At 35.0% G+C, this 144179-nt stretch overlaps 11 protein-coding genes and 1 long non-coding RNA gene across 15 annotated transcripts; 5 read left to right on the top strand and 7 right to left on the bottom strand.

Annotated features, from left to right (window-relative positions):
• Positions 1–1751: 1751 nt before the first annotated feature.
• On the top strand, positions 1752–8602 carry LOC130733511 (GDSL esterase/lipase At4g26790-like). Its single transcript, XM_057585729.1, has 3 exons — positions 1752–2154; positions 3742–4231; positions 8231–8602. The coding sequence occupies exons 1-3, from the start codon at positions 1783–1785 to the stop codon at positions 8422–8424; spliced, it is 1056 nt and encodes a 351-aa protein (XP_057441712.1). The 5' UTR covers positions 1752–1782; the 3' UTR covers positions 8425–8602.
• Positions 8603–18987: 10385 nt separating this feature from the next.
• Positions 18988–22050, top strand: LOC130733510 (GDSL esterase/lipase At2g04570-like). The gene is made up of 3 exons (XM_057585728.1): positions 18988–19633; positions 20499–20988; positions 21534–22050. Exons 1-3 carry the CDS (start codon positions 19259–19261, stop codon positions 21728–21730), a joined length of 1062 nt encoding a protein of 353 aa, XP_057441711.1. The 5' UTR covers positions 18988–19258; the 3' UTR covers positions 21731–22050.
• Positions 22051–24920: 2870 nt separating this feature from the next.
• LOC130733509 (transcription termination factor MTEF18, mitochondrial) lies at positions 24921–26939 on the bottom strand. Its single transcript, XM_057585727.1, has one exon. It carries the CDS (start codon positions 26725–26727, stop codon positions 24988–24990), a length of 1740 nt encoding a protein of 579 aa, XP_057441710.1. The 5' UTR covers positions 26728–26939; the 3' UTR covers positions 24921–24987.
• Positions 26940–27245: 306 nt separating this feature from the next.
• On the top strand, positions 27246–33482 carry LOC130733508 (centromere/kinetochore protein zw10 homolog). Its single transcript, XM_057585726.1, has 14 exons — positions 27246–27938; positions 28998–29135; positions 29257–29415; positions 29859–30020; positions 30350–30583; positions 30658–30807; positions 30993–31085; positions 31419–31514; positions 31774–31902; positions 32009–32086; positions 32244–32402; positions 32494–32638; positions 32734–32816; positions 32914–33482. The coding sequence occupies exons 1-14, from the start codon at positions 27387–27389 to the stop codon at positions 32995–32997; spliced, it is 2262 nt and encodes a 753-aa protein (XP_057441709.1). The 5' UTR covers positions 27246–27386; the 3' UTR covers positions 32998–33482.
• A 1013-nt stretch (positions 33483–34495) lies between these two features.
• LOC130733507 (protein disulfide isomerase-like 2-3) lies at positions 34496–40062 on the bottom strand. The gene is made up of 9 exons (XM_057585725.1): positions 39862–40062; positions 38760–38918; positions 37871–37984; positions 36390–36547; positions 36181–36280; positions 35796–35972; positions 35566–35711; positions 35133–35279; positions 34496–35045 (listed from the first exon to the last, which is right to left on the bottom strand). The coding sequence occupies exons 1-9, from the start codon at positions 40003–40005 to the stop codon at positions 34868–34870; spliced, it is 1323 nt and encodes a 440-aa protein (XP_057441708.1). The 5' UTR covers positions 40006–40062; the 3' UTR covers positions 34496–34867.
• A 6435-nt stretch (positions 40063–46497) lies between these two features.
• On the bottom strand, positions 46498–53622 carry LOC130733506 (triacylglycerol lipase 2-like). Of its 2 annotated transcripts, XM_057585724.1 has the most exons (13): positions 53397–53622; positions 53220–53292; positions 52759–52823; positions 52540–52652; positions 50714–50823; positions 49161–49264; positions 48932–49072; positions 48554–48664; positions 48278–48421; positions 48126–48166; positions 47524–47603; positions 47320–47415; positions 46498–46963 (listed from the first exon to the last, which is right to left on the bottom strand). In XM_057585724.1, exons 1-13 carry the CDS (start codon positions 53511–53513, stop codon positions 46644–46646), a joined length of 1515 nt encoding a protein of 504 aa, XP_057441707.1. In that variant the 5' UTR covers positions 53514–53622; the 3' UTR covers positions 46498–46643. The 2 variants fall into 2 exon arrangements, with proteins under 2 accessions (XP_057441707.1, XP_057441706.1); XM_057585723.1 differs by lacking the exons at positions 50714–50823; positions 52540–52652; positions 52759–52823; positions 53220–53292; positions 53397–53622 and adding an exon at positions 49355–49568 and having other exon boundaries at positions 49161–49262.
• A 7405-nt stretch (positions 53623–61027) lies between these two features.
• LOC130731578 (uncharacterized) lies at positions 61028–62010 on the top strand. The gene is made up of 2 exons (XR_009016750.1): positions 61028–61185; positions 61383–62010. It is a non-coding gene; the product is annotated as an uncharacterized LOC130731578 (long non-coding RNA).
• Positions 62011–63156: 1146 nt separating this feature from the next.
• LOC130733504 (E3 ubiquitin-protein ligase BRE1-like 2) lies at positions 63157–73554 on the bottom strand. 2 transcript variants are annotated; one of them, XM_057585720.1, is made up of 19 exons: positions 73332–73554; positions 72510–72671; positions 72260–72347; positions 71946–72176; positions 71623–71790; positions 69556–69749; positions 69384–69467; positions 69151–69270; positions 68859–69045; positions 68616–68776; positions 67872–67943; positions 67522–67598; positions 66980–67171; positions 66200–66272; positions 66005–66091; positions 64949–65086; positions 64636–64841; positions 63833–63995; positions 63157–63486 (listed from the first exon to the last, which is right to left on the bottom strand). In XM_057585720.1, the coding sequence occupies exons 1-19, from the start codon at positions 73413–73415 to the stop codon at positions 63355–63357; spliced, it is 2619 nt and encodes an 872-aa protein (XP_057441703.1). In that variant the 5' UTR covers positions 73416–73554; the 3' UTR covers positions 63157–63354. The 2 variants fall into 2 exon arrangements, with proteins under 2 accessions (XP_057441703.1, XP_057441705.1); XM_057585722.1 differs by having other exon boundaries at positions 64636–64838.
• A 9173-nt stretch (positions 73555–82727) lies between these two features.
• Positions 82728–84074, bottom strand: LOC130733503 (ethylene-responsive transcription factor 3-like). Its single transcript, XM_057585719.1, has one exon. It carries the CDS (start codon positions 83822–83824, stop codon positions 83219–83221), a length of 606 nt encoding a protein of 201 aa, XP_057441702.1. The 5' UTR covers positions 83825–84074; the 3' UTR covers positions 82728–83218.
• A 5253-nt stretch (positions 84075–89327) lies between these two features.
• On the bottom strand, positions 89328–93782 carry LOC130733502 (zinc finger CCCH domain-containing protein 3-like). The gene is made up of 7 exons (XM_057585718.1): positions 93347–93782; positions 92641–92810; positions 92372–92425; positions 91482–91598; positions 91076–91363; positions 90221–90472; positions 89328–89890 (listed from the first exon to the last, which is right to left on the bottom strand). Exons 1-7 carry the CDS (start codon positions 93414–93416, stop codon positions 89558–89560), a joined length of 1284 nt encoding a protein of 427 aa, XP_057441701.1. The 5' UTR covers positions 93417–93782; the 3' UTR covers positions 89328–89557.
• Positions 93783–99037: 5255 nt separating this feature from the next.
• LOC130718762 (alpha-galactosidase mel1-like) lies at positions 99038–106600 on the bottom strand. The gene is made up of 11 exons (XM_057569419.1): positions 106593–106600; positions 106147–106285; positions 105134–105388; positions 104447–104621; positions 104196–104257; positions 102858–103021; positions 102626–102723; positions 101736–101794; positions 99549–99728; positions 99450–99495; positions 99038–99272 (listed from the first exon to the last, which is right to left on the bottom strand). Exons 1-11 carry the CDS (start codon positions 106598–106600, stop codon positions 99061–99063), a joined length of 1398 nt encoding a protein of 465 aa, XP_057425402.1. The 3' UTR covers positions 99038–99060.
• A 23687-nt stretch (positions 106601–130287) lies between these two features.
• On the top strand, positions 130288–142542 carry LOC130733501 (E3 ubiquitin-protein ligase COP1). Of its 2 annotated transcripts, XM_057585717.1 has the most exons (14): positions 130288–130747; positions 130989–131066; positions 132487–132642; positions 133001–133357; positions 134940–135097; positions 135531–135596; positions 137174–137252; positions 137918–138073; positions 138215–138313; positions 139221–139325; positions 139717–139896; positions 140346–140456; positions 140537–140739; positions 141412–142542. In XM_057585717.1, exons 1-13 carry the CDS (start codon positions 130436–130438, stop codon positions 140705–140707), a joined length of 2028 nt encoding a protein of 675 aa, XP_057441700.1. In that variant the 5' UTR covers positions 130288–130435; the 3' UTR covers positions 140708–140739; positions 141412–142542. The 2 variants fall into 2 exon arrangements, with proteins under 2 accessions (XP_057441700.1, XP_057441699.1); XM_057585716.1 differs by lacking the exon at positions 141412–142542 and having other exon boundaries at positions 130289–130747; positions 140537–141347.
• The last annotated feature ends 1637 nt before the right edge of the window (positions 142543–144179 follow it).

Raw genomic sequence — 144179 nt, 5'->3', positions numbered from 1 at the left:
ACTCTTCAACCGTACTGCAAAAACGATTGAACTCGAACTCTTGGTATTCGGCATGAGAGCCAAAACCCAAACTTATTCACCAAGGGGTGACCATATCTAGAGGCAGTGAACACCACATCAGATCTAGAGGCAACGAAAGTAGGGAAGGAAAAGGAGGTACCATCAGATCTAAAGGTGACAATAGGGGAGAAGACTAGTCGGAACATCAGGATGAGGAGCATAAGAGAATTTCGGTTCAAGCACGTTATAGAGAAGCTAAAAGGAGAAAGACAAAAAGAAGAAGGGGGTTGCCACCACGCCAGAAGGGACGGTGGTGCAGCGATCACCCAGGTAGAGACACTTCGTGAGAGAGGGTTTAGAGAGAGAGAGAGAGAGAGAGAGAGTGAGAGAGAGAGAGAGAGTTTTAGGGAGAGTGTAAATGAAAACGGGGGTGTAATTTCATCAGGATGATATTTATAAGACCCATCCACATCGCATTGAGGTCCCTAGTAAGTCCTTATGTGTCGGTTACACAAGGGTCATTACATCTGAAGCAGATGCCTCGTGCCTGGTTTGAACACCTTAAGTCTACGCTAATAAGTCCTTATGTGTCGGTTACACAAGGGTCATTACATCTGAAGCAGACGCCTCATGCCTGGTTTGAACACCTTAAGTCTATACTGCTTCAGTTTTGCTTTACCCTAGTCGTTGTGATCCATCCTTGTCTGTATATTCTCAAGGGGTTGTTGCTCTGTATATGTTGGTGTTGATAATATATTCATCACTAGAGTTCGAATGATTTGATTCACACAGTTATCTAGTAGTTGAGTCTTTTTCACTCAAGCAGCTTGGTTAGTTGGACTCTTTTATTGGCAGACAGAAGCTTATAAGGAAAACTAAGCGGAGAAAAAGATGACATTTTTCGTTGGACTAATCGACATTAACGTTCTCGCTCGTGTTTTGGATAGTCCGCACGCGGGGTTAGCGTCGGTTTCGTCAAATGCTAACTTGGTTGGTGGATTTAGCGTCACCATATAGCCTCCACTAGTTGTCCCAGGTCGAGCCTAAAGTTGGCCGGCAATTTTAGGGTCTGCTCGAAACAACGTGAACTTGTCAAAAACCAAAGTTAATTATCGTCAGGCATGTACCCTTAAACTTTAAGTGTGTTTTTTTCTTTGTTAGTGTCGGTGAGACGGACGTAAATGTGCCATAATTAGCGTCGGTGTTGTGACCGCTAATTTTAGATATTAAATCAGCACTTATATTCTTGTAGTGGATGTTCTCAATGCTTTGATTAATGAATGCATTTTGTTTTTGAAAAAAAGAAATTATTAACTCATTTTAGCAAGTGTAATTTTATCCAACGTAAACTAAACAAACTCATTTTATCACTGTTTAGCGACTCACAAACACTTTAAAGTGGCAAACCACTCCCGACACCAACTTATGTGTCTGGTTTTAACCGTCACAAAATGAAAAATACCTTAAACAAAGAAATTAATTTTCCACTTATAGCAATAAAAAACCACTTCGAAATTAGGTGTTTAGAGCAGTAGCTATTATTTGGTGTTGAGGCTATTTTTTTCCAATAATGATACAAACTGAACTCTAGGAAGTGTTGTACCAACTTATTTGGTGATACATGATAATTATACCCCAGCCAACCGTCCCAAACCAAACTTTCTATGCGCATTAATCACATTTATATCTAATCATGAGCGCGCGAGTATAAAGCTTGCTGTGTTGCATTTCTAGCACTACCAACTGTACTGACACACAAGAGAAAAACAGAAAAGCATTACTATGGGGCACAGGTGCATCGCATGGCTAGTGATGATAACCCAAATTCTCATGATGGTGGCAACAGAGGGTGGTGGGAATGTTCCTGCCGTCATTGTTTTTGGAGACTCCTCTGTGGATTCTGGGAACAACAACGTCATAGCTACGGTTCTCAAGAGCAACTTCAAGCCTTACGGCCGTGACTTCGTCAGTGGCCGCCCCACCGGTCGGTTCTCCAATGGCCGTATTCCGCCGGATTTCATTGCCGAAGCTTTTGGTGTTAAAAGCTATATACCTGCATACTTGGATCCTGCTTATACCATAGAGGATTTTGCCACTGGTGTTTGCTTTGCCTCTGCTGGAACTGGATATGATAATGCAACTTCTGCTGTACTAGTAAGTTCTTTAATTTTTTCCGTTTGTCCATGACAACATTAACTATATATTTGTCCATAAGCTTACAGTTATTTTCTTTTTGGTTAGATCATATATAGACCAACTGAAATAAAATTATATACATGGATAACTAAAATATAAAGAGAACTGTTATTTAATTATTACATGCACGAAATATATGAAAGACTACTTATCAATCAAATACACTAATGTTTGGACCGCACTCAAGTAGCATTTCATATATTTCATGACCGTAACAAATAACCGTTTTGAATATAAACTGTATCTATGAGGATAATTAAGAATTTAAGTCAAATTTAATCTGTAGGCCAAGAACCAACAATAATTGGAAGTACCTAATATGAACCAATCGTTAGATTCAGAGCGAACTCTTTCTTTGTCTTAATTAACTTTTAATATAGTTTTAATTTATCCACACTTTATTTTTCCTTTCATCTTATTTTTATTAATCTTTCTTGTTATTTCTTTATTTTTCACTATTATATCGCATATTATATATATATATATATATATATATATATATATATATTACTCAATATCTCTTTTGTTGTTGTCTTTCTCTTGACTTTAGTATAAAAAGAGTCCGAACATGACATTAATCTTTTAGTATTAACCATTACTTTCTATTGTCTCCCAAAGTTTTTTTTAACAACTTTTTGAACATTTTTGGTACTACCTGAGTTCTTTAGCCTTGAAGCTATTCTGATTAATGATTTGTACTCCTTTCTCATGTTGAATTAAGTATTAATCAAGTGGGTTGTGCATTAGTTCAATATTTCATCCTTTAATATGCTAACAACGAAGTGAGAAGTTTGAATAAATTGGTGTGTCTTTTCCTAAGTTAAAAGTGTTACACCAATGTTTATGAAATTTGGATGTTAAAAGTAACCTCACATCCAAGTTAAAAGGGAAAAGACACACCAATGTTCATGATTTATTTTTTTTAATGTTTTTAAAGTATTTTGTGGGGGGGGGGGGTTTAGTGGACTAATTTGCAAATCAGATCGCGAACCCGTCAAAAATTTGTTTTTTATGCTTTTATTACATCATATTATTTTTTAGACGTGAGTCATCCCGCTAACACGTCAACCCGCCACTAAACGATGCGAGTTGGCATTTCCAACTCGTGTTCTCTGGCGGACCAACTCAATTCAACCAATTTTAATTAGGCGGCTTGAAAACGGGGCGGGGCGAGTTGACTAGCATTTCCCCCACTAAGTACCATATTAAGTCAATTGAAAAAATATTTTTTCATTAAATTTTAAAAATACCAATATTTTTTTTTTTGTCCTTTGGTCATCAGTCTTCACGGGGGAAAGGGGCCCCACGTGACTAATCTGGCTCAGGATACGGTAGTGATGTCCCTGACCAGAAGTATTATTTTTTACTTCAGAGGGGATCGAACCCGGGCCAGAAGTCTAGGCGAAATCCCTTAAGAAAATGCACATTCACCACTTGTGTCAGCCCTTGTGGTTTGGAGTACCAATATTTTGAGTGTATATATATAATATATGTATTATGATTTTTCCTGTGAACTAACCAAATGGTTTTGTCAAAATTTCACAGAATGTGATACCACTATGGAAGGAAATAGAGTACTACAAAGAGTACCAAGCCAAATTGAGATCTCATCTTGGCACAGCAAAGGCAAACAAAATCATAAGCGAAGCATTATACCTAATAAGTCTAGGAACCAATGATTTTCTCGAGAACTACTACATCTTCCCAACAAGAAGACTCCATTACACCGTGTCACAATACCAGGATTTTCTCTTGAACATTGCAAAGAACTTCGTTAAGGAATTATATGCACTAGGAGCAAGAAAATTATCCATAACTGGTCTTGTTCCAATTGGGTGTCTACCCTTAGAGAGGGCCACAAACATTTTAGATTTTCATGCCTGCAATGAAGAGTACAACCACGTGGCTTTAGGGTTCAACAAGAAGTTGGAGAACGTGATCACGAAGCTGAATAGGGAGCTTCCACATTTGATTGCGGTGTCGGCAAATGCATATCCTATTGTTCATGATATCATTACAAGACCTTCCACATATGGTATGCTTTCTTTCTTTGTTTCTTCTCTCACTTACCCTATTTGTTTTCAATGATCAACATGTATGCTTAATTATGGTGTTGCTGTTATATAATTAAGACATTCTACGTTCATAGAAGTCGGGGTTCAAACGGATGACTCGATTTTAAGAGGTTGATGTGCTTTTAAAATCAACCTAACCAGAGTCGACTAATTAAAATCAAATTCCCAACTTTAGTGAATGCAGATCTCTAACTATAGAAAATTCAAGCCTGTTAACTATATCTTTGATTCGTGAATATATATATATATATATATATATATATATATATATATATATATATATATATATATTCCAGGTGAATTTTTACTATTGTGGATTATGTTAAAAGTTGTTCAACCCATAAACCGCAATTTTAATACTAAAATTTAGGTTGTGTTAGGAAAATAGTTTAGTTGCACACAATAAGCATTTATGTCAAAGCTTTTATCGTATAAGCGCTTATTCCTAAGTTAGCTCATATGAACAACTTATGAAAATATGCTCCGAAATAACTTGTAGGTAGGTTATAAGCTCTTTCAAACACGCATATAAGCGCTTATGCTATTAGAGAAGCTCAAATAAGTTATACCAAATATGACCTTAGTGCATGCTATTTGCAATCTATATATTTTATGTGCTAAAATAATTTGCTGAGAAACTTTTCTAACTTGTGAACAAAAAATTTCTTAGTCCACAATAAACTAAGCTTAATATGGGACAAGTAAAATTATTTCTAATCTTAACTTACAAACAACGGGTGGCCGAGTGGACTATGATAGAGTCTTGTATATCAAACATATTGCATGTCCGAGCCCCCACTCAACCTCCTCTTAAAATGAGGTAAATATAAATCTACTAATGTAAGTGTTCTTTAACTCAGACAATTTTCTCTACTTAGACATACACCATGCCTTCACCTAAAATTTTACCAACCCAAAAAATTTCCAATCTCAACTTAAAAAAATTGGGTTACTTGAGAATTAAAATTTAAAACTCACCATAAATTTAAAGATCACATTTAATTGCAAAATGAATGCTGCATACCTAACCACTTAGCAGAGGATACCGCTGATCCTGATTAACTACAGCACTTCGAATTTCAGCAACAAAAATGGTTTGCACAATGAAGTGTAGGACCTCAATTTAATGTCCTCGCAACTGGTAACCAATACTACATGTGCTAGCTAGCTAGCTAGCACAACTGTACAAGTGTCATTGAAACCTCTTCTTATTACTTTTTGTTCAGAACAACCATAGACACTGTTTTATTTCACCCAACATGCATATATTTTTTGGCCTAACAAAATGAATTGATACAAAAATGAGCACAAAGATATACCCAACATGCATATATGTTATCAAATATCAACTGAATTACTTTTTTCATAAAACATTTGTGCTTTAGCATTAAAAGTTTAATAATTATACACTGATATAATAAAAATAAATTTTACACAAACGTACGTATAATTATATTTTTCCATCTTAATATGCCATAAATAAATTGAAATCTGAAAAAGTGTCCCTACTTTTAATGGCACCTATTAGCAGGTCCGATATTATGCTCCAATTATACTGAAATTTGAAGCATTATTTTCACTATTTTATTTTTTTGGGCAATTTTCTCTATGTGGTCTCTTTCACTTCATAAGTAGGCTCTGTTTTGAACATGGTCACGAGGTAGGCCTGTCCTAGACATATTGGGGTGGTGGCCCGTGAGAACTACAATTCCCTGACCTGGGTTTTAGGTTTTAATTCTGCAGTCCCATTTTTGTGGTCCTTTTCCTGTATGCTTTTAATTTATGGATTTATCACATGTTGAACCATTAATAAAAAATATTAAATACAAACTGTAAATACTTTTTATTTTTACTACTAACTTACGTGTGATAATTTAAGTGGTACACGCTTAATTTCTTTAAGTAAGATTTTAGGTTGGAGTCTTTGTGAATGGGAAAAAAAAAATCACTGAGAGAGTTAGCCCCACTATAATGTGAATGCTTTCAGTTCGAACATAATTGTCTCCCCACCACCACCCTCATCTTCCTCCACCACTTCATCCTCACTTTGCCGTCGTCACTACCGCCACCTCAAAACATCACTCACTCCCATTGCAACGACCACCACCACCACCAACCACCGACACATCCACCCACCACCACTACCATTGTTGGGATGAGTTAGCTCACTGTGGTGAGTTAAGGGTATTGAAGGGTGAAGGGTCATGGTTCAAACCCTGGTGAAGGAACTAATTTACTAATAATTAACAACTAACATTTGCCTAAAAAAAATCACCACTACCATTGTCATTGCCACTACCACCACCCCCACCAACCTCCACCACTACAATCACCTCCACCCTCCACCACTACCGCTCTTCAACACACCACCAACCTCCACCATTGGCGTCGGCACCACCCTCCATTACTACCATTGCTACCGCAACCATTGCAACATCCACCACCGTCACAACCATTGCTACCACCACACAGTTGCCGCTATAGATAGCATCACCTCCTTCTCCTTCTCTCCATCACCACCACTGTCGCAACATGTTACATTCACTATCGCCATCAGATAATGTTGATAGAAGATGTCTTACAACATAGTGAGTTTTGTAAATTTACAAAATTTACAAAACTTATTAAAATTACAAATCACCAAAAATTAAACTGCATTTATAAAACTGAAAACTAGTTTTGATTCATAAGGTTAGAAACCACCCTATCGATCGGGGTTGAAGTTTTAGGTTTTCTTTTACTTCTTATCATTAAATACATTTAAATGGAAGCCACTTAAAATCGACTGCATTAACCAACTTTGCATCTAGATTCACTGAACCTATTTGAATAGAGTTTTGCTACATTTTTAAATGTGCTTTACTTTAATCAGTAGTATTTTTTTGTGCACTTATTAGTCATTTTATCAGCCCTTATTTGATAAAGAAAGTATTAAATTAGTAGGTGAATTTTAATATGTTAGAAATCTAAAAGAGAAAAGTGAGTAATATAACGGTGCAGGCTAATATGGACCAGGTCCATGATATGGACTATCGATCGGCTTAGTGGTTTATTGGTGGATTGGATAAAAAAATTCTCCACTATCAAATATATTAATAAAATATTTCAAACGGTTCAAATTAAACATCAGTAAAAAAATACTAAATTATAATCCAAAAATGGAGATTATAAAAATTGCCTTCTCTCTACATCTCCCTTCTCATGCGGTGGGGAACGACGTCGACGATGAAGAGAATGTATCCCTGTTAGATTGGACAAGATTGAATTTCATATAATCAAATAGTTCCAAAATAGTGTATACTTTATAGTAAAAAAAACTTTAGTAGGTTGATAAAAAAAAAACTTTAGGATAAAAACTCATTCACACTCAAAATTCATTTATACCAAATAGAGATAAAGGATGAAAGAAGTGAGAAATGAGAGATATAAGATGTGATATATATTGAAGAGAGAGATAGGAAGACGAATGTGAGTAAAAATGAGATAAAAAAGAGAGTAAAATGTGATTACACCACCTATTTTACAGTGTTTGCATAACTGAACCGATTGGTCCGATTGGGATTTGGGACTCGGTTCAATCCTATTATATATTTAAGGCTTAAAATATATTTCATTGCTTGTTGAAGGGTTAAAAAAAATTCTATTATATATTTTAAAAATATATCATATTATTTAATTATAACTGGTTCAACCATAATTCAACTGTGGTCTAAACACTAAAACTTGAACTGACTGATGTCTCGGCCAATTCAAAAATCGGTCCGGTTCTGAAAATATTGTTGTTTAGTGTATACGAGATTCCCTTTTAGGAAATAAAATATTTCACATTATGTTTTCACAAACCATTTATGTTAGGTTCTCAATGATCAGTTTATGTAAATTTATTGGATTAATTCATTTGGAACTATTAAAAGAAAAACTGCATAAAAATCTGACATTAATTGATATGGATATTTCAGGATTTGAAGTTGTAGAGAAGGCATGTTGCTCCACTGGAACATTTGAGATGAGCTACCTTTGCAGTGACAAGAGTCCACTTACATGCACAGACGCTAGCAAATACGTGTTTTGGGATGCTTTCCATCCTACAGATAAGACAAACCGGATAGTCTCAAATTATTTACTTATAAAGCTTCTAGCAACCTTCAATTAGATCAGGAAGAAAATCCTATGCTTAGTTTATTGAGTTATTTCAACAAAAAGAGATGAAATGGGTATTTGGATTCTAGTTGTATTTTTTAGTGTGGGGTTGAAATATTGTAAGATTGTAAACAGGTTCCATTATACTTCATTTTAATAAAGTTTAGGCTTAAGAAAAACACTCATTAGAATATCCAATATATGTTTCTTTCCAAAAGATCTACATAGTTTTTCCTTAAAAAAATTGGTGGAGCACAGATCTCTACCTTTGTTGGTTAATTAAGAAAACTAGGTCGTCAACTAATTTGGGTTTGTTAAAGACCAACTTCGTTGATTCTCTCCTTCATAGTTCATATAGTTTCTTAAGAAAGTGACTACACCCTCCGGTCACATATATAAGCAAAAAACACTTTATAGGTTCATTCATTTAATGAATGTATCTAGTTGTTTTAATGACTAAATACATTCATTAAATGAATAAACCTAAAAAATGTTTTTTGCTTATATATGTGACCGGAGTGTGTATATCCTTAATTTGAGTTTCAATTTTCAAAGATACTCCAAAAACTTTAAGCTGCGGTTATATTGGAAGTTGTGAAACAGTTAGTGGATTGAAAGCTAAACTAAGATTGAAATCGGGTAACATTAGTGAAATTAATTTGTCCGAGTCTAACTACTCCACGTTAAATAGGGGGGGAATATTAATTTAAAAAATTTTAATTTCTAAATGTGAATTTTTTTTTTTGTCACGCACGCGTTCCTTTCCTACTCGCAATCCTTTCCACCATGGACAAGTTTTGTGCTTTCTTCTCCGTCGACGAGCTTGTGCGTTCTCCTCTTCAAAATCTGCCATGGAACCACTTTATTTATTTATTTTTTCTAGCTCTTCAATCCACAATTAAAGTCTCTTCTATCTTTGGCTTTGGTCGGAGCTCATCTCATCTCTCATATCTTTAACGGTTGGTTGATTTTTTAGCGACAGGGTCGGCTTTGGGTCTGTGCAGGCAGACCCACAGCTCAGGGCCTCCAAAAAGAAGGGGCCCAAAAAATAATTCCCATTAAACTTTCCAAAAAAAAAATTTAGTAGTTGCATTCAAGACCAGTTCTGTACTTCTGTATTGAAGGTGTTCACAATTAATAAGAGAGGCATGTAGATACAAGTAACTTGATATTTATTGGTCATATTTAAGAGCTTAATTAGCATTGGAATGTGGAAAGTTTCATTGGGTTCTTCTACCTAATTCACTAGATAAGTGGATATTAATTGGTGAACCAATTAACTCTGAAACGGCGGTGGAAGGAAATTATTTGCCCAGGGCCTCCAAAATGTCGGGACCAGCCCTGTTTAGCTAGGTTTCTATTTGTGTGATTCTTAATTTGCTTTCTTATTCTTCCCTCATTTTCCCTTTGCTATGATTGGTCAGCTAAATACTTATGATATATATAGTATGGGTACAAGCTAAGTCAAATATAAGTTGTTTTTTAAAGCCAAATTAATAGGAAGCACATAGGAAGTTAAATAAATGGAGAGAATTGTTGGGGGAGTCCTAAGCATGAGATCATGAGATCATGCATCAATGTGTCAACACTGAAGACCACCAAGAGATTAAGACACCACAATTTTACCCAAAAACTTAAGGCATAGAGTTTGTGGGTTACATTTCATATAAAGTTCTCACCTCACCCATTATTAACCAATATGGGACAAAAATCACACTTGAATTTTCAACATTCTCCCCCTTAAGTTAAAGTCACTACCGCATTACCATGCTCCCCTCGCGGAAGCTATTCACGCTTGCACTGTTGTTCGCTTTACCGCATCAAAGGGACACACCGCCTAGCCACACCGCTAGAAAGACTTTCAATCATCGGCTCTAATACTACTTGTTGGGGAGACAATGAGAGCTCAAAGCATGAGATCATACACCAATAGGTTAACACCGAAGACCACCAAGAGAATTGGGCACCAAAAAACTTTACCCAAAACCTTAATGCATTGAGTTTACGGGTCACATCTCTTATAAAGTCTTCACCTCACACATTCTTAACCAATGTGAGACTCCAACTCTCACTTGAATTCTCAACATAAAATAACATAGATGGAGAAATAAAATAAGCAGAACTGCAATAGACAAATATTGAAACTAAATTTTCCAACCGGAGAAAAATCACGACTATTGTCCAACCGACAACTAGAGAATAAACACTATGTGAAAATTATTACAATACACAGATTTCACTCTCAACCACCCCAATAGACCCACACTCTTCAAAGAAAATATTGAAACTAAATTTTCTCACAATACTCTAAAACAAGAGTATAAGAGAAAAAAAAATTAAAACACAAATATGAGCTTAAAGTGTTTTCGACATTGGTACTTGATGTGTTGAAAGAAGGAGCCTGAGGTCTTCCTATACAGCCTAGGACTTCTCCACACTTCATCATGCTAAGTAATGTGGGATTTCTCCAAGTGCTTTCCTTGACCTCATTCTTCCTTCATTAGCAATGTGAGACTTACATTGCAATCAACCCCAACAATCTTAACCTTGATTGCAAGAATCTTCAATCTTCATTGTTTACACCGACAATCATAGTGTTCATTGTCTTAACTGACAATCATAATTCTCATTGTCTATACCAACAAAGAAAATTATCACACTCCACCATAAAGACTGCTCTTCACTTGAAACTAAATCATCCCAAGAATTTCACTTCACCCGAAACTAAACCATCCTAAGAATTTCTACATGTCAAAACAAAAAGTTATGGTGCAACTTCCATGTTGGTTTTCTCCATAAGTTCTTCAGCCATCGACATAACCACACACCTTGCATCAATGCCAATGCCCATGCGCTATCACCACACACCTTACATCCATGTCAACCAATACCCGCATGCTTCCACCATACACCTTGCATCCATGTCGACCAATGTATGTGTGCTACCTAGACAATCTTTGTTTAGATTCTTAAAACGTCTTGTGTAATCTTGATTGTATTAGCTCATCCATGAATCATCGGAAGCCAAAATTTTAACTGTAAATAGTGCATCGGGTAGGTTCGCAGGAAAGAGAGGTAGGTCACAAAAGACACACTTAAATACCAAGTCTTTTCTAGCCAGAACATTTTCAAATAACACTTTCACAATATCATCATTCTTTAGCACTTTCACAATATGAGACTTCTTTTATGATGTGGAAGATCAGACACTACTACAACCACAGAGCATACTAAAAATGTGATATCTCATCGAACCGGAAGCTCTGATACCATGTTATCAAATAACACAGTTGAAGAAATAAAATAAGCAGAACAACAATCACCAACACAAGAATATCATGTGGGCCATGACCGTTGTCAAAACCGATAACCGGAGAAAAAACACTGTGAAAATTATTACGACACATAGATTTCACTCTCAACCACCCTATGACCTCAATACACCCACACTACCCAAACAAAATATTTAAACTACATCCTCTCGTAATACTCTAAAACAATAGTATAAGAGAAAAATAAAACACAAATGTAAGCTTAAAGTGTTTTCCGATCTTGGTACTTGGTGTGTTGAAACAAGGAGCCTGATGCCTTCATACATAGCCTTCGACTTCTGCACCCTTCATCACGCTAAGCAATGTGGGACTTCTCCAAGTACTTTCATTGACCTTCTGCTTCCTTCATTAGTAATGTGGGGCTTACATTGCAATAAACCCCAACAAGAATATGGACCTTTAACAATTATCATATTATTTGCCAAAAGAATATAAGCGGGATTTAAGGGAATGAAAAGAATATTCATTCTCACCCCAAAATCACTTTGAACTTGAGAGAAACAGTTATGAATAGAAAAGACATAGATGTAAAATATGATGAGTAATGTGATAAAATGATGGAATTTAATAAATAAATAAATGGATGTACAAATGATAAGAGAATACTTCATAACTTTATCTAAAAAACATCATCATAATAATTAGGTTCGTATGGGCCAATAATAACTTAGAGTTATAAATTTAAAATTATTATGGGCATGTTTGTTTGTAGTTTTTAAAACAGTTTTCAGTTTTTAAAAACTGAAAACCTGTTTGCTACGACCTGATTTTAAAAACTGTTTTTGAAAGTAGTTCTCATTTTCAGTTTTTAAAACTAAGGCTTAATTGCATTTTTGGTCCCCCAACTATGAACTTCCTGCGAAACTTGTCCCCAAACTTCAAAATTAGCAAAAAACGTCCTCAATGTTTACATATCGTTGCAAAATTGGTCTGTCGTTTGCCTTCCGTGAGAAAACTAACGTGAGAAGCTGATGTGGCTCCCTCACGTGTGTCTTACGTGATTTTCTTGAGAGAGATTGATGACTGGACAAGTCACATGCTTCTCACGTGACCCTAAAAGGGTATTCAGGTCTAATTAGGGTTTGCAATTTCATTAGATAAGGGACCAAAATTTAAGGTCACGTGAGAAGCATGTGACTTGTCCAGTCATCAATCTCTCTCAAGAAAGTCACGTAAGACACGCGTGAGGGAGCCACATCAGCTTCTCACGTTAGTTTTCTCACGGAAGGCAAACGACATACCAATTTTGCAACGGCATGTAAACGTTGAGGATGTTTTTTTTGCTAATTTTGAAGTTTGGGGACGATTTTCACAGAAAGGCCATAGTTGGGGGACCAAAAATGCAATTAAGCCTAAAACTAAAAAAGTAAAACAACTAAAAGATGTTTTTAGTTTCTGTTTTTAATTTTCAGATATCAATTTTCTAAATGTAGGAAAATATGTTATTCAAACTGTTTTCTTCTTCTGAAAATTGTTTTTAAAAATTGTTTATGAAAATTGTTTTAAGAACAAGAAACTAAAACTGCAATCAGAAACGGATCGAAATAATTTATGACCGTACAATTTCTGTCGACAACCTTCCGACACATATGATTATTGTATTTTTTTTTTGTTTTTGAAATTTACAGTATTTTTAATTGCGATTAATATTTGCAATGGTTAAAATTAAAGTTGCACTTTGACTGTTGGATGCCTCATAAAAATTGTATGCATATATAATTTATACTCTATCACATATCATTGATACTCTATCAAAAATCGAAATTCACTGCATGTCTGTACTTCTGACAAAAGATCTTCATGAATGAATTGAACTTTATATGGATCTCCTGCCCAGTGCCCACGATTGCAAAAAGTCAGCATATCACGCTATATTTTAGAGAAGTTAGGAATTGAGAACATGTGTACCCTTAATTTATGAGGCACACTGTTGGTTTCTTTGGTGACAACAAATGGCAAGGTCTCACCATTTATTGATCAATGTACATTATAACCTCCTTTGCTGTTGGGGAGAACATTTTGATTAATTGCTTAGGCCATGCATGAATGAAGTGAGGAACTTGTCTCTTCTTGGACGGTTGCAACTACATGACTGGCTAATTATTATTCTGTCATTTCTGCTATCTCAGCCTCAGCTAGCTTTGATCTCTTTCGGTGTAGTTGTTACTTGTTGGTGGTGGAAAATAAGTCAAGCGTTGCTCTTAATATGGTGTACGGAATTGGAAATTTTTATTGTTCTTGTCTATTACAATGAACTAATGATGACTATCTACAACTACAGAAAAGAGAAGAAAAAGAAAGAAAAGGAAATTACTTGAAGAAAAACTTTCACCTCGATCCTCTTAGTAGTATTTTTTTTTAAAACTCATTGTTTATTTAAATGTTTGAAACATAAAAAATTTCAGAAAAATGTTAGTTTTAACACTTTCTTCTTGGAATTAAAAAACATTAAGGCTCAAATAAATTTTGAATCCTTGTAATATACATTATTTTCTAATTTGGTCCTTGTATTTTTTCCTTTGTGTTTTTCCGTCTAAAATGAGAGGGAAGTGCAAGACAGCCTTACATTTAGGGTCTGTTTGTTTGTAATTTTTAAAACTGTTTTCTGTTTTTTAAAACAGTTCTCATTTTTCAGTTTTTAAAACTAAAAAACAAAAACAGCTAAAAAATGTTTTCAACTTCTGTTTTTTAGTTTTCATATATCAGTTTTCTAAATGTTGAAAAATATGTCATTCAAATTGTTTTCTTCTTCTGAAAAACTGTTTTTAAAACTATTTCTGAAACCTGTTTTAAAAAGTGAAAACTAAAACTACAATCAAACATACCCTTAGCTTATTTTAACTTTTTCATTGGCTATGAAAAACATATGGAAGTCCAAGAAAAGGTAAGAAAAACTCTGCATTGTTGATTAATCACACATGAATAAATTGATAATAAAATCCAATGATTATAGTTCACTGACTCCTTGCATTTCGTCTTTTAACCTTCTGTAATAAATAACATTACTGTTTTTTCAAGTGGTAAAAACTTGATGACATATGAGTTGATGAGGGAAAGATCCAACGACCAATCCTAAAGGATGTAATTTATATTTCACATATACCAAAACAAAATAGCAAAACATATGTGAAAAGCTAGTACTCTCACAGTAAGTAATATGAGGAACAGATGTAATACTACAAATAATTAATGGCTTTTTATTCTCTTTTGCTTTGCAAAAAAAGAAAACTAATTAATGGCATTTATGTTTGTGAATTGCAATATAGTTCGTTTAATTAATTGTCCCACAGTACACGCCGCGTATAAGTAGGTAGTGACTAGTGAGCTCGTGTAAGTCCTCACTGCTCTAAATCCGATTCAAAACATATAAAGGGATACACATCATTTTATACAGGGTGGGGCTTATCAAGTGTCGATTTACATTTATGCTTAATGTTTGTTGTATTAGTATTTTCTTTTTTTCTACATATATAAGTTCATCATATAGAAAAATTTAAGTTTGAGGAATTTTGCTACACATTTCAAAGACTTCACTCTTTCCATGTTCATACTTCACATCCCGCTAGCTTCCAACAATTTAGTGGTAAGTAAGTTAGGTCTATGTAAGGATGAGAGCATAAATTCAAAGTTTGAGAAAACACATTTATTAGGAAGAACTGCAACTGTTTTCTTCTCCTTCATATATCAAATCTATATTAATAATCGTAAAAATGTTGCTGTTACAATCATACAAAAATTGTAAAAATTTTACTTCATTCTTTTTGCAGCATATATCCTTTTTATCACTTTATCAGGTTGGAGACTTGGAGTTGAAAATATTTATAATATAACTATGCTAGTCCTTACTATTTACTAATGTCATTTCTCTTTGTTCATTTTTACATGTCACCTTAAGCACATATATTAAGAAAAAAAATATTTCTTCCTTCAACCCTTATTAATAATTATAAAACCATTCAAAGACATACTTGCGGTGTTTTTGAGAAAATAACTTAACTAATAGCGTATATTCATAAGTTATTTAAAGAAATTTATTGAAATAAGTTGAAAATAAGTTATAAAATAACATAAGCTCTTTTAGTCTTTTTCATAAGTTGTTCTGAACATAACTTATGAAAATAAGCTCAAAACAACTTATAGGTAGGTCATAAGCTATTTACATAAGTTCTTCCAAACACTTGCATTAGTGTTTATACTATAAGATATGTTAAAATAAGCTCTTTAAAATAGTATTTGGGTCCCTGAAGAATAGCTCAAGTGGTAAGAGTTAGATGATATATGGGTTGCGGAGGAGAATGTCCAGGGATCAATCCTTAGAGGACATAATTTATTTTTCAGATCGATGTACCAAAAAATAGGATCTCGGGGTCCTTAATCTATATATATATATGTAAAGGAGACTTGAGATTTTGCACTCCTTTACATTAAATGCATTAAATAATAAAAATTTCATTTGTATTAATACCTTTACTAATACTTTCAAAAGAAAATACATTTAATAATAAAATAAAAAACTTAATAAAATTTCTTAAGTCAAAAATCTATTCAACTACCTACTAAAATGTAAAAATCACTTTAAACCTTTTCATTAACATTTTCCTTTGTATAAATTAAATTAAAATATTAAAAATGAATAAAATTGCCTAAGTCACTTGAAAATTTGTTATAAATATATCAAAAAAGAAAAAAATCCTTTGTATTATATACATTAAACTAATAATGAATCAATAAAATTTACAAAGCAATAAGTTAATCAACTACCAACTAAATTTCATGTTAAAACTATTCATCACAACATGAGGAGAATTTTTAAATAATAATAATAATAAATAAAATGCAATAAACAATAAAAAAATTATCCTTTGTGATAAATATATTAAATAAAAAATAAAAAATAAAAACTGAAAAAAATTGAATTTTCTAAAACGACTCAACTGCTTTTATTAAATAATGATATTTAAAAACTTAAAACTTGACTTAACTTTTGCATCAATGAAAAATATTAAGAATTAAAATTAATCAATCATCAAATAATATTTATTAATAAATAAGTTCGATAACAATTTTTAAAATTTAAAATTCTGTTATAGGGTATTTACTATTAAATATAATATATGTGTGTATTATGTAAAAAAAAATATTTAAATATACTTTAATTTCTATTCATTATATATTAGTCAAAATGACTTGAGGAAGCATAACAGAGGAAATAATTATTACAAAAGTTAAAAAATTTGAATTTATTAAATAATGTTTACTCTATTAAATTTATAACTTTTTATAATTGAAAAAGTTGAAATTAAATTATTTATTTTAGTCTTAACAAGTGTATAACTATTTGGAAAATTGTGCTTATCTCTTCTGAAAAATGACTTTCCAGGTATATACTATAAATTGTGAAAATATACTATTAAAACTAATATAATGATATTAAAAACTTATTACTTAATTCAAAATATTTAAAATTAACTATATGATTTTTCATATTACTAAATAAATTATTAATTTTCTAAAATCACATTATTACTAATTATTAAATATTAATTATTAAATTTAGTAATATTTATATTAATTATTTGCAAAATAAATTGTAAAACTATTTATTAAAATGTCTCAACACAATTTTTATATTTTAAAATTAATCTAATTTTGATTGAACATGTAATAACATTTAGATGATGTTAATAAATATTGTAAATTATCATATCTAGTATAAGTTATTACCCTCTACTAAATTTCAAAAAAAGTTATTATCATTTTTCATATTTACCCCTTGCGTTTATTATTTATTCATCAATTCAAAAATTTAATTATCACTCATTATTAATTCTCTTTCATGCAACCCAACAAAATGATTAAAGAGATTGTTGGATGCATTAATATGATGATTAAAGAATTTTATTTTAAATAATGGTAAATATGAAAAATTATATAAAAAAAATTAAAACTTCTTATAATATAAACTTCTGAAGAAGGTCTTATAATTAGTGATGAAGGTAGTAAGATTTTTTATTATATTAAAATTATTATCTAATTTTTTAATATACCCCTTTTTCATGAGAGAAAGAGGAACTAAGTCGAAAGTAAAATTACACTACTGCTCTTGGGCAAAGAAAGTGTCTCTGCAAGTAACTAGCAGCTGGTGTAGGATATACAAAACTCAATTTGGGCAGCTAATATAATATACCATTTATTTCTCTATTTTTTTAAGTGAATCAATGAAACTAAAAAAAAAGACGAATAGTGTTTGGTCTCTCATTCATTTCCACTTCCACCTCTTCAAAATGTGAAGAGAAATAAGAGACATAAGTGATATGATATGTGATGTGACAGGAAATGAAGAGAGAAATATAAAGAAAAATGAGTGGAAAAAGGATGGAAGAGAAAGTGAAGTGTGAATGTATCATTACTGGACTAAACTGACAACCCAACAAAGCAAGTATGGCAGCACACATATTAGTCTCTCACAGAACATGTTGGAAACAGACACGCCACTGACAAGTAGAGATATCAACAATTCTATCAACAAGGCCCCCAAATATGAAGTCAAAGGTGGAGACTCCAACATCCTAATAGCATCAAGCGAGTCACTTTCATAAACGAAATGTCAAAAATTTAACTCCCAATTTAAAAAAAGACAATTTTTAATGGCCAAGAGCTCAGCCGAGAAAAACCACCCAACCAAAAAGCAGAAGCATTGCGAAAAAGGTCACCAAAACCAGTTAGCTTCTTGCGTAAACCATAGCCATCATCCATGTTCGGGCAAGACCAAAGCAACTTGCTGGCATGAGAAGAAGTTGAGATGGTAGGAGGACTCAAGAACTCATCACACTTCACAACTGAAAATACAACTTGCTGCAGAACATACTCCACAATCCACGACGTAACCTCAAAAGTGACGTGGTTGCGCCAACGCCAAAACCACTGTAAGATAATGGCAAACATGCCATGGTCCGTCTGATGGATTAGAATCTTTAATTTTCTTATCAGTATTAAGAAGTTATTTTATGTTAAGAGTATAAATGGTTAGTTATAGTTAATGCTTTTCAAATTTTAAAAGTGACCTATATAAATAAGAGCGAAAAAATCTATTATATTGTGCCAAATAAAATAACAGGTTGCAAAAGAAAGAAAAACTCACTGTCCCCTCCTACCACTTAGTGTGTTGATAATGAGGTGAGGGGTTAATCTCACAGCTATCTATTGTGGGATACTTTAGTTAACACCGGAAAAAACAAGGGGTAAATGTTTTTGCTTCATTTCTTATTTTGAAACAACAAAAGTTCCATCTTGTACAATTTCCTTTCCTATGTAAACTGAATGCGAGTCTCATCTTTAGGAGTTGTGGTTCGCCTTAGCAATTATGGTTCCCAACAACTTCTTCAACGGTAAACTACAAAATATCAAAGTTCCATTATTAGTCCCAACCAGTATTTATTTTATCACAAGCTCCACCCCACCATTAGCACACTCCAAAGGTTACCTAAACTCACATTCTCACAGACTACACACACAATGGAAGGCCATAGAAAGACACTATTGTGCTTCCCCATTTTGTGCATCCTTGTGCTTCAGCTGGCCAAGACCAATGCAAAGGTTCCTGCGATCATCGTCTTTGGCGACTCCACCGTCGATGCCGGGAACAACAACTTCATTCAGACAGTTGCCCGGAGCAATTTCCAGCCATATGGGCGTGACTTTGAAGGTGGGAAAGCAACTGGGAGGTTCTGCAATGGGAGAATACCCACTGACTTCATAGCAGAGGATTTTGGCATAAAAAAAAATGTGCCTGCATACTTGGATCCAAGGTACAACATTTCAGAGTTTGCCACTGGGGTCACTTTTGCTTCTGCTGCAACTGGTTATGATAATGCAACTTCAGATGTGCTGGTAATTATTAGTCTCTTGTCCTATTCTAATTACTGGAAGTGCCTTGCTTTTTTATCTAGCAATCTTTGTTTCCTCTGTTTTCTTTAGGCCTAAATATTTAGTGTATTTGAAAATCATTCAGGGGTTTGTCTAACTCACCCAAAGTAAATATGAAGTAAAATCTCCTTAATTTAGATGACTCAGTAATATTTTAGCATGTGTCTTAAGAAATTTCAGTTCACAACACGTGTTAAAATATTACTGGGTCACTTAAGACTATGGTGATTTTCACCATATTTATTTGAGATGATTTAGAGAACCTCTAATTTCACCCAATTTCAATACATGCTAATATTTGTTTATGCTAATATTCGTTTACACTTGTATCGCTGTTGTTCTCAAGTTTACAATTTTGAAGTCAACCAGCTTACTTTTTTACATTTATTTTATATCTCTTCCTTTTTGCAGTCACTTGAATACCATCCTAACTTTTCTTCCATTCTCATCTTACTTTATTTACATGTATAAATTTGGTGTATTCAACTAATGTTGTTTTCTTTGTTGATTTATTACATAAAAGAGAAAGTCCCACCTATATATCTAAATGTTCATGAAACATCACCTTTCTAGGATTCAACTTTGGTCCTACTTTATTTTCCTAATATAAGTGTCTACACCTATATAGGGTGTCAATTAACCATTTTCCTTTTCCTTTGCAACTCTCTCTTCACCTCTCCTCTGTTCCTGTCTCTCTGTCAAACATATATGAGAGTTGAAATATTTTCTCTTACCTTTATCTTGCATTTTTCTTTTCTTAAAATATTGGATCAAAAAATAAGTTTATGAGGCTAACATACAACAATGCAAATTACAACTCTGGATGCAGTCTGTGATACCATTATGGAAGCAGCTAGAGTACTACAAGGGATACCAAAAGAGGTTGAGTGCATATCTTGGTGAAAACAAGACAAAAGAGATCATAGCAGAATCACTATACCTCATGAGTTTAGGAACAAATGATTTCCTAGAGAATTACTATGCCATGCCTGGGAGAGCATCTCACTACACACCTCAGCAGTACCAAACTTTTCTTGCAGGCATAGCTGAGAACTTCATAAGGAGCCTCTATGATCTTGGTGCTAGAAAAATATCCCTTGGAGGATTGCCTCCTATGGGGTGCTTACCACTGGAGAGAACCACAAATTTTGTAGGTGGGAATGAATGTGTTCCAAGATATAATACCATAGCTTTGGAGTTCAATGACAAGCTTCACAACTTGACCACTAAGCTCAACCAGGAGCTTCCTGGAATCAATTTGGTGTTTTCTAATCCGTATTACATTATGATGCAGATCATAAGAAAACCTGACCTATATGGTATGTCGTTTCAATCTATACAATCTACACATGATCACCAATAAAAAGAAAAATGATATTTGAACCAAAACACGGTGCCAAGACCTAATCGACTCACACGATTTCTAGCAGTATAAAACAGACAGTAATGTACAAAGTCATAAAAAATACATTCTGAAAATTAGTCTCCAGAATGTATTTTTGTTGCACATACCTCATGATCTGAAACCGCCAGAAATCACATGTGTCGATTGAATGGCATGACCTGAGACCCCCAAAAAATGGCTCATATCATATGCATACATGTGATATGTGCATATTTTATCCTTTTGTTTTGATCTTGCACCACATGCATTTTTACCAACAGCAGTAAAAATAGAAGTGTGCCTAAAAAGTAAAAACAGCACATTATAAGACACTTTTCATGTCCTTTTAAAAGACAAACCAATTGCAGTATGTTCAATGCTATATTCAATAGAATGTGTTGCAACTTGCAAGCACTTTTCACTCTTCTATTATATTTTGTATAAAACTGCACATTAATTCAAATATTTCTTTGTCTACAGGGTTTGAGTCTACTTCATTGGCATGTTGTGCTACTGGAATGTTCGAGATGGGTTATGCATGCAGCAGGGGAAGCATGTTCAGTTGTACAGATGCTTCCAAATTTGTGTTTTGGGACTCTTTCCATCCAACAGAGAAAACAAATGGCATTGTCGCCAAATACGTGATGCAGCACGTTTTATCTCATTTTGCAGAATGAAGAACTGCTTGTGGAGTTTTAATTGTGTAATGTAACTTCACCACTACACTAATCGTCATGAAATGCCATTCAGGCATTCTATGAATGATTACATGTTGATGTGTGTGCATATATATAAATGTCTACACAGCACAGTCACCATAAGTGCTGATACTTAAAAATAAATTGTTTAGGTTTTAGTAATATATATTATATAGTATCAAGATTGTACTTTTTAGGCAGTTTACTTAGAGTAAGGTTCTCCTCTGTGTGTATTTCTTTCCATAGAAATGCTCTATTATATAGTATCAAGATTGAACTTTTTAGGCAGTTTACTTAAAGTAAGGTTTTCCTCTGTGTGTATTCCTTTCCATAGAAATGCCCCATTACATGTGAAGATCATGATTGGCTTTGAAGTTTTTAGTCTTATTCCATGGCTTGGAGGGTACTCTACTTGAAATGTATGATATAATGTTCTGAAGTTACTATATCCAAATGCAGGGCCGACCCTGGGCCTGTGCAAGCAGGCCCACAGCCCAGGGCCTCTAAAAAAAAATTCATTCAACGTTTATAACAAAAAAAAACGCTAAAATATTAAAGTAAGGGATGTTAGCCTTGTTGACAACATTGAGGCTGGTTAGGCCCTCTCCTCCCTGGAAGCCCAAGTTCGAATCCAATTTGCTACATTTTGTATGATGTTTTTAAAATTTTATATTTTAAATATTTAGTGACGGAATTAGTGACGGAAACTTTTATCACAAAAATAGTGACGAATTATCAACTGCTGAATTTCTTAAATAAATAAGTGTAACATATTTTTGAAGTTATTGATGCTATTTACAATTTAAATAGATAATGTTCTTTTAAAAAAAATTATTAGGGGTCCATTTTTATTATTTGCTCAGGGCCTCCAAAATGTTGGGACCGGCCCTGTCCAAATGTCAAAACCCCGAAGGAGAGAATTTCCTATGTTTTTCCCCTGGATTGAAGTTATTTATGGGCTAAATTAAATACAATACCTACTCTCTTGTCAAACTCACTTTTGGATGGAAGTAGGTTTGTAAAACCAAATTAAACTTTATTCTACAGACTATATATGATCCAAACACCAACTGAGTAGATAAAGGATATAACATTAGATTAAATATTAGGCAGTGACTATTTGCGCCTCCTATTTTGCTAAGTGCGCCATCCCAAAAACTGAAAAAAGACCAAAATACCCTTCAGTAATTTAAATTAAAAAAAAAACTACCTTATCTTTCCCTACAAACCCTCCCCCCTCTTTCAACCGTATAACCCCTCTTCCTCTCCAACCCAATTTCAAAATTTTCAACCCTCACAAAATCAAGTCTCTCAAATCCACATTAACCATGGGAGGTTGTATTCTGTGTCTTCATTCAGTCCCTCGATTTGATTCTGTCATGGGAGGATGTTTCGTGACTTGCCCGCACTTTAAACTGCGGACAGGTTTTATGACTACCGCATGTTTAAGTGCGGTTAGCCTGCGGATAGTCAAATTTTTTTAATTCTCTCTGAATTTGCCTTCCGCAATTTAAACTGCGGAACTATTATTCCAACACATCACGTTCCGCACTTTTAAGTGCGGGAAAATCAATTTTATTTAGATAGCAGTACCAGACCTTAACACGATTGAAATGACTAAGTTTTTCACTTCCGCTAACAAGTTAGCGGAAGGTATAAATTTCACACTTCCGCACTTATGTTAGCAGGAGCGTGTAATTTGTTTCACTACCACATGTTTAAGTGCGGGACTAACCAGTTACGTTGGGAAGTCGCGAAATCGCGATGAAAGCTAAAAAAAAGCTGAAAAAAAGCTCGGAAAAAGGTAAAAACTTACATGGGTAAGCTTCTATTCTTGACTTGAGATCACCCAAAAGAAGTTGGGAGTGGAGGATTAAGAGGAGGGTGAGGAGGAGGGTGAGGAGGAAGAAGGAGATGGTGTGTGGGAAGTAAAAATAAAATATTACCTTTTTATGTTTTTTTTACTAAGGGCAATGTTGGAATTTTTAAAAAAGGAGATGGCGGACTTAGTAAAACGGGGAGGCGCAAATAGTCACTGCCTAAATATTATTAATTACTGGAAGCATTTCAGTTAGTCATTCAAAGGCAATTCACCTCAGCTGAGGTGGGGTAAAAGGGTGGGAACCCAAACATGCCTCTGATAACAATGCATAAAATATACAAATTTATATTGCAAGAGGACTTTCTATTTTATATATTGTGTTGTTAATTGCGGAAAGCCGAAATCCCGCCATACATGACAAATAATGGCGGAATATGGCGGGATGTGGCGGAATATGACGGAATATAGCCGCCATATGGCGGGATATTAGCCATGGCGAAAAGCCAAAAAACCGCCATGAGAAACTGCCATGGCGGCGCCATGGCAGATATTTGATAACAATTATAACTACGCTAAAAAGACCGGGTATGGTCACATTGTAGACCAAATCAAAAGCTTTTGTCAAAAGAAACTATCTCAACTAGTAATGTGTACAAACTACAAAGCTAGAAACAAAGCAAAGGGTGATTGAAAACTAACCACAAATATCTGAAGATAAATAAAACGAGATGTGTTGTCTTGAGAAGAGACTTTCTGGTTTACATCAGTGCCAAAAGATTGGGCCACTAACTATATGGAACCTTATACTCAGTGATGATTTCTCATAATTTGTTTTCTCCTCTTCACTCGTTGATTTTGTAATTCTGCAGCTTGTTTTCCATAATGAATCAGAGCTGAAGGCGTAACGACGACTATTTCTTTAAGCCAGAATCTAGGTGAGGTAAATAGTTGATGGATTCCCATAACACTGATGGATAAATAATATTTGGTTGAAGGACCTCAACAAAACCAACATGAAAACAACAATTCAATGAAAAAATAAGTTACGGTTTAATAGACAAGATTTATCAAACATCTTCTACTGTAAAATGTTTCCCTCCCTGTGTCAATTTGTTTAATGATTATAGTTTCCAAAATAAAATGAAAAAAAATATCAGGTAACTTGAAGTTTATGTACCTAGGTAATTGCTTCCTATACTTCTATGATCTCTGTATTACTACAGGTCAGCATTAAAACAAAACAATAATAGTAAGATAATACCAACAATAGAAGTTTTAGTGTACATTAAATAGAGCCTATTCATTTAAAATGTGTTTCCTCCTATCTTCTTTTTGAAAAACAAATAGTGTTAGCAAGGCATATATTGAGATAAATAGGCAGCTTAGCAAAACATAGATACAACATAAGAAGCTGTTAGTTCTTATCTTTGTTTGATAACTCTTTTAGACTTTTCCAGATAGTTGGACCTTGAGGATGAATATTCACAAAATATTTTACAAACCGTTTCTCATTGGAAGAAACTATGGTGCTCAATGTTAAGGCAGGATTTACCGCATTCCTCTCCTTCAGCCACGCATACATTGATAATCTTTCAATAATTTTGTCCAAATCATGGCAAAAATACGTTGGGAATCCCACAAGACATTCAACAGGGTAACCAAAACTTTTTAAGAAATCAATCTTCTTTTGAATTGTAATTCTTTGAAGGTTTAGAATCATAGGAATTCGTTTAATCATTTGAATCACACTGTTATAATCCAAACCAGCTTCTACAAGGCAATCAAACCTCTCTTGTAACTGATCACCTCTCCCTCGAAACATTTTCAATGCTTCTTCCATCTCCTCAGAGTTCTCAGTGTACCCCAGTTTCAGCAAGAAAGTTGTTTTCTCCAAATACTTACATGGATCGTGATTGCGTAGCTGTTCATCGCTCTTCCGTTCCATTTTTGAAGCCAAACTAATGAGCTTTAAAGGATCATCCTTTATGATTTGGCATAAATCAGCTTTTCCAACTTCCAACTCCTTACAAACAGTTCTATGACCTTTCAATGAAAGTTTACTAAGGAGATGCATGTAGTCTGACAGAATGCATGCAATCTCATCTCTTCCCATTCCAATAATCTCCAAAAAACCAATCACTCTCCACAGATTTTTCGCACACTTATTCGACATGATATACGGATACTCTCTGAAATAAGAATATATCACACTCGTCTCAACACCCGACTCAACCGCTCGGGCCAAAAACAACTCCATATTCTTCCCAAACCCTTCTAACAATAGTTTCGGATTCTCCTTAAACAATTCGCGCATACCATCCTCCAAATAGCCCGCCTTACAAAGAAACTCTATAGCATCAAGCATTTTTCTCCAACTACACGTTCTCGAACAAGACATGTAATTCACAAGCCAATCACTCTCAATCCCATTTCTCTTCAACCAATCAACAACAGCCAAAAACTCACAATCCACATCACCAACCAAGAGCAAAGGACAACAAACAACAAGCTTGATAATACTTGATTTCCCCAACCCTAAATTCTCAAAACCTTGAAACTTCGACAACAACACTCCACTCTCATACCCAAAAACCTCTCTAGCTTCCTTATAGATTCTCCCCATTCGATTCCTCGGCACCCCGTAATTACACAAAGCATGAAAATTCTCAATCAATAAATGATCATCAGTTAAAAAGAAAACCCCAGGTGGGAGAATCGAATGCAATTCAGATTGGGAAATTCCCAAACTCTCTAAAAAGGGTTCGAATTCATTAACAGGGTTATACCTGAGAAACTTCTTCAATGCTCGACTAACAGCATCGTTGTTATCATCATCGTTTTTCTCGTCGTTGATTTTTGAAGCTAGGGATTCGACGAAGCGCGGCGAGTTTCGGCTGATGAATTCGGCGTCGAGGAAGTTGTAGCCGCGGGTTGAGTGGAGGTAGTCGAAGAGGACGTGTTGTGCTTCGGTTTTGAGAGCTCGTGAGACGCGAATGGAGGTTATGGGGAAAGCGTGGGGAACGTGGGTGTGAGAGGAACTGTGGAAGGTTTGGATTGTGAGAGGTTTGTGGTGAATGGAGGGGAAAAGAAGAGTGTTGAAGTGTGAAATCATTGTGAGAAGGAATGAATAGGGCGTGATGGTGGCAGAGGACATATGCAAATCTAGATGCTTCCAATTGCGGGAATTTTAATTAAGAAAGTGCACGACATCCTTAAAATTTGACACAAAATATTTTTATACCTTAACTCTGAACATGGAGAAAGCCCTTTGTCCACAACTAAATAAAAGTTATGCACAAAATACATCATTCTCACCAAAACAAGCTAGCAACCTCGCTAACCTACGTCCATATGAGTCATGAAGAACGCTTCCAACACTCACCGTATTCTGATTCGGGATCAAACTAGCATTAACATAAAACTCTATCATTGCATTTCATGCCCTATTATTTATTGAGTAATGATATATACACACCTCATTTTTAAAACACTTCATTTCCACCTCTTTTTATTTCTATCTCTCTCCTCTTACCATCTATCACATCTCATACTTTCTCTCCCTTACTTTTTCTTTTCTTACTATCTCTCTTATCATTTATTGTTGCCATGGTAGTTATGGATTTTCTCCAACACTAGCATTGTTGCATGAAGATCAAAATCTAACGTAACTGGGCCGGGTCGGGTCATAACGAGTCTGAAAAGCAAAAGTCCATCGAGTCCAAACGAAACCGTCACTGCATCACACACACCGCACCAGTCTCGACGACACTCCAAGCGCATGTTAGCTTTATCCGCCGCACCAACCACCGCGCGATGGAGTCTCTCTTCGGCGCAATCAACGTCCGAGACCTTCTCTCTACACAAGACCTCTCCGACCGGAACTCCCCACTCTCCGCACCAGATCTCCGCCTCCTGATCGAGCGCGTGGAGTCCCACTCCCACCAGATCCGATCACAGGTGCATTCCTACCTCGATTCCCACCGTGAAGATTTCGAATCCCTCTTCTCCCTCTGCAACGACGCCGTTACGCAGACACAGCGCGTCTCCGACGACGTCGCCGGCGTCATCAAGCTTGTCTCCGAGCGGCCACCTGATGTTGAGGTGAGGGAAGCGGTGGAGGAGATCAAGGCGAAGAGGGATGAGCTGAAGGTGAAGAGGGAGCTGTTAGGGCTTGTGGGGATTGTTGTGGGTTTGAACCAGAGGTTGGAGAGTGTGAGGGAAGGGTTGAAGAGTGGGAAGTTCCAGTTTGTGGCTCAAGGGTTGAAGGAGTTGAAGGTGGCGTTGAGAGTTGGTGATGAAGAAGATGATAGGGAGCCTTTGGTGTATGGATTGTTGAGGAAGGAATGGCTTCTGTGCTTTGAAGAGGTGCTTCACTGTTTTCTTCTTTTGTTTTCCTTTTCCATGTTTTCTCTATGTTTTATATATTCAATGCAGTTGGTTTGTAGTTTCATGGAAATGAATGAGTTTAATGCTGTGAATATATTTGTTTATAGATTCAAATTTCAGTGCAGTTGGTTTGTAGTTTCATGGAAATGAATGAGTTTAATGCTTTGAGTATATTTGTTTGTGGGAATTGAATTGAAGCCTTTCAGAATGTTTGTGTGAGCCAGTTTGGATAAACTTTTCAACAATCAATTGCAAAAAATGAAAAGCTGAAAAGATTTAATAATGATTATAAATCCAATAACTTTGTAAATAATCTGAATTCAACATTTGTAGCTTAATTTTTTTTTCTAAGCTTGCTTATCTAACTTATTATACACACCTGCGTTAAATCTTAGGGCATTTTGTTGGAGAACATACTTAAAATAAAGTTCTGTGATTGGAAATTTGTATTGGAATGGTTAAAAACTGATGATGAGGATTTCTGAGTTTGTTTGGGGACAGATGGAGGTTATTGGGTTCGGGGTTTGTGGATGAAAATGTGCAATTAACAATGAGCAGATTCATGGCTTTGTTCATTATTTTTTCATGATTTTTTTCCCCATAACAGAGTCAAAGTACTGAATTATCGGGAAACAAAATGCTGAGTATCCCTACGGTTGCTTTTTCTTTCTTTACCTTTTGTGCATGAAATGACTGAACTTTCTCTTTACCATTGATCTGAAAGTTGGTGTGAAATCTTTGAGGTTTGAACTCAGTCAGTATAAATTACTAGTAAAAGTTTCAACTGTGCAGTAACCAATAATATTAATAATAGAAATTAATCATGTGGTAATAATCTATGTAGATAACTCTTAATGCATTTTCGCTGATAATTCGCTCATATTGGCTTAAATGATGATAGTTGAATAATTTTTCCTTTGACATATGCAAACAGTGTAGTCAATTCATATGATTTGTGCCATAGAATGATAATTGGATAATTTGTGATTTTTATTGAGTTTGTGATTGTTTTTAGAGGAATTCGGTTTGGGTTTGTAGATTCAAGATGTCCTTGTGAAGTTTATGGAAAAGGCTGTCCGATTTGATAGGGGCTTGAATCAAGTTGAAGTCAAGTATAAATTAGAAGTTGATACTATGAATGGGATTCAGTTACAAGCAGTTCTGGAGGCAATGGAAGTAAGTTAATTCATCTCACGTTTTACACTTTCTGTTTGAAACATTCAATTTTATTCCTGTTTTGATGTTGATGAACTCAGTTATATGTATTTGTGCTCCCTCTAATTTATGGTGTTCTTAGGTGGTTGGTATTCTAGAATATGGGCTAGCTAAAGTTGCTGATTTGATGATCAAGTATGTTATCACTCCTTTCTTAAATGGTGGACAACCTCTCTCATTTCTAGAGGAATCAAATCAAGAATCAGCTGTGCTAAAGATAGTTTCCTCACCAGATAGTAAGGTGAGTGCTATGTGTTATGGTCTTTGAATCAATTTATATTGCACACAGGTCGCCATCTGTTTTCTTTTATCCTTTTCGCATGGCTTATTGATCTTATTCTAAGGGAATTGGCTTCTTTAACGTGCAAAGTGACTTCCACTTTGGAGAGAAAGTGCAGAGTTTTAACTGTCGATTGGAAAATAAAAATTTATGTTTAATAATTTAACAAATTTATGGTTAATAATTTAACAACTTTGCATTTTGCATTACAGTATCAACCTTGATTTTCTATTCAATAGTATAATTCAGCACTTTACCATTGATTGAAGTGCATCCTAAACTCGAGAGGAGCCAAATCCTATTCTTATTCTCAATTTTTTAGTTAAGATTGTTTTGTTATTAACCTGGAAGCATTGCCATTTTGCTGCTATTTTGTTCCTAAATATCTGATTTTTTATTTGCAGCTTGAGTATCTGGATGGGGAGTTTCTTTATTCAGGGATTCTGCATTTTATCAAATTTATTTATGGAAGTATTTGCTTCCAGAACAGTTCTTGGATGCAATGTTTTGGAAGACTGACCTGGCCAAGAATAGCAGAGCAAATAATATCTAGCTTTCTTTCAAAGGTTTGCCTTTAAGCTGTACGCCATAAGATACTTGATTAAACAAAGACTGTATCCATGCATCTTATGCTTTGAAACAAGTGTAAGAATATTTATATACCACTGCATTGATTTTAGTTGAAATTTGATTGAATGCTGCTGTTGCTAATAATATGCTAGCTCTTGTCATCTCTCTCATCTCAACCAACAAAAATATGATCTAGTTGAATTAGTCAGTCCTTCATGATACTACTAGCTAGGACAATTATTTGCTTGTCAGTTACAGTCTAAAAGCTACATAGAAAGTGAGTGTTTAAGTTTTGCACATAGTCACACAAGATGTCTGATTTCAGGTTGTTCCAACAGATGCATCAAAACTACCTGACTTTCAGAAGATCATCAAATGTACTTCTGAATTTGAAATGGCTTTGGAAGAGCTTATGTTCATTTCAGCATCAGATGACAAGGATAACCGGCTGAGCAAGTTTGCTGAAAATGTTGAGGTTCACTTTGCATCTAAGAAAAAAACTGAAATCTTGGCTAAAGCTAGAAGTCTCCTCCTAGAATGCGACTTTTCCATTCCTCAAGTGAGTTTTCTTACAGAGTGAGTTCTTGTGTTGCTATCATGATATTTTATTATTGATAAAGAATGTCACTGCAGGAGTATACTAGGGATAGTTCTGTTTGGAAGAATGATGAAACTTCTATCCAGTCATCCAGTCATGTGGTAGATTTGCTTTTCTTATCAGAGAGGTGTTTGGTATCCAAAGCAGCCAAGCAATTGATGGTGCTAATTCACCAGACACTGCAGGTATACAATCTAGAATAATGAATAATATACAAATGGCATATGTGCATCACATTATATTTGAAGTACAAGCTCAAGAGTTTATTATGCATCTGTTTTTCAATCCCTTGATTTATACTTTTTACTGCACAAATTATTTTCTATAGAGGACATTCTCAAAATTCTTTTTTGTTTGTTTATTTGTGCAGGATGTTTGCTTGTCATCTACTAGAGTCGCTTTGGAATTTTATCGTGCAGCTAGAGATGCTATACTTCTTTATGAAGTAGTTGTCCCTATCAAGGTTAGTCCATGTAAGGCAGTGGAAAAGTGGAAAAGCCTTTTATGCTACATTTTAGTTTTTCTTTCATTAAGGGTTGATTTAATAGGGTGAACATAATGAAGTAACATGAGTTTATTGCCAACATCAAAGCTATATATTCTTGAACCATTTCCTGTGTGCTATTATTTATACCTTTTTCTGATCTTTGGCTGAGATGAGCCATCAATGGCATTCATATTAAAATATGTGGAGAATTTATCTTCATTATGAAGTTATTATCCATGTCAAGGTTATTATTGGTCTATGTTTATACTTTTTGTCTAAAATAACAACTTCTGTTTTTGACTTGTGAAGCTAGAGAGGCAGCTTAATGGCATCAATCAAGTAGCTGTTCTGATGCATAATGACTGTCTTTATCTTTCCCGAGAGATACCTGGGTTTGCATTTGAGGTATACATACTTGAATGACTAAGCATGAAAATTCTTACTATTTAAATAATTTACTTTTGTCAACAAAAGTCTTCTTTTCTTCCTGGTGCCTTCTTTATCATAGTATTTTTACTTAAGTTCTATTGAGCTCAACTCAAAGACTCAATTTGATAATTTATTTTATCAAAAGAAGTCAAGTGTTTGATGTAAACATTGTTTATTTTCATTAAATAATGCATTTTTTTTCTTGGGCTCATGCATTTGGCCACTCTTGTCTCAGTATCGAACAGATTTTCCAAGTTCAATTAAGGAGCATGCGGTGTTTGTTGATTTGGCTCCTAGATTTCAGCTTTTGGCAGAAGAAATACTGCAGAGACAAGTTCACCTTGTTATTCTTAACTTGAATGAGGTACTGCCTTGTTGAAATGCATGCTGCATCTGTAGGATATCAATTAGTTATGGTTGACACTTGCCTTATTGACCTGGTACTTTTCCACCTCTGCCCTTTTTTATAGGCTATTGATGGTGCTGATGGATTTCAGAATACTCATCAGATGCAGCAATTTGAGTCGACTAAATTTAGCATAGACCAGGTAATTTTCTTGTTAATACGATTTGTGTACATTACCATTTGTTTTCCCATAGTGCTTTATCTCTTTTTTCTTTTTTTCTTTTCTGCCTGCATGCAAGCGACCAACTTGGGTGCCTTCTAGTTTCACAAATGACATGAAGCTGAGTTTGCTTGATCAGGTTGTTTTCATTCTAGGAAAAGTACATATCATATGGGAGCCACTTTTGCTGCCATCAACTTACAAGAAAAGCATGTGTACAGTCTTAGAATCAGTTTTCTCAAGAATTGCAAGAGATATACTTCTCTTAGATGACATAGCTGCAGACGAGACTTTACAGGTAGGGTCCATATCATGACTCAACTTATCAATGCTTGTAATTTTACCATCCTATTTTAGAAGTTGGTGTAATATTTTACACTCATTTCCAGCTACAAAGACTTATCCAGTTAATGCTGGAAAGCCTATCATTTTTATTCGAATCATTGGCCACTGGGGTTCAAAATTCACATGAATTCTCGATGGAGTCTCTTGAAGATCTTATCCCATCTATGCGTAAAATCCGCAAACTATCAGGCATGTTGCGTTATCTACTTAAGCATTTCTTTAGAAGCTGTCGGTTGGGTTATAATTTACTCATCTACTAACTACTATATGTTCATCTTTCACAGAATTATTAGATATGCCTTTAAAATCTATTACAGCATCTTGGGAGGATAAAGAGTTGTTCTCTTGTGGGTTTACAATAACTGAGGTATTATTTGATTATTGATGACTTCATTTCTCGGGGCAATGTATTTTACTCCCCACTTGTTATGTTTCTTACCTATCTTTTATTGACCTCTTTGCAGGTGGAAGATTTCATAAAAGCTATATTTACAGACTCACCTTTAAGAAAAGATTGTTTATGGAGGATACAAAGTACGAGCTTTTAGGATGCATCTAACATCCTCCAGAATCTATATATCTTTGAAGAACACATTGGAGTTCCCGATTTGAAACTCAGATGATTACCCTCCAAGGCAAAAAGGCATGGGAGTTTGAGCTGTCGCTCCAAATATTACAGTAAGCGTAAAGTAAGGGCAGCTTCGACGGAGAATAGGGCTGATAAATTTTCTGATGAGGATAATTCTCAGTGAAGATTAGAAATTGTAGTCTTTTTTTCCGTTTAAAGCAAACATGGGGGAGGAGTTGGTGCAGATTTGAGCATAGTTTCCGCTCTACATTCCAGTTTGTCATATGCATTAATGGGAAGCACTAAGATACAAATTCAATGGTAGATATATACACGTCATGCTTATAATGATAAGGCAGAGTTTCAGTGCAGTATATTTAGATGTTGATCCATAAACAATTGTTGCTCAAATTTTGAAAATATCATATTTCTTATGAGTAAAATCAGTTGCGTTCAAACTAAGAATTCAAGTATTGTAATTTGCATTACTTTTTATGTTGCAATTATGTTAGACTTCATATATAACAAATCAAGGGCTCTTTTAAGTTTACTCTTCAAGTCTTCATTGAACTTGGCTACTTTTTATATCAGTGTAACATTCCATTCATAAGGACGTGTTGCAACCATGGTTTAAAAAGTGGATCAACCTGGTCGGATAAGGAACTAGACTGATTGTTGGTTTGGTAAATAACTATCACCCATTTACACATATCACTCTCCCTTTTAGCCTCTTATATTGTTTCAAATTATACAATGGAACTAAATTAAATTAAGAAATAAAGGTAAATTATTTCCCAACCAAGAGCACATCCCTTACAAACTGTACGCTCTACTTAATTATTTCAACTATGTTATCGATCCTTATATATTAAATTTCCCACAGCCATATCATCTTTTTCCTTATGAAGTCAGCGTTATGAAGTCACATGATGTGAACTTTCATAATTCATACAGAATCAAAATCAAATTAGTTCATCCTGATCCTTCTTGGTTTTAATTGGGGACCAAAATCACACAATCATGTTACTTCGGGGACCAAAACTGCAATGAAACCTAGTCCTACTAACTAAGGAATGAATGTCGTGAGTGCAAGGAGGCTGATGACTTAGACAATGGTACTTTAACTCACCCACGGAGGATGAGGTGCATATAAGGAGGTGAAAATAGAGGACCCATCAACCTACCGCCATACTTAAACTTGCCCACTGAGGAACGCTGGTGGCAACGTTGTTACAGCATCACATGTGCCAGCTGAGTTTGAACCTCTGAGCAAAGAGCTAAGGTTTTCAATCCTATTATTTTCATTGTTTTCTAATACATTCAGCCATTGTATTCAGTTTTCAACATTCTGAACCTATGCCCATATTGGAATAGATAAAATCAATTCTTCCTCTGCTCTTTTTGTACAGGTTCAATCAACATACGAACTTATTACCTGCTTTTAGAACTATCAATCAGTTGGCAACAATCCAAAGAGCTAGATCTCAACCATATTACCCAATCAAAACTCATTAGTTTACAAAGACACATATCAATGCTCCGTAGCTGTTAATGATGTGCTTGTTAACGGAATGTTCAATGGTTCATTGATTGGGAAAAGAAAATACCCAAACATGCTAACATATTTCTAAGATATGGTAGTACCACTGAATGACAAATATGATGCTCCTCAAAAGATCACTCATCACTAGACTGGTCTTTCTTTGACCTTGGAAGTTGGAGAACATGGAAAAATTCAATCAAAATCTCCATTAGAAACACATTTTCCTTTGATAATATATTGCACATACTATCATCCCCTAAACTTAAAATTGGGACTCTAACTTCGTATACTTTCCTTCTTGATTTTTTCATAGTTCATCCTTGCTTGAGGTGTCTTCTTCCCCCATGAGTTCGTCAAGAGAAAACTCATCCTCCTCAATTACTTCTCCATCTTTTCCATCCCATGGTTCTGTCTTTACAATGGCAGGAGTATCTCCTAGCGGCAAATTACCTTTTCCCCCACGTCCAGCTTCTTTCACAAATTCTCTGAGGAAAACAAATCATTAGTGATCAAGTAGTTGCTCATTGAAGTTCAGTGAACTGTTTAGCATAAAATGAGAAGAACAGACTTACATAATTTGGTCAAGTTCAAAAGCACTCTTGAGAGGAGCATAAACAGCTTTCTTAATGTTAAGGGCCACCAAAGCTGGATAACCATACCCGCCAACACCCACACTCTTCTCAAGATCTGGCTGCTTACCTGCTGCTACCCACACATAGCTGTCCAAGTCGAAAAAATTCAATAAATGTTAAAAATTTGGCAACAAAGATATATTCAAACTTGCGTATTGGAAATTCTTCTACAATTGATTTTGAAGACAATTAATTCTGAGGAGAAGCTTCTGTGAGTGGCTTTTGAGTGTCAGAATTGATTCTAGGAAAAAGTTTATCCAAACATGCTGATAAAGCATTTGCAACATCGGTAAAATTAACAAACATTTATAGATATGCAGAGATTAACTCACAAAGTGATATAAAAGTATGGATAAAAGTTCATTTTACTTGCCTGTAAGGACTCCTTTTAAACTTCTCTGCAACTGATAATAACTGCTGAATATATCTGTTTCTACCCTCGGCCTTTGAATCCAAAATGTCAGGAAGGAAGGCGACAAAACAGATTGCGGCAGAACCACATTTCTCATCCAAAACTTCCTGTAGAGAAGAATTGTGTTAATACTTTATATCTTGTCTTTCAAACTAATGAAAAACCAAGTTTGCAGGAGAGAAAACAAGTACCGGAGCATGCAGCTCTGTCACTTCTGGAGGAGCAACATTCGTTTCCAGCTGCTCTAATGCAAACGATTCAATAGCTGAGGCAGTCCTTGCACCCTCATAAGGAATTGGAGTATCTTTATCAGCACCAAATACCAAGATTGTCGGGAATCCTTTAACGCCGAACCTGCTCATTAGAGACTGGTATAGAAACACTGTTAGAATAGTATAAATGGAAGAGCCGAGTAAAAAACATTATACAATTAACACTACATTTAAGCGAATTACAGCTATCCAGAAGTAAGAAGCTAAGAATGAAAAAATTCAAAGGAATGCCAGTGATCATCTGGACCACAACCAAGGGGAGGTTTGGCGAATTCTTATAATTTATTGAGAAATTTAAGCTTACCTGGTCAGCATCACAGTCAACGTGACCCAGTTTAACCTTCCCTTTCAAATTATTGGAAGCTTTCTTCCACTCAGGAGCTAGTTTTTTACAATGCCCACACCTTTGAGAAATAAAAGACAGAAGATGTTACTAGAGCCACAAATCAGAATGTAGAGAACTTTAGGATCAGTCAGGTAGTAGGTAATGATATCCAAAGAGGCAGCACTCACCAAGGAGCAAAAAATTCCACAACCCAAAGTTCTTTGCTTTTGAGGACCAACTCATCGAAGTTTCTAGAGTTTAATTCTACTGAAGCACTGGTTTCTGTCTTTTCATTTGATCCCCCTGTTGCTTTACCATTTAATCGATCCTTCAAAAGAGCCTTTACCTGTCCATGCAGAAAAAATATAAGCAGGCACTATTGTAATTGTATACTACATACCAGGTAAAATACAACACCTAATAGGCTAATACAAATCATAAGACAAGAAAGGACTTAGCTGTGAGCAATAAAACACAAAATTTAACTGGTGAATTACCACACAACAAGCAAACTATAAATGACAATGCAACATTAAATGTGAGTAATTTTTTTTTTTAACTTAGATAATTCTGTATTTTACATGACCAGCAAAGTACTTGCTTGCCCCATTGCTAACTTACTGGTTAGTGGTTACCATCAAATCCTTTTGGGGAGAAAAGTCATGGTGATTTATCTTCCTTCCCCTTTGAAGAAATGCTTTCAGACTTGTATTCTTATAGATGAGCATCATGACATCATCCTATTTCTTTATAATGCTTTAAGCCTTTAATAGTTAAACAATTACAAAACCTGTACAATTAAAATAAATACTATCATTTTCACTAGTGAAAGGAAATTCCAACAGATTGACTGTACCTATTGTCTAGATGGTCTTATAAAATTATAGGCAGATATAAATCCTAGACCACCCAAATTATTATAATCTGTAATTTATTTGGCCAGATAAACCCAGATTCGCTCTTACTATAAATTCAAAAAGTAGAGGCATAAATAACCTATTGAGTGAAAAATGTCTCCAGATTGCAGTTTTCGAAGTTCTCAGGATATAAGACAATAAAAGAAGTGCTTGAGCTTACTAGAATAAATTTAGAGAAAATCTGAAGATCAAATGCACTTATTTTGATGCCACCACTCAAATAACAGTTTTCAAATTGAGGTTATTTGCACACTTCTTTGTGCATAACACTTGCACATCGGCATGTATGGCAGCATCGAATATTAATGCCATAACAGGCTTGCAGACAGAAAATAGGGAGAAGAAATAGAGACACAGATCTCCACATGGCTACCGATTTCAGACTGTGGTCCTACTATGTCCAAGGGTGAAAAAAATGATCAAAGAATATTGCAAGAACTCAAGGCTCAAACCCTAATCCCAATACATCCAGATCTCCGCTCCGATGAAATCCCATGCACTACCATGTAGCATGCAAAAAGAATTATTCTCGTTTTTTTTTATCAGCAAAGGAGTTATTCCCGTTTACTTTGTAGTCAATCAATTTTACATAGATGTACAAGAAATTGTTTAGTTTGTGACAAAAGAATATATCTACTCTAACCAAAGTCCAACATGACATAAGTAATAATTTCTCATACACATCAGAAATATTTGAGTATGAAACTTCTTGGGAAAACATGTTAAATACCCCAGAAGAGTCTAAGACAAACCTGTTGAAGTGCATATTCTGCAATTGGTTTGACATCTCTGGCTCCTTGGTAATCAACCGGGGGCTTTCCAGGTGCAAACACCTTTATAGTTGGAAATCCTCTAATCCCATATTCCTGTAGGGAATTAAACAAATTTAAATATTTTAGCAACTAGCCATATGAAGTCATATTAACAAACAAAGAAAATAGCCAAACATGTAAATCATCACTAAATAATAAATGAATAGTAATATTTCATCATGCAATTGCAAACATTGACAAATGACTTGTGTCAAGTGGTAAGGCAAAGAAAGAATTTCCACAGATATTTTATATTGTATGGTTAACATATTCTTTTGTTGCATTACATATAGAGAGTAGGGTTAGAAATGAAAGCAAGGTAAAACTTAAGATGTACAATATTTCTTGCATGGTAGGTTATTAGATATGCTATAAAACAGGAAAGAGTCTTATGTCTAAAATGCACAAAGTGATGAGATCCAATTCCACTTATTGAAAACAGTTTATCTATTACAAAATCATGTTTTGTGTAATTCTTGTTCCACAAAATGTATTGCAAATGTACAATGCATAGAAAAGTATATAATAATGAATTTTGGATCCTTTGGAGAGTTTGAATACAGACTGCACAAAGTGAAATTCAACACTTAACAACTCACAACTATTAACAGAACCTTCAAATTATATATAATTACAAAATAGAATAATTTTGATGGACGAGTTTGTGTACTTTATGCAGCTGCAAAGAACCTCAACCTACATAATAATACATTTTCATATTTCAAAAAGGCCGACTGCAAGAAGCAAACAACATATGACGCACAGTCTTCTATTCTAACAGATCTAACAAATATAAATGCTAGAAATGAAGAAATGAACAATAACGAACCTGAGCCAAAGCCTGGTGAGCATCAGCATCAAGTGCTGCCACAGTAACTACACCCTTTAATACAGTAGCTGCCTTCTCCCAAATAGGAGTTAGAGCCTTACAGTGCCCACACCATGGAGCAAAGAATTCAACAAGAACGACTCCTTTCGAATTCAGAACCTGTCATTATTCAGATAGCACCATTAATTATTAAAACTTGATGCACTACAAACTAGATAAAGCAAAGAAAAACATGACTCATAAAAAGGATTCATATTGGAGGGAGACTAAAGGTAAAAGAGTCACACTAACAGCAGAATGCTAAGGCTATGTTTATATATCCGTTGGCACCAGTACAAACGGACATTAGCACATACTTCAAGACAAAAAGTAAACAAAAATCTTCTTATGGATTGACATGACAATTCATTATTCACATTACACTCAACTAGTGTTCAAACACAGACTCTTTCTTAAGTCTCCATGAACAAGCAAAAAAGAACTCGAACAAAGAGTTTATATTGGATGCACAGAAAATCTGTCCGCGTTACACTCCGGTATCCAAGCACATACAAGTCTTTCTTAAGTCTGCGTGAACAAGCAACAACCTAGAACAAAGAGTTTAAATTGGATGTACAGTTAAGTATTACTATCATCCCATGATGTGTTGGCACATCATTGAAAATGCCAGACTTGGTGATAGAGTCAAACTAATGATTTGACAAAGTATAGTTGGAAGAAATGGAAAAATGTTTAGCAATGTCAACACATCAAAACTAAATCCTATACAATTAGGGAGAAACATTTTTTTCAATGATAAACCACACTTAGCAAATCATTGATTTGTTCTATACACCACATAAATCATAATTGTAGCTCCACAATTCCTCTACTAAATACAGAACTCCTAAATCACGCTAATGTATACAGTGTGATCAAGGAAATCCCAATGCAACACGATTCAAAAACATCGAATCAAATGCACAATACCCAGATGGCTTTCAAGTAAAAAGATTCAGACTTTTACATTTTTACGCAATACCCATTTGAAAAAAGTGGCTAATATAGAGAATCACGAACTGGGTCGGAGGGGGAAAAATCAAAAATTTCAAAAGTGATTCACCTTGGACTTGAAGTTAGACGGATTGAGCTGAACCACAGGTGAGGACGCACCGTAGAGTGCGTGAGAAGGAGCGAGGTTGAAGATGATGGATAGCAAGAGAAGAAATGGAACGAAAAATTGCGACCTTGATCGAGACTTTGCCATTGTCTTTCTTCTTTCTCTCACACTTTGCTCTCTGAATCTGAGCAGAGAAGAAAAACAAGTTCTTGGCTTTTGTGTAGGGTACTCTCTAGCCACGTGTGTTGGCCAATCAAAATTTTCCACATCAGCATTCCATGTTTGTAAATAAAATTGAAGGTGAAATATATTTTTTAGTAAATTACTATATTTTTCATCAAATTTAAATAGAAACTGTCATTGGGCCTCATAATTCTCGGCCCAATTCCCCTTACAGATATATAATCCTAAGTCTAGTATTAGCATGGGCGGCCTCGTCAGTTCATGGATGCGACCGTCCTATATAAATTAAAGTCGTCTCGATTTGAGAGCTCGCCCCATGTATAACTGTCGTTTAGGGTAACTATATCGCGATGATTGAGGCGGGTCCTATGATTGTAGGGCTCGCCCGATCCACAAGCCCACAAAACATTGTGCTCGAAACTTGAGACCTAAGATGTCTTTATGTTCTTGCACGCTTCGCTCGCTTCTTAGTTCTTTAGCAAGTAGTAACGTTCCTTGCTCTGGTATCCGAGTACGTCTTCAATAGATTAGGCTGTCCCAGCCTAATGGAAATTTTTTCTCGCAATGGAAGCTTTTAAGTTTGGCTTAATCCAGTTTTTGGTCTCTAACCTTTGCTATAAATATGACTTTAGTCCCTCGCCGGAGTAAAGGTGGGGATTAGTCCCCAGTTTTTGGCAAAATGATTAGTTTTGATCCTTTCGGTCGGCTGGGTCAACGCCGGAGCTCCGCTAGCTGATGTAGCCCTTGTCACGTCAATTAATGAGTCTCGCTGGATATTTTTTCTTTTTCATTAAATTAAAATAAAATTAAAACACACAAAAATTAAAACATTAATTAACTTTCACTAATTAACTTCCTTTTTAATTAATTAAAACCCTCACCCAGATTTCTTCTTCATCATATATCAACACCATCATCCTTCCTCATCTTCTTCTCTTTTACACAATTCTAGGTTGTGTTTTAATTTTTTTAAATGAAAAAGAAAAAAAAAATCCACGCGGATTCATTAAATGACATGGCAATGCCACATGGGATTTCCGGAGCTCCGGCGTTGACTCAACCGGCTAGAATGATCAAAGCCAATCATTTTGCCAAAAACTGTGACCATTCCCCACCTTTACTCTAGCGAGTAACTAAAGCCATATTTATGACAAATGTTAGGGACCAAAAACTAGATTAAGCCTTTAAGTTTTAACTATGTACTTACTCTCAAAATTATTTTAATTACATTGAAAAATGTTCTTTTAATTGCTTCTATGTTTTTTTATGAACGTAGTTGTTCTATGTTAAATTTGTAAGTATTAGCTACATATTTATATCCGTCATAAAATTATGTTTTTAGTAGTACCATTTTACTTGATATGAATGAGGTGAAGTGTAAAATTTGAGGAAATATAGAATTTAATATTATTTAACAAATTTTCAAAGTAGTGAATTATAGCTTATTCTATATATCTTAATACTCCCTCCGTTCCTAATTATAAGACCTAATACAAAAAATTGCGCTTATTAAGAAAACATTAAACGTGTTTAATTAGTGTGTTGATTTTTTAAAAATGCATTCATTCTTCCATATTTACCATTTGTTATTTTCTCTCACTAATAAATGGTAGGTGGTAATTAAAACTTTGGAATTGAAAACACACTATTAATGTAAGGGTTATATATGGAAGAATAGAATACTTTTTGCTAGATTATTGTTAAAGGTCTTATAATTAGGAACTAGAAAATTTTAAAACTAGGTCTTATAATTAGGAACGGAGGGAGTAATATATAAAGCCCATCCACCAAAGTGGGCCATAATGCTTCATAATTTCCACATGTCACATCTCTATTGGTTGGTTTCAATGAATTTCCACATGGCCTTCACTGATTGGTCAAAATCCTTGAATTTTGATTGGTCGAAATTAATTAGTACACTAATAAATTAATCAATAAATAAATAAATATTTAAATCAAACAATTAATTTATGAGATATACACTATACACGGTTTAATCACTAATAAATTAATTGATTGCACTATACACGGTTTCATTTCAAACATTTATGAGATATGCTTTCATTTAGAAAATTGGTTGACAAAAACGTAAATTTGAAATCAATGAGTTATTTCTTCAACAAATTAAATTAACATTCAATGTCTTATTTCCACATGAACATAAATTTGAAATCACTGACTTATTTCAACCACACGGTTTTTAGAAAATGTTTTTTCCACAATAATATCAAATAAGTCAATGATTAATTTTTGGACCAATCATTGACTTATTTCTTGAAAAAATTAAATTAACATTCAATGCCTTATTTATTGAAAAAACGTAAATTTGAAATCACTAACTTAATGTAACCACACGGTTTTGAGAAAATGAAATGCCTTAATGTAATTGAGAATCCTACTAACTATGCAAAAGGGTTGTACATCATATAGAAGTATCAAAACAGTGAAGGGAGTAACATATGATACTTTTAAGAAAGCATGCGATCAATTGAGATTGCTAACAGATGACAAATAATATATTGATGCAATTAAAGAAGTCTCTGATTTAGCTTCCGGAGAACAAATGAGGAAACTCTTTGTAAGAATGTTGATGATGAATTCAATCTCAAAACCTATTGATGTTTGGGAATCATGTTGGCTACTCTTATCAGAAGGCATTCTACACCAGAGAAGAAAAGAATTGCATAATCCAGGTACGAAATTTTACAAGTTATATTATTAAGATTTGAAATGTTGTTATAATAAGTTAATTATTGCTTGGATTTAATTTAATTGAAATTCACAACTTTAAAAAATCACACTGCGCAATATAATTAATGAATTATCTGTGAACAACATAAGTTATATTCGTTACAGTTAAAAATAATTTGTTAATCTTTATTCTCGACTGTAGGCCTACGAATCGCAGATGCTGATTTTAAAAATTTATGTATCATTGAAATTGAGAAGTTGCTTCAAAGAAATGGTAGGTCATTAAATGATTACCCATGTTTGCCAACTCCAGAATATGATGAAGTCCTGCAATTTGACAATAGATTTATTGTTGATGAACTAAACTATGACAAAGATGCATTAAAGGTACAATATGAAGAGTTGCTTAGTATGCTTACACCTGAGCAAAAGTCTGCATATGAGAGGGTTGTCACATCTGTGTTGTCAAACTCATGAGGCTTCTACTTTTTATATGGATATGGTGGAACTGGAAAGACTTTTGTGTGAAACACTTTATCGGCGTCACTTAGATCCAAAGGACTAATTGTTCTTACCGTTGCTTCCAGTGGCATAGCATCATTACTCTTGCCTGGAGGCAGAACAACTCATTCTAAATTCTGCATTCCATTAGATGCTACAGAGACCTCGACATGTAATATAAAGCAGGGAAGTCTACGAGCAAAGCTTCCTGTTGAAAAAGTATTGTTTCGAAGCTTTAGACGTTACACTCCGAGATTTAATGAGGTCGAAAAATGAAGATAACGCTCATAAGCCTTTTGGAGGAAAAGTAGTAATACTTGGAGGTGATTTTAGACAAATACTATTTGTAATAACTAGAGGAAGCAGACAGGAAATAGTCGAATCTACTGTAAACTCTTCCTCATTGTGGAAACACTGCAAAGTTATGAAATTGACTAAGAACATGCGCCTAATCGCAGCTGAGACAGCTGATGAAGCAAAAGAAATCAAAGACTTTGCAGATTGGATTCTTAAAATTGGAAATGGCGACCATCCAGATTCCGGAGTAGGAGAGTACGAAGTCCAAATCTCGCCAGATCTGCTCATCCCAAATAATCCTGACCCATTAATGGAATTGATTAGATATATATATATATATATATATATATATATATATATATATATATATATATATATATATATCCTGACCTTGCGCACAAAATGAAAGACCCTCAGTTCTTTTAAGATAGGGTAATATTGGCCCCTACACTAGAGGCTGTTGAAATGAAAAACACATACATGCTTGGGATGATAGCTGCACCAGAGCATGAATATCTGAGCTCCGACTCTGCCTTGCGATCTGATGAGGATTCTGAAATCCAAGGTGAGTGGTTTGCCACCGAATTTTTGAACGACACTAAAAGTTCATGAATGCTTAACCACAAGCTTTTATTGAAAGTTGGTACTTCAATAATGCCTTTGAGAAATATAGATCAAGCAGCAGGTTTATGCAATGGAACCATGTTAATTGTGGACGAACTCGGTGAACGTTTTATTGGTGCAACTGTTATCACGGGAACAAATGTCAATGACAAAGTGCACATTTTAAGAATGGACTTGGTTCCTTCTGATTCCAAATTTCCAATTAAATTCAGAAGAAGACAGTTTCCAATTGCAATATGCTTTGCTATGACCATAAACAAGAGCCAAGGATAAACACTATCTCGGGTTGGCCTCTTCCTTCCGAGGCCCGTCTTCACTCATGGTCAGTTATATGTAGCTCTTTCTAGAGTCCGCTCAAGAAAATGTCTTAAACTTTGTATACTCGATGAGGGGGGCAAACAACAGACCAGTACTGTAAATGTAGTGTTTAAGGAAGTTTTTGGAAATGTTTGATGTACACAACACAATTACAATTACAATTATTTATTTCATTTTTCTCTTCATCTATCTTTACAGGGTTGCCTTATACAAAAATAGCTTATTTATTTATTAAAATATTACAACATAAAATTTCCGTGCAACGCACGGGTTACAGAACTAGTTTTAGAGAAGGTGGTACATGCACTACACTTGATTTTATATATATCCCTCCTCATATATATATATATATATATATAAAAGGATTGTACTTTTACAATACGAATGATGATTTAATGCTTTTAAATTCTACCCTTAATTATTTCTTTTGCCTTTTCCTCTTGTAACTTAAAAAAAAATTCAACCCTTAATCGGCAATAATTTTAAATAATGGATCAAATTTTATATTGTATTTATTATATTTGGTCGCAATGACTTTCAACTAATCCGCAGTAGCACTTTGGAAACAGACAAAGGGTAAAGTCTAATCTATCCGGATTTGAATCCCCGCTGCGGAATCTTTTTTTAATGATATCTATTTTGTTGCTTTTACAAGTAAAAAAAAATACAGTTTGAGAATTATGTAAATGTAATGTGTGTAAAACACTCTGATCATGTTTAAAATATTTACCTAAATTCGTAAATCATTTAACAAAATTAAATAAGAAATGGATTTAATCTATGAGTTTAATGGATATGCACTGACAGTGTAAAATAGTTTTACACAGACATCCAATTGAATTCCGCCAAATCAGAAAATATCTTATTCTTTTAATTAAAATTAAAGTCAAATGTAATTATCTCTCCTATGTGGCATGCTTTGATTGGATGACTGTGTAAAACTATTTTACACTGTCAGTGCATATCCATTAAACTCTTAATCTATATGTATTTACTACATGAGACTGTCCTTATGAGTCCGATTATATTTTTACATAAGATATATAATATTAAATGAGGGTATAAATTTTGAACAAAATATGATAAATAATCTTGAATTTCTAAAATAAAACTATTTTATAAAATATGTAGCAAACTAAAAACACAACCGTTTTGAAATGAAGGGAGTATTTGTCAACATCAATGCTTTGTCACAGAAGTTGCACAGCAGAATCCAGAACAGACTTCTGATTGGCCTTGTCTGAACTGGAATGCTTGTAGTAGGTGGTGTTCATTATGTTATTCTAGTACTGACAACATTCTTATGCTGACATGATGCATTTCTCTTGGCATTTTTTTGTCTGGTTAATGCTTTTAGTTTCAATTTTGATGTTACACTGATTGAAACCCAATAAAAATTGGATTAAATGTTGGGTGGTATATTGAAACCCAATAAAAATCAGAAATATAGATTCTACAAGAATATCTACTACCAATCAACCATTTAGTCAGATGAATTACGTACAAAGCATTCTAAATTGTGATGACTTGAAGGGCATAATTGCAACCATGGGCAGCATTTCTCTATTTAAAATTGTACACATATAGAGGAGTAACTCCATCTATGCTTGCAAAGCCGGTCCTAAGCCTGGATAAAGGAGGAATGTTGTGTTAGGCCTTCGGCAGTCAATATAAAACTAGCCGAATCTTTAATATGGATTAGTGATCCATATTGCCGACCTCACAATTAAGACTTTAAATGTCGCATTAATTAAAAACACATGATGGGGAATAAGTCAGATGACAACATGCCTGAAAGTCGAGATATGGTTCTAGCCTTCTAGGCCACTACAAGTGTAGGATTCAATCACCATATAGATACGGGGTTTGGTTATTTTCAACCCCCTCTTGTATCTTTTCTTTTTTATAATCATCTGAACTTTGGCTTACCAATTGTTTCCATTTGTTACTGAACTTACAGCATTCACACATGGAGCCAATTGTAGAGTTGCAATTAAGAAATAAAGGAAGTGAAACTCTAATAGGGAAGCCTACAAAACAGAAAAATATAGATTTTCCTGCAATAACAACATCCTCTGTGAAGTTACATACAAAATTTCTGTGCTATTCAATTCTGTGACATAGAAACAGGTAATTTCTAAGATTCTGTAAGGATTATTATTCTTATGATATTACTGAAGCCTGAAAAAAGATATAAGAGGTTCATATATATCTCGCTTAGCATTTTCACCCATAACATAATCTGCATGCGCATAATCGTTTCTATACTGTACAACAAGTTTATCTCCATCATGATCTTCAAGACTTTCCAACAGATGTTGCACATCTTTAACATCAGAAAGAGCATCAGCCCCTCCATAACTTATGAAGAGGGGAAGGTCATTTGGAAGTCTGGTCATGTCATACACTGGAGGAGTGGGTTGTCCATAGTGTTTTGTATTCTCTTCTCTGTTCTCATAATCAAACATTGCTGTCGTTCCTTCTCTGATCACTGTGATATCCAAAAAGTTAAGTTCAATTCTCCTTCTATGAAACAAAAAAAACTCTGACCAAACTTAAATATAGTTCTATACATGTTTTTACTGTTGTCCAATTATAACACTGACACCTGGGTTGAGAATGGGAAGTTAAGAGAACTTATCACATTAATAAAATATTAAGAAAGTGTGCCTGAATTTTCATTGGACAACAACACATAGTATTTATAGTACTGTCTGCATGTAAGTTTTGCCTATATTCTTCTGTTATTAACAGCTGATTCCAGTTGAATTTTCAAAAGCTATATACTTCCTTGGGATATATTGTTGTCATTCATTATGCTTAAGTTAGAAAAATAGGACCACTTACTCTGAGATAGATGGATCATGTTCTTTGTTGCTGTTGACTGAGGCTCATGATCCAAAAAATTGTTTACTATTGAAGGGCTTACGCAGCAGTTTGGACCTGAAATCACAAAAATGTTGTCAATATAGGTAACAGTTACTAACTAAAGACCTTCTTTGTGGTGGATTTGAATGATAATTAATAGCTGAATGGGAACATGCACCCAACCTGTGAAAGAGGTCAACATGTTGGTGCAGTCAATGCCTGTGTTGTTGCACAAGTCCTTAAGAAACTTAATAACATCTCCCCTATTCAAACATGAGAAAAAAGATGAAGTGAAACCAATCCTGAAGTTGAAATTGATTGGTGTCCTAAGATTAGTTATGTACTTTCTTACTCTGTGACATGGATATACTAATCAACTTTACATTCAATAGAAAGTGCAGTTTTACTTCGGAATGTTTTTTGGGTCTAATCAGGATTTCCTGCAGTTGAATTTTCCTAAGTCCATTGTCATCGGATTTAGATTAGACGACTCAGATTTAAAGAGATGATTATACACCTGAAATTGAAAGTTTAAATCTAAGCCTTCTAATTTTGATTGAACAGTTACAGAATCCTGACTGCAGTGAGTTCAGGAAAATCCGAACATGGTGAAGCGGTCTTATTCTACCCACCAAAAATTTGATAAATATCATTGTTTTCTCACAACAAAAGTTTGAATTGTAAGGAAGTAACAAAGCAGCCTTCTTATCCATAGTGCAAAATAATGAATGATAATGGCAATAAAATCAATTACATGCATGGAAAAGAGAATAAGAGTTACTTACCCTCTCAGATTAAATTCAAAGATTCCCAACTTGTACAGGGACTGTTAGGAGAAAAACACAGATTTTCAGTGTCAATCTTCTGAATTTTAAGAAGGAAAAGTCTTTTTTAACTTTTTTGGTAAAAAAGAAAACAAGTATCCACTAACAACTACCTCTGCTATGAAGTTTTCAGCAGCATTTTTAGCTAGTGGTGAGGTGAGCTGACCAACATAGGCAATTGGACTAAGTAAGGCAGCTGATCTCAATTTATCCAGTAACTGATCTTTGGAAAAAGAAGCTAGTGCAATCAGAGTACCCTAAAAAAGAATCCAACACTTCGCAATCAGGGACGGAACCAGAAAAAAATGGAAAAGGGGTGAAAATTTAACACATTAAACTGTAGGGAGAGGTCAAAGACAACAAGAAGCAGGGTAGCATGCCAAATTTACCTGTGAATGACCAATATAGTGGAGTTTTTGTCCAGTTTGATCGTGCACATACTGGAATGTTGCCGGAAGATCATATGCGACCAATTCATCCCATGACCAATTCCAATAATCCTAAGCAATGAACCTTATATAAGCCATAGAATCAAATTGCTGATGAAAGAACTGAAGCAGCATGGATTAGGATCCTTTCATGTCAGATGAGATCACAATGTCATGTGACACTTCATGTCTATCTCCCTCTTCATTATTATTCAGAGGTTCCCGCCTATTTAAAACATAACAAAATAGAGATAGGCACGAAATTTCAACATGACAATGTCATGTAAAGTTTCCACATGAAAGGATCCTTTTCCGGATTCCGGAGATGATAAAACTAACCGGGCTGTTACTAGGTAACCATGTATGTCGCAGGCTATATTTGGTTCCACGTGTGTTAGCAAGCCAAACATCAAACCCATGATCTGCCAAAAGGAACACAAGAGATTGCCTTGGAGGTAGCAATAACCATGTTACACCATCCTGCAGCCACAAAATTACATTAATTTCCAGCATCAACTACAAAAGCCATGGATGGAACATAGTTGCTTTTGAGACTAAAAGTAACAACCATGAAAAGTCCATGCTGTAGCAGAACAGGAGGCTTTTTCCCAAGTGGCCCTCTTGATGAAATTCTCTGTAGGTTGAGAATATAACCATCTGGTGTTGTCACCTACAAACCATTAAATGCATATAAGCTAGTTACTAGTTGCATAAAACCTTGTTGATTGAAGATCAGAACAGAAACAAATGCAGACACAGTACCAAGTGTTCTTCACAAGTATAGCCTTGTGTCTTCACCATTAAGGAGCAAATGCCATCAGTGATCCCTGGTGCCACTGCAGCAACAGCATTTCTGCTTCTCAGAGGTAACAGCTTTGTTCTTGTTGCAAGAGTTAAACCCCAGAAGAGAATCACAAGGGTTATAGAGAGTATTGTCTTGGCCATGCCCTGTTTCCTGGTACATTAATCTTCCCAATGCTGACATTATTTATAAAGGAAAAAAACAGAACAAAAGAAAATAAAAATATAAAGAAGTTACTCACATGAGGGCTTTAAACCACCCCTTTGTCAATAGATTGGACCTAGTGGTTTAAACAAAGCATGGTGGGGTCTACCATGGACCTACTATTACATTATGCAGAGTTTTGGAATTTTTTGCAATGATTCCTTCACAAGAAATGTGTGGATGGTTTTTCATTGCACAGGTTAGTACAAGCCAAAACATGTTCCTTGAGGAAAATATTATGTAATAGCTCTGTTTTGTCTCACAAAGCAACTAAGGCCTTGCCAAAGGTCTTAGAATTTATAGATGTACTCAAGCAAAGGTCTAACTTCATTTCACACTCCCAAAGGTGTTAAAGAATAGGGTTGCAAAATACATTAACAAATAAACCTTATGCAATTGATAGCCTTCTCTGTTTGTTAGAAGAATGTTACTAAACCTTCCTTTGTATAAACATTCTTTATCATGTCGCATATTTATTTATCTTTTTAAAGTAGGAGCAAGTGTAAAACGCAATCCAATAACAACTACACAGTTTTTTTTTCTTTTTGTAATGTTCCATCCATTTTGCCGATCATGTCAAACTTGAGTTTTCCAACTACCAATCCATCCATTGAATTATTATCATCATAGAAATGTTTGTTGTTAAAAATAAGCTCCTTAGAACTTGATCATTCCGCAGGAACACAAATATACTATTTAGACAATATTAAGATTAATGAAAATTGATATCTATTTGACAAACCCCAAAATTATGGGAAGTATGTATACATCCATTATAAATAAGGAGGGCGAGCATGGCAGGCCAAATAATATATCAGTGCAAAATCTGATTGTAACTGGTAGTTACTACATTGCTACTCTGTTTAATTGAAAGCCTCATCCGTCATCTACAGCTATCTATATCCGCATCGGTGCATGAAAGAACCATTAACAGTGGCCTTGTTAATGGGATTTTCCAGTAATATGTGGGGTAGATGCATCCTTTACAGTCGTTTCAGATGTTTTTACTGCAGTATCTGGTACTTTGGATCTTGTAAGGGACTTTCTAAGGGACTGGAATTGCCACCCTCTAGGTTTTATCTTCCCAAGCAATTGCCACTCTCTAGGTTTTATCTTCCCAAGCAATTGCCACCTTCTAGGCTTAATCTGTCCAAGCACTTTCATCTGTTCCCTTCTGAACTTTTTAGTTGCATACCAAATTCCACCTCTCCATCCCACGCCATACCTGTGTATCAGCAAAGTAAAGAAAACGTAAACTAAAATGGAATAAAAAAAGTTTAAACCCATTTGCAAAATATCAAAAGAAAATAAAAGTCAACAAGCATGATTTATGAAGCACCAACAACAAATTAAGAGAAGAGTCTTGTTTCCTGACAAACGTGTAAACCAACACTGAATACACTCAACACATAATATGCAATGCACGTATCTCTAACTATGATATCTTGTCAGCATTTTTAAGCAGATGTCACATGGAATTATTTCCTCCTCCAGATTAATGTATTTTATAGGCTCGCCTCATGAAGCACAAACACATTAACAATGTGCATATGAAAAACATGTACACCAACCCGATATGTAGTCAAATTAGTTTGGAGTCCTTTGACATTCTAATAGTACTGTATCTCAAATTCAGAAGGAACACTATAGAGCAATCATATATGTCTGAGAAAAAGGAACCAGGTAAAAAATGAAATAGGATCGGGTTTAATTGAGAGTTACAACTATGACCCCCGGGAGGGTATTTTCCTCCCACTCCCTCTCGAATTCCTCTATTTGCAAAATCATACCTGATGTTAATCTTCATTGAATTGGTTATTCTTGTTAATCCTAAAAAACTTAGAAGCTTGAGATTTTAAAGCTAAGAAGGACCAAATATATATGTTCAGGGAAAAGATTGTACTTCAAGATACCATTTATGTACCTTTTTAGTTTTGTTACCCACATTCAGTGCCTCTATGGATAATCAATTCCCATTGAAAAGAATTTCCTCGTTACATAAAATAAATGAATTTTTTTTATAGGCACATAAAAGAAATGAATGACCACGAAAACAATCTCAAAATACATAAATTGCTAGGGAAGATGTAGGAAAGGGAAGTAATATGGTATGTAAATTTGCTAGAAGATGTCATGAGTTTAATGAAAAGAAGATTGAACTCAAAGCCAACTTTTTTTTGCAGTAAACCTCTTCAGCTGCCCCTGGGGACCAAGTGAGGGGAAGGGGGGGGTAAGCCCTTCTCTTGTTTGCAAATTCCAAATTCCTCTAAACCCCCCAATTTGGGGGAACTTCACAAAACAACTAAAGGCGTCTTGGATGGGTCTTGGAGGGGTTTCAAAAATTCTCCAAACCCTTCCCCCCTTCTTAAAATCTCCCAAACAAGGGGATGGCTTCTCATATAAGTATCAAGCAACCTTATCAATGTGGAATGTGAGAAAAAAAGACTCAATAATTTGAATAAGAGATAGGAGTTAGAGGGTCACTCAGAGTAGTACTTTCTACACTAAAAACCTGCCATTATACACAATTAGCATGTAAGGTTTGAATTGAATATAGACAATTAAACTTTTTTAGTTATTTGCCTAACTATGCAACAAGCCTTTTTCTGGGATTACTAAATGGATCAAATTACTTTCTATAATCTTCAATAGTAAATAACAAAAACCATGCTACAGAGTTCTATGGTTCTGCAATTCACTATACAAATTTCTCAATAACTATCAATTCATTACTTTCCGATTGCACTAATGATATTAACGTTAACATCACCTCAAAATAAATAATTAAATAAATAACACTCCCATATAACAACACAATTACAACAGACGCAGTTTCCAGTGGAAAACCATGAAAGAAACAACTCATTGTAACAGTAACAGAGAAGTTGCTTAAGGCACAATTGACAAAGAAGGGTAAAACGAAACACAGAAAGGAACAAACCCGACGATTAAGGTGGTTCCAGCAGTGGCGACACAGGTAGGAAGACTGCAACCTCCACCGGTACCAACAATGTCTTTGATTTCAGAATGGTGGAGATTATTATTGTTTTTCATCTGGCAGAAACAGAACATTCATTAGCACATGTTATGTAAAATGGAACCAACCAGCAAAACCAATAAACAGTAAAAACAGACACAAGAGAGAGAGATAGAAAAATACAGCATCTTCAATGGATTGAAGCCTTTGATCAACCCTGCTATCATGTAAATGCCGCAATGAATACCCTAATAATCAACAAACCAAACATACAAAGGTAAGCAAATTATAACAAGGAGAATGCATAATAGCATGTTTGATTAGCTTAAAAAATAAAAAAATAAAACTTATTTTTATTCAGAATCAATTCTAATACCCATGAACTACTAAAAACCCTTCTACCCCATAATTGATTCTGACTACAAAATCAGTTTTTGAAGAATTCCCAAACATGGTACAAGGAAAATGCATATTAGCATGTTTGATTAGCTTAAAAAATAAAAATCAGATTTTTATTCAGAATCAATTCCAATACCCAATTACCCATGAACTACTAAAAAATCTACTACCCCATAATTGATTCTGACTAAAAAATCAGTTTTTGAGGAATTCCCAAACATGGTATAAGAAAGAAAAGAACATACCGATCCAAGCAGTGGCGACAGAGGCGATGGAAGTTCCGACGGTGAAGATCACACGGTGTCTCTCAAACGTGTCCTAAAACACAAGAACACAAACCCATTATAGAGAGACAGAATCAACAGACAAACAAAAACGCAGTTGTTGTTTTTTTTTATGATGAAATTGAGAAACAAAGAAACCTTGGTGGAGAAAAATGTGTCTTGAATGGCGGCCCATGAATTGCGAGATAACCTTTTAAGGTTCGCCGGCGACACAGAACCACCGCCGCCGGTGATTGAACGCCGCAATCGCTGCATTCTTCAAACCAACAGCAACTGCAACCCACTGGGTTGTGACTCGGAGCATCCAATTCTCTTCTTCTCTTGCGTCTCCAAGCTACTTTCACTCCCACTCTTACCTGCACTTAAAAAAACAATATTAAAACAAAAATTATTTAGGATATTTTTAATTTAGGGTTAACTATGTTTTCCATCTCATAAAATATGCCAGTTTTGATTTTAATCCATCCCGTTTTAAGAAATACTCCCTCCGTTCCTGATCTTTTGTTGTTTTAACTTTTGGTCTAAATTCCAAAACTTTTGTTGTTTTACAAATCCAATGCATTTTTTAACAATTTATTCCATGTATACCCTTATTAATATTATATCTCTCACCTACCACCTCTTATTTTCACCAATCAAAATAATAACAAGTTTTTTAACCAATCACAATCACTCTCTTTCTTCACTTTATCTCAACATTAAATAGGGGTGTTTATGTCAACAAATATATCAATGATTGCACTCTTAAACAATATGCATAACCTTAAACAACAAAAGATCAGGAACGGAGGGAGTAACTCAATTATAATGCTCGTTTGAGCTCTGAGCACATTGCTAAGTGTTCGACCAGAAGTCATGTGACACATCATATGTAATTTTTTATTAATATTAAAATTACATGTATAAAATTATTATTTGCCAGTTAAAAATCAAAAGTATAAAAATATCTCAATCTTTAATTTCTTAAACTTTAATCGTCAATTAAATATGCATTTAATTTTTCTACTACTACTTCATTTTCATCATCTTCTTCAGCTTCACCTAATAAAGGAACACATCATTAGCCACTTTCCCATTTTCACTAAAAAAGACTTTTAGCGGCTTCATAGCCTTGGACAGGACCGGTCCCGATATTTTGGAGGCCCTGGGCAAATAATAAAAATGGACCCCTAATAAAGAGAAATATCTCTTGGAGATACAACTGTCAGATACCTTTATATATTTAATGTTCGAAATTTAAACAAAATTGTTATGTTGGTTCGTTTGGCAACTAGCATCTTGCAACCCACCCAGGGGTCACGTGTTCGAATCCAAGCAACGTGACATTTTGATTTAATTTTTGAATTCTTTCAATTCAAATTAATCACTCCCTCCGTTCCTGATATTTTGTTGTTTAAGGTTATGCACATTGTTTAAGAGTGCAGTCATTGATATATTTGTTGACATAAACACCCTTATTTAATGTTGAGTTAAAGTGAAGAAAGAGATTGATAGTTATTGGTTAAGAAACTTGTTATGATTTTGATTGGTGAAAATAAAAGTTGGTAGGTGAGAGATATAGTATTAAATGATGGTATACATGAAATAAATTGAGAAAAAATGCATTGAGTTTGTTAAACAACAAAAGTTTTGGAATTTAGACCAAAAGTTAAAACAACAAAAAATTAGGAACAGAGGGAGTAACAAATAACATGTCAAAAGCCAAAAGGTGGGATTCAAACCCGGTACAAAAAAGTAACATAAATAGTTACTAACCACTAGACCAGCTAAAGTCATTAATAACATCTTGAACATTAATTATTATAACTAAATTGTTTTTTGGGGAAAGTTTAATGTGAAATTTTTTTTGGGCCCCTTCTTTTTGGAGGCCCTGGGCTGTGGGCCAGCTTGCACATGCCCAGGGCCGGCCTTGGCCTTGGAGGTCGATCTGATTGACCCTTCGACAATCACACTTTCACCAGTCAAGCCTCACTTCCGACCATACCCTACTTCTGATCATTACATCACATCACATCAAGTAACTATGGAGCAGCAACCAAGATAAAGGCATGGAGCTCGAGAATGTACTAAGCACTCATGACTATCTCAAACAACGCAATCTCAAGCTCAATCAAAATCAAGGCTTGGAGAACATAAAATATACATTATCGGTTCCATATTTAAAATCACCAAACACCACCAGTCATTGACTTAAGTATTGAAGTATCTTTATAGCGACCCCTCCAAATCAATACAACTCTCTTCAATTCCATATCCTTCAATAATTTTACAGAATAAATGACTCATCTTTGAAATAGATACAACTCTTTATTCCTTAGGTGGTGACTTGTAAATTCTTAACAGATTTCTGCTTTCTTCCCAGGTCAACCCAACGGACATTCAAATTCCGGCCACCGCTGCCACCTGCGTGTCTAATTTTCATCCCCGTTTCTGAGTATCTAAACCGCGAAACCTGCCCCAATTTCCACTCCGCATAAAACCCATATCCTCTACATTTCCCTTCTCCGTCGCCATCAGTGAACCGAAGCCAGCGTAAGAGAATATCTTCCGCAGGACCTCACATAATCGTTCCACGTCCCGCTGCTGACCTCGATGGATCCGTGCTTAGAGGTCGTAAATATAGTACTTGATGACCACACAATTCTAATTAAATAAGAAAACAAACGCTAATATAAATCTGATGGAAAAATCATGAACCTAAAAATTAAATATAGTTCCATACAAATTAATATTCAAATAGTTACAAAATTTTGTTAATCAAACACAATAAATTACAATCAATATGAACAAGATTGATGAACAAAATTATAAAAGAAAAGGGTTTATATGAAGTCCGGGTTGAAGCATGTTAGGCGCTGTCCTTAGAGAGAAAACACCTCAATTGTACTGGGTAGAATAAGAACTTTGATGCGCTCCTCTCCCAAGATACGTCAACTCGTCGGATCAATCCTGTGCAGTAAAAGACCCTCGAACTTGATGAACAATATGTGATAGTTTAAAGAAAACTGAAGAAAAACAGTAAAAAGAAAGAATAGAAGCATTTCGTTGAAAAGTCCCCTCTCATAAATAAGTTGAACACTTAAGGGATGTTTGTTACATGGATTGAAAAATGATACTCATGAGTCTTCATTCCGGGGAATATTAAGATGAAATTCTTATTCCCATGAATCTTCAAAAAATGTGTTTGGTAACAAATTCAATTCCCGAGAATCTTTTTTATATTTAAAAAAAATAGAAGGTAAAAAATAATTAAAACATACATTTGGTCAGGAATGCGAATAAAAAATGTAATTTCTTAATTGGCCTTATTATATATAATGTTTAAATATTTTTCAAGGTAAGTATTAAAAATGCACTAACAACTTTATAACAATAGTCTCATTCAAAGATACGTCAACTCGTCGGATCAATCTTGTGCAATAAAAGACCCCAGAGCTTGATGAACAATGTAACGCACCGATTTTCAGGGGTCACGGTAACAACTTGATAAAATAAATATGCAATGTTTTCCAAAAGAATATATAAACACGAATATATTTTTTTCTTTTCAAATGTATTTCCAAAACATGTCATGCATACTCCCAACTACAAAGGGATTTACATCAAGCCTTGAACAAGGCGAGTACCCGAAACCCCAAATATAAATTTCTAAAATCGTTATGCAAGCTTAAACCAATAATGGTTAGCTCTCTAACTCAAGGTTCTAACTCTACACCCGACTCTATTCTTCAAGTCTTCCACAGTTCTTCAAGTTCTCCTCTCCGACTCGTACGAAGGTCAAGCTCCATCGAAGATTCTTCATCGCCTAATAGCGTTAAGCGCCCAAACAACAAGTAACAAACAGAAAGGGTTAACTCCATGCAATTACCACGTATAAAAGGGAAAAGCATGCTATCAAAGTTTAAGTGCGTGACATGACACATAAGCTAGCAACTTAATTCAAGATAGATAACGACATATATCAAACAACCTAAATTTAATTCAGTAATCAACAACATAGATTTAAATCAGATATCAGCAAAATCAACAACATAAAATTAAATCAGATATAAACAACCTTAACAATATAAATCAAATCAAATCCAATATATAAGTGCCCTATAGTACAACTATGTGTCACTACCAAGACATGTCAAATCAAAGGCGTCTCGCAAGACGGGACAGTAACCTGGAACGAAAACCATTGATCTGCCACTTAATATGCCACGAAGGCCCCACAATATGCCACACAGGCTCCACACAACGGCACAAGGCCCACACATTATGCCACACAGGCTCCACAATATGATCCAATAACGCATATAGCAAAATCAGCAACATAGAATTTAATTATATATATATAAACATAATCAATCAACCTAGAATTAAATCACGTATTAACAAAATCAGATGTTAGTGCCCTATAATGCAACTATATGTTGCTACCAAAATGGATCGATCAATATCGTCTCTCAAGACGGGACAATCACGCGGGACCACACCCACCTCATCGCCACTTAGCGTCACTACGGACGGGACAATCGCGTGGGACCACACTCACCTCATCGCCACTTTATAACGCCTCGAAAGACGGGACAATCACGCGGGACCCCACCCACCTCATCGCCACTTTAGAACATCTCGAAAGATGGGACAATCCCGCGGGACCACACCCACCTCATTGCCACTTTATAACGCCTCGAAAGACGGGACAATCACGCTGGACCACACCCACCTCATTGCCACTTAAGGACCAAAGCCTATATACCAAGTCAGTCAACAACAATGCCCAACAAATGATCGATTCAGAGTAACCACATGTTATTCCCATTATCAACGAACATAAATCAACTCAATTCAAAGACAGAAACTAGTAAACGGCCGAAGCCTCTCAGAAAACGGAGACACACGTCTCAATAAGTTCAGTCGGTCGAAGCCTCCAGAAAACATTTTCCCAGTTCAGCACAATAATCATAACCCAATGCCAATCAATATAAACATCTTCATCTCAAACGCAGGCAGTGCGATAAAAGCAGGTAAGACTCAAAGACACGCTAAAACTGAGTTACCCTTACCTTAGCCAATTTATCCATCCAAGCTCAACATCCCAGTCCAATCCAAAATAAAGCTCCCGAACTCAGCAAGTTCCCCGGGCGTCCTCCTCAGTTGTGAAACCTCACCAATTGCTCCAAAGTCTTTTTCCTCAGCTCAACTCGTTCCAAACCTTAAGCAAAGTATCATTGCTCGCTAAGAAACAATACAACTAATAACACTATCAAAACCCGAAAAGAAGCTTTCGAAGCTCTAGAGTTCGACATTTAGGCACGAACGGACAACGAAGACTTCGTTCGCTAAAACGCGCATAACTCGAGCTACAAAACTCGGAATGACACGAAACCACAGCCAAAATTTCGACAACGAAAAGGGCTACGCTATGGCTCAGGACATACTAACCCAAAAATTATTTTTGGACACGGTACAGCTCCAAAAAGTTTCGGCCACTTTAGAAAATAGGGTTTCTGAACTTTTTCTTCGATCTAATATAATTCCTAGGTATTCGTAGGTGATATCTAGGTCAGGGAAACTCTCAGAAAAATTATCGGGTCGAAAACTAGAACATGGGTATTTTGGTCAGTGTTTTTAGCCCGGAAATTCAAAATTGGAATTTCGAAAAATAAATTTGATAAGCTTGATCCTAAAGACATTTATAACAACTAATCCTACTGGCGCTAAGCTCAATCGAGAGTTTTTGAACCAAAAAGCAAGGCTTTCTCATAAAAATGGGTATTTCTACAGAATTTGATCTCTGCGGAGATTCGGCGAGATTCAGCGGAAAACAACTGGATATTCATGTTCGTGGGCATGCAGGAAATAAGTTTAGACAAAAGAATCAAGTTATTTGGACACTTTTACAAAAAGCTCAAAACTTTGAGCACAGAAAGACATAGAGAAAAGCGACAGAATTTACGATCAAAGGTAAGGAATAGCATCAGTACCTCGAGGCCTACGTATAGCAACTGACTGTGCGACGATCGGGCAAGAAACGACAAAATTCTCTTCTCCCCCTTCTTCCTTGGAGCTCGCGGCCTCTTATGGGAAAAAATGAGTCTCATTTTTTCCCTTTTTATAGGTGAGGCGAAAATCCGAAAAATCGATATTTCGCGGTTCCGGTCGTTTTGGTACTTTCGTCTGCTGATAAAAATTGAGTATTCGGCGACAGAATGTCGAAACTCAAATCAAGGTTCATTTAATTGAGGAAAACATCTCAAAGACGGTGTGGGTCGATTTATGCCGAAAAACTACTTTTTGTAGTCGACGTCGGATGAAGAAACTTCCTTCAGGAAAAAGATCACAAACGTCGAAAGAAATGAGGCAACGTGGATGGAAACTTCATTAGAAGCTCCGAATAGAAAAATTCTCCATTCAGGGTCTTAGTTTAAGTCCCCGAGAAGTTAAAGTCTAGCTTTGACGGACTTCCGGGAAGCAAAACCTAACAAGCGTACAGTCCAGGGTTTCGTATCAAAACACTGGTCATGGGAAAAATACCTAGAGGTTCTTATTCTCGCTTCAATTCTAAAATTCTCTTAAACAGTGCTCTAGGAGCGGATATAGCATTTTTCGGACACTCTCGACCATAGTCGGGTGCGAATATGGCTCGTGCTATTACTTAAGCTGACTACAGTGTCAACCTTAAACATAATCTGAACTTAATTATTATATTAATAGTTTTCGTGACTCGTAATAGGATTCGATTCATGAAAATAACATAAAACAATAAAATATAATTACTTAATTAATCAACACGACGAAAGTAAATAAATAATCTAATTATTTAATTCGGGGTCTTACAAACAATATGTGATAGTTTAAAGAAAACTGAAGAAAAAACAGTAGAAGGAAATAATAGAAGCATTTCGTTGAAAAGTCCCCTCTTAGAAATAAGTTGAACACTTAGGGGGCGTTTGTTACATGGATTGAAAAATGATACCCATGAATCTTCATTCTAGGGAATATTGAGATGAAATTCTTATTCCCAGAAATCTTAAAAAAAAATGTGTTTAGTAACAAATTCAATTTCCGAGAATCTCTTTTATATTTAAAAAAATTGAAGGTAAAAAATAATTAAAACATACATTTGGTCAGGAATGCGAATAAAAAATGCAATTCCTTAATTGGCCTTATTATATATAATGTTTAAATACGTTTAAATATTTTTCAAGGTAAGTATTAAAAATGCACAAACAACTTTATAACAATAGTCTCGTTCAAAAACAAACTTTTTAACAATAGTCATTTAAAAAAACTTTATAAAAATAGTAGCTTTATATTAAATAACTCAAAATAAAAAGTCAAAAACTTATCACTTTTTCAACATATTTTTCACCAGACTACATTTCCTTAAATTCAATTTGTTGCTTACTTTTTCAAAAAGAATTTGTTGCTTCCAATAAAATAGCGACCAGGTCATGTTCTTTTATAATAAAAGCAGAAGATGCTAATTGAGGCAACAACTTGCAACTAAAAATGCCGAAATGTATGGAATGGTTGAATGGTTATGGACAAACGTGAGTAATAAATAAAATGAAAGGGGCAAAATGGAATTTTACTATACAAAACTGCACTCCCACTATCTCAGCTTTCATGGAAATCTTTGATACTCACCTTGAGAATAGAGCACTACGGTAATAAGTGCAAATAATTTACCGGGAATATGTCATATCTAGTATATATTTTCATAATCTCTTACTAAATATGGGTATCTACTTTTCCACACCTCATATTCCCGGAAATATACTATTTTATAACCATGTAACAAATGCCCCCTTATAGGTAAACGTTTGTTTTTAACGTGTGCTGAATGTGCAACAACAGAAAAATAGGAAACGTGAAACCAGAAGAAAGGAGAAAGTGCAGGAGGAAGTTAGTTAAGTCTTCCCACTATCTGAAGGTAGATATTTTTGATATAAAAATAAAAATTTGTTAAAAGAAAATATTACAAACCTTTAAATATGAATTTTAAATTAACTTAAATAATATCAAGATATGCTCAAGATATATATATATATATATATATATATATATATATATATGCACAAAGAGCTTTCAATAGGTGAATCAAACCAAATTTTGTGTTTTCTTTTGTAGAATTCACCATGACGGCGGAGGACAGCTTTGCCAACGTGCACAACAAGGAATCAGCGGCGCCGAAGCTCCACCATAGAATGATAGAGGATCTGGAGTCATTGGTGAAGGAAGTGAAGCGGTTGATGAAGGTGAAGACAGAGAATGAAGCTAGAATTGATAATCTGGTTAAGGAAATTCATGTGTTGAGGCAGAGAATTCAGATGTTGGAGGAGGAGAAGTCTCTTGCCGATGGATGATATGGTCAGCTCTGAATTTTCATTCATGTCAATCAATGTTGGCAATTGGCTAATTGATTAGACTAGTTTTTCCAGTACTGATTGTAGTTGCTTCTGAGGTTTGGATTTAATAAATAGTTTATGTTATGAAATTGAGATTAAATGTTTGTGTTTTACCAAAGAGGGGTAGCTTAGTTGGCAACGCAGAGTGTGTGGGAAGAACTCTCGGGTTCGCGGCACCCAAAAGGTGACTGGGTACCGGATATTTGTAGAAAAAAAATGTTTGTATTGAGATTCTAATGTTTGTGTTTAGTACTTTTAGTTTGACCCATAACAAGAGCATTGTTGCTTTCTCTTTTATGGTTTTTAAAGCGACTTCAATAATTAAGAAGAACCATGGCTAGAGCTTATTACATCATTCTAAATGAAAGATAAAAGATTTGAAGGAACTTTTTCCACTCAAAATATATTAGAGAAGTAAAGGATTTTCGAGGTAAGAAATCAGTGACACACGACAAAAGAAAGTTGCTTAAAATCAAAATCTCTAGAGAGACCACGACAATCATTAACAATGATACTAAGGTAAGAGGTGTCATCTGAGGCATTCCCTTAAATACCAAACAGTCAGTTAGTGATGGTATGTTTCAAAACAAACGGAATGGAAACACAAATCAGTAGCCAAAGAAATTGCCCAACGAAAGCAAAAGAGCATCCACTACCACTGGTGACAAAAAACCTGGTCTAGAGAAGCAGTTGTAGCAACTAGAACATCCCCCAAATGGTCCTGAGTTACAAGGCGGAACACATCCATGTTTGAAGAGAATCGAAGCATCAAAGTTGAGCTTAATTACACTAGTAGCAGACGCGTCCAGGAAGTGCAAGGAATGTATGCTTCTAACTTGGCAGAGTTTTGATGAAGACAACAACACTATACAAAAAGAAGAAAAGAATGAGTAGCTTGAAGACTTTAAAGATTATGTAATACTTTTACTGCTTTCTTAGTTAGATCTCACAAGGGATGACTCCATACTTAGTTCTTAAGTTGTCAATGCTCTCTTTAAAATGTGTTTAAATCAATTGAGAATTGAACTTAAATGTTTTCATTTAGACTTAGAAACTTTAGGAAAAATGTTTTTAAAATGATTTTCATGTGCTTTTATGAAGGGGACAACATTGTATGGTAATAGATTACCAACAGTGGACTTGCGGCTATACAAGGTTTTCCCATGCTCTAACACATTAACATGCTCACAATCTTCAATTTCTGAATTTGAGAGCACATAGAGAGGCTGTGTGTTCATCATTAGCGTTTTTCTATTCTTTAGAATTTTGGGATAAATTCACGTACTTGCATATGATTTTTATTGACTTGGAAAAAGCATATGACTATGTCTATGGAAATGTTGTGGAATGCTATGGAGAAGAAAAGTCTTCGCGTGGTGTGTATTCGAGCTATACGAGATAATGCATGAGGGGGGATTTACTAGTGTGAGAACTCTTGGAGTGTAACTAATGACTTCCCTAGCTATAAATATAGGCTTCTCAGCCTTGAGTCATAATAATCATAAACTATTTCCACAAAAAATTTCAATTATTTGAATAAGTGATTATACTATAAGATAAGATCAAATAAGTTCCTCTAAGCCTTATTAGAATGCTTATTTGAAACTATGATGCAGGTAATAAAAGCCAACAGCACTGTCCAAGGACCCAAAACAATAATCAAACGTCTAACAACTAGAAATTTAACATCAGTCTCATATTTTGACAAAGCGAACATCACTCTGTCCAAATGCTGCTCCGCAGGCAGGACATTTACGGTGACGTAGCTCAAGATTTCTTTGTATGCATGGATTGCAGAACAGATGATAGCACTTCACAATCACAACCTGCGCCAAATAAAGATCAAACTCTTAGGTGTTGCTGTTAAATAGATTTTATTTTAGGTGGTCTTCAGTGTTATTAAGACTTTTTGTTTTCTTTCATTATATGTATTTTTTTTATTAATATACAAATCAGCCGAGTCATCTCGGTTTTTTGTGAAAACTGGCCGGGCCGAACCAAGTCACATCAAATCTTAAACTTAACTGGTTTAACATGTCACTCAGACCAGTTACCGGCAGATTCAACCATCGGACCAGCTGGGTCAAGGCGAGTTTTATACTTGAAACAACCAATTTAATTTAACTACAACGTAAGCAAGAACCACAGTGGGATAAGTTGGTCTGTTTTTACCTCCTTTGGACGATCAGAACAGACAGTGCACTTGATCATGTTCTTGCAAGCTCTTATTTCTTCTTCGAGTTTTTGTATTGCAGCTTCTCCAGTTTCAGAACTCAGCTCAGCAATTTGGTTATTCAATTCCCTCAATTCTTCTTGAAGTTTCTTCCGTGAACTCCTGCATAACATCATAAGATCAGAATGAGTTGAGCCACTTGAGAGTGCATTTCATACAAAGATAGTAATTTTTCCAATGTCAACTATGTAATGCATAAAATTTACAGGTTTTATGCAGTGCAAATTTTGCACCAAACTTCCTGGAATCCAAACACAGCATAGTTTCATGTTTAGATATCCATCAAATTGATCACAAATCGATTCCTGATTGCTAGAAGTCTAGAACCTAGCAGCTACACAGTAGCTTTTCATTTTAACATCTATTTGACTATAGATTCTACTTAAATGTGATATTTTATTGGTTTCCAAACATGCGGTAAGAGATAGTGCACACTCGTATCATAGCACTTGAATTTCATCTAGATGAGTAGGGAGATACACTGGTCTTAAAAGATAAACTTTTTGTTTTTGCAAAAATGTATATCATCTTAAATCTACATGTTTAGCCAAACTATTTATTTTAATTTTGTAATAAACTTTTTGAGTTTTTCATAAAACTATTAAGCATAAATGATTTCAGCCAAACTAAGCAACCACAGTCAACTAAGACTGCATCTGAATCAAACCATATAACAAGATTCTTAAGCTCCATGACTACCCTTTTTATCCATTTGTACCAAACTCTTTAGAAAGAAATATACCTTTCACGATCCAACTCCATTTCAAAAGCTTTGGCATCTTTCTGAATTTGATCATATTCTTTCTCTGAAGATGAAGCAGCAGACTTGAGCCACTTAAACTCCTTCTCAGCATCAGCCAATTCCCACTTTGCGAATTCCAGGGAGACTGCAAGGTGTTTTTCATCTTGAGTACATTTAGCGGCTTCTGATAGAATACCTTTCAACTGCTGGGTTCAGATTATAGTTTACAACAGTGAGCAGAAGCGAAGTTGGTTAGCAGAATATCAAAACAAAAATATATTAGTAGGAGACCAGGAAGCAAAGGATGTCAGACCTGCTGTTCACCGTGTGTAATTCTCATCTTTGCATTTTCTATCTTAGAATTAATTTGTTGAAGTTGCTTTGCTAAGACCTGCTTCTCAGACAGTAAAGTGCTATGCACCTGTTTTGTCTTCACAGTTTCTGATACAAGCTGCATTAAGTTTACAAATAGGATAAGAAAAAAAGTCTTTCTAACCAAAAATGGAATTATTTGGGTAAAGAACAGAACACATACACACACCAGTTTTCAGAAATAGCACCACTTTCTATGCATACAGTTCCTGTTTAGAACAAGATTTTAACCGCCAAGATCCACCGTGAAAACTGATATATTGAGGTAGTTGCCAAAATAAATTATCAGCTAGGAAGGTCCAGAGTTGATTCTGGGAGATGTGGCCCAACAGTTCTCTAAAACTTTTCATAATATTAAATTCTAACAAGACCAATTATTATTTATAGTAGTATCATGAACCAACTATCCCAAAAGCCCAAAAGCTGAGGCTTTTGGGCAAGGGGCACATGAATGGTTTATATCTCTAACGCGCACCCTCACGCAAGAGCCCAGTTAGGCTTGAAGCGTGAACAATGAACAAGCCCACCTGTCATGCGCTGAAATCCAACTTTTTTTTATTAGAAGAATTGGGGGCGGCAAGGATTGAACTCCACAAAGGATCTAATACCATGTCATGAATCAACTATCCCAAAAGCTTAAGCTTTTAGGTAAGGGACACATGAATGGTTATATTTCTAACAAAAGTTTGATACTTAGGAAATGGTTTTTCATTACATGTAACAAATAAACAAGTATTTTCAAAATCAAAATAATGACATATAATTTTAAATACACTTCTTATCAAAGAAATCAATGCATAAGTTAATGTTTTATTAGTTACAAAGTAGATGCTTTATTTTTTCATCAACCAGGCTAGCAAAATCCTAAATTATAACCTAGGCATTTCATAGCAATAGCTTAAAACTTTCACTATCGACCAGCATTAATTTTGTGCACGGAAAAACGGTGAAGATCATGGCAAGGTGGCATTTACTAGAGATTAACAATAAGGCATACCTTTATATTATAGTCATCCCTCTCAGTCACCTGCTGCAACAGATGTTGGTTCTGTGTCTGCATATCTTCATATGCTTGACCAATAGTCTGCAGTTAAGTATGTTAGAGCAAAAGAGAGTTAGAGCATAACCATAAGTAACTTGTTGCTGTTAACCTAGGACGAGGGGGGAAGAAAAGTCAAGTTAGATAGGAAACCTCAATTTCAGATATATATGCCTCTGCCTCAGCATCTTTAACTTTAATAGCCTCAGTCATCTCCAAGATATCTCTGAATACAGGCGGATAAAAATGGAGAAGGCATGTGTTAATTGTTTCATTAACAATGACATATTGTACAATCATTTTTTATTCAATTCATATGAACACAATAGGTACAAAAAAAAGAAGGCTACTAAAAAGAAAAAAAACATATCAGTTCTATCTGACAAAGAAATATTAGCAAGTGTGCTAAAATTGCAGTATCAAACAGCTGATACAGACATTCGTGTTATTTAGACCACACACATGTTTCAAAAATCTCTGATTTTTAAGACTGTGCATGTTAAATACGCAAGTCTAGAACCATTTATATAGCATCACCTCAACTTAAATTGTAGAAATATTGGTTCAAGACATGGTATTAGAACTTTTTAACTAAGTGATCAAAAGTTCGGTGTTTGCCACTCACCATTCTAATAAAGTGGGCCTATGTATTTGTGAGCATGTATTGCTAGGACATGATAAGGATAGTAGATAATCAACTAGTTAGTTAGATTCCTTAGATATTTAGAAGAGATTAGTAGATAAGTAGGGGGAATTCAGAACAGAGACATTCATTCTGTAATGCAATTGCTTTTGTTGTGAAAGGAGAGATCCTTTGTGAAGGGGAAACCCTTGGGAAGATAGGTCTAAAAGGAAGGAAAAACAATGGACACTTCACCAGTTTGTCAATGCAGCAAATCCATAACCAATGTAGAAGTATACATAAACACAAACCTCTCAGATGCATCCACTTTGGCCCTTAAGTCCTCCAATTCAGCTTCTGCAGCAGAAAGCCTTTGTTCACAAGCGGCTTCAGCTTCTTTAGCAGCTTTTACCCTTAATTCTAAACTATGTTCATCTAATGCATTTTTCAGCATTTCAGCTTGAGAGCAAGCTTTACTTTCAGATTCTCTAACTTCTGCCAATCTGAAATCCAAATTACATAGCATATCATGAATGAAAATTCCAGCTAGATGGGAGAACAAAATTGTGTTTTGAATGCAAAACAGATTTCCTAGTCAGTTAACAAAACTACATGTAAATAAGATTTTGAAGAAAATTTGTTAGGAACATTTGAGGACAAAATTTGATGCTTCTTATAATCAAAGTGAAATGAATGTAAAAGGAACATCGAAACCTTGAAGTTGGACAATATTAAAATGAGCAAGGGGTAAACCAAAGACGAACGACTAGAAGGTGTTTCCATTACTTCACCCATGAAATGTGTGCTATCATCCTAAACACAGCCACCACTTAACAACCTTAGATCAGCATACCTTTTATCGTAATTTTCTTCGCCATACATATCCAGAACAACTTCTAACTCCTTATTCTCCTTCTGTAACTTCTCAATCTGTAACAGAACATCATAATTAGATGTTTTAAGATTAGTTATAGACAATCTAGAAGTCCTCTAAAATCACAATGCAAATAATGTTTGAGAATCTTGTGAAACACAAAATGAAGCAAGCATCCTCCAAATTCAGAAGGTAATATATAAGTGGCTTATTGAAGAAATGAAGAAATTGAGAAGTATTACTGACTTACAGTTATACAATAGATGCATTGAAGAAGAAAATACACACAGATAAAGGAAACACAAAGATAAAGCCAAGGGAAAACTTACCAATGTTTTTAACGACTTGATTTCCAAATCCTGTTCAACACATTTGCTTGCATGGCTCTTAATTTCGGCAGTCTGCTTCAACACAAAGGAATTAATAGATCTTAATGCTAAAAAAGCATGTACTGTGTGTATTCAAGGGAAAGAACCTGCTTATAAGCTCTTGCTGTATGTTGTAACCAACACGGTTTCTCAAGTCATTCTATCCAACAAGTTATTTCAAAAAAAAAATTATAGGTTGGTTCACAACCACATTTTACCATATACTAACCATATTTTTTCATATACAATAAGCATTAATTTATTACCACACAATTGGAAACTTTTGTTAGCTTATACCAAATTGAACTTTTGTTGTTCACGATCTATAACTTTAACATGCATATCTATGTCAGATTCATTAAACAAAGATATTGAAATTTGGAGTTACAATGCATACCTACCAACTTCACAGCATATTTTTATGATTCAATAACATGGCACTTTACTTTGTCCACACTTTAAGTCAAAACAGTTCTTGTGCCTTTTTACCAACAGATCAGCTTTTGAGTGAATCTTTTCTTGGCATTTGACTATAGAGTTAAGATGGCTTAAACTGACACTTACTTGAATCCTAATTCTCTGAAGAATTAACCATGTAGAGAACATCACAGGCTCAAACCAACTAGATAAGTTTCAACTAAAGACCTATGACAAAGTAGGTTGGCAAGAAAATGAAAGGGCACAAAATCAATTTGTGAGAATTACCTTCCCACTCAACAATGCTCGTAGAGAATGTGCTTTCTCACGTAATGACACAGCCTCATGAGCTGCATCCTTCCATCGTTTCAACTGAGCTTCCATCATTCCCATTTCTTTAGATAAAGCTGAGGCCATCACATGAAACTCAGATTTGATATCTTTTCTCCCTGAAACATGTAATATTAGATGAAACTGAGAGATCCAATCATATAAACTGCAAATCTAAACACAGAAAAGCGATATACTGACCAGTATCCTGGATAGCCTCTTCCATCTCAATTTCAAGATCATTCTTCTCAATAATACACTTCTGCAACTGATGCTCTAGCTCATCAATCCTATTGTCAGATTTGTCAAGCATATGCCTTGCAGTATCAGCAGACTCTAATTTCAAATTCAGTTCCTTCTCCCTTTTTGTGATATGGGCACGGCCAGCCTGAAATTCCATTTAAAAGTATGTAAAAAGATAAACAAAAAAAAAACAATATTGAATTATGATCAAACTGTTATACATCATAGAAAAAAGGAAATTTTTGTTAACCTGCAGAGACTCCGTTAACATTTTATATCGGTTCAATTCAGCCATCCAATGTTGAAGTTGATCATTTGCCAAAGAGTATATTCGGGAAGAGCGTACATACTTATCATCATTCAGTTCATTCTGGAAATAAACAAGCATGAAAAGCAACTTTTACAAGGAACTCTGTAGTGAATGCATCTCAATTGTTCAAAAAAATATGACAAAACCATCATACATAATCGAAACTTACAAACCTGAAGATCTTGTAATTGCTTTGTCAAGGTTTGATTGTCTTCCTGAGCATCTTGAAGCTCAGAGGCACGATCAGCATCGACTATCTATGACATCATGCGTGCATATATCTTCATTAGGTAGACAAAAAGGACAAAGGAATGATAGAAAGAAAGAAAATTACACAATAAAAACCTTCGCTTCCTCAATTGAATCCTTCAACTCATGCAAACTCATAGTCCTGCCTGCAGGCTTTTCAGGAGACAAGTTTCCATTCACTGCATCTGCATTCGGAGAATTGATCCCGATCGCTGCATCCTTTTGCATTTTCAGACTGACTAGTTTTCTTCTGCTTTCTTCAAGTTCAGCCGCAATCTCATCAAGCTCGCCTTTCAGTATGAAGAGAAGATACTCTTAAGTGACAATTATGAAAAGCCTCAACCAATATGATACCCACAATTATATAAGAAAATCTACATAAGTCTAAGGACATTACTTCTGGTCAGAAGACCTATTCCTAATTAATTCTAACCAGACCAGTTTTAATCCCTATAACTCCTTTTTATTTTATTTTATTACTAAAATATTCAGTAGCAGAATGACAATTATTTCCCTCCTAAGCACGAGACCACAGAACGGTCATCCTCCACTGAGATAATTATTACTTTTGAATTATATCAGACTTTCACAATAGCTTTCATGATATTTATATAAATCAGCCTTAAAGAGTGCACATACATTGGCTTGTCCTTTCTTATAACTACCCTTTCATCACCTGAAAAAAGCACACTACTGCTTTCTGTCCGGTAAATATCATAAAAAGAATTTACATTGTGCAAAAGCCTGCTTACCTACATTTCATTCCAAATGAATCAAAATTGGAATTAATTTCATTCGGTCCATAAATAAATTTTTTGGTTAGGATCTCATTATTAAAAATGATATTCAAATAAAAAACGAATTTCATGTTTGGAACACATTAAATTGATTTTATATTAGTAATTTATTTTATAACCGAACTTAGAATAGGTTTAATGACTTATCTAATAGGGGTAAATCAAAAGGATTTCTAAATCAATTTTATCACTACTTCATAACTTTCCAAACAAAAACTTCATTTAAAATTATAAATCAAATACATTCTGAAATATTCATTACAAAGACACTCTAAAGGGGCAGCTGGATCCGAAGGGGTGGAGGCTGGCTTACAACCAGAGAGGCCAGCACCAATGAGAAGTCCCAAACAAAATTTCCTTTGGCATAGTGCTATTCCATGGTCTGATTGTGCCACTTCCAGGCCCAACAATTACTTGAGAGCTCCCAAGTCCTTGAACCCAAAGGACTGGTGGAGAGAGTTCTTGAAGAATGTGACTCGGACAGGATATTGCACTATTGCCAACCAAGATAGCATCACCAACATGAATCAGTGCAGCTGAAAATTGTACCCCACTTCCCAATATTAGATCTTACGGTACCCTCACTATCAAAATCCTGAGATAGATAATTTGGTGAATGAGATGCTGACTGCTAGCATTATTAGGCCAAAATATAAGCCCCTACCCTATTCCTGTTGTTTTAGTATGAAAAAAGGTGGTAGGTGAAGATTTACTATATAGCATTGAATAAAAAAGAAGTGCCTAATAAATTCCCAATAACTGTGATTATAGAGTTGGGGATGAATTAGAGGATCAATTATTTTGTCTAAACTGGACCTAAAATTGGGGTAATACATTGAGAAGACAGCTATCAGGACTCATATAGGACACTATGAGCCTTTAGTCAAACCATTTGGCTTGACAGTTGCACCTTCCACATTTCAGGCCCTCATGAATGAGGCATTGAAGGTGCTGTTTCAGGCAGACCAATTTAGAGTATTTGGGACACATCATTTCAGACCTATTACCTCATTTGGCATTTGAATCATTTTCGAACCAGACAATTTGTTTCTCAAAATATTATTTCATGAATTAGATCCTTGACTTATGCTTCTTTACATCGAAATAGTCCAAAAATCACTGTTCATTAGGACCTAACTATGTCATGCAATGACCAGAAATCATCGCTATTAATATTTCGAGGATCATATAATACTGCCACTTACAACTAAAATACATCAATAAAACACGCCATTATTTAACCACGCCTTTAACAATTTAAAAACCATAGTATATGATAATAAAGATCATTAAAAATCACACTTTGTTATTCTAAACTTAAAAATAACTAGTTAAAACAAAAAAGAGAAAGAAACATTTCAAAGACCTGCAAAGCGTTTGATGTCAGATTGATCCTGTACGCCCTCTTTAATATAATTTTGAATACTAGCACTGTACTCTTTATGTTTCTCATTGAGAGTATCAATCACTTCACGTAAATTATGTGCCTCCTCTTTTGTCATATCATCAATCATAGACATTTGCTTGATAGCATCTGCAAACCCAAGAATGAGTACCAATCAACAGATCATATATGCAATTTTCCTTAAACAATCATACATCAATGATATGTGCTAGAAAAATATCAAATCAATCATTAACGAAAACTATTAAACTCAACAACTGGATATCAAATCAAATGTATTTTACCTTCTGAAAATAAATCTCCAGGTAAAGCCTGAGCTATGATGTCAATTCTTTCCATCTGATTATTAATGGAATCCTGAAGGAGTTTCAACAACTCCCATGTAGATGCCCGACGCAAAGCAAGGGCTTCCTCAACATAATTCATTATCTCACTATTACTGCTTCCTTCAATAGAATCTTTCTGGATTAATCTACATAGAAATATATCCTCCGCAGGACACGAAGGAAGTGGACCTAATATTAAGTCGAGTCAGTCTTTTGAATTTCCTAATACTGCAAGAAAGAGCTTGACGAAACTAGATATACAATGGAAGTACCTTGATGATTATCAAGGTGCGGCAAAGTTTGCAATGTCTCTTTGCCTCTCCCAGCTCGTATCCCCAGAAGAGTCATATCATCAACCAACTAGAAAAACAAATAAGAAAGTAAGAAAATGTGCACATCCTACAAGAATATGACAAACAGTGCCTGCCCCTCTTATGGTAGTGTTACTTTCAAAAGAGGGAAATAAAAAGCTTAATAGAGAGTAGGGATGACGGAAACCAGAGCATGATGATAAAGAATAACCTGATTCCATTGTTGGTTCGTTTTAATTAACAAGTCATCATAAGAAGTTTGCCTTTCTTTTAATTTCCTAATTTTGTCTTCAAGTTCCTGCAAAGCATGTTTTTGAACATCTATCTGTTGAACAAGCTGCTGATTCTGGAACTGTAAGACACCTGCATCAGCCTGAAGGGAGCATAATCATTCCTCATTATGCTAGTAGAAATCATAAACAATCAATGATGAAAAAAGATCTTGTTGCCACACAGATAGAATGTGTTCTGATGATAAACAATAAACCAAACAGCTTTTTTCACCTCTAAAACACTTGCTAAACCCATCAAAGCCCTTAAAAACCCTTGCCCATACACACTATTTTTTTAGTAAATATACAACATTATTTTGAAAAAATGAAGGATTCTCAATATCAATAACATGAAAACACCCCTTTCAGCAAGATCAAGCACAACAAGAAATTTGAACCCCCAATCTTCCCCTATCCAATCAAACATCACATAATACAAAGAATCTCAAGACATCAAACCCATCCTTGCTACTCTTCCCAGCCCTACAAAGTAGTGAGTGAGCACAAAGCACAATCAAATTGCCACCCCATGTCTTAAAGAACAAAACTTTATCCACAATTTGACTCCCTCTTCACTAAAAGAGCCTAATCATAAGGTGCCCAGATGATCAAACAGCTCTATGAATTCAATCACACATACAATTCAATGCAAGCATCAAAATTCAGAATAAAAAAATATCAACAGAACATCAAACATTAATGGCAGAAGCAAAACCACCATAGTTAGAGAGAGAAAGAGAGATAGAGGAAAAAGGGGTTACAGTTTTGTTCATGGCCGAGCGGGAAGAAACAGAGGTGAGATGAGGCCTCTTCTTGTCAGGTTCATCGTTCTCTGAGTTTTCCATTGCAATTCTGAAACTTTCAACCAAACTGGACACAGTACTAGGAACACCGATTCTCGAGAATCAAAATGAAAACTTGCAGCTCTTGAGGAAGAAGAAGAAAACCACTTCTACTGTTTTACTCTGGCTGCCAAGTGCAATGACAAGTATCTCAACTTTTGAATATATTTTATTTATAGAAAAATTACCCATAATTTTTTTTTATATAAAAATTCAGCATCATTATTTTTCAATAATATAAAAACTAAATGCAGTTCCTTAATCATTAGCTCATAAATTTAATAATGATTACATATAAGTTTTACATAATATCTTTCGTTAAATAATCGTAAAAGAAAAAAAAACATAACGAGCTATGGAGGCATGTCCTGATAATCCGCACTAGTAAGGGGACAATTCTAGTTGACTCCGTCTACTCGGATGTGGTGTGGGTGAAGGAGGTTCCTCGGGAGGCTATGGCCTTGGTGCATAACGATGTATTGGCATTTTTTTTTTGGTCAAATTCGGTCCTCTTCCCTTCTTGGGCTTGTGTTCATTGATAAACGATGTATTGGCTTCTATGTCAAGTTTCGTTTGATTAGTGCAGTTTGGTTTAGAAAAAAAAAAAACTCTAGTGGGCTCAAACACAAAAAGAGGCTTTAAGGAAGAAAAAAAAACACAAAAAGAGGCTTCGCCAATGCCACACCCTAGTTAGTCATGAAATCAGCAGAAGCATTCTCGTCCCTCAATGTATGTTTTAGAACCACACGCTAAGGTTTCTGAAGTAAAACACAAATGGAATGTAAAATAGCCCATCTTTATCATATTAAGTTTTATCCTTTTGTCATATGTGATAATGATAATTAGATTAAAATTAAAAAATAAAATGCTAACATATGATTGAATGTTTATTTATTATTTACATGTACTAATTAAATTTTCTATTCCATTTTACGGTTAAGTCATGTTGTAAATGCTATTATATACGAGCAATAGTTAAGTTAAGATTTCTCTTACACATGAAAGTAAAATGTATTTTTGCTGAACTTTGAGCTATTCAAACGGCGGTGGAAAGCATTTGGGTTTGGAATTCTCTCAGTTCATTATTGAGAGTGATTTCTCGGAGGCTATTCGGTTAGTCTCATTCGAGGAAGATGTTTCCCATTCTTTTCCGGACAAGTTTGCACACAATCAGGCTTAATGATGCATGGAGGGATTTTGTTGGCATTCACTCACAAGGAGAGTAATCATGTTGCAGATTGGTTGGCTAGCGTCGTTATTATGTTTCCTTTAGGGATCCATGTTATCCTCTTCTTTTGGCGAGTGTCATCGTCTTCTGAAGTTGAATGTTAATGACGTGACGTCACTGTCTATTGTTATTACTTTTTAACTTTGTTTATTTTTTGGGTTAGCCACTCCCTATTAACAAAAAAAAGTTAAACGCATGTTGTGCCACATAACATTATGAATAAGGTAAAAGTAAAAAAAGAATTATATTTATTTAAATTTTTTAAGAAAAAAATTAGGTGGTTTCAACTCTAGTTATTACTATGGGTTAAGACATGCTCTGAGACCATAGGTCGCTTACAAATTTTTCACTAACATATCCCTGCAGCGGGAATTGAACACACAGCTTTCTAAGGATAGTGGTGTATTACCTACTACCAAGTGAGTTTGATACTTTACCATAAATATCATTTTCTTGTGATTTTATAATTAAAATTAGATCTGATGTAATAGTTCAAATGGCAAGAGTTGGGTGTGGGAGGTCAAAGATTAACCCCTGAAGGTACAATTTATCTATCCGATGCTAAAAAAAGGAAATGAAATGTTATTTGCAATCATAACAATTAATTGTGATTTATTTTTTATAGCTTTGCAAAAGATATAAACCTTATTAAAATTATATTCACATTAATTATTATTTTTTTACAATCAAATAAACTCATTCATTCAATTGATAATTCAACTACATCACACGATAAAATGCCCCCCAAATTGTTCAAAGGTGAGCTGTGGGGTGGATTGCCTCGACTTGGTACACGCGTTAGGGAAGGATAAGTTTCAGTTCCACAAATAAGGGAGTGCTTTATTGGAAATTCAGTTGCTGCTCTCAAGGGCTTGGGAGGTTTCTATTATTCATGTTCCTCGAGAGGGCAATGAACCGGCAGATTCTCTAACGGGATGTCGGGATTGGGAGCGCCTCTGCAATGTCCATTTACTGAGCTTATTGTTCCCCATAGGGTGGTGTTGCCTCTCCTGTCTTTGGACATGGAAGAGCCTTAATTTCTTTGTTTTCTATGTACCAAAAAAAAATGGAAACAACTAGAGCATGTACGGATCTAAGTTAAGTTAGAGGGTATGGGAAAATTGCCCCACAAAGTTTTCATTGTTATCTTATACTATGTATATTATTTTTATTATTTTCCGGACTAAACTTTTTATATTTTATTACTTCTTGTTTATAAGGATGTGTATGTAAATTGCTTCATTAAATCAAGTGAGTTGACGTATTAGTTTAACCATTTGTCTCTTAAACAAGTGAGTTGACGTAGCAGTTTAATAATGTGTCTCTTAAGCAAGTGGTTGGAGTTCAATTCTCAACTCTTGTGAATTAAAAAATTCATTTATTAACCCCCACTGCTTATCGCGCTGATCATGAGGCCTAAAATTAGTATTATGTCTGTCGGCTAGGATAAAAATTAGAATCATGGGAAATTTTGGTTAAGATAAAAAATGATAATTTATTGACGCCACGGCTTAAAAATTATGGACCTGTCACTGAGCTGGAGTATAAAAGCAACTAATTAATTTGAACTTTATAAAGGGATGTTTTACATTGTAAATTTTTCCACTAATTAAAATTCATCTATTTTAGTGACGAATTATACTTCCATCTCTAAAATTTGCAGGTACTTTAAAATACTTGCTAAACTTTGCATGTAATGACAAATTTTGGAGATGGCAAAATATTTCATCACTAAAATAGAGATTAAAATTAGTGACAACTTTTACAATGAAAATCACCTTTATATAAAATTCATCACTAACTATTATTCGTTATCCAAGATTTTGTGACGGATTCTTTTTCTGTTGTAAAATTTATAAGGGGTGGTGAAATGTGTATTTTAGATAAGATTATAAGAATGAGGTAGACTAGCCTGGGCAAAATAACCGAACCGACCACAACCCAGAAAACCCGAAGTCAATTGAAGGCTCTCGGACGAGTAGAAACGGGCCTCGGGCTGCACGGTTAGAAAAGTAGAGTTGGAACGGTTACACACGGGCGGGTGCGGGTTGTCAATTTTTCTTCCAATAGTAACCGAAACCGACCGTGTAGAAAATTCAGATATTGAAATTCGGCTTTATTGTTCTTCCACGTTGCTTTGGTTTGGCTACAGATGTTGCTCAGTAGCTTACGCAATAGGCATGCATGGCAGCTTTTGCAGCATAGGAAATATTTATCAGACTCGGACCGGTGATCGACTCGGTCGAGGCACTGGGTCAATGGTTCAACCACTGGGTCATTGGTTCGATTGCTTGACTCGGTTTATATTAAAAAATTATAATAATTTAAAATATAACCTTAGTATATCATATATATAAAATAATATGCATTTTTCCTAACAAGAAGCAAAATGGTGTAGTGGAAATTTGGATTAGCTTTCCTCCCTCTAGGTCCTGTGTTCAAGTCCTAGCTATGACAATTTTTTTAAATAACTCTCAATTGAATATCATTTGACCAAATAATTAACATTGAATGTAAGTTAATTACAGTTTTACCATTAAAAACAGTTTTGACAAAAAAAAGGCAAAATCAGAAAGGAAAAAAAAACTGACCGGTCCATCAAAAAACCGGCCGACTCGTCGGTTTATCCCCTGAACCGGCCGATCCAAATCGGTTTATACCGGTTTGATTGCTTGACCGATCTGATTAATGGCTCGGACCGGTAAGGGGTCCGGTTCTCGGTCGAACCGGCCGGTCCGGTCCAAGTTTCATAACTATGCTTTAGTGCTTTGTCTTGGCAATGTATTAACACTAAAAATAATTAAAAAATATGAAATGAATATTGTATAATATGTATAATAAGTACTAACTTCATTTGATTTCTTTTGAAAGAGTCAAGAGTCATTATCTCCTCTACTTTGTTGTGCATCTTCACCATCCCTCCATGAACTAACCTCTGTTCAGCTGTGTCGTTTCTCCGTTCAACAGAGACAAACCATGGATATGCCACCAAAGTAGGCTCTGGAAAGGGCTGAAACGTCGAGATCTTGCACCGTCGTCGTCCAATCTGTCATCATCTCCTCCCTTTCTTCATTTTTGTTTTGGAATTTTATGGGTAAAGGTCTAGCATAAGATCCGAATGAACCCACCCGATTAACCCATACACCCGCTCAACCCAAAACCGTCCAACCCGAGGCTCTTTGCGGACGGAAGCGGTTCACAATATGACATGTTTAGATTTGATCGGTTTTGACGGTTTGAGCTCGAAACCGACCAAATCCGACCGATGCCCACCCTGGTAGGGTATCATGTTAACAAATCTTGAGGATGAGTTTATTTTACTCTTCATAACATATATATTAAATATTTATTTTCAAAATCAATAATTGAATTTATTAATGTTAATGGGGAGGTTGTTTCAAAAAAAATGTTAGTGGAGAAGTTACGATATACAAAGAGATTGGAAAAGAAAAACCCTCAAAATCAAGCTAGTCAACCCAACCAAATATTTTTATTAATACTTGACACAATCATTGAATAGTTTAAATTTAATTAATATAAAATTAATGTTTTTTATTTTTAATTAATATTTAACAAGTTTCAAAAAAATTAATATCTAATAATATATAATATTATTTAATTATATTAAAATTTATATAACTACTATTTTAATTTTGTATGTAATTTTTATTATTAATATTATAATATAGAAATAAAAAAATATTAATAAACAACATAATGAGTCATTAAATATAATAAAAAGTATAATAAACAATTTCTGGCATTGATATTTTTCAAAGTGAATTATATTCATATGTTTAGAAATTTTTTTTTTTTGGTTTTTTATTTAGAAAATAATTTGATCTAATAACTAATATACATAATTATAAAAAAATTATTAATTGTATTTAAATCTTTTTGACTGAAATATTATAAAATAAATACTATATCTGTCAAGAACTTTTCATAAGAAGTCTGTTAATATGTGGTGTAGTAAATTATATTAGCCAACAATATAATTAATATTAATGTATTGTACGTATTAATTTCATTCACATAACACATTTCATTATAAATCCTGATGAGTACAACAACGGTAAGCTGTGTGCTTAGAAGAAGAATAATGGAGATGATATCTGAGATGAGAAAAAGTTTGATGCACCGACGGTGTAAAGTTTTTTTACACCGTCAACCAATCAGATTTCAAGGATGTGCCACGTCAATTAATGAAATTAAATAAAAAGAGAGATTTTCTCACATCCTTAAAATCTGATTGGTTGATAGTGTAAAAAAAATTTACACCGTCGGTACAAATTAAACTCATCTGAGATCTCTGAACAAATGATGAGTGTTCAGGAGCTCATCAAGAAACCACTGCCTTCAATTCCTCAATGCTAGCTATATACACAATCATGAACCTTCAATTCCTTTCAAAAATCAAACCTTCTCTTTTTGAGAGGTCGTGTTAGTGTGGGCTTGTGGTTCTTCTATTTGACTTGAACTTGAGTCTTAGTGGCCCATAGATTTTTATTTAGTTGATAGATACTAGCTTTATCTTCAACGCACCCAAATGGGACTTGATGAACATTGACAAAAAGTGCTAAAATAGTCGGTTCAATTGCATAATTTTTTCCATATTTTGCCTTGATGAAACCACTCCTATATATGGTACCAGCAGGTTTAATAGTTGTCATATGATCTGCAACAACTACAATAGTCCTTTCTAGCCTAACTAACTGCGAGTAGAAATGCTTCCTTAGTGAAAAAGAACTTTAACTTTTAATCTATTATGCCCTTCATAATGATGTTGCAAATCCCTTCATTTAAGATCCATTTTTCTGTCTATGTTGCTAATGCACCACATTACCTTACAAAAAATCATTTTCCCATAAATTTATACAAACATAAATTAAATCACTTTAATTTTGACCCACTTTTACAACAAACAATTTTATTTACAATGAATTTTGACAACACTTAAACCAAACATGGTACTAATCATCCTTCAATCAAGGCAGGCCCCTAGTGGAACATTTCTTGGCTAGAAACTTTTCTTGCTCAAACAACTGATTATATATTCTAATGTGTTATCTATTAGATTTAGCAACATGTTCCTAAATGATGAGTAAAAGAAAAATGTAGCCATTACAAATGACTCATTCCTTAAGTAGTAATGGCATGTTTGGATGTGCTTGTTGCTTGAGAAATAAGAGCAACACTTCTCAAATGAGGTTCCGCAACTCATGGCTGATTTTCATGATCAAAAGATTCAAAACCTGAGTAGATAGATCTATATAAAGTCTTCAAACCAAAAATAGAATGGTAATGATTAGTCTACCACTAAATAGTACATATATCACTCTCTTACACTCACTTTTGTAACGGTTTTTTACAGCCACAAAATTTACGTTGGTTAAAAACTTTCACAAAAATGTACATACTACATACGGTATGTACTCTTTAGTGGTCTGTGTATAAGGGCTGAAAAGAGAATGCACCAAACCTACAACTAAACAAGCCAGCACCAGGTTATAAGATGGAACATTTGCCAAGTCTCAGCCAACATGTCATCCAGAGAATGCAGTTGACTCATCTATATCTAGGAAGTAGGAACTCCTTCATACGAATCTTGATATTTATAGGGTTGGGACAATTCAAAAGAGTACATGTAAGTCGCAAAATAAGATTAGTTGGTTGATTTGAGATGATGTACTACGATAAAAATGTTTCTTTCTTTGGTAAAAGATACATATTGTAGCAAAAAAAGAAATGCTTCCAGAAAATACTAAATTTTTTGTACAATGCCATGTATCGCATATATTAGTTCTCTCTGAAAGCATTGCCATTGTAAGATAATTCATAGGTGTTTTCAAAGTATGACAAATCTTTTGTTCCGTGTTGTTAAATTTGTTGCACTTCAATTATATTTGAAGTGAGAGACGTGTGTTCTCTTTTGCTTCACGAGCCTCTATCGAAATTTCATGAACTAGACACACTCTAAACATTTCCCAATTCTTGTGAATCTTCAACCCAATTGCGTATATTATGTTCCTTTCCCTTCTTTTTATTTCTTTTACATGTAATTTCTTGCTGTTGGAATACTTAGTGTTTGTTTGGTTTTCAGTTTGAAAGTACTTTCACCCAACGGAGGTCCAAAGACTCGTTTACGTTTGAGACATTAGAATATGTGATCTCGAATTTCAATATTCCAAACAGACTTCTAAACTGAAAATCAAACACAGCCAACAGTTCAGTCTTACTAAACTTCTATGTGAAAAATAAAGTAAAACCAGTTGCGTTTAGAAGTTAATAGTACTAATCATGGAAATATGCTTCTCTCCTAAGAACTTGTATGATAAGTTTCTTTTTCTCTCGTGGTTTCGTTGATACGTTTGATCACTAGGGCCACTTTCGTTCCATCTTCATTGTTTTTTGTAAGTTCCATGTATTTGTTAAAAATATATTATGGATGAGGTTGTTGTAAAAGGATATTCATCTTTACAATTACTACAAAGTAGGATTCCTTTGATTATAATAAAAGAAAAGGATAATAATACAGAGAAAAATCTCACGTTTTGAGTATCTTTTTCCTGAAAAAAAACTTGAATAGCATCAAGATATTGTTTACTCATAATTGGAAGAAAGCAAATATTCGCAAGACACTACCTTCTCTCAAAAAAAAACTAAGTACCATAAAGGCTTTTTACAAGATCCCAACATACAATTTAGGTGAGAACTACTAACTCTAAGAAGACTCGCAGCAGAAGCAGAACTTTGTGCTATTAATTTACACTCTTGACCCTTTGATTTCCCCCCAACAAATCAATAGAGAAGCTAAAATTACCACGTTGACTCAAATATGAATCGGCGGCTTTAAGTTTAATAGAAATCCAACCATTACTCAATTACAAAGGCAGCAACAGCAAAGAATCTGTTTTCTCCTTATCAATCACTCATTACCAAGGAGCTTGCTTCACATCAAAAGATGAGAGTTCCCCACAAATAACAAGCATTTTATTTGTCTTATGAATAGTTTGTGCACTATGAAGGGTAAATTAGAGTACCACACGGAGGTTTGATACTCAAAACACGACATAGAATTTTATGGTGTCAAGTCTCAACAACAAGACATGCTTTAATCGAGTCAGGACTCGGAAGCTTTAGCAAATGCGTTATCTTGTCTTATTAAATACCTTGTAAGGTTGGTATCAAATTCAAGCGCAAATTGGAATACCATGCGGTGAAGGTTTAATACCCAAACTTATGTCATGGAATTTTATGGCCTCAAAGCCTGAAACTTGATGACACGAGTTATTTTTACAGACTTAACTACAAATTTAAAAGCATAATAATATATGACACAGCTTCCTGAACCTATACAGATATAATTGATTACATAACATGTACACAAATCGGAGAAGCAAAATTTTGTCACATTGACTCAAACGTGGAAACATACACGTATGTTTTTGTATTAGTACAACAGAAATGAGACTTCATGTATCTCAGTTGCAGGCTGAGTTCAACATGGATCGAAGAAATAAAATTTGAACATGCTAGATGCAACATGAATCCGCATTGAGTTCAATAGAAATCTAAACACATGACGAAGATAACTTTGTCCAACAAATTCTTTAAATAAAAATATCTTAGTTCAAAATAGTTAAGAGAATGGAAAGGCTGAGACTTAACATCTAGCCAAAACTAATGCATGAAAGCCAAGCCAGGCAAATGAAAGTGATCTAAAGATCAGTCCAATAAATCTTCTTCTTCGATTCTTTTCCTCATTCCCTTCTAACATGTGTGAACAACTAAATTTTAAGTTTCAGGGATGCCCTTCAATGAATCAATCATGCTTCAAAGTTCAAACTTGATATATCAAATATTAGCTACAAAAACCTCAGATTCTAAAGGTTTTCCTTTTCTTTTCTGATCACAAAATTAAGATTATCAACTTAGTAAGCAAAGAGAAGAAACCAGGATCATAGAATTTCACTTCAATTAAACCCTCCCACTCATCCCACATCAAACTCAACCATGCTCAAATCTCAATAATGCCAAAACACAATGCAGCACGCCAAACAATAACAAGATCAACAACAACAAACTAAGCAGAAAGTAGTTTATTCTATCATCTGATTGCCATAACATTTGTACAGAAAAATCAAAAAAAAAAGAGTAAGTTCTAAGTGATAAGAAACAGATCCAGAGATACAACAACAGCAGAACTCTCAGATCATCACAGGTCCAATGCTATGAAGATAACAAGACCCAAATAACTTACAATCTTACAACAACAACAACACCAAGACATAACCATCAAGCTGAAGGAGAAACTAACCCTCCATCATTTATCACATTACACAGAAGATGGCTATGCCTATTTTCTCTACATCATCATAATCATAATCATAATAATCTAACAAAGGTGAGATTTTTTTTAAATAAACTCATTTTTTTAAGTAAAGTTGGAAAATTTCAAAGAGAGAGGAGAAAAAAAATTATTATTCTCTTCAATCCAGCGAGCCCCAGAAAACAATTTTCCCGAGAAAGCATCATCATACCAGAAATTGGGGCAAATTGGGGCGGAGCAGATCCATCAGAGGCACAAGGCGGTTGCTCGGAGGTCATCGTCGTCGTCGGCGGCAGCGGCGGAAGGGGACGGCGGAGGAGGATGGTTGAGATCGAACGGGAGTGGCTGCCGGAAGGAGGAGGTGAGAACGCAATCCTGATCGTCGACAACGGAGGAAGAGGAGTCGCAATCGCTGTGACAGTCCTCGATTGGGACCGGGTTAACAGGCCGGCGAGGAACCCTAGCGGCGGCGGAGGAGGACGGAACCCTAGGTCCGCTGAAGGACTCAACGGTGCTGCTCATGCCGCTGGTGGTTGGCCTCACCGGGTCGAATTTCGAGAAGCCATGGTGGTGTGAGATTGGGATCTGGGAGATTTCATCGCCGCCGCCGGCGATGATTTCGTCAGGGGTGGGGAAATTCGTCTTGGCCTTGGGTCCTCTGAACGATCTGGCGGCGGCGTCGTAGGCTCTGGCGGCGTCTTCGGCGGAATCGAAGGTACCAAGCCAGACGCGAGCCTTCTTCCATGGATCTCGAATCTCCGCCGCGAATCGGCCCCAGGGACGCTTTCTGACGCCGCGAAAGCGCGTCTCCTTGGTCTCCGGCGTTGGATCTGCGACTCTTCCTCGACGCATGGTGGTGGTTACCGGTGAGATTCGACGGAACAAAAAAAATTGGTTGAGTTTTGATTTTTTTTTTTTGGGGTGAAAAATTGAGAAAAAAAAAACAACCCTCAAAATCTAGCCACCACCACCATCAACGTCGATTCTTAATATCGATTCTTCTCCATTCTCTCTCTCTCTCTCTCTCTCTCTCTGTGAGACACACAAAATTTTCTCTCTCTTTTTCTCTCGTTTTCTTTTCTTTTCTTTTCTATTCTCTCAGAAATGAGAGTTATTTTTTTGAGGGGGACCCATGTGGTGTTGGTCTTGCATGATTTACTCCAATGGATTATAGTTTTGGTGAATGACGAGAATGACCTTTGTCGTTGGATGAGGAAATGGGGGTGGGAGGGGTAAGGATGGTATTGGGGTGTGTGAATTGTGAGGGATGGTTGTGGGATGGGGTTGCATGGGATGTATGCTTTGTCTTGATTATTATTGATTATTAATGTTGTGGTTATCACTTATCATCATGGTCAGGGCTTGTGCAAGCAGGCCCACAGCCTTCAAAAGGAAGAAGGGGCCCAAAAAAAATTTACAACGGTTGTCCTTAAAGAATCGTTGTAAATAATCTATTTTTTACAGCGGTTCGGACCGCTGTATAGTCTTTTACAGCGGCGAGCTCTGGGCCTCTAAAATGTCGGGACCGGCCCTGATCATGGCAAAGGAAGAGGTGTGTTTTTTTTTATGGGTTACAAAATGAGCTTGCTAGGTTAGTCCGTTTGACTCGTCTTTTTTGATGGATTGGGTTAAAACTTTCAACTCATATCTCAAAATAGGGTCAACTCAACTCACCTCGCATTTTAGCGGGTTAATGACGTGTTGATCTGTTTCTTCCCGTCAACTTATATTGTCACTCAGAATGGCGATGAAGATTTGAAAGATGATGATGGTAGGGATAATTGATATTTTTTGATATTGATATTATATCAAAAAAAATACCAATTAATACTCCTTTAAATTTAAATTCTAAGTTCACGATTATTATCAAACAAATTTCATTTATAAAAAAAGAGGTATGTTTTCATTATTTCACCAGATATAATATTCCAACGTTGCATGAGTTTATTTACAAATTTTTAAAAATTATATAATAAATAATATAAAAAGATATTAATAACTAACTAATATTGTTACTAATGTGAAGGTCAAGTCAACTTTACTATTACTTATTATTATCACTATTATTTTTAATTTTTTTCACAAGTTATCACTAATAATGAGAAACTCATCAAAATATTTACAATTAGTATTTAATATAATAAATAATATAAATTTTTTATTAATATCTAACTAATATTGTTATTATCGTGATGGTCAAGTCCGTTTTACTTTTACTTATTATTATCATTGTTCTTTTTTCTTAAGTTATCATTAATAATTGATATTGAAATTATTATTATAATTGAGAAATTGAAATTTGTTTACAATTATTAATTAATATAGTGATTAATATAAAATTTTATTATTAATTATTAATATTTATATTAATGTATAGGTCAATATATTGATACAAATTATCATTAATCAACTTTTATCTTAATAATAGTACTTTTTTCCTTTTTACATACGTATTAGGAAATACAATTAATACTATTAATTATTTTTTTTCTCTTTAAAGTGTATTTTTATTTTTCTTTATTTATTTTTTTCATATGGACATTGTACGAAAAAAATATCAATTAATGCTCCCTTTAAATTTGAAGTTGACAATTATTATAATTTTTTCTCTTAGTTAATTGTTGTTTTAAAACGGATGGAGTATTTTTTTTTAAATCAAAATCAGTAGTTATGTGGAGCACTTCTAATCTTCTATCAATAACTTATAAAGGTTTTGTATCAAGTTATATTCACTTTGGAAAGCATAATCAATTTTGTAGCATTAATTTTGTGGGTTAAAATGAAGCCTAACTAATTAGAATGATGTTTGGGTCTACCAATAAAGTAGAGCCAGTTTTATAAAATTAATTTTACTTGCTACAACAAATAGTCGTTTTTGCATTAAACATAATCAATTCTGAAATTCTGAAATTGAATTTTATCACATTATATACCCTACAGAATGCATGTTTTTCTTAAATGAAACCAAATGCAAATCACATCATTTTAACTAGTATTTACCATACGTAATTTTAGGAAAATTTACCGGAAAAGTTATGTATTTCAAAAGTTCAAAGTCTCGTATTGTCTATGTAATGAACCTTCTAATAGTTTATATATCAAATTTCACATTAAAATTGTGAGGAGCTTAGTAGTAAGGAGTTGGCTCATATACACAGGATATGAGATATTGAGATTGAGGTTCGTTGGCTTATTATAGTACAAAATGCAAATTGGAATGATCTAAATACACACTAGCAAGTACTAAGAGACATTGGTTCTAGCTTTGGGAGCAACACTTTATGGCATTTGTGCATAAGCAAAATAAAATGTGCTTTTAATCTTAGTTGTCTTACTTGTCTAATTTAGCATGGTGTTATTGCAGGGTTAGATTTTCTTTCTCAGAACACAGATTGATTTTCATAGTTTTTCTAAGCTCATTTATTACAAATATCTAATTAAACCTTCAATATGGCGGTAGCTGCTAACTGTTTTTTTATAAATAGAACTAATCATGACTCCTACTTTGTTTAGTAATTGGTTGCATTCTCTTGATGATGAAACAAACATTGCTCGGCCTATTTTTGGATTTTGATTTTTGGGAGCTTGGGTCAAAGCTTAATACGGACGATCCAACAATCAAGTACGGTATTGGCATGGGTAAAGATAGTTGAAAATTTATTTAACAATGTGTAGTTGTGTGAGGAGATTTTGTGGTCCAAAAAAATCTATCAACAAAACAATCATTTGAGTTAGGGTACCAAAATATTTTTTGTGGTGTTAAATTGCTTTTAAATTTCGACTAGGGTGTGGTGAATGTCAAATGTCTCTTCAAAAGTGCAGCTCATAAGAATCGAACTCTTAATTTAAAAGTTCAAACAGACACTTTTTACTACTGCGACCGACTTCTATTGGCTCATCAAAATATTTATTTCTACGTACCCAAGTTTAAATGTGGTTTGGTTAAGAAAAAAATCATATCTATATTTATATGGTTTCACTTTACTAAATGGTGTTGGTATATATGAGACTAAAGATGATGTGTTACTACTACCTTTAAAGATTATGAACTCTTTTGAAGCTCTTGGACTTTATGGTTTTCAAGCCTTGTTTAAATTACAAGTGAGCATCCCCTATGCGTTATTCCAATATTTTTATTGTATTTTTTCAGCAAATTCAAAACTATGCACAAACTTCTATTAACAAGTGAGCATCCATTATACATTATTCCCACACTAATCATGTGTAGAATTAGCATATTTTTAGCAAGTTCAAAACCTCAACTCATTGTAATTCATAGGAATTGAATTTAATTTAATAAGTTACATAACAACTTAAATTTAACTTATAGCATAAGCGCTTATATATATGTAAGTGTTTGTGAGAGTTTATGTAAATAAGTTATGATCACATATAAGTTTTTTTAAGACTTACTTTCCCATATTATTCATATTTGTTTAATTACCCATAACCTTTTTTTAGAGATGACAAAACGTGATGAACTTGTTGGGTCAACCTACCAACTTGCAAAAACCCCACCAACATGTTTTTTTTTTCTTTTTTGATAAGTCACTCCACCAACATGTTTTGACCTGCCCCGCTTAACCCGCCAAGAAGCGGGTTGATGGTAGGGCAGGACAAATTGAGTCGTCGAGTTTTTTTTTTCATTTTACTTCTCTTAACATTTTTTTACATTATCATTATTAAATATTTTTACATTGTTAAGTTATTTTAGGTGGATTAAGCCGTCAATCCACATCGCTTCGAGTGTAATAACTCATAATTTCTATTGATTTTATCATTTTAAATTTTGTATGTATCAAATTGTCAAAAAATGGGGCGGGTACATTATCTAAACTATTTCTCAAATGTAGGCCGGACGGATTGGTCTTTTTTGTCAACCCTACTATTAATAAATTTCTTAAATTAATTTATAAATATAAGCTTATGCGGTAAACACTTACAGCCATAAATGTTTAATTAAGTTGTTTAAATAAAAACTCATTCTTTGCCGATGAAACAAAAATAAAAAACTCATTAAAAAAAGGCGGATCATATTTAGTGTTATCAACTTATCCTATCAGGTAGAATGATTTATATAGTTATAATCAAGCGGAGACACACTAATCAACTTGAAATAAACAAGACTTATGATAGTAAAGATGGGGTGAAGAAAGCAAACTTCAAAAAGTGCCGGCAAATTCGTATTCATTTAATTAGGACTGATTATTTTACACCCATTTTTCTTATGCGTGTGAAGAAATCGGTGTGATGAAACACATTAAAGGTGTAACAGTTGAGAACACGTGCTTTGTTAGGGGGAAGAATCTGAACTCTGTCTAAGAGATGCAGCTATCAGGTTTCTATTCCAATCACTTTAGCCCACTTTTATTCAAGCAGCCACCATGATAGATTGATGTAAAAGAAAGCCAATAGCCTATTGCTATTCTCTTGTGACACATTCATAATATAAAATGGATGCATGAAGTTGATTTATGATCCAAGTTAGGTACATTTAAACATTTTTTTTTTTTTTGATGGGAAGGTACATTTAAACATTGATTGATCTTGTAAAGTATAAAGTTTATATTAATAATGTATACTGAACCATGAAAAGTCAGCATGGCTGGTGCATCAATTAGGTTTTATATTATTTTTATTTATTATAAATGGGAACGAGATCGTCTCTTCTCAAATGATGTCTCATTTCCTGTCTTAACCAATGAAATTATGTCATGTTAATTTCATTGGTAAGACAGAGAATGCGACATCATTTGGGAACAAATGATCTTGATTAATTGACTAGTATAAGAATCTTATGAAATTGGAAACTTATAACAAGGTGTTGGAAAGGTGATGGAAGAGCAAAATGTAGCCAAAACAAATTTTGTTAATGTTCAGTGACTTCAGTCCATATCAATGTTTGGGCTATTCTTCACAATTACACAACAAAACTTGTCACAAATATATAACTTTTTCAAACAAACCACACAAAAATTTCATGTCAACAAGTACTGTGACGAGGATAATCAAAAAAGCACCACCACAACAATCTGCATAATCCTCATTGATTCCAAGTATTCTTGTGACTTATTATTTCTCTATTGAATTTTTTTCCTTATTTTTTTCTCTTCAAATTGCTTTTCCTAATCGATGCCCCAAAAGACTTTTTTCTTCTTTGTAAGAACAAAGTAACAAGTTTAATTAATTTTACACAAATAGAAGTGTTTGGATCTTTAAGTTACTTTAATTAGAACAAAGAAAGGATTATTAATAGTCAGTTTGGCATGCACTTAAAAATGGGGTAAGAAATTGTGTTAAGTTTTTCACTCTCAAAGTGTGTATCAAACTGACCCCAAGACACAAAAACGAAATGTGGAAGGTCACAAACTTTCTACCTGCATTTTATTCACCACAAAAAATGCCTTCTATCCCCCACAGGCTCATGATTGTCACAACAATCACAGAACAAACTATCCAACCCCACAGAAACAGAATTGCAGGTGAAAAGGGGGAACAGATGGTATGTGTAATATATTTCTCCTGAAAATGAGGAAATTAAGAAGAAAAAAAAGTGTCCCAAAGAAAGATCAAACTTCAAGCAATTTATTCATGTAAAGACTGTGACGAGGCTGAGAAAGAATTTGATGAAGTGTCATCTTGTTTGGGTGAATCTTCTTCTGCAGCAGCTTCAGCTTTAGCGTCTGAGTTCTGTTGTAGCTTGTCACTTGATAATTTAGGTGGAGATGTCTCAGTTAGTTGGACAGTGGAGGAGAACCCTCTTGGATTACTCATGAGAGATGATGCATCAAGTACAGATAGAGAAGGTGAGGTCATGCCATAGTTCTGAGGGATAGCAACAACTGGATGATCAAATTTGCATGTGGGGCCAAACTTGCATATTCCATAGATTCTGTAATAGGAGCATATAGCCTGCCCCTGCAGAATAACCAAAATAGGAATAAAGAATCAAAATAGTTAGATGGACAAAACTTAGACGCAGTTTCATACATGCTATTTTTACTGTTGTCTAATTACAACATGACACTTAGAAAATAGAAAGTTGAGAGGTATCACTTTAATAAAATATTCAGAAAGTGGATGGTTGAACTTTTCATTTGGCAACAGCATAAACGGTACATATAGTAATATATCTAAGTTTTGTCCTAGTTGGATACCTTATTGCAGCCAATATGGATTACAAAGTTATCATCATAAGATACTAAAGCGGGTAATTTGAACAAAATCATGAGTAGAAACTGAACTTACAGGTCTCACAGGAAGGCCAAGTGGATTTATCAATGATTGGGCTACTCTTTCTTTTGGATGGTGGAACTTGCAATCAGATCCATATTTGCAGGTTCCGGTGCTCATGAAGTATTTACATTCTGGTTGATCAGGTCTGTCTGGGAGAGTTGAGCTTAATGCTTGCCCGCCAGAAAGTGATTCGCCAGGATTCATATACTCGTAGACAAGATTAGATCCAGGAAAACTGCTAGGCATTGCAGGGTTCATACTTCCCTATTTTGACAAACAAAATCGCAGTAAAAAATAAGGAAAAGAACTTAAAGGAGTTAGCAAAAAGCACCATTGAAGGGATGTATTCACCAAAGTCCAACATAATTCATTAACACCAAGAGGCAAGATGCTATGAAGCTTTTCTTAAGAGGCATATTCTGCTTCAGATATTACATGAAGCCTGCTTGGCAATTAATAAAGTAAAACAATAGGGGAAGGTAAGAAATAACAGTATCTACACATGAACCCCAATACCCCATCATTTAAAGCTTCAGTGACATCTAGTAGTGAAAATGGCAACAATACTTCCTATTTCTAATCTTCATGCATTTCATTAGCCAGATATATCAAAAAAACAAATTTCACTGCGCTTCCATGTATCATGTATGGAGTAACATTTCAGTGAGAATTATACGGAACTCCATTTTCTATCTAACATACGGCCGTATAGTCCTCACAATCATTCATGCTGAGGAATAATACCAATCACAATCAGCATTTGATTCAAAGACAGGATAAGCACTATGTAGAGCTAAAAAAGAAAGAAAATATGAGCAAAGCAGCAAATGCAAGTATAAACAGGACATTCACCAATGTTTAACTAACCATGTAGGTGTTCCAGCTCTGTGCAGGTACAATGCCTTGCGAAGAAGACAGATAAGGAGGCAGATAAGATTGAAGGCCCTGTCCAGATAAATATGACATTCTTGGTACTGACCATGCAGGAAATGCACCAACATATGGTAAACTTGATGCTGGAATAATAGTTGAGGTAGGAGATCCAGCCAATGAGTAAGCGCCAAAGGAAGCATGCTGCTGCGGATGGTGAAACTTGCATGCAGCTCCAAACTTACAAGACCCGGTTCTCATGTAAAAGGGACATGGTTTTTCTTCCTAAAAGCAACATTGGAAAGGATGTTAAAAAAAAGCAAGAGCTCCCATATCTTCCGTCAACACTAACAGTAATCTGTTTGGAAAAGATGAAGCTGCAGGTGTAAAGGGATGCACAAACCTGACGCATGGGAAGACCTAAAGTATTGAATGATACTGGAGCAGCACCTCGCCTGTCCTTTGGATGATGATATTTACATGTTGACCCGTACTTGCACGTCCCTGTCTTGAGAAAATACTGCAATGCATATTTCAAACAATATCGTAAGTTACTTGTATTAAGTAGGTCACATGCACCGAAAAGTTTCAATGCACCAAGAGAATAGCAATGAAATCTCTCACGAAATAGGACTAAGTAAAATCCAAAATAAACAATACATGAAAATCTTCAGATTATATTTCACTTCCTGAACTTTATATTTCTAGTATAATACATGTGAAAGTATGCCATGGCTGGCACCAAATGAATTTTTTGTCACCATCATTGTAAAGAGATCTAGTAAATAAGTCCTACAGGGAAAAGACCATAACATGTCCATCAAAACAAAAACCTAACAAATAACCAATTGAAAACAAAATGGTACATGCTCTTCACTGACATCATAACTAATCTATATTCTGTCCATTCATTCCTATCCTAATTCATTTTCCTCCCCTTCGTTTATTTACTTGCTGCAAACAGACCAATCTGATTATTAAAGGGGTGAATGGGAACAAAAGATCACAAAAGGACAAATATAAATGCAAAAAGCCAGTGGAACTTCAGAATATGAAATGCTTCTCTGCAGAACAACTTCTTATGGAGTTGTCAACACCAACACATGAACTTTCATTTATGATTACTAAACATACTGCAACATTTTATACTTGTAAAGGGAAAAAAATTCTATACTTGACTTCACTCTAAATGTTCATGCATAAAACAAAAACCACATTCTGTTTTATGAAGCAGCATTGAACATTAGAAAACATTGCAAAACCAACACTTTAAGTCGCAAAACCTGAACATACCTCGCAATCAGGTTGCCCAGCTCTCTCAGGGAGTTCTTCACCTAACTGAGTAGCCTGAAAATCTAATAGTATATGAGAAACTTCGATTTACTTACAAACGACAAAACCAATAAAACTAATTAGTCATTTAGAGAGTATGATACTAGAGAAATTAAAATATTACAATTACATAAGCTACATCTTTGTGAACTATTTGACCCAGAAAGTAGTTTCACTTATATCCAGAAGAAAATGAATGAAAAAGGAAACAAAAGAAAGAGCTCCATTACGAGTGAAATATGAGTAGGGTGATTATAGCGACAATTGCTCCCATAACCACACATTCCAGTCCTCAGATAATACAAGCAATCAGGTTCACCAGGTCGATCCGGATACGGGGTAGATTGAGCAACAGCATCTCTATCCCGATTACCATTGATTTTCAAACGCCGAATTGCTTCTGCCATTCAGATCAGATAGGAATCAGGCATAGAATTCACAAATTCTCAACCACACATTTCAACAGTTTTCATCCACAACTCAAATTTCATCAAACACACAGTGCAATAAAACAAACTAACTAGATCAGAAACTTAGAAATTCCCAACCCACAAACCACACTATAGCTGGCTAAAAGATTTAAGATCAAAACAAGCAACAAGGTGACCCTTTGTTGCATAATCAAGCAAAGTAAACCAACTTTGTAAAGCCTCACACGTGCGATTCAGGCTAGAAAACGTGTAATGAGATTATAATAATTTCCTTCACCTTTTTCAGGAAAAGCTAAATCATGGTTTCCAAAAATCATCCAAGGCCTCAAATTACATTATGTGAATCATCATAATTTCACAAATCAAAATCACCATACCATAAATAGAACAAAAACGTTGAGTGAAAGTAACATAACATCACATAACATTTCCAACCAAAACAACACAAAATGATGATCAGAATTCAGAAAAAGGAAAATCAATGATCGGTAAAAATCTAGAGCACCTTCAATGTTGTTGTCAGCAGGTGGATTAGAAGCAGCAGCATTCCTAGAAACATGTCGATTTTCTGGCATCTGGTATAGCGGTTGATGATGATGAAAATGTTAAAGGTTGGTTTTTAATGCTTGTTGGATCAAACCCTGAAGACCCTTTTAGTTTTTTCACAAGAAACACTCACCCAGATGTTAAAATGATGATCAGGGACAGTGAAAACTGAAAAGGATTGAATTTTCCACGAAAAATATTAAAAAAAAAACTCAAAAATAGAAACCAAAGATAGATACAAACAAGGTGAGAGAAAATTGAGAGTGAGAAGAATCAAATGTGAGAGAAAATAACAATATTATTCGAATTGGATGAAGAAAAATTCGCGTGAAATTATAGAGTTTGCTGGTTGTGGTTCTGCAACCTTTGGAACATTTTGGATCTTTGAATGTGAAACCCGACAAGTTAATAAAAATAAATAATATTATTTAATAATGTTCTTGCGCGCGTGTACGAACAATAAATTTAGTGTACGATTTTACCCTCCACGTGGCTGCTTCAGAACATGTTTACGTGAACTAAGATTTATTGCTGCTACTAGTCTACTACTACTATGGCGCGTGTGTTGCAGTCGCTAGTGTAATCCTATTTTTTAATTTTTTTATTTATTTATTGGGATTGTTTTTGGAAAATAAAAAATGGATTAATTGGCCTGAAAAGTAGATGCGAATGATGGTTGGTAGAAGTATACCGGCGCGTCAACCGTCGATTTTATTATTCATGTCATGGCATGGGATGAGATGAGATTTAGCTTCTTTAATTTTATTAAATTTATTCATGAATAGAGGTCATGATCTTTTTAATGCTCACAATTTTAGTGCATGATGGTGAGAGATATACGGATTTGCATGTATAGTGTTTGAAGGACATTTGTGTACAAAGATTTATTAAGAAGTTTCAATCAACTTAATGTGATTTTTAACGGTAAAGGGATTAATTAGTCTTATAACTATAGCTTATAAGAATACGTTTTGGTGAAAAAATCATATGTTGATATAATACACTTGTTTTGAAAAGTGGTACTTCCCACATTTCAGAATAAGTGTTCACTTAGAGAAGATGCACACATATTAAGAAGTGTAATAAATATTGTAAATTTTGAAAAATATATTATTTGTTTCCCTATTTTACCATTTTTAATGTATTTGTATCTCTCCTTCACATAGGGACTTTATATGTAAAAACATCAATTAATGTTCCATTAAAATTCTAAGTTGACAGTTATTGTGAAGCAAACTTTTTTTTTCTCTAAGTGGATAGTTATTATGAAACGAGGGACTATATAATAAGGATTTGAGTTTATATTAAAAATAAGGATTGTAGTATAAAAATAGTATGATGTTTTGAATTTGAATGGTAAAAAGTTGACATTCCTCATTATTGTCTTGTTACAAAACCATGAGCTAACAAGAGAAAGAGAATGGTAAAAATAGGAACTAGAACTTGAAAATTATAAAAAGAGTGAATTTGATTTTCAATGATTTTGACATTAAACAATTCCACATCACTCAAATTGCTTGTAGAATAGCGGCTAGAGACATAAACCTTAAGGATATCTCAACATTGGGCTGATAAAATTAAACAAGTGAATTGAACATAATATTTTTCACTCAAAAATCTTGAGTCATTTGCTATAAAACATTTACTAACTAAATATAATATCAAAGATACGAGATGATTAATATCATAGTTGGCGTTAGTGAGATACCCCTTGATAATTTTAATCAAAAAAGTAAGCAAAGAGAAGCATCTTAGAGCGAAGTTATTGAGTGGTTGTGAGAAGGGCACAACTGTCTTTTCAAAGAGTGTCAGAACTTCTGATAGGAAAAAATGAAGCATTGAATATTGGGCATTTGTGGAAAATCGTCGCCGTTAAAGTGAAGTGTGGAGGGATGTTAGATATGAGACACGTGGTGGTTCAAAAAGTCAAGGTGATGGCCCATAACCCATTGTTTCTCACTTTCTCCTTGTGTCGGCAAATTTTGTTTAACTTATTCAATGAACCATGTGATTTTTACATCATTAATGTACACATGATGTCATAACAATTTATAGTGAACATTTTCATTCAATATTCGATTATACATAGCTTGAATATGATTCTTATACCGTATAAGAATCATATTCAAGCTATTATAATACCCATAAAATAGCTATACCCTATAGTTATACCCATTGTTTTCTTTTCTCCATGTAAACAAACCTTTCGTCCCTTAAAATTTTAATTTCAATTTTTACTTCGAAGGGTAAATATTATAGAGCATGTAGTAAAAATTGTACAATACGTATGATTCAGAAGTCCCCGAAGGATAAAGAGCTAGAGACATAAGGGTTAGGTGGGGTGAAGGGTGAGGGGTCTCGAGTTCGAATCCGGCGGAGAGATTAATTTACTAACATTTCTAACAACTAACATTTGCCTATAAAAAAAACGTATGATTCAAAATAAAATAGGGTCTCGACGATACTGACTATGAGTTGTATTAATTTGGGGCATGAATCGCACTTGTAACACATCTGTGTTGCTTTGTGTCGTTTGAATCGCAATTCAAATCAAAATAGTAGTACGAGACATTCATATATGCATAAATGAGTCAAGTTGTATTTATTTCTCATTAATTATACTCTCTCCGTTTCAAAATGTAAGTTATTTTAGAATTTGTATTATATTCGAAAATATAAGTTGTTTTACAAAACCAATGCATTTTTTCTCTCTTTCTTCCTTATATACCCTCATTTAATATTATATCTCTTAATTACCACCTTCAATTTTCATCTATCACAATTCTCATTTTTTACTTAACCAATAGTAACAATTCTCTCTCTTTCATATATATAGTACAACTTTAATTAGGGGTATTTCAATCAAAATATTTATTAAATGATGAGTTTTTAAATGACGTGCACAACCTCAAACAACCTATATTTTGGAATAAAGGGAGTATTAATGTTATGCTTTAGTAAATGCTTACATCATTAACTACTCCCTCCGTTCTAGAAAATTTGTTGTTTTGGACCATCTTTCAATATCCAAAAATGTTTGTTGTTTTAAAAAAATCAATGCATTTTTTGCTAAATTTTTCCACATATACCCTCATTTAATACATTTTCTCTCATTTATCACATTTCATATTAACCAACCACAACTCTTCTCTATTAATTATATTCTTCTCTATCTAAGTATAATTTAATAGTTGCACATCATATTAGTAAAATTAAAAAAGGGTAATCTAGACAAATTATACTATCAATAATTGCTTTCTTATTCTTTGTGCCACAACCTTAAACTACAAACTTTATAGAACGGAGGGAGTAACAATTTTCAAGATTTTAAATTGGGTGTTCTCGAGGAAACCACACACTCCCCCTATTTTGGAAATAAGATAGTAGCTTCAAGTTAAGATAGGGTTAGTGTTCAACCTGGTCAAGAGGAATTAATTTATGGTCCTATAAATTGTGATTATATAGTGTAAGTCATCATCATTTGTGCATTCACTACAATATTGCAATTCATATCAGTGTCAGTTAGGCCGATGCTATGAAGAGTTAGTCGTATAAATCGATTCTAAATCATGTCAATTTATATGACCAACTTTACTACTCCCTTTATTCCTAATTATAAGACCTAGATTTTTCATGTTCCTTAATATGTGACATTTTACAATAATCTAGCAAAAAGTATTGTACTCTTCCATATATACGCATTACATTAATTGTGTGTTTTCAATTGCAAAGTTTTAATTACCACTACCATTAATGCAATGGTTACTAGTGAGAGAAAATAACAAAGGGTAAATATGGATGAATGTATGCATTTTTGTAAAATCAATACATTAATTAGACACATTTAGTGCTTTCTTAATAAGCGCAATTTTTGTATTAAGTCTTATAGTAATTAGGAACAGATGGTATATTTAAGACTTTCATCATATCATCTAATGTGTGACGAAGTTGTGTCGGTCTAAAGTATGTTAAACTGACCTAACGCTTGACGTCAATCACTTGACTGACTCAACATGTTAGCTTCAACTATTTTAACATCCGCTCAACACTGAGAATATACAAAATTTATTTATTGTAATGTCAGTTTTTGACGTATTAACATCCGTTCAACATGAGAATGTGTAACACCATTTCCTTGCCGCCGTTCACCATCACTTTTCACCTCTGCAGGCTAAACCACTTCAACAGATTGTCTGTAAATGATCCAGCCATCCATTTAATTCCCACAGTAATGAAATGATAGTTCATCGGTGAAAGAAAGACTCATATAAATTTTTTTTTTTTTGATCAAGAGGAAGGGGGAACCCAGAAAGACTCATATACTAGTTCAAGCTAAACAACACCTATTTTTTTCACAATAAAACTAAACTAAAAGATTATGCATACCGTATCCGATGGCTGAATGAAATCTGTTGCTAGCTTCGTAGTGATTCGAACTGAGAAAAAGTGAGAGTTGGATAGTGGATACGCATCCAGTTTGGCACAAAGAACAAGGCCAAAGCATCTCTCATTGTCACGATGAGATTTTGTGGTCCTATAATAGACCATATTAATCAATTGCAAGTTGCCACGTGTTAATTGACATCCCATAAAATCAAAAGTGAAATGCAATGAACAAGTGTCAGCACAAATTGGTAAATAGTTAAGTTTTTTTTAAGTATTTAATCGATTTAATCAATAGATCAATTATAGATCATCTATTCTCAATTAATAGTCGTATGGGGAATACTTGGTAATAAAAAAAAAGTGAAATGCAGGTGTGTGACTGCATCTTTTGAGTATTTGCCATGCCAATTAAAAGTTTATGACCCTACCAAGACTATAGCCATAGAATTATTATAGACTAGCTTGTTCCATGTGCTAGCTAGCACTCTGTTTGGTATAGTAGTCAGCGGTTGGAATGCTTCTCTATCTAACTTTTTTCTCCCCAAGAATAGTATATTTGCTCCAGTTTTGTTTATGGTCAAAGCTCAGAATTTAAAGCTAAACTATTTCCAATTGCACATGTGATATTCGATTATTTTTAAGGCATAGTCTTTTTAAATTTTGATAGATGTGCAGTTCATCACTTCATCATACACTCAAGACTGTTACTTATTCCTTAGCATTAGGTTTTTAATTTGTTTAATTAAAATGTGTTTTTAGTTGAATAAAAAGTAAAACAATCGAAATGATTTAGATATTATAATGATATATATAATTAAGTATATATGTTGATCATATTACATTAATAAATTATAAATTGGTTTGTACCAAATTGTTTTTAACTTAAAAATAATATATATATATATCATATATGAGTTAATTATGTATTTTCTTCTTCTAACTATATTTTCAGTCGAATTCAGTTTTATTATCAGCGCAAAGTTGTATCTGAGCCAAAATTGTTTTACGTGTTAAGTATAACGTGATATGACATCGTACATGTCATTTAATGAGATCATGAAGCATTCGAGTGGATTTAAGCGATTTACACCTTAAGCGATAAAAAAATATACAAAATCTCAATATTCTAATCTATAATTATTTATTCCATCATCTTCATGTTCTTAACCATTTTAAGAAGAAAAAAATCTTGAATTCCTTCACTCGTTCACTTTTGTATAAGAGTTCGTTAAAAATTATTAATCCAAAGTGAATATAAATTAATAAAAATAAGATTTAAGGTCAAAGTCATTGGCAATTGAGGACAAATAATGCAGATCCATGTCCTGCCACTTCAGCTGAGAAGATATCATTTGTTTTTGTGTTGTTTCCACTCCATATCTCTCTTCCCGTGCAACTTGTAAAATTTCTATCTGGAATCACCACATCCAATTCTGCTATGTTCGCTGATACCTTTTTGTTCTCATCATTAAGATTGAAAAATGCAACATAGGCCTCTCCTGAATGCAAAAACATCCATACAAATTAGGTAGATGCATAGATAGGTCATAGGTTGTCTATTTGAATCAACTGTCACAATTAATTTTGATTATAGTAAAAGTGAGTTAAAAATTAAGTGGTCCGTGTCAAGCATATGTGAAGAATTAATTAGGATTAGAATGCCAAACATCATCTACCTTTGTTTCTTCTAGTTGCAACCCAAGATCGAATACCTTCAATATTCTGAAACTGTATAAAGAAAAAAAAAAGTTAAAGAAAAATAAGATGTGAAGAACATGTAATTTTATCAAAAGAGAAAACAAGAGAGAAAGTTCACATGCCTCCCTATTATTTGAGCTGAAAGAGTTTATCCCTAACAAGATAGGATTAGTAATAAGATCTAATTCCCACGCATCAATCTTTCGTAAATCACCTCCATACATGATAGGAGACTTTGCCATGCACCATAAAGTCATCTGTGAAATCAGAATAAAAGTTCAATTAGTGTATTTTTTTTTTGAAAGGAGAAAGATATATATTAAAATAGATAGAAATAGTCTTGGGAACAAACTCTCCCAAGTGAGAATAAAACAAAAACAATGACAAAGCTAAGATAACTAAAAGAAATAAAGGACTACAAAAGGGAACAAAACAGTAGCTAGAAAAACAACACAAGCAAGACTAAAAGCACAACCAAATCAAGCAGCAAAATCATCACCCACAATCCGTTAATGCCAACAGTGCCAGGGTCCAATTCAGATTGCAATGACACAAGGTCAATCCCTCACCTCCAAAGTATCTCCAACCCCTCAGACAAGTGCAAAGGCAGTGCACTACTATTCCATGAAAAGCCATGAGATGCTTAAAATTGGAGGCATAAACACAACTAACAGTGCCGAGAGACTGAGGATACAAAACCAGAAGTTAAAGTATTACCATAAGAGATAGTATTGGACAACCTCTTCACGGGATTACCTTTGAAAAAATGCCCAAATAGGATTAGACCTATCACAACCTGTTTTTGCAAAATGGTCAGCTTTGTTGTTAGCTTCGCGAAAAATGTGGTTGATCCCCAAACATTCCACCTCCTCCATGAGTCTATCAATCTGCACTAATTCTTGCAAGAGTTTCCAAGGTCTGTTGTTCTGGGAAGAGACCCACCCCACAGCAAGAGAGGAATCAGATTCTATCACCAAGCGTCGAATTTGGACCTCAAAGCTGATTCCACGCTTTGATCCACCATGATATCCTAGATATATGCATATTCCATATGCCTTCCGTTGAGAAAACCCCATTCTGAAAAATCAGATTGTTCCTTTCGATCCATATTGACCAGCAAAGCGCAAATGGAATCAGCTTTCACAGTGTTTTATCACATTTGTGACCACAAGCTTCCCACTCTAGTAGGAGGGATTGAACATCCTTTGGACAGCACCATTGAACATTTTCCCTTTGGATAATCGCACACCATAATCTTTTGTGTCTGTGCATAAGAAGATGATTTGTTGATTCACTGATTTCACCGCATATGCTGCATAAGCTTCCATTCTCTATTATCACCCCTCTTCTAATCAGATTGTCTTTAACAACAATTTTGTCAAGAGCTGCCTGCCAAAGGAAAATAATCACTTTCGAGGGAATGATTTTTCGCAGATTTTTAGGCACTACCCACATTGTCTCCGGAAATTCACATTCCAATGAAAGACCCCACCTCACTCACCGCTGCCATTCTGCTGCAGGCTATCGCAAAGAGTCGAGGGAACATTGTGCATAAGGGGATAGATTCAGCCAATTTTGCAGAAAAGTTGTTCTCTGAAAGTCCTTGCCATGCCTGAATCCTCTAGCAGATTTTTCATTATGTCTTGAAACAAGATGGAGCACGAGGAGAAGCCATTTACTGAAAGATGAAGGATCATAACTCTCTCATTCCAACCATATTTACTACACACCACACGCCTCCAAATATGGCTGAATCCTCTAGTGTATGTTATGGACTGGCTCGAACCGCTTTGCATTTACGCACTCTGTTTTAGCCCAATCTACCTTGGCTCAACTTGCTTGGCCCAATCGAGAAGTCCAAATAAGGCCAAGCTGCAATACGGTCCGAGTTGGCCCAATAGCGACAAAGTCTATCTTGAATCACAACGATAAAGGAAAATGACTCTCCAAATATCTCAGACTTTTGAGATAGAGTAAACATCTTTATTTATACATACAAGATCATCAAATATTTTTTTGATCAACCAAATTTTCCCTCCCCAACACAGACACCCCTCAACTCTTATCTCTTGAGTTATCTTTAGGGACTACGAGGTCATCAACTATAATTGATGCACCTCATTTTTCTCTGTGTTATTACTCTAGACTCGAAATTTAGTCCACCAACTTGACCTCAAGACTGAGTCAACTATACGAGCGAGGCCAGACATAGAAGTATAAATTGATTTATGCATGTTACTCCAATATTGTAAAGTGATACATACCTGAGTTTTTTTCTCATCCTGGGTAAGTTTAGAAAACCTATGTGGACCTTCATTGGCAGCTGAGAAAAATATAGAGACATTTTGTTATCTATATTTATAGACATGTCAAATTGAAATAACTCTTCACAGTTATGTATGAGTATATGGTATGGGTGAAATAGAAAATATCATATTGACTCTCTAATGATTTAGAATGTGCACATCATTTTTTTTTTAAAATTAATTGGGGAAATGAAGGCTACTTCATTAGCCCATTTCAAGTCAACAAAACAATATGTCAATAATAAAACAAACAAGAGTTCTTCCCACTATGTAAGGCTAGACTCCATTTCAAGACTAGGGCTTTTGACAAACCAATATTTCATTATGGTTACAAAGATCAAGTAACAATATGTTTTTTTCCTTTGTAAACCATATCTAAACACAAACCAATCCAAGCACTTCATTAGTGGATGGCTTATAATATTTTTTGAACATCCATTTACCTTTAACCATAGGTTCTTATAACTTTTAAAGTGAAGTGTTTAAAACCACAAATTTGAATTGAGAACAACAGTATAATCTTGGTACACTCACTGTAACCAAAAGATTTTACTGGTAGAGTGAAGATAAAATATAATTTAACTTTTGAATTTAACAAATCATATGCAAAACATGTTTTTTGAATATCAGATTTTTATCCAATGAACGTCATACTAAAAATTAACCGTTGGGGTGGGTGCCAATCTCGAAAAAAGTATTCCTAAATTTTATACCGGTGTAACTCTTATGTCTTTAAAAGTTCATTGAAATGTGTATTGTGTGATATGTAATTGTAGTGTGGAATGGTTTAATCAACTTGAATCCAAGAAAGAAAGAAAAAAAATGTAGTAATTGATCAGCCTTATAACCTGGGTCAGTTAGCCATCCAAATGGAAGCATATCCAAATCAGGCCATGACTTTCCCTTTAAACCTGGTGCTCCTATCAACCAACCTCTAGCAAAGTTACTGTAAAAAGATAAATTAAAAATGAATAAAAGATATATAACATTTGATGGTAGATTAACATAAGAGAAATGGCAAAATGGAAGCGCATTGATACACATATTTTGAAGTGACACATAGTAGATATAATTAATCACCTTGCTACATCAAAATGATTAACAACTGCTGGCCATTCATCCCAATCATCTCCTGTTACACGGTATGCATTCACCAGTCCACTAACCATCCTAGCCATTTGTGGTGTTGCATTGACTCCAGGTGACAGAGATAGCACAATGGGGGAATTAGTGTCTTTGAGAATCTGTAGGTGGCAAAGCCAAATGAAAAATTATATGTTTTGAAATTTTGATACAACTGTCTTAAAAGTTAAAATCAATTATGGGAAATAAGCTTTTACATATTTTTTTTTTTTGAAAATCGAAGGCCAAATTTTCTTTCATGATAGTCTTCAACAACTTAGGACTGCTCCCTGCAGCTCTTCATACAAATTCATAGCTAATCTAAACATCATCTTTGATGGGATGAGCCCAGACTCCTAATATCATTAACCTATGCAGCATCTGCAGCTTTTACAACTTCAATGCATAATGATAAACATAAAGCAGCACTGGGCTGCCTCCATCATTTCCAAGATCATGGCAACCATATTCTCTAGAAGGCTAACTTGTACACATTTCTGTCACATCTTCCCTTGTGAGTATTTCAAGTGGCTCTTCCATAAAAGAAAATAATCTGGAAAGGCCAAAGCATGTATCATCTACTCCTCTTTGGCCAATCTCTACATCACCTTTCAGGTAGTGTAGCCTCCTCTAACACGGTCATAGATTCAGATTCATTATATAATAACTTTAGTACTCTTGCCTACAAACCCTGCTGCCTCACCCGTTAGATGAAACCACCAATCTCTCTTATGCAGGCTCCATCTCCAATCTCCATATCCTTCACGAAATCCGGCCAGCCATCCTTCTTTTCAAACAAATCTTTAATGTTAGATGAAACCCCCCAATCTATCTGATTCAGGCTCCATCTTGAATTGAACAGCTTTTACATATATATATATCAAAATTGATTTTGAGAAAACAAACGCATACTCTGATCAGCAATATCACAATTGATTTTAGATATAAATGTATTAGGAAAAATTGATTATAATAAATGTGATTGAAACTGAAGTGATTTATGTTTAAATACATTTATGATTAAAGTGGTTTTCTTGTATTGTAATGTTACGAAAAAACTATTATCTCTAGCTTCGAACAGAATTGATTCTCAATCATACTGAAACCAATTCTTTAGAAATGATTCTCAAACATATTGTCATACAAAATTGATTATACTCTACCAGAATTGATTCCAAAGTTCGCTAGTGGAGAATCAAATATAAAGCTAATCCAAACATGCTAAACTTTCTTCCTGGTCTCGACTTTATAATGAAAAGGGCAGAGAAAAGGAGAAGAAATTGCATTATATTATACCTGTGACACAGTAGTTATTTCATCCAAATTTAAGTCCTCGCCGAACACGCAGTCAAGTTTCACTGCAAGGAAAACATAAAATCCATGTAAATCAAAGCTAAAAGGAAAATACACAATGCAAACACTTTGAATACAGGAAAAAAACACACTTGTTGGATCTTTTCTAGTGAAAAAATATTAGATAAGTTCCAACGAGTGCTTTTTGATATGTATTCAAACAGGTTTTGTATATATTTTAGAAGTCCGAGTACCATATTCAACTCCCCATGAACCTAACAACTCATAAATTGATCTCAAAAATGCTTTTCCAGCTCCTGTAGCAGCATTTACAGCCATGAAACCATTATTCATCCAACTACAAGCCCTCTCTGGGATTCCTATGTCTTTTGCATACCATTCTCGACCAAATTCCGTGTAAGTTCTTCCCTAACATGTTGCAAGAGAGAAATATCAAGTTAAACAAAACTTTTATGAGAACAAAACTAGTATATTGTTGTGCTACGTCCCGTTCTGACATGTCTACCGAATACTACCTAAAGTCTACAACTCATTTCTACCAAAAACCTTAAAGCATTAGACATATGAGTCACATCTCTTATATTGTCTTCAAAGTGTTTCATTCTTAAATAATGTGGGACTAAAGTCACACTTGAAAACCCAACATATCTCCAACCAAAAATATGCATATCTTTGCTTCTTATTTACCAACAAACATTATGTAACATCCCAATCCGGTCACTGGCCCCACAATAAAAACACCAGTTCTTTCAACGTGTTTTCTCCTCGCTCATGCGCTTCTAAGAAAATTTCCAATAAGAAACTTGTGTTGTTACCGTGGGACAAGATCTGTCGGGATGTTACACAATACAATTAAGTACCAATTTTGAAGTTGACAAGACAGGAGTTTACATGTTTTAGGAATAATTAAGGAGCATTACCGTTGTTGTATCTAGTATAGGTGTGTTTTTATTGTATGCTTGTGTGCTGATTCCTGCCATAAGATGAACCCCAAACTTCAAACCCATGCCTTGAATTTTGTTTGCAACTATAGTGAACCCTTTCCCTCCAATCATTGAAGAAGGCCATCTTCCAGGGTCAGGGAGCATTCTTCCCCATTCATCAATATTGTCAAAACCAAGGGAATTGTTATTTCCTTCCAGAGTCCTATACCAGAGGTAATCCACAATAGCATACTACATGCATTGTTTCAAGGAAATCAATGTTAACATTCATGCATCAATTAAGTGTTTGTATTTTACGTTTGAGATAGCAAAAAAACACATTCATGTATTGACAAAATCACATTCAAATTGTCTTATAATATTTGCGCTGACATAATTATAAATACACCCTAATTTATTCAAATCAATATTAAGGCCGCATTGGAAGAGTTTGTTAAAGCCTGTCTTATAGTATGGTAGCTTGTGCAAATGTTTTAAAATGTGCTTATTTCAACATTTTAAAAATAAATTTGAATTAAAAAATTATTTTCAAAACTCTTAAGGTGTTTGATTAAGCTTTTTAAAAAAGTCATTATTTCTCTGAAAAAGTTAAAATAATATTATTTAAAAAAATTTTAATTTAATTTGCTTATAGAATATGCTACAATAAATGAAATAAAAAAAAATAAAAAAGTGATAATTAATTAGTGTAATCAAACACAAAACAACTTATACTTTTCTTAAAAATCTCAAAAAGATAATCTATGCTCTTAGACAACAAAAAATCATTTTCTTAATCCGAAACAAACTCACCTTTAATAAACTTATGAAAATAGCTTTTAACCCCATACAAGTTGTTTAGAATTTATTTTCATCAGCTTTAAGTTATGAATAAACACTTATACATATATCTCAAATTTACTTTGAAATTATTTTAATAAGATTTTTAAATTAGCTTTTCAATCGCTTATATGATTAACTTATGATCATAGTTTGCTTTTCTACCATACCTCATATCCTTGATCAGTGAACCTCTTAGTCTGCAGTATCCGAGCATTCTCTAAGAAATCCACTTCAGTAGCTATCCAGCTAAAGGAATCATACGAATTCCAACCTCTTGGAGGGAATTCAGCATTTCGAGATATCACACTGAAATTAATTAATAATCAGGAAGTCAATATTTTTATTTACTTGCATAGACAGATACATATAAATTTGATGTCACACAATCAATATAAAAAAGAGAGAATCATATCATTATCCACAATCGTATCTTTCAGGTTCTTCTGTCATTAAATCCCAATTCATTTCCATAATAATGAAATCTTATCTCATGTTAATTAAAAAGACATGAGTGTGACCATTACAAGCTTACATGATGAATTTTCATTACATGTCAAAATTTTATAAGTGACACGAAGAAGAAATCAAGATTTCAATGAGATAAAATATATACCTTGACATAATTCCTGACCAATCAAGCACACATTTATAATACTCCTATGGAAATCGGTCATACTTTGGGAAAAAATCAGGATTAATCACAATACATGATGGAGTTTGTAGGAAAAAATCTGAGGGATAAAATTAACTCCTTGTGTTTCATGGTGAAAAAAGTTCGTAATAACAATCATTTTCCTTACAACCCCCATCGTGTGTTGTTATGAATTAAGCTTGATTAAAATGATTATTTTTTTCTTAACCAAAATGTCTTTATAATCGATAGCCATAAGATTAATCTCTCGACCGACAATCAATGTACTAAATCGAACATTTTTTTTTGTATAAAGACTAAATTGAAAATGATTTTTGCATTATAGTTAACTTTAGAATAAAAATGTTGTAAAAACTTATAAATACAAAAAAAAGGCTAATAGTTCGATTCAAAACATACTTTGTCATAATAATTTAAAATATCTCACTAGTTTATTATGGTTTCAGTTTTAAAAATAAGATGATATTATTATAAATATTAATAAACAAAAATTTTAAAATTTTAAAAAAATGTTCTAAGCCTTAAGTAAAAGATGAATCAAAACAACACTCAAGTAAATCTTACTTTTGTTTCATTAACTCTTTGCTCAAAACTCAACAAATCAAAGCATCTCTAGAAAAAAGCATCTCTAGAAAGAAGAAAAAAATACCAAATAATATATGCAATTAGTTTACAATTTCTTCCAAAAATTAACACAGGCATCTAAAACTCACAAGCAACAGAATGATATTAAAACTGAAACGAGAAGAAATGATGGATGACATACCTCTGAACACAGAGGTAGAGAATGAAGCAAAGGTAGATCACTGAGATATATTTCATGATTACACCTCAAGTTGTCCCATTACACACTGAGATGCTAATATGCAAGGGTTTGTTTGGTGGTTAGATAAATGTGTTGGATAAGAGCTTGATGGACTCTTATTCTATCTTTGTGTGTGAAGTGGACTGGATAATGACAAGATATGATAATGAATGAAAGTTTCATTTGAAGAAAAAAGATTGAAATTTGAAATTTTCTAACTTTAACTTTTTTAGAAAGTAATTAATTAGTTAATTAAATTATTTCTTTATTTTTTATAAATGCGTCTATGTTTTAAAAGTAACTAAAATTAAATTATTCCTTATTAATTAATATATTAAAAATAAATTATGTGGGCAACAAATTAGTTAATTAGTCGTAGCAAATGATAAATAGTAAAATTGATTTAGTTTAAAAAAATTGTTTAAAAAAATAGTCTATATTTAAATTATAAAAATATATTTAAGTAGAGAAGTAATTTTAAGTAAGTAATAAAAGGGGATAAGAGGAAATTAGTCTGTATTTACTATTAATATATCAATATTTATAAGTCAGTCTATTTTTACTATTAATGAATAATTATTTTATTATAATATAAGTCGTGAAATAATATTAACTGAGTAGTAACAAGTGGTAAGGAAAAGTTTATCGGGGGCTTTGCCCCTCCAAATAGCAAAAATTATCTATTTCTATTTTTTTGGTTACAGGAGGAAGAGAAAGTCGAAGTGTAAAACTAATATTTTCACCATTTATGTATTAATCCATTTTTAAATTAAATTTCTATGTTTGACTAAATAATTTTATAGCGATTACCAATCAATCAATAATGAATTTAATGTCTTAACAAAATTAATATTTTTTCATTTATAAGTATTATAAATCGTACAAAATATAAATATTGAAATACTTTAATTTTGAGTTAGAGTGAAAGAGGAGATAGATTATTTTTTTTCATATCATATTGGTTTCTAACTCAATTCAACTTCAGTTAACTTTTACATATGAGGGACATGATATGATAATGGACATGATTGCATTATCCATCCTGCTAGTGGTACAAATAACGAATTATAATAGGATACAAATATCCTATCTCCTTATCCTACCCACCAAACAAACTCAAAGTTTTTGAATTTAATGTTTAGATTGTTACAATAAATTAATATGTAACTTGCACTCACTTCTACACCAATAACTATTTATGAATCTAAATTTACTATCGCACGTGGAATCGTCGCAATTGTGGTAACCAACCTCTTGGCCGAGTAGTATAAGGTTTCAGTTTTGCTTTGAGAATGGGAGCTCTTCGCTCTGGTATGCGAACTGGAGTGATAGGGGTAAGCTTGCTGAATAGGTTCCTTATGTTGACATTTCAAATACATGGGTGGTTTTGAGGTACTTGATTCGTGGAGGGGCTTGGTGCTTCGATCAGTTGTACACTGAAATTCCAAACGAGGCAAGGAATGTTTCTATGGAGATAGATCCCATAATTTGTTGTGAGCGAGAAGATGGCTGAACATGGAGGGAGAGTAGCACGGGGAAATACACAATTAAGGAGGCTTTTCATTGGCTCAATTCCCAAGGGAGAGCGGAGAGAGGGGATCGCGATTAGGGTGGGTTTGGAAGCTGCAAGTTTCTGAGAAAGTAAGGGGTGTTTGTGTGGTTCGTGTTGCAAGATGAGCTTCAAACGAACGCAAACAGAAGGAGGTGTAACTTGGCAGTATCGTCGGCGTGCTTGAGATGCTCAGCGTCGGTTGAAGATGCTATGCACTGCCTCCGGAATTGTCCCCACTCTAGGGATATATGGATTAGGTTAGAGGCCTTGGGTTGCAGCAATTTCAGGCTTGACCTCAGCCATTTGAACAACCTTGCTTAGAGTATGCTTATCTCACCTTTGACCTCAGCAAGCTACAATAAAATGAGTTACAAAACACGGCTAACTGGACCAGAACCAATCCTCCTCCAACAAATCCCAACCGGCCAAAGCTTTCAGACTATAGATAAAACCGGGTCCATCATTTGATAAACTTTGGTACCAAAATCAGTCCTCATCTGATTATTCCTTAGTACAACTTCAGACTAGAAATCAACCAAGTTGTTATGGTAGAATAAATCTGTCACATGATTGGTACCTCTTTCAACTGTGCAAATAAAAAACAAATGCCAGGAAGAGCAATAAAATACACGGCTAGCTTGAAAGACCAGCAAGTTTTCACCATAACTAATTATGACCCATAACAGAGGGAATTTCCAAGATAGTGCCAGACCTGTAAATATAATCACACCACCAGAAGAAGAGAAACTTTGAACACTTGCAACATTTTGAGTGCACTTAATAATTCACCCAGATGTGTATATCACATTTGTAATTTAATTTTTTATTTAGATATGATTAGTAATAATTTATTTGTAATATATATATATATATATATATCAATTTTATATGGACTAATTAGATGTTGTTAGTAATTAGATCAATTAATACAATTTTGAATTTCGTGACAAAATCACAAATATATTGATTTATTGATTTTATTGCAAATACATTTGTTTAAATATAATTTATGTTCTTCCTAAAAAAAAGAATTTTTGTTCGTAGTTGAAAAATTTCGAATTAAATTAATTTTAGGAGTGGAGATTCACTTACTCCAGGAGTAAGTTCAAATACTTTCTCTCAATCTCTACCCTCTATATTATTTCATTCTAACAATTGAGGTTAACTCAAGATTATACCTCGTGACATTTCTTCCTTTCTAACGCTAACACACATTAGAATAAGCCGCCCATAACTCTCATTCTCCGCTCTCAACGCTGATGACTACTGTCGCCAAATCTCTCCTCTGCTGGCGTCGAACTTCCCCCATTTCGGCGGAACATGTGTAGTTGATCATGCTTAAGACCGTTACTTATTCCTTAGTATTAGGTTTTTAAATTGTTTAATTAAAATATGTTTTTAGTTGAATAAAAAGTAAAACATTCGAGATGCTTTAGATATTATAATGATAAATATATAATTAATTATATATCTTGATCATATATACATTAATATATGCCCAGGAGCTGTCTCAACTAGATACGATCAACAGAAACAACCTGGGATTTTACATGATCAGAGGCAACCTGGGATTTTACATGATCAGAGGCACACAACTATGAAACAACAAAGTTCTTCTCGAGATTGCAATGACTTTAAGATGCAGCGGGAGTTGTTTTCGGTGTATGTTGATGGATTGAGTGATCGAATCACCTTACTGAAACTGAGAAGCTATTTTGGGAAGGCAGGGAGGGTGAGAGATGTTTATATTCAATTCAAGAAAAAATTTCAGCGACGGTTTCGGTATGGCTTTGTTCGCTTTCAAAAGGAGGAAGAGGCATGGACGGCGATTCGAATGCTCAATGGGTCATGCTTCGAGGGTAATTATCTTGTTGTGAAAAAAGCAAAGACAAAACAAGCTCTCAACAATGTCAAAACAGAGGCACAAGAACGCCAACAACCAAAGGAGCAAAGGAAAGTTTGGCGCCGTAAATCCCAGCAAAGTAAGCAACCAAGTGACAATATTGCAATACCGAAAGAGGAATCCGCTTCAGTCCAGCCACAGAAGGATGTAGTGGCGTGTCGTTTGAGTCTTTCGGCATCAGATTTGGACAACTTTTGGTACCAACGGTGTGCCCGGGCAATGACACTTGAATCAAAGCCAGTTGACATCATTCAGGATGAATTGGCACAGATTGGAATGTATAATTTTCGTTTCATCCCGCTTGGTGCAAATGAGGTACTGTTAGAGTTTCAGGATAAGGAAGAGATGGAGTCAACACTAGCGGAATGCAGATTTTTTCTGGAACAGAAGTTGACAGAGCTGAGGCCGTGTACACTGCAAACTTATGGGGTAGCACACTTGGTTTGGATTCGTTTATGGCAAGTCCCGTTGGGATTATGGTCAGAGCCTTTTTTTACCGCTGTGGGGAATAGATTGGGGAGTTTTGTGAGTCTGGATACAGCAACTGAAATGCGACATAGGGCTGATTTTGCTCGCATTTTGGTCCGAAAGCATCATCCACTGCTTCACTGTTTTACCATGGCAGTTGACGTAGAGGGTACTGCGTTTATAATTTTGGTGGAGAAAGATGATGGTGCCTATGACTATGGCAAGGTTGAATGTATGCCGTCTACGCCGGTGAAAATTTACAACTCCGAGGACGACGTTCAGTCATATGATGATTCTGAGAATAAGGAAGATGAAGATGTAGATGAAACACATGCTCCAATTCTCTTTAGTGAGAAAGATTAGGAATCTGCTGTTGATGTTGCATCAGATGAAGAAGATGAGCTTTTTAGGGATGAAAATCTGGAAGGGTTACACGTGATTCAGGATGAGGATTTTTTAACGTTGAATGATGAAGCCAGAGAGAATCCTTTGAGCGGCGGCGGCTTGGGGTTTCAAGGCTCTTCGCCGGCGACGGTTTCCGACGAGGAGGAGCGGCCGGAAACGGTGTGCGTGGATGATGCAGCCAAGAATTCAAATTCGAATGGAATAACTGAAGCCATTAATTTTAGGGAGGAGATCAAGGAGCAGTTTCAGGTGCTGTTGGACTCAGGTTACACGTTACCAGAGATTGAGGAGTGGAGGAAAAAATCAAACGCTGCTACCATCATGATAAATGCACACAAAATCTGTTATAATGATTTTCAAAATCATGATATTAATGCAAATAACAATTTAGCTGTTTCAGGTTTCTCATTTAATTCAAAGGATTTGAATCAGAAATATTGTTGGCCTCTCTTTTCCACTTATTGGGACCCACAGAATATTCTGCAGCAACAAGTGTCTGGGACGTGTTTGGCAAATGGTTTTCTCAGACATAACAACTTATTGAGTTTGACGTCTTTTCCAGCTTCGACAACTTCTGGCTCGCAGAAACAAGTTAACGCATGTCGTGAAATTTTTGTGCATACCTCTCCTCATCAGATTGTCAGGTTCACGCATCCTACCAGCCCTATCTTTCCTGTGGAAGGCGTGAACATTGAAGCTCAGACGCTACAAACTCCGCTGCCTCTTGAGCACGCAGAACCAGTTACGCCGACGCCGTATAATTCACCAAACACAAATTCATCCAAGAAGGGGCGTCCGAAAGGGAGCAAGAACAAACCCTTAGCAGTTCCACATGATTTCTTAGAACCAGTGACAGGAGAGGATGGTGTGACGACACGCGCGCAGAGAGCCTGGTTGGTTGGAAAGCAGTTAGGGCTTAAACCGCGGGGGTCGGAAGCTTTGATGCTACGGGGTTTGGAAGCTCAAATTCGCGAAAATCACCCTCACCTTAATTGACATGACGGGGCCTTGTCTCACTTGGAATGTACGTGGGCTAGGCGGAATAACGAAGAGGGAGGTAGTTTAGTGGATTGGTTTTTCTTGTTGGGGATTTTAATGCGGTTCTGCTGGGATCGGAACGGTCATCTGGAGGGGTGCTAAATGCAGGCGAGGTAATTTTTCAGCAGTTTGTGCAGGTGCTGTTTCTGTTGTTGCTGTTTTGTTGCTGCTGGTTTGCTGTTGCTGTTTTCCTATTTGCTGTTGCTGGCTGTTGTTGGCTGATGCTGGTGCTGTTGAATGTGTGATGTTTGCTGTTTTGCTGAGGCTAATTGCTGATGTTGCTGTTTGTGCTCCTGTTGTTGCTGTTTTGTTGTTGCTTTTAATGTTTTGCACGAATCTGGCTACCATGGAGCTGTTTTTTGAGTCAGACTTCTTATGAGTATAGAGTTTTTGTATTTTGTAGCAGAATGGCTATCCCAAGCTTGTGGTACTCTTTTTCCTTACTGGGTTTTTTCCCACTGGGTTTTGCCTAGTAAAGTTTTAATGAGGCCCTTGCTTGGGATGACGCTGATGCCATTTTGCGGGTTGGTGGTTGGTTAATTATTTGCTTAGTCGTTTGGTCATTGTACTTATCCTGTTGCTTGTTTGTGCACAGGTTACCTTATATCTCTTAATAATAATTCTACTTTCATTTTCAAAAAAAAAAAAATATATATATATATATATATATATGAGTTAACTATGTTTTTTTAACTATACCGTCGGTCGAATTTAGTCTTATTATCAGCACAAAATTGTTTTTGAACAAATTGTAGTCATCAGTAGAGCCAAAATTGTTTTACATGTTCAGTATAACGTGATATGACATCGTACATGTCATTTAATAAGATTATGAAGCATCTAAGTGGATTTAAGCGACTTACACCTTCACCGATTAAAAGAATGTACAAAATCCCAATATTCTAATCTATAATTATTTATTCCATCATCTTCATGTTCTTAACCATTTTTTTTTTTTAAAAAAAATTCCAGAATTCCTTCACTCATTCACTTTTGTATAAGAGTTCGTTAAAAATTATTAATCAAAAGTGAATATAAATTAATAAAAAATATTAAAATAAGATTTAAGGTGAAAATCATTGGCAATAGAGGACAAATAATGCAGATCCATGCCCTGCCACTTCAGCTGAGAAGAAATCATTCGTTTGTATAGTGTTCCCACTCCATATCTCTGTTCCTGTGCAAATTGAAAAATTTCTATGTGGATTCACCGCATACAATTCTGCTATGTTCGCTGATATCGATTTGTACTCATCGTTAAGATTGAAAAATGCAACAAAGGTCTCCCCTGAATGCAAAAACATCCATACAAATTAGGTAGATGCATAGATTGGTCATAGGTTGTCTATTTGGATAAGCATTTGTCACAATTAATTTTGATTATAGGACAAGTGAGTTAAAAATTAAGTGATTTGTTTCAAGTATATGTGAAGAATTAATTAGAATTAAAATGTCAGACATCAGATACCTTTGTATCTTCTAGTTGCAATCCAAGATCGAATGCCTTCAATATTCTGAAACTGTATAAAGAAAATAAAAGTTAAATAAAAATAACTTGTGAAGAACATGTGATTATTAATAGAGAAAACAAGAGAGAAATTTCACATGCCTCCATATTATTTGAGCTGAAAGAGTTTATCCCTAATAAGGTAGGATTAGTAATAAGATCTAATTCCCACGCATCAATCTTTCGTAAATCACCTCCATACATGATAGGAGACTTTACCATGCACCATAAAGTCATCTGTGAAATCGGAATAAAAGCTTATTTAGTTTATGTTATGGACTGGCTCGGCTCGCTTTGAATTGACCCACTTTGTTTTAGCCCAATCTACCTTGGCTCAACCTGCTTGGCCCAATCGAGTCCAATTAAGGCCAAGTCGCAATATGGTCCGAGTTTGCCCATTAGCAACGAAGTCTATCTTGAATCACAACGATAAGGGAAAATGACTCTCCAAATATCTCAGACTTTTGAGATAGAGGAAACATCTTTATTTATAAATACAAGATCATCAACTAATTTTTTTGATTAACCAAAAGTTTCCTCCCCAACACATACACCCCTTTGCTTTTATCACTTGAGTTATCCGTTTAGGCTATGAGGTCATCAAATATAATTAAGACACCTCATTTTCTTTATGTTATTACTCTAAACTCAAAATATAGTCCACCGACTTGACCTCAAGACTGAGTCAACCATACAAGCGAGATCAAACATTGAAATGTAAATTGATTTATGCATATTACTCCAATATTGTAAAGTGATACATACCTGAGTTTTTTTCTCATCCTGGGTAAGTTTAGAAAACCTGTGTGGACCTTCATTGGCAGCTGAGAAAAATATAGGAATATTTTGTAATCGATTTTTATAAACATATCAAATTTAAACAATTCTTCGCAATTATGTATATGAGTATATGATATAGGTAAAATAGAAAATATCATGTCGATTCTCTCGTGATTTAGAATGTTTAACACGTCATTTTTTAAAAATTAATTGGGGAAATGAAGACTATTCCATTAGCCATTTTAAGTCAAGAGTTCTTCCCCAATAGTTAAGGCTAGATTCCATTTCAAGAATAGAGCTTTTGACAAACCAATATTTCATTGTGGTTACAAAGATCAAGTAACATTCTGGTTTTTTCCCTTTGTAAAATATATCTAAACATAAACCAATCCGAGCACTTCATTTGTGGATGAGTCAAAATATTGAAATATGTATTGTGTGATATGTAATTGTAGTGTGGAATGTCTTAATCAACTTGAATTCAAGAAAGAAAAAAAAAAGTAGTAATTGATCAGCCTTATAACCTGGGTCAGTTAGCCATCCAAATGGTAGCATATCCAAATCAGGCCATGACTTTCCCTTTAAACCTGGTGCTCCTATTAACGAAGCTCTAGCAAAGTTACTGTAGAAAGATAAATTAAAAATGAATAAAAAATATATACCATTTGATGGTAGAGTAACAAAAGAGAAATGACAAAATGGAAGAGCAATAACACACATATTTTGATTTCACACACGGTATATATAATTAATCACCTTGCTACATCAAAATGATTAACAATTGCTGACCATTCATCCCAGTCATTTCCTGTTACACGGTATGAATTCACCGATCCACTAACCTCCCTAGCCATTTGTGGTGTTGCATTGACTCCCGGTGACAGAGATAGCACAATGGAGGAATTAGTATCTTTAAGAATCTGTAGGTGGCAAAGTCAAATGAAAAATTGTATGTTTTGAAATTTTGATACAATTGTCTCGAAAGTTAAAATCAAATTTGGGAAATAAGCTTTTGCATGTGAGCAATTTCCGTGAAAAAGTTGTGTATATCAAAATTGATTTTTAGAAAAACAAATGCATACTTGGATCAGCAATATCACAATTGATTTTAGATATAACTGTTTTAGTAAAAATTGATTCTAGTAAATGTGATTGAAACTGAAGTGATTTGTGTTTATATACTTTTATAAATAAAGTGATTTTCTTGTACTATACAATGTCACAGAAAACTATTATCTCTAGCTTCAAGCAGAATTGATTCTCAATCAGATAGAAACCAATTCTTTAAAAATGATTCTCAAACATCTATATTGTCATACAAAATTGATTATACTCTACTAGAATTGATTTCGAACTTCGCTAGTGGAGAATCAAACATAAAGCTAATCCAAACTTGCTAAAATATCTTTCTGGTCTTGGCTTTATAATGAAAAGGGCAGACAAAGGAAGAAGAAATTGCATTATATTATACCTCTGATACAGTAACTATTTCATCCGAATTGTAGTCCTCGCCGAACACGCAGTCAAGTTTCACTGCAAGGAAAACAAAAAATCCATGTAAATCAAAGATAGAAGGAAAATACACAATGCAACTCTTTGAATACAGGAAAAAAAAACACAGTTGTTGGAGCGTATATAGTAAAAACATATTAGATAAGTTCTAATGAGTGCTTTTGATCTGTATTTAAACATGTTCTATCTATATTTTAGAAGTCTGAGTACCATATTCAACTCCCCATGAACCTAACAGCTCATAAATTGACCTCAAAAAGGCTCCTCCAGCTCCTGTTGAAGGATTTATAGCCATGAAACCATTATTCATCCAACTACAAGGCCTCTCTGGGATTCCTATGTCTTTTGCATACCACTCTCGACCAGATTCCGTGTAAGCTCTTCCCTAGCATGTTGCAAGAGAGAAAAATCAAAGTTAAACAAGACTTTTATGATAACAGAACTAGTATATATGTTATGCTCCGTCCCGTTCTAACATATCTATCGAATATTACCGAAAGTCCACAACTCATTCTTACCAAAAACCTTAAAGCATTATGCATATGAGTCACATCTCTTATATTGTCCTCAAAGTGTTTCATTCTCAAATAACGTGGGCTAAAGTCACACTTGAAAACCCAACATATATCTAACCAAATATATGCATATTGTTGCCGCTTATTTACCAATAAACATTATGTAACATCCCAATCCGGCCACTGACCCCACAATAACAACAACGGTTCTTTTAGTGTGTTTTCTCCTCGCTCATGCGCTCTTGAGAAATTTCCAATAAGAAACTCGTGTTGTTACCGTAGGATAAGAGCTGTCGGAATGTTATGCGTTGAAATTACGTACCAATTTTGAATTTGACAAGACAGGAGTTTGTATGTTTTAGGAATAATAAAAAGGAGCAGTACCGTTAATGTATCTAGTATAGGTGTGTTTTTATTGTATGCTTGTGTGCTGATTCCTGCCATAAGATGAACCCCAAACTTCAAACCCATGCCTCGTATTTTGTCAGCAACTATAGTGAACCCTTTTCCTCCAATCATTGAAGAAGGCCATCTTCCAGGGTCAGGGAGCATTCTTCCCCATTCATCAATATTGTCAAAACCAAGAGAATTGTTGCTTCCTTCTAGAGTCCTGTACCAGAGGTAATCCACAATAGCATACTACATGCATTGTTTCAAGGAAATCAATATTAAATATTCATGCATCAATTAAGTGCTTGTATTCCATGTTTGAGGTAGCAAAAAAAAAACATTCATGTATTGACAAAATAACATTCAAATTTTCTTATAATATTCGCTGACATAATTATAAATACCCCCTAACTTATTCAAATCAATATTCAGGCCATAGTGAAGATTTTTTTTCGAGCTTGTCTGATAGTATGGTAGCTTGTGCAAATGTTTTAAAATGCACTTATTTCAGAATTTTAAAAATTAGTCTTTAATTAAAAAAAATTATAAAACTTTTCAAATGTTTGTTTAAGTTTTTTTAAAAAGTCATTATTTCTTCGGAAAAGCTAAAATCAGATTATTTAGAAAAAATAATTTGATTTGCTTATAAAATTTGCTACACTAGATGAAATAAAAAAGTGATTAATTAATTACTGTAATCAAACACAAATAATCTTATACTTTTCTTAAAAATCTCAAAAAGATAATCTATGCTCTTAGACAACAAAAAAATCATTTTTTTAACTGAAACAAACTTACCCTTAATAAACATATCAAAATAGCTTTTAACCCGCATACAAGTTATTTAGAATTTATTTACATAAACTTTAACTTTTGAATAAACGCTTATATATATATATGTATATATTTCCAAAATCTACTTTGAAATTATTTAATAAGCTTTTTAAACTAGCTTGTCAATCGCTTATATGATAAACTTATGATCATAGTTTGTTTTTCTACCATACCTCATATCCTTGATCTGTGAACCTCTTAGTCTGCAATATCCGAGCATTCTCTAAGAAATCCACTTCAGTAACTATCCAGCTAAAGGAATCATAGGAATTCCAACCTCTTGGAGGGAATTCAGCATTTTGAGAGATCACACTAAAATTAATTAACAAGTAGGAAGTAAATATTTTTATTTACTTGCATAGATAGATGCATATAAATTTGGTAAAAAGGATGTCACATAATCAATCTAAAAAGGATAAAATCATGATCCTTATTCTCAATCTTATTTTTCAAGTTCTTCAGTCATTAAATTTCAATTAATTTCCATAATATTGATATCTTATCTCATATCTATTAAAAAGACATGAGTGTTACCATTACAAATTTACGTGATGAATTTTTATGACATGTCAAAATTTTATAAGTGGTACAAAGAAAAAAATCAAGATTTCATTGCGATAAAATATATACCTTGAAATAACTCCTGAATAATCAAGCACACATTTACAATACTCTTATGGAAATCGGTCATACTTTGGGAAAAAGTCAGTATTAATCACAATACATGATGGAGTTTGTAGGAAAATAATATGAGGGATAAAATTAACTCCTTGTATTTCATGGTGAAAAAAGTTCGTAATAACAATCATTTCCATGTCACCTCCATCGTGTGTTGTTATGAATTAAACTTAAAATGATTATTTTTTCTTAACCAAAATGTCTTTAGAATCGATAGCCAAATGATTAATCTCTTGACCAACAATCAATGTACTAAACTGAACATTTTGTTTTTTAAAGACTAAATTGATAATGGTTTTTGCATAGTAGTTAAATTTAGAATAAATAGTTTTTATAAACTTATAAATATAAACAAGGCTAATAGTTTGATTCAAAACATACTTTATCATAATAAATTAAAATATCACACTGTTTCATTATGTGTTATGTTTTTAAAAATAAGATGATATTATTATAATTATTAATAAACAAAATTTAAAAATCTTAAAAAAAAAGTTCTAAGCCTTAAGTAAAAGATGAATTAAAACAACACTCAAGCAAATCTTACTTTTGTTTCATTAACTCTTTGCTCAAAACTCAACAAATCAAAGCATCTCTATAAAGAAGAAAAAACTCCAAATATTATATGCAATTATTTTACAATTTCTTTTGGAAATTAACAGAGGCATCTAAAATTCCCAAGCAACATAATGATATTAAAACTGAAACAAGAAGAAATGATGGATGACATACCTCTGAACATAGAGGTAGAGAATGAAGCAAAGGGATATCACTGAGCTGTATTTCATAGCATCAAGTTGTCGAATTATACACCGAGATGCTAATATATAAGGGTTTGTTTGGTGGTTAGATAAATGTGTTGGATAAGAGCATAATGGATTCTTATTCTATCTTTGTGTGTGAAGTGGATTGGATAATGACAATATATGATATAAATAATGAGAAATGAATGACAGTTTCTTTTGAAGATTTTTTTTTAAAATTTTCTAAATTTAATTTTTTAGAAAGTAATTAATTTATTAAATTATTTATTTAATTTTTATAAATGCGTATATATTATAAAATTAACTAAAATTGAATTAGTCTTTATTAATTAATATATTTAAAATAAATTATGTGGGAAAAAATTAGTTAACTTAGCCGTAGCAAATGATAAATAGTAAAATTAATTAACTTTTAAATTTTTTATTTTAAAAAATAGTCTATAAATAAAAAATATATGTAGAGAAGTAGTGTTAAGTAAGTAATAGAAGGGGTTAATAGAAAATTAGTCTATATTTCTTATTAATATACCAATATTTATGAGTGAGTCTATTTTTACTATTAATGAATAATTATTTTATTATTTATGATTATAATATAAGCAATGAAATAATGTTATATGAGTAATAACAAGTGGCAAACAAAAATTTATATGGGGCTTTGACCCTCCAAATAACAAAAAATTTATCTATTTCTATGAGTCGAAGTGTGAAACCAATATTTTCACCATTTATGTATTAGTCTAAATGAGGGTGAACTAAGTTAGAACCTAGTAGTATTCTAATTCCAAATGAATTTGTTTCCCTTCGAATTTTCACCCCAAAACTCAATGTCATAACAAACTGAATCTGGTCGAGAGGCTCTAAGGGCAGAAGTGGAACTCTCATCGTTGGTTCGCCATCAATGTTGACCACGTAACTGAGGGCTTTGTAATGGACCATAGCAGAGTGGTGACGACAGTGAGGGGTGAATTCGGGCACTGAAGTTGTAGTACTTGTCTTTAAATTATGGGAAATCGGTAGAGTGAGACTTCCAGATTCAATCACCGACGCTTCATGGAAAATGAGAGACAAGGGAGAAGGAACAAACGAATGAGAAGAAAAATGTGTAGTAGACGATGATGAGGGAGAAACTCATTGATTTCATAATCAGAATTATGAGGTTATTGACACTTGATAAGAGCAGTTACTCTCAGCTACAAAGAAGGAATCATACAGAGGAAATTGAGAATTGAGAATTGAAACACACAGGGGCACCATGACGAGATTCTCGTAACTTTTTTAGATGAAGAATAGTTTGGGTGAGTTAAACTTCGATCACCACCATAGGCTAGAACATGCCTTCAAGAACACATGTCACATGTATAGGTACTTAGAGAAACTCCAACGCTGGGCTCTTAGCCCAGCTGGAGGTTTTAAGAGTCGACTCTTATTTTTTGCCTGCGCTGGAGTTGGCCTTCTGGCTCTTAGCTACAGTGCAGGGTCTCTTGTGCAAGAGTCCCTGCTTTATGGGCTCTTAGCTTTTTATAATGTTATTTTCTCTCACATCTTCATCAACCACTTTGAGAGGGAAGAAACAGAAGAAGGAAACAGAATTGCAAACACCCTAATCAGAACCAAAATCACAATTTTATTAAGAAAATTCGAACTTTACATTAAAAAATCATTTACAATAAAAATCAAAACTTTACAAAAGAAAATCAAACTCATACACTGATATTGATATTTTTTTTTAAATCTCCATCTTCAGAGCTTCTTCACTCCGATCCAGATCTTGCATGTCTCTGATCCATGGTTTCTCATTCCGATTTGGTGAGAAAAGGTGTGCTTGGTGGCGGTTAGGGGAGGGTTGGGTCCAGATTGGTGAAAAAATGTGAGCTTGGTGGTGGGTGAGAGCGGAAATGGTGGCTGTTGGGTGTTTTGGAGGGGTTGGGGGCGGTTGGGGGTTTTGGAGGTGAGGGTTGAGTCCAGAGGAAGAAGAAGATTCGTGGAGGAAGAAAGGGAGAGGGAGAGAGCAGAAGAGAGAAGAAGAGAGGATGAGGAGGAGGAAGAAGAGAAAAGTGCTGAAAAAAGGGAGAAAGAGTGTGTTTCAGAGAAGAGAGAAGAAGAAGAAAGGAAGAGAGGAGGGACAGCTAGGTTTTGGGGGAGAGGAGGTGAGGTTTGGCTTAAATAGGGGGGTGACTTGCTGAGCAGGTCATCCAGCCATTTTGGACCGGTTCCAGACCGGTTTTGATCGGCTGGAGCCGATTTTTTAACCGTTTGAACAGGGATGACCGGTTTTCTGACTTTTTTCCAGCATTATTCATTATATATAATTTTTTTTTTGAAAATGAAAGTAGAATTATTATTAAGAGATATAAGGTAACCTGTGCACAAACAAGCAACAGGATAAGTACAATGACCAAACGACTAAGCAAATAATTAACCCACCACCAACCCGCAAAATGGCATCAGCGTCATCCCAAGCAAGGGCCTCATTAAAACTTTACTAGGCAAAACCCAGTGGGAAAAAACCCAGTAAGGAAAAAGAGTACCACAAGCTTGGGATTGCCATTCTGCTACAAAATACAAAAACTATATACTCATAAGAAGTCTGACTCAAAAAGCAGCTCCATGGTAGCCAGATTCGTGCAAAACATTAAAAGCAACAACAAAACAGCAACAACAGTAGCACAAACAGCAACATCAGCAATTAGCCTCAACAAAACAGCAAACATCACACATTCAACAGCACCAGCATCAGCCAACAGCAGCCAGCAACAGCAAATAGGAAAACAGCAACAGCAAACCAGCAGCAACAAAACAGCAACAGCAATAAAGCAACAGCAGAAACAACACCTGCACAAACTGCTGAAAAATTACCTCGCCTGCATCCAGCACCCCTCCAGATGACCGTTCCGATCCCAGCAGTACCGCATTAAAATCCCCAACAAGAAAAACCAATCCACTATGATTCACCACATGAGGTTGTAAAGCCTCACAAAATACTCTACGCTCCAACAAAGTATGAGGACCATAAACATTCCCAACCAGCACTGGCTATTCCATATTTGGTATCTTCAAAGTTAAAAAGATAAAGCTAGTATCTTTTACCACTGTCAGGACATGGATGCTGTTCTCCCTCCATAAACAAATGAAGCCACCCGCCATTCCTACAGAGTGTACCTCAACATGACTCATCTGTAAGCCATTCACCCATGAAATCTAATGTTCTCTGCCGCTGCTCATTTAGTTTAGTTTCGTGAAGTAACAGAAGTTCTAGCTTCAACTGTTGAATAGTTTTTTTTTTCACTACCTCCCTCTTCGTTATTCCGCCTAGCCCACGTACATTCCAAGTGAGACAAGGCCCCGTCATGTCAATTAAGGTGAGGGTGATTTTCGCGAATTTGAGCTTCCAAACCCCGTAGCATCAAAGCTTCCGACCCCCGCGGTTTAAGCCCTAACTGCTTTCCAACCAACCAGACTCTCTGCGCGCGTGTCGTCACACCATCCTCTCCTGTCACTGGTTCTAAGAAATCATGTGGAACTGCTAAGGGTTTGTTCTTGCTCCCTTTCGGACGCCCCTTCTTGGATGAATTTGTGTTTGGTGAATTATACGGCGTCGGCGTAACTGGTTCTGCGTGCTCAAGAGGCAGCGGAGTTTGTAGCGTCTGAGCTTCAATGTTCACGCCTTCCACAGTTAAGATAGGGCTGGTAGGATGCGTGAACCTGACAATCTGATGAGGAGAGGTATGCACAAAAATTTCACGACATGCGTTAACTTGTTTCTGCGAGCCAGAAGTTGTCGAAGCTGGAAAAGACGTCAAACTCAATAAGTTGTTATGTCTGAGAAAACCATTTGCCAAACACGTCCCAGACACTTGTTGCTGCAGAATATTCTGTGGGTCCCAATAAGTAGAAAAGAGAGGCCAACAATATTTCTGATTCAAATCCTTTGAATTAAATGAGAAACCTGAAACAGCTAAATTGTTATTTGCATTAATATCATGATTTTGAAAATCATTATAACAGATTTTGTGCGCATTTATCATGATGGTAGCAACGTTTGATTTTTTCCTCCACTCCTCAATCTCTGGTAACGTGTAACCTGAGTCCAGCAGCACCTGAAACTGCTCCTTTATCTCCTCCCTAGAATTAATGGCTTCAGTTATTCCATTCGAATTTGAATTCTTGGCTGCATCATCCACGCACACCGTTTCCGGTCGCTCCTCCTCGTCGGAAACCGCCGCCGGCGAAGAGCCTTGAAACCCCAAGCCGCCGCCGCTCAAAGGATTCTCTCTGGCTTTGTAAGGCCCAAGTTTTTAAACTTATGCCAAGTAAATAGAATCTTATTCACGATTAGGGTTGATGTATCGTGAAGGGAAACCTGAACTAGAGTTTACCAAATGAAATAAATGTATGAAGGATAAAGTTCAGGAAAAGTCTAAGGATTGTACCAAAGTCGATAAAAGTTATAGCACGATCGTTACACGCTTAAACCTAGGTCAGAAACCCTAGTATATAGCTAGTTTTCACTTATAGGCACGATGGAAGTTAATTCCAAAAATCTTCAGAGGAATGTTAGAACTTCTCTTTTTCCATATATCACAATCGTTTCGAGGCGAAACTCTAGGATCTACGAACGTCCGATTCCAATCATCGGAAGTTTGCCGAAACCGAAACCCTGGTATTTCAAAACCCTAGAATCACCCGACAATGAGGACTTTTTCTATTCGGAACATCAAATGAAGATTCTACATGCGTACACCCATTTCTCTTGATGATTTCAATCTTTCTTCAGAAGGAAGTTTTCTATTCCGACATCCGATGCAAAAAGCAACTTATCGGGTAAAATAGTTTTACACCGACTTTGCATTAGTTACCAAAAATACAAGGAGACCTCATTTTAGTTTTGGAATTCTTTCGCCAAAACATATCTTAGAATTCATGGAGAATGAAGCCGGAAAAATCAGATTCGCGAAACTTTCATTTTACCGCGTTTTTCCATCCTCTATATATAGCAAGAAAGGTGAGAAAAATCACAAAAACTCCTCCATTTCTCTCCCAAATCCGCGAGCTCCATTGAAGAGGAAGGAAGAAGAGCTTTTGTTCAATCCTTGCTTGATCGTCGATTAATCAGTTGCTACTTCAAGGTTTCGAGGTATAGTCGCTAATCCTTACCTCCGGTCGCTTTTTCCATAGCTTTTCTCTAGACTTTTCTGAGCTGATAGTTTTGAGGTTTTTGCAAAACTATCCTGAATACTTCATTTTTTATTCTAAACATCTTCCTTACGTTCCCAAGAGCACTTCTGTCGGATTAGTTTTTCCGTTATGTCACCGAAATTCCGCCGGAATCAATTTATGCCTCAAATACCCATTTTTGGAGTAAAGCTTCGTCTTTTGGGCTGAAAACTATCGCCTTAGATTAGTGCTAGTAGGATTAGTTGTCATAAACGTCGTTGGTGACGTCCCCGTCAAATTTGCTTTTCGGGATTTCAGTTTTGAAATTCTAAGTTAAAAATCATGACCAAAATACCCCTGCGACAGTTTTTGACCCGATAATTTTTCCGAGTTTAGAATACCCTTAGTTACGGCTAATGATAGCATAGGAACCAAGTTTGATCGAAGAAAAATCGAACCCTACAATTACCAAAAGTGGTCGAGCACTCTAAGGGGGAGGGAGGAAAATTCCTTTTTCGAAAACTTGTCCTTTCGCGCTAGATTCTCGTACCTCGGAGTATGTACTAATTCGTGTAACCTTAGTAAGTATTGATAGCTTAGTTTCCGATAGATTCTGATAGTATTCTGTGGTTTTATGTTAAAGGTGCTTTTGAGGAATTTCCTGAGGAGCAACGCTTTGCTTGTGAGGAAGAGTTCTAAGATCACTCTGGAGAACCTACAGGTGAGGGCTACTCACTGAATCTCTAGTTAATGATTAGGGTCGATGCTTTCGACATTGTTTACTGTTTATGCACTTGTTTGTGTTTGATTGGAAAAATGTTTTCTGAGGCTTCGGCTGACAATGTAGATGATTCATCTACTGAATGTTTTTGAGAGTGAATTACATGCTAAGTGCTAATTGGGTAATTTAGGATGTGTGATGCATGCCTTATATGCTAAGTGCTACCTGGATATTGCATAATATGTTGATATATGACATGTTGGTTGATTGTGCTGAGTTAATTATGCTTTTGCAATGAAATCTGAGATTCTGAGTAGTGAGAATAGCGGGCAGGTCATGCCGATTTTATTTTGAGAGTTTTGAGAAAGTTTGATAGGACGAATGAGATTCGGGCCTTGTTATGGTGTTTTATGGATCGAGACATTCTCTGGAGTCAGTTGGGGATTAGGAGATCCCGAGAACTTATAGGATTTGCGATAAGACTAAAAGGATATCATTTTGTAAAGAAAACTCATAAGACATTAAACAACCTCTAAATCTTCAAATAATGATAACAAACTCGAAAGGAAGCTTAGGATGCAAATCTTAGTTTTTGGAAAACGAGAAGTGTCGTCGGATCCAAGTGTTGAGGAAGTTGAGAAGTATTGAGTATGTTGATGCTCTTGTGTTGTTGGAGCAGCTGTGTTGTTGGGCTATCCGGGGGATAAGTCCGGGAAATTGATAGTTTCCGAGTATGTTGATACTCTTGCTCGTTGAGCAGTTTTGACCATCGGTTTGAGATGAGTCGGATGATTTGGAGATCATCATGAGTTATGTGTTGTGGTAGAGATGAGTCTTTTGTCGCAGAATCGACTGTTACCTTAGGGTAAGCTTTTAGAGACTTTAATTTAGCTAGAACACGTGGCGATGTGTCGAGTGAGATTCGGAGACGTTGTTTGACTAATCATCCTGCATTCATGCAACATTAATGAGGTATTAACACAGGACGTACTCTGGACCTCGTCGGTTTCCAAAATGGTCATAAGACCCGGAATGCCGTGTAAGAGCGTTTGTAGACGACTCTTGTAGCAGACCGAAATGGCAGACCTACGGGTTACGGCTGATCTGACTACCGTTGTTGTTGGAGTAAGAGGCACGCGGGCCGAAATGGTCCCACCGTGGCTGGTGCTAGGGCTGATCCGTTGATGTCCATCCGTTCCGGAATGCATTTGGTTAACTGGGTTAACCGTCATATCATGTCATGCAACATGCATACTGACTTAGTTGCTGAGTGTGATTGATAATTGCTAATCTTATCTGATGCATGCTAATTGTTATTGTTGTTGTTTATGTTCATTGTGGAATATGCAACCCTAGGATGTTATCCCTAGCTATAAGCCTAAGTGACTATCTCTTATTTGTACCTATTGGGTTTAATATTTACATAATTCTTTGGAGTTGACCCTCGCGTCTTCTGTGTGTGTTTTGGCGGACAACGCCTTTTGTCAGATGTCCATTGCGGACTGGTTCACAATGGTCCACCCTTCGGGGGGGATTAGATACGAGATGATTGACCAGGACGACCCCGGTTCGTGGGTGGTTGACCCCGCTAGCCATCGAGCGACTTACTCGGGGCGGATTATGGAGGACCATGTTGATAGGGTAGGAGTCTTGACGTCAGGAGTGCTGCGGAGATGCACTGTCAGTTTCAACTTGCCACCAGGTGTGCATTGCGGACCAGGAGCAGGAGGACCACCACCACCACCGTCATCCTCGGATGAGGAGGATCCTTCGGAGGAGGAGCCAGTGGGAGTGCCTTCGGCAGAGTCCAGTTCACCCACCGTTGCTGTTATAGATGATCATGGATCGGGCCCTAAGTCCGTGAGTCCAGCACCGGAGCGTATCGCTGTGGCGAGAGGAGGACGGGTAGTGTACCTAGACTTAGTCGTTCTGGATTCTGATTCAGACGACGATCATGCTAGCACATAGTTTTGAGTGCTGGTATGAGCTCCTCGAGATAGGATTAGTGTAGGAGTAGAGTCTTAGCTCTGACTGTCATTTGTTTTCTTTGGGACAGGGTAGTTTCCCACCGATAGCTTTTTGTGTGGTTCTCTACGGGAATCACAGAGAGTTGGTTGGACTTAGGAGGTCTTGTTGTTAGGCCATCTAGGCTAACTTATTCTCAATTTTTTGAAGGTGTGAGTTGCGGACACTCAACTTTTTCATTTGGTTTGTACATATTGCCTACGGGCTTTACACCTCTCTTTCCGTCACTGGAGGTTACTCGTGACGAGGTTGCTACTTACAGCGAGGGCTGTTATATATATTGTATATTAGTTTTATTGCTTTTCGCATTTGGGTTTTATTTAATTCAGTCTTGTCTTTATTATTATCAAAAAAAAAATATTCACGTTTTTCCGCATTAGTTTATCTTTTGGTTACTAAAGTGACGCCACCGAAATCGGGGTGTTACAGGCTTCATCATTCAACGTTAAAAAATCCTCATCCTGAATCACGTGTAACCCTTCCAGATTTTCATCCCTAAAAAGCTCATCTTCTTCATCTGATGCAACATCAACAACAGATTCATAATCTTTCTCACTAAAGAGAATTGGAGCATGTGTTTCATCTACATCTTCATCTTCCTTATTCTCAGAATCGTCATATGACTAAACGTCGTCCTCGGAGTTGTAAATTTTCACCGGCGTAGACGGCATACATTCAACCTTGCCATAGTCATAGGCAGCATCATCTTTCTCCACCAAAATTATAAACGCAGTGCCCTCTACGTCAACTGCCATGGTAAAACAGTGAAGCAGTGGATGATGCGTTCGAACCAAAATGCGAGCAAAATCAGCCCTATGTCGCATTTCAGTTGCTGTATCCAGACTCACAAAACTCCCCAATCTATTCCCCACAGCGGTAAAAAAAGGCTCTGACCATAATCCTAACGGGACTTGCCATAAACGAATCCAAACCAAGTGTGCTACCCCATAAGTTAGCAGTGTACACGGCCTCAACTCTGTCAACTTCTGTTCCAGAAAAAATCTGCATTCCGCTAGTGTTGACTCCATCTCTTCCTTATCCTGAAACTCTAACAGTACCTCATTTGCACCAAGCGGGATGAAACGAAAATTATACATTCCAATCTGTGCCAATTCATCCTGAATGATGTCAACTGGCTTTGATTCAAGTGTCATTGCCCGGGCACACCGTTGGTACCAAAAGTTGTCCAAATCTGATGCCGAAAGACTCAAACGACATGCCACTGCATCCTCCTGTGGCTGGACTGAAGCGGATTCCTCTTTCGGTATTGCAATATTGTCACTTGGTTGCTTACTTTGCTGGGATTTACGGCGCCAAACTTTCCTTTGCTTTTTTGGTTGTTGGCGTTCTTGTGCCTCTGTTTTGACATTGTTGAGAGCTTGTTTTATCTTTGCTTTTTTCACAACAAGATAATTACCCTCGAAGCATGACCCATTGAGAATTCGAATCGTCGTCAATGCCTCTTCCTCCTTTTGAAAGCGAACAAAGCCATACCGAAACCGTCGCTGAAATTTTTTCTTGAATTGAATATAAACATCTCTCACCCTCCCTGCCTTCCCAAAATAGCTTCTCAGTTTCAGTAAGGTGATTCGATCACTCAATCCATCAACATACACCGAAAACAACTCCCGCTGCATCTTAAAGTCATTGCAATCTCGAGAAGAACTCTGTTGTTTCATAGTTGTGTGCCTCTGATCATGTAAAATCCCAGGTTGCCTTTGATCATGTAAAATCCCAGGTTGTTTCTGTTGATCGTATCTAGTTGAGACAGCTCCTGGGCGCGAGAATTGACGGGGCGCCACCCGCCTCCGCTGCTGTTGGCGAAAGTTGCCAGCCCATGGCCGTGAAGACTGCGAGGCATGATTAGTCTCCAACCTCCGACGAGGAGGTAGATCATAATGCTGTCTTGAAACCCGCCAGGAACCTCCATAACCGAAATCCCTCCTCTGCCTCTCCTGCCCAAAACGGTGATAGGATCCTTGGCCATTCCTGGCCGTAGTCTTCCACCACCGTGGCTGGCGCCACCGCTGCTGCCACCCAGAGCCTCTCTCTCTACTTTCTCTCATCTATTCATTATATATAAATTAAATTAAATTTTAGTTGAAGTATTGATTAAAATAAATAAATAAATTGGGTGAAAATAAATATTATAAATTAATGCCCTATGGTGGGATACGAGTGTGACCCTTGTAATAGTAATTTAAGAGCCCTTGCATTGGAGCAAAATTTGCTTCAGGCTCTTAGCATGCTCTTAAGTCTGATGTGGTAGTACGAGTTAACAGGAATAGTGCAGAATATAGTGTGTTTAAGAGCTCGTCTGCATTGGAGTTGCTCTTATAAATCACTCACCAACTCGACACTCCCATTAACAACGAGAGTTAACACACAAAGGGGATGAGTTCCGTCCTCACCAAGTGAGCCAACACGTGTGTACACATAAACATTAAGGTGTAAGAAGTTTCATCTCTTATTTGATATTTTGATTCAAGTAGGTTGATAGAGAGAGACCCATCTAGAGGCTAACATTATGTGATGTGGCTTATAAGCATGAAGCTGCAAGCAAAGCCATCACGTGGAGTTCTCTCACCCTCACAAACTTACACTTATGGGACCCACTCTCTTTTCCCCTCTCACACACACAAAACAACATCCAACACAAAATCACCACCACACCTTCACCAAAACAGAATCAACAACACTCTTCCGCAAGAAGAAACCGCCACAAACCACCACCACCACCGCCACCTCTCATGGAAGAGCTCTCAGTGGGGCCGTTAGTCCCCGCCGTGAGACCCGAGCCATCTAAATCTCTCGCCGTCGCAGAAGCCGCCGCCGCTGTCGTCGCCGGAGACGCTGCGTTTCCGGTCTCGATGTCGGAGCCGGATAAGGACTTCTTGTGCCCGATTTGCATGCAGATCATCAAGGACGCGTTCCTCACCGCCTGCGGCCATAGCTTCTGCTACATGTGCATCATCACTCACCTCGGGAACAAGAGCGATTGCCCTTGCTGTGGCCACTACCTCACCAACAGCAACTTGTTCCCTAACTTGTTGCTCGATAAGGTTCGCCCTAATCTCCCTTCCTCAGTAGCATGATTTGAATTGAGCTTAATTCGGTTTTGAAAATTGCATTTCGAAGAAGAATCTATGATTGTTGTAGAATGCGTGGTGTTTTGAGTTTCTAGATCTTGCTTGAAGGTGTAGCTTGAGCTTGAGTATGAGATTCGAGCAGAATTTTTATCTTGAATTTGATCTACTTCGAAATGCAGCTTATTGTTATACGGTTTCTGTACCACATTTGTAGCTACTGAAGAAGACATCAGCTCGTCAAATATCAAGAACAGCGACCCCCGTGGAGCATTTCCGGCAGGCATTGCAAAAGGTTGGTTCATTTCTCCTATCCTACTCACTCTTGATTGGAATTTGTTTGAGGGTGATATGTGCCTTGAGTTGAGTGCTTTTAGGTTAACATCTTAGTGAAATACTTGTTAAGACTTACATAAGGTAATTTGAGAAGAAGTAGGCTCACATAACATAATTATGTAGAAGTAAGGTAAGCTAATTTGAGCTTATTCATAAGGTAAGCTAATTTGAGCTTATGAAATAAGGCTTAAAACAGCTTATTGGTAGTTTTATGAAATATTTCATAAGCTTACCTAAACACTTGTATAAACATTTATACTATAAGAAAAACTCAAATAAGCTTTTAAAAAAGCGACTTTGTTATAGTGCCTTATTATGAGCTTATTATGAAAATAGGCTTAAAACAGCTTATTGGTAGGTCATAAAATATTTCGTAAGCTTAGCTAAACACTTGTATTAACATTTATACTATAAGAAAAACTCGAATAGGCTTTTCCGAAGCGACCTTTGTTATAGTTGATTTGGTTTAATTTTGTGGACTGTCGTAAACTTATAATCCGTTCGCACTTATTGTTTTACTTGTCGAGTATTTAATTTTGTAACTCCAATGTGGATATATGGCATCTTGCTGTTATGCCACGATAACGAGAAGCATTGATACTTAGTAGTACTCCCATGGGTTAGGGTTTTATTGAGGGACGAAACAAAGCTGTATAAACATTTTACTGTGGTGCTTCCATTGCTAACTATGCTAATTGGTCATCAGTAAGAGGTCTTTGTTGCAATTACATGTTTTCCATCATGCTTTTCATGTTGTATCTGCGAGAAAGTTAAGTTCCAGAAAATTCGACTAAGAGGAATGTTTGTAAGACTAATAGCCCCCTGTTCTTGGCAGCTAAAGTTGGAGGATGCTGGGGGAATACTGCAGCGCTTGCAGTGTTAGTTTCCTGTTAAGGGAAAATATAAATCGTCATTGCTATATGATTTTCCGTATCTTTGTTGTGATCACTGTTCCTTCTGTACTATCAGAATCTACACTTTCAGTTAATTGGAGCCATATTTCATTATGTCATAATTATAATTTAATTTAAAACATCAAATAACATGGTATCAGATGGAGGAGGAATAGAGGACAATTGGAGCGGGTTTTTGACATTCATTATGTTATACAATTCTTGCGACGCGATCAAGGACTGAACATTTTTTTACCTGATTCCAGATTTTACTGTCTAATATATTTTATGGAAGGGTTTTAATTTTGTTTTAGATTTATTTGTTAATTAGATTTTGTGGAATCCATACAGCTTAGTTCACTGAAGATTACTCTATTTTTACATATTTCTATCTCGCATGAATTTGTGGATCTGTGTTGGTGCTTTGTTAGTTATGATTCCTTTTTTCTTTTATTTAATTTTTAATTCTTTTGAATCTTGGAGCAGGGTTGTGATGTAACAATTAAAGAGCTAGACACCCTTTTGTTACTACTTGCTGAGAAGAAAAGAAAAATGGAACAAGAAGAAGCTGAGAGAAATATGCAAATATTGTTAGATTTCTTGCAATGCTTAAGGAAGCAAAAAGTTGATGAGTTGAAGGAGGTGAGATGGATGCAATTATCTCTTTTCTTTTTTTACTAAATTATCATTAGCTTAATGTCTTTTTGGTTTGAGAAAATAGTTTCAGATTATTTCCTAGTTTCACTAGTAATTAGAAAATTGTCACTAATTTTCACCCTTTTTCCTGTTTTCATAGATTTCTACACGAAATAGTGAAACCAGGAAACAATTAAGTGAAAACAATAAATGAAAACAAAAATCATTTTCTCAAACTAAACAGGTCCACAGGTTCCAATTTTTTCTTTTTTTCCTGTGTTAGTTGGTCTTTATTGCACTAGGACATTTTTCTTTGTTACATAATATTGCTACTTAATGCAATCAATTGGTGTTTCATTTACAGGTTCAAACTGATCTTCAATTCATAAAGGAGGACATTAGTTCTGTGGAGAAACATAGACTGAACTTATACCGTGCACGGGACAGGTACTCTGTGAAATTGCGGATGCTTGATGATTCTGGTGGAAGAAAATCATGGCATTCATCAATGGATAAGAAGAACAGTGGCCTTTTATCTAGTCCGTTAAATCTTCGAGGAGGGTTGTCTTCAGGGAGTCATACCAAAAGAAATGATGGAAAGTCCCTAATAACCTCTCATGGGCATGGAATCCAAAGAAAAGATGCCATCAGTGGATCAGATTCACAGTATATAAATCAATCGGGTCTTGCTCTAGTTAGGAAAAAAAGGGTTCATACACAGGTTTCATTTCTACTTTATTTCTGTGTGAATTTTTATTGAAATTTTAATGTCTGTTGGGAAAAGCTTTCTGGCATCAAAATAGTTGTAATTCATGACTGAAAATTGGAAAAGTACAAAATTTTAACGGACGAGTTTTTCTAAAAATTGGAATTTATTTATTATTTATGTATTTCCTGAAAAATTCTGCTTTATACCATGAAAAGAAGTTCTGGGCTTTTTCATGAACAATCCCCATGCAAATGTGCACTTAATGCCACCTTAAATGTTGCTGTTTAACTCTACACATTTAAAGCTACAGTACTTGTTCTTTTCTGCTCATTTTTTTATTGCCACAAGCTTCAGGGTTGATGTGGCTGTAGCACATCTTAGGAGAGACTTAGATTTAACTCTAAAGCTCGTTGGTTTTATGGAACTTAGAAAGACAGCAACCAAATTAGTGTGTATGAAATCTAAAATTAGTTAGTTGACATTAAAAATGGGAGAAGTTTGGTCTTCTTAAATGATTTAAAAGCCTTAAAGGTATCTTCGGGTGGATGCTCGGGGGATGGCTTGAGTTGGCAAGCATATATCAGTATGGGGCTTGTGTGAACTTATCTGTTGATAATAGCTTTATTGTTTGAATGGAGGTCTTAATTTGGGTTAGACCTAACTCTATTCCTAAAGCGAGCTCAAGGGTAAGGATTGTTTTCCCCTTTATAAAAATTAATTTGGCCATATATCTAGTTTATGTGGAACCTTAACACACCCTCACACCCAAGACTAGACACCCAAGTGTGAAGTTTTAGTGTTTTACGGACTAGACATCTGCCGGTGGCCCATTTATGGGTGGCACAATAAACATATCTAGGATAGGCTTTGTTACCAAATTAGAATTTTGAAGGCAAGGATTTTTTTTTTAAAATGGACGATTTTGAATCGTGCAAGTAGTTGTATATTGGGTACTCAAGCTAGGAAACAGATTTGGATGATACTTCAAAGAAAAGAGAAAGGAAATTAGATCACAAAAAAGAGAAAAAGATCCTAGATTATGTATGCTATAAGATGGAATTGCATTTGAAAGAAGCTATATCCTATATGTGTTTCGAAAATCTCATTTACCTAATGTCAAGCATTACATTGACATAAATAGCTTATTTAGTTCATTAAGGTCATCGTCTCTAATTCACAACCCTTGCTCCTTAGTTTATACCACTAAAATCAAAAAAATTAATGCCCAAATATCATGATATAATTTCTTGAGACCTCAAGTTACAATTGTAGCCCAATAAAAATTGTGGCTAAATTATAATAAAATAAACATCAAACCGGAAATGCAGTTAAGAAAAACTTAGCTGATAGCAAACTTTATTGCTTATGAAGAGCAAAACTTGTATCAAAATTAGATTCTGATTTAATGTTTCTTTGCTTCTTAAGTTCTCTTATTTTGTCTTAATGCCTTATAACTTAAGTCATGATTTTTCTGAACAACTTCTGGTATATGCTGCCTTCTATTGTTTTTTTGTTGTTGTTGCTGAATATTCATCTATATACTTGGTTTTATTTATTTCCTCTCTGAACTCCACTTTGTCTTCCCTTGCTCCAGTTCAATGACCTACAAGAATGTTATCTACAAAAAAGACGGCATGCAGCAGATAAACCCCATAGCCAACAAGATAGAGATGTAAATCTTATAAGTCGAGAAGGTTATAGTGCTGGTCTTGACGATTTTCAGTCAGTCTTGACAACTTTCACACGCTACAGGTATCTATTGGTTCTCTTCTGTCATTTGAAATATGAAGTCATACATTGGAAGGAAAGAAGGGTATTTTCCTGGAAGAATAAAGGGTAGTCAAAGCAGTTTGGAAAAGTTAGAGCTGTTAGTTAGTTAGAGGAGGATCATTTAGATAGAAAAGGGGAAATAGGGATGGAAAGGGGGCATTTACAAAAATTATATTTTGTGTGAATCAAGCAAGTGCTCCATTGTAAACGGGGAAATCATTTATGAAGGGAAAACCCTTGAAGGAGAGGTCATCTCCTTTTTGTGTTTAATTTCAATTATTCAATAAAATAATCCTTCTCTTTTCTCCATTTACATTGGGACTTGCTAAAGAGATACAGGTCGTGATGTCAATTACTATTTTCTGGCGTCAGCAATACACAATTATCTTCAATCATTTTGCTTCATTTGAAACAGTCGATTGAGAGTCATTGCGGAACTAAGGCATGGGGATATATTTCATTCGGCCAACATAGTATCAAGGTGAGTTGTTATTTAAAATTGCTCTTTGAACTTTTGGTATTCATTTGCAGCTATGACTTTAGAAAAATAAACTAAACAATGGTTTTGTTCCAACCTATTGTCACTTATTGTATTATGGTTTCTTAATTTAGTCTGTAATCTGTGATTTCTCCACTATATTGTAATATTTTGTATAATCAAAGAGATATGAGACCATTTTAAATATAATTGATGGGATGAAAGCTTTTCTTTCCTTTTCCTTTTGTTTTTCTTTTTCCTTTTGTTCAATATTGATAAAGTTTGGATTCAAAGGGATTTTTGCATAGAATGTATTCATAGGTCTGTGATTAACTTTAATTGTTATGTTCTTCATCAACACCACTCCAAATATTCATTTAACATGAAAGTCAATGCTCTTCGTCATGACTGATCTTTTCTTCGCCAAATCCTTTTTTCTGGTTATTATTGATTTCATACACTTTCATATATTGGTGGAAGGATAATGTGGATTTTACATCATTGTGTAATAGGTATATTGGACATTTGGTCAGTACAGTAGGACCCTCTCGGAGGCCTAGCTTCCAATCCTTTTCCTTTATGCTTTCTCTTGTTTGCCACTGAAATTGACAATGCCCCTGGTTTTTGTGGGTACCTAATTGTAATTAAGATGCTTTCTGGCCCTTGCCTTCCTGATCCAACTGACAAAAGAAGTGAGGCAAGCAACTTAATTTTTGGATTTTAGCCTTTCAAGACATTGCTGACTTTATAAAACCCCATCCCATGTATATATTAGTCGAACAATACCATTTCCCCCTTTTCAAAATATTAATATCAAACAGTTGTATATATTTATTCCCTTCCTTCTCCCCTGTAATTTTTGTCTCTAGGTTCATTTGAGTGATAATTTTTCTGATCTGGTAACTATCCACTGTGGAGAAGGTCCTTATTTACGTGAAATGTCTCTGAATCTCTAAAGCTAGATTCTTAATGCAAAATCTCTTGAAGATGAGTACACCAATATCTCCACTAGTATTGCTGGTGTATTATTTTCCATTAATGAACTGTGGTGTCTGGATGAGTGTCAGGGGAAAAGTTAGCAAAGGGGTTGGCTATTTCCTTGAGATGAAAGGCTATGAAATATTTTATATTCATTATTGTTATCTTCTTAGGGTGCAATCTTTAAGCTGTAGTTTGTATAATGAGTTGTTTCTTCAAGTTGTTAATGTAAAATTTGTGAGCAATGGCCTAGTTACATTATTTGTGATTATCCAATTTTGTGTCTTGATTTGCACGTGTTATGTCATGAAGTATTCCATATGGATCATGCTGGACTCTCTGCTTTCCTGTTCACATTTCGTGCTGGAGATAGATTATTTTAAAATAAGAATGTTGCGTACTATAACAAACATGTAGGTTATTTATAAGCTGATATACTTTCTCTTGCTCGTGATGTTGTCTTTAATGTGAAGGAGGCAGACAAATGAAACTCCATGAATGATAAGAAGTGATCTTGTTGAACATTTAAGTTATATTGAAGTACTGAAGTTTTCTACGCTTACTGTATGTACTGAATGTGTGGTTTACCATGAATATTGCAGCATAGAGTTTGACCGTGATGATGATTTGTTTGCTACTGCTGGGGTTTCACGGTGCATTAAAGTTTTTGACTTTTCTGCGGTAAGATGGATGACCTATTACTTTTGTTATTATTTGGGAAAACTTTTTACTGAACTGGATCAGAATAAGGAGAAATGAACTTAAATTGTTTAAGGTAATAACTGTTTTCCCTTGCTCTAATGTGGAGAAGAGACCTAGTTCAATGAAGAATTACAGAGATAGTAGAAACTGAAACAGAATGGTTATACCTGGCTTTTGAGAGCCCCGTCGTCTCCCAAAAACAGAATACATTTGAATGAATATACTCCTTTCTATACTAGCAGTCTATTTATTAACATGTAACTTAATGCTAACAGACTAAGGACACATGAATGGTTTTTGGGAGAAGAGCCATTCTCAAACATTTGAACTTTGAAAAACAACATCAGTAACTATTTGAGGGGACATATAAATTATATGAAATAATTAGAAAAAATTAGATAGATTTCCTTATTTTAAAATAAAGGAAAAACATATAATATTTGACTTACTGCCATTTCCTTGGAATTATTTATAGCATTTCTAGTTAACTTTTTTTTTGTACTTTAACTGGCACATATATAACCGAAGTGAGCGAGCTTTAGAATCAGAACTACATATATTTTTAGTGCCTGAGGGGTTGTTATGCCTAACGCTATATAGATTATGATGCAGAAATAACCATTCCCTATTTTATTGCTTTCCAGGTTGTGAATGAACCTACAGATGCTCATTGTCCTGTAGTGGAGATGACTACACGTTCAAAACTCAGTTGCTTGAGTTGGAATAAATTTGCTAAGAACCAAATAGCTAGTAGTGATTATGAAGGAATTGTGACTGTGTGGGATGTAACCACTCGGAAGGTAATTGTGAAATCTAATTATCACTTTGTTCTTGCATCAGATGTTTCGGTATCTTAACTCACTGATTTCTTTGTTTTTTGTTGTATGCTCGCGTAAAAGTTTTTCCCTTTTGTCACTCATGACTATCATTTTGTTTGGCAGAGTTTAATGGAATATGAAGAGCATGAAAAACGTGCTTGGAGTGTTGATTTTTCAAGAACAGATCCCTCTATGCTGGTCTCTGGTAGTGATGACTGTAAGGTACTTTGGAACATTTATTAGGAAGTTTTAATGCCAATTTTTCTTCAATGTATCCGTAATTTCTGACACTTTTGCAACAAAACATTAGTAGCATATATTTCTTAATTATTGATTTACAAACTTCATTTTTTGTTGTGTAATCCTACTAATTTTTACTGATGTAAGACCTTGCAATTTTTTTTCTTGCATTTTGCGTAGTCAAAATCATTTTTTTGGCATGATAATTGTTGTCTTCTCAAGAGCTTGTGTTTGTCTCTGTTGTTCTACAACATGCTTGTGGCTCTTTTCAAGCAAATCCTTACAGTTTACAGCCTACTTATCATATTTCTTCATTATTCAAGCAAGTTGAAGCAAAGAAAAATTAAACACGCTTACCTTTAGCTATTTGATTGGATAATAACCAAGTTTCATTTGGCACTTCGTAAAGGAGATATGATCATATCTAGGCTATAGTGCTGATATGCATTTTAAGGGATTTTCCAGATAGCAAAATGGAGTACAAATATTGTTACGGACTCGAGGCGAAACTTTTAGATCTCAGAAAAAGAAGGGAGAGATATAAAAGAGAGAAAGAGAAAGGACAATTCTATAATTGTTCATTGAATCAAACTGAGATGAAAGGAGATAATTCTCCTTCCAAGGGATTCCCCATCAATATAGGGTTTTTCCTTTCCCATTTGACAACTTGCTTGGATCCCCAAATCTTACAATCTGAATGAATCCTTCTTCTTGTTTGTGTTCACCATTCACATTTTCTTTTCATTCATCTGGATCCCATCAAATATATTCTTTTATTAATTCATATTTATTTTAAAGAGATAGTATAGCTTTTCCTGCCAATTGAATTGCATGGTGGATAAGTGATTGAAATTGAACTAATTGTAATTTCTCCCTTTTCTTTGAGCAGGTCAAAATATGGTGTACAAACCAGGAGGCTAGTGTCCTGAATATAGACATGAAAGCAAACATATGTTGTGTCAAGTATAATCCTGGATGTGGCAACTTCATTGCAGTATGTGCCTTTCATTCAATTAGCAGAGAATATCTCAATTTAGTTCACTTTATATTTGATCCCATCTGTGTATTATAATTTATATCATTCATCTGCCAGCTTGTCATGGTTGTGTGGCATAGTTAATTGAATGATACAGACGATTGTAGATATCCAAATGGTTGGGTTCCTTGTCTGCCTGTATTTGTATATTCTGGACAGTGCATTTTAGGATTTCACTTTTGGATAGTAGCTGCATTTGTGCAACTACCAACAATGATTGCATGAAACTCTTAATTTAGAATGATACTTGACCCTTCTCATTTTCTGTAATAGTGACTAGTCTTCTTATATTCTTGATGTCATAAATTGAACATATCTTATACGGTATAATTTTCAAATATTGTTACAGGTTGGGTCAGCTGATCATCACATCCATTATTATGATTTGAGAAATACTAGCCGTCCGGTCCATGTTTTCAGTGGGCACAGGAAGGCTGTGTCATACGTGAAATTTTTGTCTAATGATGAACTTGCATCTGCATCAACGGATAGTACACTGCGATTATGGGATGTTAAGCAAAATTTACCAGTGAGTAATCTAAGAAAAATAGTTTCTCCCTATAGATTGATTATTATCAAATTTATCCTTCATTCTGCATTCAAGTTTTGGACTCCTGTTGGCTTTTGTTGCTTAATATGTATACTATCAATCTGTCTGCTGCAAGTTAAGTGCCTACCAATAATTTTATCGTAAATGTATAAAAAGTATCAGTTCTCTAATTTTATTGTAACAATCTAAATACGCATTTGTGTATTGTAAGTTTATGGGTATCACTTCCTTTTCATTAAAATTTTTTTTGGCTGAAACTTATCAAAATTGGTTTGCAGACCATTTAAGGCGGACTATAGAATCGGTTTTGAATTGTGTAAAATGGACTAATGCTGTCTGAAATCTGTTAAAACATTTAAATTGGAAAATTTTGACTCTTCAATTGTGATTTATTTTTAATTTCTTCATTTTTATTCAAATGTGTGCAGGTTCGAACTTTCAGAGGCCACACAAATGAGAAAAACTTTGTTGGCCTTACAGTAAGCAGTGAATACATTGCATGTGGCAGTGAAACAAATGAAGTATTTGTCTACCACAAGGTTTGTGGGTTTTAATGAAACAAATAGTTTCCCTTGCATTTGCCTAAGTAAATAGCTGAAGATTTATTCACCCTTTGCAGGAAATCTCCAAGCCTCTGACTTGGCATAGATTTAGTTCCCCTGAGATGGATGATGCGGAGGATGAGGCTGGATCTTACTTCATCAGCGCTGTATGCTGGAAGAGTGATCGCCCAACCGTACTAACTGCAAATAGTCAAGGCACAATCAAAGTTCTGGTGCTTGCAGCTTGAGCATATTGAAAAATGAATACAATGTTGAATCGGTATTATCTTTTCCCATGCTATGATGGTACCGATTCTTAATTGTACTTGTACATATTATTTAAGTGTATATGGTAGGTTTTAGGGATCCTAATGAGGCATTAGTTCAGGACTTGAAACTTTTTATGATAAACCAATCAGGGACTGGACTTTAATTTTTACCAATTAAGGACCTCAACTTTATTAATAAAAATGTTTAAAGGCAACAATGTCGAATGTGGTATATGAAATAATTGATAACATGAGCAACACACATGGTGTTTGTGACAATTTGTTTTAATTACTATTGCTTTTTTGTTAAGTTGAGGTCCTTAATTGATTGTCAAAGTGGGCTTTAGGTGATAGATTTTAAACTGAAGTCCCTAATTGGTTATCACATTAGAGTTGAGGTCCTTAGAGAACACTGTTGAATGAGGTTTTGCGTTGAATTTCCTGTTTGAAGGAATCATAGGTGGTTGTAAGTTGTGACTGTAGAGTGTATAATAATCTCTTTCTTTTACCTTTTTTGGTTGTCATTTCTGGCTTAATTATGTGGCCCTGGCGCTTCTAATTAGCAATAGTCTCGTTATTGGATTTGGTTATTTAATAAAGGTTTTGTTTATTTTATCAACTATATTTAGTTTAAATAATTTTACTCACTTCTTTTTTTTTTTGCTTCATCTGAAAACTAACAGAGCTACAAAAACTAACGAACAAACAAAGAGTCCATAAGGACTAGCGTTTCAACATCTGAAGGAGGGTCTTCCAAGAAGCAAACGTCCATCAAAGCTGATCGAACTCCTGTCTTGGCGAGGGAATCCGCCGTCGCATTGCATTCTCGACGGGCTACATGAATGCTCAAGCTCCAATCCCTGGTCTTGAAGCTGCGAATGACATTCAGGATGGGCAGAAAATGACAGCTCTCTTCATCCTCCATCGCCTGCAGCAGCTCCCCACAGTCCACCTCCACCATGACATGACGATGACCCCGATCCCACACCAGCTTCAGGCCTATCAACAGTGCAGTAGCTTCTGCAATTAACGCATTCCCCCCTCTTCGGTGAGCATAAAAACCGCACAACCATTTGCCTTGATCATCCCGAATCAAGCCACCCGCCCCCATACAACGATCCTGCTCCCAAAAACTCCCATCCACGTTCAGCTTAACAGTCCCTTGCCTCGGCGGTTGCCACCTGGAACTCAGCCAAGACCCAGGATCCCCTGCATCCCCATCTGAAAAAGTAATGAACTCATCGTGCTCATGACAAAGCTTACGCCAAGCTTCATCAACCGACCAAGGTGAATCCTCGAAAACCATGTTATTCCTCCATTTCCACACTCACCACACACCAGCCAAGAACTTCACGCTATTCCTAATTCGAGGCTGCTGATCCAACTGCGATGATCTCCAACACCAAAATTAGTCCACGCCAATGCCCCAAGCCTTAGCCAAATTTCTTGGGAGTGAGGGCAATCTCTGAGACAGTGTAAGATATCCTCCTCCGGGGCTGAACAACGAAAAAAACTAAAAAAAGAGAGAAATTTAAAAATGGAGAGATGTGTGACAAATTGAATGTATGTGTTTAACTGTTTACAGTGTATACTAACTGAAATTTGTAAAGCACATTAGATGTTTTTGCTATGCTTAATATAGAGAAAAAAAACAGAGTACAACTACTCATACACTCTGACATCTATGTGATATCTGCATCGTTTTCATTATCTGAATTAGGTCTTGAATTGATTTGTTATATTCTAATTTTGTAATACACTCTACATGTGAGGTAATGTCTTCGAAAATAAGAATGAAACAGTGTAGAGGCCAAGGACAGGAATCCATTTATTATCTCTGCAGATTTGTAACACAGGAATCTCCATCTTTTGACTTCCGCTTGTTATCATATCTGCCTGAATTCTTTGCCTAAAGCCGCCATGTATAATATTGGATTCTCTGCCGCTGTGAAACAACGGCGGAGTACATAGTTCATAAAAAAAATTATAATGAGGGAAAATGAAGTTTGAAAATGAATGAAAATATTGGACAGTAAGATTAAAACTGCAGGATTGTGTATTTTATTTCAAATTGTAGATGATCATGTTCCTTCTGTGTATAAGATGGCCAAATAGTGAGTTAGGAAGCTTTCGTCCTTATGCTCTCTCTTGAATTTGTCTTCTAATGATTTCATTAGCATAATTCCAAATCTTTCCAGTATCTTTGTTGTGATGCTCAAAGTAAGCCCACTTGTTTAAACACTGGTCTCCATTTAGTCTCTGCATTACTCTTTCTCTTTCCTTTCCCATCTTGTGTGGTTCCGGACGTTCAGACACATGAATTGTTAAATCTCATTTAAATTGAACAAATCTATATCTATATATAATATAAAGCAAAATCACTCAAAGAATTATTTTGCCACGTGTCAACACCACAATGATTCTGCTACGAGAGTGAATTTAGGATATTTCAAGCCACGTGTCATTCTCTTACGAAACGGTTATCATTCATATCCACTAAGTTCCCACCCACTTCAAAGATAACTTCTGACCCATTAAAAAAATAACTTCTACTATAACTTCTCACCCACTCTCATCAAAGATCACATATCTCTTACTTTGGTTTATTGATGTGGTAAATATTGAACGATCAAACTATCCTTTCCTACACCCCACTAACTTCTATGCTTTAAATTTGTTTTCCACAACACACATTTCTATAAATTTCGATATTTTTGTCACTTAATTTCATATAAGATCACATCTCGATCTCATGAACATAATTTTAAAATATATAAGTTAATAGGGAAATATACCCTAACTTTAACAAATATTTTTTTTAATATTGAAAACATGGTATATTGATATTACGGATTTTAATAGCTAGAAGTGTTGTTACCATAGACACTTTTTTTAATACTTAAAGTGTAGAACCCTTTTATTAGATTTTTTCCTTCTAACCTCATTATTACCATAGACAGTGTAGAAACAGATTTAATTTAACCACCGACTCATTTTTTTTTCTTTTACTATGTCTCTACCACGTAATAAAAGGTCCATGGTATGAGCCCACCATGTTAAAAAAAAGACTAAACCTCCCACCATGTTAAAGGAAATAACCACCTACTCATGTAACTTCCACCATGTCTTTCTCCTTTGAAAACCGCCCACGATGTATAAGCTCCCCATCATGTTCCAAAAACTTCTTTTCAACCGTGAAAAAAATAACTACCTTCAATGACACTTCTTCGATAAATTCCTCATATGTCTTCACAATCCATCCATCACAATTCCATCTAAAAATTATCATGGCTCTTAGTCTTATTGTTGACGATTTTCCTTCCATATCAAAGGAAAAGGATGTGTGGAGGGTTATTGTGAAGGTGGTGCGGAAGTGGTTGATTCCAAGTTTCGATCGTACAACCTAACTCAATGGAGTTGATTTTAATAGATGCAAAGGTTCGACTTTCGT

Source organism: Lotus japonicus, chromosome 1, assembly GCF_012489685.1.
Source record: "Lotus japonicus ecotype B-129 chromosome 1, LjGifu_v1.2".
Lineage (NCBI taxonomy): Eukaryota > Viridiplantae > Streptophyta > Magnoliopsida > Fabales > Fabaceae > Lotus > Lotus japonicus.
This window is presented reverse-complemented; position numbering and strand designations above follow the sequence as displayed.

What these genes read in the sequence shown, in the direction of transcription:
- LOC130733509 (XM_057585727.1), bottom strand. Translation starts at nt 26,727, where the DNA reads ATGTCCTCTGCCACCATCACGCCCTATTCATTCCTTCTCACAATGATT.
- LOC130733510 (XM_057585728.1), top strand. Translation starts at nt 19,259, where the DNA reads ATGGAAGGCCATAGAAAGACACTATTGTGCTTCCCCATTTTGTGCATC. An exon ending in ATGCAACTTCAGATGTGCTG is followed by an intron (nt 19,634 to 20,498) that starts GTAATTATTAGT and finishes CTCTGGATGCAG; the next exon opens with TCTGTGATACCATTATGGAA. An exon ending in AAGAAAACCTGACCTATATG is followed by an intron (nt 20,989 to 21,533) that starts GTATGTCGTTTC and finishes CTTTGTCTACAG; the next exon opens with GGTTTGAGTCTACTTCATTG.
- LOC130733502 (XM_057585718.1), bottom strand. Translation starts at nt 93,416, where the DNA reads ATGCCAGAAAATCGACATGTTTCTAGGAATGCTGCTGCTTCTAATCCA. An exon ending in TGCTGACAACAACATTGAAG is followed by an intron (nt 92,811 to 93,346) that starts GTGCTCTAGATT and finishes TCTGAATGGCAG; the next exon opens with AAGCAATTCGGCGTTTGAAA. An exon ending in ACCCTACTCATATTTCACTC is followed by an intron (nt 92,426 to 92,640) that starts GTAATGGAGCTC and finishes TTAGATTTTCAG; the next exon opens with GCTACTCAGTTAGGTGAAGA.
- LOC130718762 (XM_057569419.1), bottom strand. An exon ending in CTATACTAGATACAACAACG is followed by an intron (nt 104,622 to 105,133) that starts GTAATGCTCCTT and finishes GCAACATGTTAG; the next exon opens with GGAAGAACTTACACGGAATT. An exon ending in AATCATTTTGATGTAGCAAG is followed by an intron (nt 102,724 to 102,857) that starts GTGATTAATTAT and finishes ATCTTTTTACAG; the next exon opens with TAACTTTGCTAGAGGTTGGT.
- LOC130733503 (XM_057585719.1), bottom strand. Translation starts at nt 83,824, where the DNA reads ATGCGTCGAGGAAGAGTCGCAGATCCAACGCCGGAGACCAAGGAGACG.
- LOC130733504 (XM_057585720.1), bottom strand. Translation starts at nt 73,415, where the DNA reads ATGGAAAACTCAGAGAACGATGAACCTGACAAGAAGAGGCCTCATCTC. An exon ending in TTACACACGGTGAACAGCAG is followed by an intron (nt 64,842 to 64,948) that starts GTCTGACATCCT and finishes ATCTGAACCCAG; the next exon opens with CAGTTGAAAGGTATTCTATC. An exon ending in GTTCTGATCGTCCAAAGGAG is followed by an intron (nt 63,487 to 63,832) that starts GTAAAAACAGAC and finishes TATTTGGCGCAG; the next exon opens with GTTGTGATTGTGAAGTGCTA.
- LOC130733506 (XM_057585724.1), bottom strand. Translation starts at nt 53,513, where the DNA reads ATGCAGCGATTGCGGCGTTCAATCACCGGCGGCGGTGGTTCTGTGTCG. An exon ending in TTCAATCCATTGAAGATGCT is followed by an intron (nt 52,653 to 52,758) that starts GTATTTTTCTAT and finishes TGTTTCTGCCAG; the next exon opens with ATGAAAAACAATAATAATCT. An exon ending in TACAGCATGGACTTTTCATG is followed by an intron (nt 49,073 to 49,160) that starts GTTGTTACTTTT and finishes TTGTGGCTGCAG; the next exon opens with GATGGTGTAACATGGTTATT.
- LOC130733511 (XM_057585729.1), top strand. Translation starts at nt 1,783, where the DNA reads ATGGGGCACAGGTGCATCGCATGGCTAGTGATGATAACCCAAATTCTC. An exon ending in ATGCAACTTCTGCTGTACTA is followed by an intron (nt 2,155 to 3,741) that starts GTAAGTTCTTTA and finishes AAAATTTCACAG; the next exon opens with AATGTGATACCACTATGGAA. An exon ending in TACAAGACCTTCCACATATG is followed by an intron (nt 4,232 to 8,230) that starts GTATGCTTTCTT and finishes TGGATATTTCAG; the next exon opens with GATTTGAAGTTGTAGAGAAG.
- LOC130733508 (XM_057585726.1), top strand. Translation starts at nt 27,387, where the DNA reads ATGGAGTCTCTCTTCGGCGCAATCAACGTCCGAGACCTTCTCTCTACA. An exon ending in CTGCAGACGAGACTTTACAG is followed by an intron (nt 32,403 to 32,493) that starts GTAGGGTCCATA and finishes ACTCATTTCCAG; the next exon opens with CTACAAAGACTTATCCAGTT. An exon ending in GTGGGTTTACAATAACTGAG is followed by an intron (nt 32,817 to 32,913) that starts GTATTATTTGAT and finishes ACCTCTTTGCAG; the next exon opens with GTGGAAGATTTCATAAAAGC.
- LOC130733507 (XM_057585725.1), bottom strand. Translation starts at nt 40,005, where the DNA reads ATGGCAAAGTCTCGATCAAGGTCGCAATTTTTCGTTCCATTTCTTCTC. An exon ending in CAGAATATGCACTTCAACAG is followed by an intron (nt 36,548 to 37,870) that starts GTTTGTCTTAGA and finishes CTGCATGGACAG; the next exon opens with GTAAAGGCTCTTTTGAAGGA. An exon ending in TTTAAAAGGAGTCCTTACAG is followed by an intron (nt 35,280 to 35,565) that starts GCAAGTAAAATG and finishes CGACTTGGACAG; the next exon opens with CTATGTGTGGGTAGCAGCAG.
- LOC130733501 (XM_057585717.1), top strand. Translation starts at nt 130,436, where the DNA reads ATGGAAGAGCTCTCAGTGGGGCCGTTAGTCCCCGCCGTGAGACCCGAG. An exon ending in AAAAAAGGGTTCATACACAG is followed by an intron (nt 133,358 to 134,939) that starts GTTTCATTTCTA and finishes CCCTTGCTCCAG; the next exon opens with TTCAATGACCTACAAGAATG. An exon ending in AAGTTTTTGACTTTTCTGCG is followed by an intron (nt 137,253 to 137,917) that starts GTAAGATGGATG and finishes ATTGCTTTCCAG; the next exon opens with GTTGTGAATGAACCTACAGA.